This window comes from Oncorhynchus keta, chromosome 10, assembly GCF_023373465.1.
Source record: "Oncorhynchus keta strain PuntledgeMale-10-30-2019 chromosome 10, Oket_V2, whole genome shotgun sequence".
NCBI lineage: Eukaryota > Metazoa > Chordata > Actinopteri > Salmoniformes > Salmonidae > Oncorhynchus > Oncorhynchus keta.
In genome coordinates, this window is record NC_068430.1 from 50,736,495 (window position 1) to 50,880,673 (window position 144,179).

At 41.4% G+C, this 144,179-nt stretch overlaps 6 protein-coding genes and 1 long non-coding RNA gene across 12 annotated transcripts in view; 3 read left to right on the forward strand and 4 right to left on the reverse strand.

Annotated features, from left to right (window-relative positions):
* Positions 1–17,652: 17,652 nt before the first annotated feature.
* LOC118388924 (proto-oncogene tyrosine-protein kinase Src-like) lies at positions 17,653–54,541 on the reverse strand. Of its 4 annotated transcripts, none has more exons than XM_035778526.1 (14): positions 54,098–54,541; positions 52,688–52,986; positions 41,717–41,989; positions 40,093–40,192; positions 39,005–39,022; positions 38,394–38,492; positions 37,527–37,630; positions 32,620–32,769; positions 32,016–32,171; positions 28,562–28,741; positions 28,143–28,219; positions 27,762–27,915; positions 19,359–19,490; positions 17,653–18,970 (listed from the first exon to the last, which is right to left on the reverse strand). In XM_035778526.1, exons 3-14 carry the CDS (start codon positions 41,979–41,981, stop codon positions 18,762–18,764), a joined length of 1,644 nt encoding a protein of 547 aa, XP_035634419.1. In that variant the 5' UTR covers positions 41,982–41,989; positions 52,688–52,986; positions 54,098–54,541; the 3' UTR covers positions 17,653–18,761. The 4 variants fall into 4 exon arrangements, with proteins under 4 accessions (XP_035634419.1, XP_035634418.1, XP_035634421.1 ...); XM_035778525.1 differs by having other exon boundaries at positions 52,688–53,027; XM_035778528.1 differs by lacking the exon at positions 39,005–39,022 and having other exon boundaries at positions 52,688–53,027.
* Positions 54,542–60,040: 5,499 nt separating this feature from the next.
* Positions 60,041–61,380, reverse strand: manbal (mannosidase beta like). 2 transcript variants are annotated; one of them, XM_035778529.2, is made up of 3 exons: positions 61,215–61,380; positions 60,799–60,968; positions 60,041–60,531 (listed from the first exon to the last, which is right to left on the reverse strand). In XM_035778529.2, the coding sequence occupies exons 2-3, from the start codon at positions 60,946–60,948 to the stop codon at positions 60,421–60,423; spliced, it is 261 nt and encodes an 86-aa protein (XP_035634422.1). In that variant the 5' UTR covers positions 60,949–60,968; positions 61,215–61,380; the 3' UTR covers positions 60,041–60,420. The 2 variants fall into 2 exon arrangements, with proteins under 2 accessions (XP_035634422.1, XP_035634423.1); XM_035778530.2 differs by lacking the exon at positions 61,215–61,380 and adding an exon at positions 61,064–61,204.
* Positions 61,381–65,614: 4,234 nt separating this feature from the next.
* LOC118388928 (uncharacterized) lies at positions 65,615–67,820 on the forward strand. The gene is made up of 4 exons (XR_004826640.2): positions 65,615–65,813; positions 66,674–66,973; positions 67,087–67,166; positions 67,298–67,820. It is a non-coding gene; the product is annotated as an uncharacterized LOC118388928 (long non-coding RNA).
* On the reverse strand, positions 66,795–79,557 carry LOC118389365 (nuclear factor of activated T-cells, cytoplasmic 2-like). Its single transcript, XM_052527248.1, has 6 exons — positions 78,323–79,557; positions 78,044–78,216; positions 77,602–77,742; positions 75,017–76,344; positions 73,838–74,529; positions 66,795–66,942 (listed from the first exon to the last, which is right to left on the reverse strand). The coding sequence occupies exons 1-4, from the start codon at positions 78,418–78,420 to the stop codon at positions 76,229–76,231; spliced, it is 528 nt and encodes a 175-aa protein (XP_052383208.1). The 5' UTR covers positions 78,421–79,557; the 3' UTR covers positions 66,795–66,942; positions 73,838–74,529; positions 75,017–76,228.
* A 2,201-nt stretch (positions 79,558–81,758) lies between these two features.
* On the reverse strand, positions 81,759–85,218 carry LOC118388927 (nuclear factor of activated T-cells, cytoplasmic 2-like). The gene is made up of 3 exons (XM_052526056.1): positions 85,158–85,218; positions 82,126–83,080; positions 81,759–81,923 (listed from the first exon to the last, which is right to left on the reverse strand). The coding sequence occupies exons 1-3, from the start codon at positions 85,216–85,218 to the stop codon at positions 81,836–81,838; spliced, it is 1,104 nt and encodes a 367-aa protein (XP_052382016.1). The 3' UTR covers positions 81,759–81,835.
* A 13,746-nt stretch (positions 85,219–98,964) lies between these two features.
* Positions 98,965–110,239, forward strand: LOC118388929 (1,25-dihydroxyvitamin D(3) 24-hydroxylase, mitochondrial-like). The gene is made up of 12 exons (XM_035778533.1): positions 98,965–99,340; positions 99,503–99,693; positions 99,812–99,905; positions 99,994–100,087; positions 100,365–100,456; positions 100,966–101,077; positions 103,514–103,665; positions 104,524–104,690; positions 105,641–105,719; positions 105,827–106,024; positions 107,398–107,509; positions 109,924–110,239. Exons 1-11 carry the CDS (start codon positions 99,080–99,082, stop codon positions 107,506–107,508), a joined length of 1,551 nt encoding a protein of 516 aa, XP_035634426.1. The 5' UTR covers positions 98,965–99,079; the 3' UTR covers position 107,509; positions 109,924–110,239.
* Positions 110,240–123,158: 12,919 nt separating this feature from the next.
* LOC118388930 (solute carrier family 12 member 5-like) overlaps positions 123,159–144,179 on the forward strand; it is a 289,966-nt gene continuing 268,945 nt past the window's right edge. For both annotated transcript variants that reach the window (XM_035778534.2, XM_052527249.1), the window contains exon 1: positions 123,159–123,632. In XM_035778534.2, coding sequence (XP_035634427.1) covers positions 123,482–123,632 — 151 coding nt within the window. In that variant the 5' untranslated portion in view covers positions 123,159–123,481. The remainder of the gene's footprint in view (positions 123,633–144,179) is intronic.

The window sequence follows — 144,179 nt, forward strand, 5'->3', positions numbered from 1 at the left end:
AGTCTGTGCTCTGGCTGGACCACTCAAAGACATTCAGAGACTTGTCCCGAAGCCACTCCTGCATTGCCCTGGCTATGTGCTTAGGGTCGTTGTCCAGTTGGAAGATGAACCTGAGCGGTATGGAGCAGGTTTTCATCAAGGATCTCTCTGCACTTTGCTCCAAATCAAATCAAATCCAATTGTATTTGTCACATACACATGGTTAGCAGATGTTAATGAGAGTGTAGCGAAATGCTTGTGCTTCTATTTCCGACAATGCAGTAATAACCAACAAGTAATCTAGCTAACAATTCCAAAACTACTACCTTATAGACACAAGTGTAAGGGGATAAAGAATATGTACATAAAGATATATGAATGAGTGATGGTACAGAGCGGCATAGGCAAGATACAGTAGATGGTATTGAGTGCAGTATATACATATGAGATACACTCAGCATAAACAAAGTGGCATAGTTAAAGTGGCTAGTGATACATGTATTACAAAAGGATGCAGTAGATGATATAGAGTACAGTATATACGTATACATATGAGATGAATAATGTAGGGTATGTAAACATTATATTAGGTAGCATTGTTTAAAGTGGCTAGTGATATATTTTACATCCTTTCCCATCAATTCCCATTATTAAAGTGGCTGGAGTTGAGTCAGTGTGTAGGCAGCAGCCACTCAATGTTAGTGGTGGCTGTTTAACAGTCTGATGGCCTTGAGATAGAAGCTGTTTTTCAGTCTCTCGGTCCCAGCTTTGATGCACCTGTACTGACCTCGCCTTCTGGATGATAGCGGGGTGAACAGGCAGTGGCTCGGTTGGTTGTTGTCCTTGATGATCTTTATGGCCTTCCTGTGACATCGGGTGGTGTAGGTGTCCTGGAGGGCAGGTAGTTTGCCCCCGGTGATGCGTTGTGCAGACCTCACTACCCTCTGAAGAGCCTTACGGTTGTGGGCGGAGCAGTTGCCGTACCAGGCGGTGATACAGTCCGACAGGATGCTCTCGATTGTGCATCTGTAGAAGTTTGTGAGTGCTTTTGCTGACAAGACGAATTTCTTCAGCCTCCTGAGGTTGAAGAGGTGCTGCTGCGCCTTCTTCACAATGCTGTCTGTGTGGGTGGACCAATTCAGTTTGTCTGTGATGTGTACACTAAGGAACTTAAAACTTACTACCCTCTCCACTACTGTTCCATCGATGTGGATAGGGGGGTGTTCCCTCTGCTGTTTCCTGAAGTCCACAATCATCTCCTTAGTTTTGTTGACGTTGAGTGTGAGGTTATTTTCCTGACACCACACTCCGAGGGCCCTCACCTCCTCCCTGTAGGCCGTCTCGTCGTTGTTGGTAATCAAGCCTACCACTGTTGTGTCGTCCGCAAACTTGATGATTGAGTTGGAGGCGTGCGTGGCCACGCAGTCGTGGGTGAACAGGGAGTACAGGAGAGGGCTCAGAACGCACCCTTGTGGGGCCCCAGTGTTGAGGATCAGCGGGGTGGAGATGTTGTTGCCTACCCTCACCACCTGGGGGGCGGCCCGTCGGGAAGTCCAGTACCCAGTTGCACAGGGCGGGGTCGAGACCCAGGGTCTCGAGCTTGATGACGAGCTTGGAGGGCACTATGGTGTTAAATGCCGAGCTGTAGTCGATGAACAGCATTCTCACATAGGTATTCCTCTTGTCCAAATGGGTTTGGGCAGTGTGCAGTGTGGTTGAGATTGCATCGTCTGTGGACCTGTTTGGGCGGTAAGCAAATTGGAGTGGGTCTAGGGTGTCAGGTAGGGTGGAATAGACTGGTCCTTGACTAGTCTCTCAAAGCACTTCATGATGACGGAAGTGAGTGCTACGGGGCGGTAGTCGTTTAGCTCAGTTACCTTAGCTTTCTTGGGAACAGGGACAATGGTGGCCCTCTTGAAGCATGTGGGAACAACAGACTGGGATAGGGATTGATTGAATATGTCCGTAAACACACCAGCCAGCTGGTCTGCGCATGCTCTGAGGGAACGGCTGGGGATGCCGTCTGGGCCTGCAGCCTTGCGAGGGTTGACACGTTTAAATGTTTTCCTCACGTTGGCTGCAGTGAAGGAGAGTCCGCATGTTTTAGTTGCGGGCCGTGTCAGTGGCACTGTATTGTGCTCAAAGCGGGCAAAAAAGTTATTTAGTCTGCCTGGGAGCAAGACATCCTGGTCCTTGACGGGGCTGGTTTTCTTTTTGAATTCCGTGATTGACTGTAGACCCTGCCACATACCTCTTGTGTCTGAGCCGTTGAATTGAGATTCTACTTTGTCTCTATACTGACGCTTAGCTTGTTTGATTGTCTTGCGGAGGGAATAGTTACACTGTTTGTATTCGGTCATGTTTCCGGTCACCTTGCCCTGATTAAAAGCAGTGGTTCGCACTTTCAGTTTCACGCGAATGCTGCCATCAATCCATGGTTTCTGGTTTGGGAATGTTTTAATCGTTGCTATGGGAACAACATCTTCAACGCACGTTCTAATGAACTCACTCACCGAATCAGCGTATTCGTCAATGTTGTCGTCTGACGCAATACGGAACATATCCCGGTCCACGTGATGGAAGCAGTCTTGGAGTGTGGAATCAGATTGGTCGGACCAGCGTTGAACAGACCTCAGCGCAGGAGTTTCTTGTTTTAGTTTCTGTCTGTAGGCAGGGATCAACAAAATGGAGTCGTGGTCAGCTTTTCCGAAAGGAGAGCGGGGCAGGGCCTTATATGCGTCGCGGAAGTTGGAATAGCAATGATCCAAGGTTTTTCCAGCCCTGGTTGCGCAATCGATATGCTGATAAAATTTAGGGAGTCTTGTTTTCAGATGAACCTTGTTAAAATCCCCAGCTACAATGAATGTAGCCTCCGGATAAATGGATTCCAGTTTGCAAAGAGTCAAATAAAGTTCATTCAGAGCCATCGATGTGTCTGCTTCGGGGGGAATATATATGGCTGTGATTATAATCGAAGAGAATTCCCTTGGTAGATAATGGGGTCGACATTTGCTTGTGAGGAATTCTAAATCAGGTGAACAGAAGGACTTGAGTTCCTGCATGTTGTTGTGGCCACACCACGTCACGTTAACCATGAAGCATACGCCCCTGCCCCTCTTCTTACCAGAAAGATGTTTGTTTCTGTCGGCGCGATGCGTGGAGAAACCAGCTGGCTGCACTGACTCCGATAGCGTCTCTCCAGTGAGCCATGTTTCCGTGAAGCAAAGAACGTTACAGTTTCTGATGTCCCTCTGGAATGCTACCCTTGTTCGGATTTCATCAACCTTGTTGTCAAGAGACTGGACAATGGCGAGTAGAATGCTAGGGGGTGGTGCACGATGTGCCCGTCTCCAGAGTCTGACCAGAAGACCGCTTCGTTTTCCCCTTTTACGAAGTCGTTTTTTGGGGTCGCCGGCTGGGATCCATTCCGTTGTCCTGGGTGAAAGGCAGAACACAGGATCCGCTTCGCGAAAGTGATATTCTTGGTCGTACTGATGGTGAGTTGACGCTGCTCTTATGTTCAGTAGTTCTTCTCGACTGTATGTAATGAAACCTAAGATGACCTGGGGTACCAATGTAAGAAATATATATATTTTTTTAAACTGCATAGTTTCCTAGGAACGCGAAGCGAGGCGGCCATCTCTGTCGGCGCCGGACAGAGATTCATCTTTCCCTCGACCCTGACTGGACTCCCAGTCCCAGCTGCTGAAAAACATCCCCACAGCATGATGCTGCCACCACCATGCTTCACCATAGGGATGGTGCCAGGTTTCCAGAGACGTGACGCTTGGCATTCAATCTTGTTTCTCATGGCCTGTGAATCTTTAGAAGATTTTCGGCAAGCTGATTGGTGGAGTGCTGCAGAGATGGTTGTCCTTCTGGAAGGTTCTCCAATCTCCACAGAGGAACTCTGGAGCTCTGTCAGAGTGACAATCGGGTTCTTGGTCACCTCCCTGACAAAGGCCCTTCTCTCCCGATTGCCTAGTTTGGCCAGGCGGCCAGCTCTAGGAAGAGTCTTGGTGGTTCCAAACTTCTTCCATATAATACTGATGGAGGCCACTGTGTTCCAGGAGACCTTCAATGCTGCAGATATTTTTTGATATAATTCCCCAGATCTGTGCCTCTACGGACAATTCCTTCTACCTCATGGCTTGGTATTTTGCCTTGACATGCACTGCCAACTGTGGGAATTTATATGTATAAACAGGTAAGTGTGCCTTTCCAAATCATTTCCAAGGACTCCAATGGAGTTGTAGAAACTTCTCAGGGATGATCAATGGAAACAAGTTTTTACCTGAGCTCAATTTCAAGTCTTATAGCAAAGGGTCTGAATACATATTTGCATAAGGTATCTGTTTTTTTATTTTTAATAATTTAGCTACAATTTCTAAAAACCTGTTTTCACTTTGTCATTATGGGGTATTGTGTGTAGATTGACGAGGGAAAAAATGTAATGTTTTTTTAAAATAAGGCTGTAGCTGAATACTTGTAGAGAGCTATAAGGTGGTATTCAATAAATATAAACCGATATTTTGATTTTATATTTTGACTTTCAAAAGTATTCATCCCCCTTGGCATTTTTTCCTATTTTGTTGCATTACAACCTGTAATTTAAAAATATTTTTATTTGGATTTTATGTTATGGACATAAACAAAATTGTCTAAATTGGTGAAGTGAAATGCAAAAAAAATGTTTTCCCAAAATTAAAAATAGAAAGTTTTGCATGCATATGTATTCACCCCCTTTGCTATGAATCCCCTAAATAAGATCTGGTGCAACCAATTAGCTAGCTCTGTAGCTAGCTTACACCAGAAAGCTAAAAAATAAAGGCAACCTTAGCTAGCAAATTAATGTAGTTTTGATTAGCTAGGTAGCTAGCTAGCTAGCGTAGTACTGGTCAGACGAGAGCTAACATTAGCTAGGTAACTAACCAACAAGCAAGGAAAGCTAGCTCGCTACTTTTAGCCAAGTAACAGTAATGTTTTTCACTGAAGTCTTTAGCTAGCTAAATAACTTCGCCAACATAAGATTGTAATGTTAGCTAACATGTATAGCTGTTGTGAAGCTGGTTGGATGTACTGCCAAATTCTCTAAAACGACATTGGAGACGGCTTATGGTAGAGAAATTAACATTAAATTCTCTGGCAACAGCTCTGGTGGACAGTCCTGTCGTCAGCATGCCAATTTCACACTCCCTCAAAACTTGAGACATCTATGGCGTTGTGTTGTGTGTCAAAACTGCACATTTTAGTGACCTTTTATTGCCCCAGCACAAGCTGAACCTGTGTAATAACCATGCTTTTTAAAGCAGCTTCTTGACATGCCACACTTGTCAGGTGGATGGATTATATTTTCACCCCAGCAATTGATAAAACAGGATCATGTTTGAAACACAAGTGGTCCTGAGCATAATTCAATGATACACAGGTAAGATAAATGAACAGTTACAGAAGTCAAGAATGAATCTGAGCTACTGTGTCCAACACACCTGTTGTTATGTTTGGCACCTACTGGCCAAAAAATGATGTTTTTATGATGTTTTTTTATACATGTTTTGCTAAAATAAAGGTTTAAGGAAATATAGGCATGCACCACATTAATACAAGACAAAACAGCACGATCAAGCCTGATCAAATCAAATCAAATTGTATTGGTCACATACACATGTTTAGCAGATGTTGTTGCGGTTGTAGCAAAATGCTTGTGTTCCCAGCTCCAACAGTGCAGTGATATCTAACAATACACACAAATGTAAAAGAAAGACAATGGAATTAAGAAATATAGAAATATTAGGACGAGCAATGTCGGACTCCAGAGTAGATATATGAACTTCAAGACACTGTCTTTCAAAGATAATTAGTGAAAATCTAAATAACTTCACAGATCTTCATTGTAAAAGGTTTAAACACTGTTTCCAATGCTTGTTCAATGAATCATAAACAATTAATGAACATGCACTTATGGAACGGTCGTTAACCTTTCTAGCGAAGGGCTGAAAAGGCAGCGTGCGAAATTCACAAATATTTTTTTGAAATATGCAACTTTCACACATTAACAAGTCCAATACAGCAAATGGAAGATAAACATCTTGTTAATCTACCCATCATGTCCAATTTCAAAAAGGCTTTACAGCTAAAGCACAACATATGATTTTGTTAGATCACCGCCAAGTCGAAAAAACACAGCCATTTTTACAGCCAAAGATAGGAGTCACGAAAAGCAGAAATATAGATAAAATTAATCACTAACCTTTGATGATCTTCATTAGATGACACTCATAGGACATCATGTTACATAATACATGTATGTTTTGTTCGATAATGTGCATATTTGTATCCAAAAATCTCAGTTTACATTGGCACCTTACGTGCAGTAATGTTTTGATTCCAAAACATCCGGTGGTTTTGCAGAAATACCCATAATAAACATTGATTAAAGATACTAGTGTTATTCACAGAATTAAAGATAGACTTCTCCTTAATGCAACCACTGTGTCACCTTTTTTAAAACAACTTTACGGAAAAAGCATAATCTGAGAACGGTGCTCAGAACCCAAAACAGCCAGAGGAATAGCCACCATTTTGGAATCAACAAAGTTAGAAACAACATCATAAATATTCACTTACCTTTGATGATCTTCATCAGAAGGCACTCCCAGGAATTCCAGTTCGACAATAAATGACTGATTTGTTCCATAAAGTTCCATCATTTATGTCCAAATAGCCACTTGTTGTTAGCGTGTTCAGCCCAGTAATCCATCTTCATGAGGCGCGATCATTTCATCCAGATAAAAACTCAAAAAGTTCCGTTACAGTCCTTTAGAAACATGTCAAACGATGTATGGAATCAATAGTTAGGATGTTTTTAACATAAAACATCAATAATGTTCCAACCAGAGAATTCCTTTGTCTTCAGAAAGGCACTGGAACGAGAGGTAACTCTGTCAGGAGCGCGCGTCATGACACCGAGGCACTATGCCAGACCACTGACTCAAACAGGTCTCAAGCAGGTCTTCAAGTTTCAAAAGACGGTTGACATCTAGTGGAAGCCCTAGGAAGTGCAACCTCCTCCATATCTCAATGTGTACTCGGTAGGCCAAACTTTGAAAAACTACAAACCTCAGATGTCCAACTTCCTGGTTAGATTTATTTCAGGTTTTCGCCTGACATGAGTTCTGTTATACTCATAGACATCATTCAAACAGTTTTAGAAACTTCAGAGTGTTTTCTATCCAATACTAATAATACTATGCATATATTAGCATCTGGGACAGAGAAGGAGGCAGTTCACTCTGGGCACACTATTCATCCAAAAGTGAAAATGCTGCCCCCTATCCCAAAAAAGGGAGAGAGGCTTATAGGCCTATTGTAAGGCAGGTCCTCACCAGATATCACCGGCAACAACGTTGCCTATTGGCACAAACCCACTGCCACTGGACCAGACAGGATTGGCAAAAAGTGCTCTTCACTGATGAGTCACAGTTTTGTCCTCCCAGCGGCAATGGTCGGATTCGCGCTTATCGTCAATGGAATGAGCGTTACACCGAGGCCTGTACTCTGGAACGGGATCGATTTGGAGGTGGAGGGTCCGTCATGGTCTGGGGCGGTGTGTCACAGCATCATCGGACTGAGCTTGTCATTGCAGGCAATCTCAACACTGTGCGTTACAGGGAAGACATTCTCCTCCCTCATGTGGTACCCATCCTGCGGGCTCATCCTGACATGACCCTTCAGGATGACAATGCCACCAGCCATACTGCTCGTTCTGTGCATGATTTCCTGCAAGACAGGAATGTCAGTGTTCTGCCATGGCCAGCAAAGAGCCTGGATCTCAATTCCATTGAGTAAGTCTGGGACCTGTTGGACCGGAGGGTGAGGGATAGGACCATTCCCCCCCAGAAATGTCCAGGAACTTGCAGGTGCCTTGGTGGAAGAGTGGGGTAACATCTCACAGCAAGCACTGGCAAATCTGGTGCAGTCCATGAGGAGGAGATGCACTGCAGTACTTAATTCAGCTGGTGGCCACACGAGATACTGACTGTTACTATTGATTTTGACCCCCCGCTTTGTTCAGGGACACATTATTTCATTTCTGTTAGTTTCATATCTGTGGAACTTGTTCAGGTTATGTCTTGTTATGTTCATACAGATATTTACACGTTAGGTTTTGCTGAAAATAAACGCAGTTGAGGGTGAGAGGACGTTTCTTTTTTTGCTGAGTTTATGTACACACACATATACATATACTCTGACGAATGTAGAAAATAGTAAAAATAAAGATACTGTGCTGGTATTGTGTGTGTGTATATACAGTTGAAGTCAGATGTTTACATACACTTAAGTTGGAGTCATTAAAACTCATTTTTCATCCACTCCACAAATGTCTTGTTAACAAACTATGGTTTAGGCAAGTCGGTTAGGACTACTTAGTGTATGACACAAGTAATTTTTCAAACAATTGTTTACAGACAGATTATTTCAGTTATAATTCACTATATCACAATTCCAGTGGGTCAGAAGTTTACATACACTAAGTTGACTGTGCATTTAACCAGCTTGGAAAATTCCAGAAAATGTTGTCATGGCTTTAGACATCTTGACATCTTTTGAGACCTTCAAACTTAGCGCCTCTTTGCTTGACATCATGGGAAAATCCAAAGAAATCAGCCAAGACCTCGGGAACAAAATTGTAGACCCTCACAAGTCTGGTTCATCCTTGGGAGCAATTTCTAAATGCCTGAAGGTACCACATTCATCTGTACAAACAATAGTACACAAGTAAAAACACCATGGGACCAAGCAGCCGTCATACCGCTCAGGAAGGAGACGCATTCTGCCATGTAGAGATGAACGTACTTTGGTGCGAAAAGTGCAAATCAATCCCAGAACAACAGCAAAGGACCTTGTGAAGATGCTGGGGAAAAAAACTGGTAAAATGCATCTATATCCACAGTAAAACGAGTCCTATACCACTCAGCAAGGAAGAAGCCACTGCTCCAAAACCGCCATAAAAAAGCCAGACTACGGTTTGCAACTGCATATGGGGACAAAGATCATACTCTTTGGAGAAATTTCCTCTGGTCTGATGAAACAAATAGAACTATTTGGCCAAAATTACCATCATTATGTTTGGAGGAAAAAGGGGGAGGCTTGCAGGCCTAAGAACACCATCCCAACCGTGTAGCACGGGGTTGGCAGCATTATGTTGTGGGGGTGCTTTGCTGCAAGAGGGACTGGTGCACTTCACAAAAAAGATGGCTTCATGAGGTAGGAACATTATGTGGATATATTGAAGCAACATCTCAAGACATCAGTCAGGAAGTTAAAGCTTGGTCGCAAATGGGTCTTCCAAATGGACAATGACCCCAAGCATACTTACAAAGTTGGACAACAAAGTCAAGGTATTGGAGTGGCCATCACAAAGCCCTGACCTCAGTCCTATAGAACATTTGTGGGCAGAGCTGAAAAAGCATGTGCGAGCAAGAAGGCCTACAAACCTGACTCAGTTACACCAGCTCTGTCAGGAGGAATGGGCCAAAATTCACTCAACTTATTGTGGGAAGCTTGTGGAAGATTACCCAAAACATTTGACCCAAGTTAAACAATTTAAAGGCAATGCTATCAAATACTAATTGAGTGTATGTCAACTTCTGACCCACTGGGAATGTGATGAAAGAAATAAAAACTGAAATAAATCATTCGCTCTACTATTATTCTGACATTTCACATTCTTAAAATAAATTGGTGATCCTAACTGACCTAAGACAGGGAATTGTTACTAGGATTAAATTTAAGGAATTGTGAAAAACTGAGTTTAAGTGTATTTGGCTAAGGTGTATGTAAACTTTCGACTTCAACTGCATGCATTTTGTAATGAGTTTCCTCCTCTTCTTCCGAAGAGGAGAGGCGAAACGGATCAGAGGACCAATACGCGGCGTGGTAATTTTCCATGGTACTTTTTAAATGCTTTCAGGTACACATGAACAAACTAACAAAACAAGAAATGTGAAACTCAAAACAGTCCTATCTGGTGCACACACAGAGACAGGAAACAATCACCCACAAACACACAGTGAAACCCAGGCCACCTAAGTATGATTCTCAATCAGAGACAACTAATGACACCTGCCTCTGATTGAGAACCATACTAGGCCGAAACATAGAAATTCCCAAAACCTAGACAAACAAACATAGACTGCCCACCCAACTCACGCCCTGACCATACTAACTAAACACAAAACACAGAAAATAAAGGTCAGAACGTGACAGTACCCCCAAAGGTGCGGACTCCGGCCGCAAAACCTTGACCTATAGGGGAGGGTCTGGGTGGGCATCTGTCCGCGGTGGCGGTTCTGGCGCGGGACGCGGACCCCACTTCACCATTGTCTTTGTCCGCCTCCGTGGCTTTCTCACCATGGCAACCCCTCTCAATGACCCCACTGGACAGAGGGGCAGCTCGGGACAGAGGGGCAGAAGCTCTGGACAGAGGGACAGGGGCTCTGGACAGAGGGACAGGGGCTCTGGACAGAGGGACAGGGGCTCTGGCGCCTCTGGGCTGAGGGGCTCTGGCGCCTCTGGGCTGAGGGGCTCTGGCGCCTCTGGGCTGAGGGGCTCTGGCGCCTCTGGGCTGAGGGGCTCTGGCGCCTCTGGGCTGAGGGGCTCCGGCAGCAGCGCCGGACAGGCGGGAGGCTCCGGCAGTGGCGCCGGACAGGCGGGACGCTCCGGCAGCGGCGCCGGACAGGCGGGAGGCTCCGGCAGCGGCGCCGGACAGGCGGGACGCTCCGGCAGTGGCGCCGGACAGGCGGGACGCTCCGGCAGCGGCGCCGGACAGGCGGGAGGCTCCGGCAGCGGCGCCGGACAGGCGGGACGCTCCGGCAACGGCGCAGGACAGGCGGGACGCTCCGGCAGCGGCGCAGGACAGGCGGGACAAAACACAGAAAATAAAGGTCAGAACGTGACACATTTAGACATAGATACACACACACCAGTCAAAAGTGTGGACACACCTACTCATTTCAGGGTATTTCTTTACTTTTACTATTTTTTTGAAATATTTTCGACATTGTAGAATAATAGTGAAGACATCAAAACTATAAAATAACACATATGGAATCACGTAGTAACCAAAACAGTGTAGTCACTCTTTGTCTTTACAGCTTTTCACACTCTTGGCATTCTCTCCCAATTCACCTGGATTACTTTTCCAATAGTATTGAAGGAGTTCCCACATATGCTGAGCACTTGGCTGCTTTTCCTTCATTCTGCAGTCCAACTCATTGTGGAGGCCAGGCCATCTGATACAGCACTCCATCACTCTCCTTCTTGGTCAAATAGCCCTTACACAGCCTGGAGACTGTTTTGGTCATTGTCCTGTTGAAATAACAAATTATAGTCCCACTAAGCGCACACCAGACGGGCTGGCGTATTGCTGCAGAATGCTGTTGTAGCCATGCTGGTTAAGTGTACCTTGAATTCTAAATAAATCACAGACACCATCATACCTCCTCCTCCGTGCTTCACGGTGGGAACCACACTTGCAGAGATTATCCTTTCACCTACCCTGCGTCTCAATAAGACATGGTGGTTGGAACCAAAATTTAAAATTTGTACTCATCAGACCAAAGGACAGATTTCCACCGGTCTAATGTCCGGTCTAATTGCTTGTGTTTCTTTGCCCAAGCAAGTCTCTTCTTATCATTGGTGTCCTTTGGTAGTGGTTCCTTTGCAGCAATTCGACCATGAAGTCGTGATTCACGCAGTCTCCTCTGAATAGTTGATGTTGAGATGTATCTGTGATTCTGTGAAGCATTTATTTGGGCTGCAATTTCTGAGGCTGGTAACTAATGAACTTGTCATCTGCAGCAGATGTAACTCTGGGCCTTCCTTTCCTGTGGCGATCCTCATGATTCCAGTTTTGAAGGAAATTCAACAAATGAACCTTTAAGAAGGCACACCTGCTAATTGACAATTCAGGATAACGTACATTTTGGTCATTAATTTAACAAGAGCAACTTACGGTCAGTTCATTCAATGGTGCATTCAATGTACACTTACTAAGAGACTTGAACACATGAAGATATGAAAACACTCTTGAAATATAATTTATTGAACATTTAAAGATAACATAAAGTGGCACAATACCCATTTCAATCCAATCTTGATACACATACAAAAAAGAGAAAACCAAATAAATATTGTTTACAAAATCCTCAATCTTCTGAAATTGTCAGTTTCAAACAATGAGAATATTTCAGGAATAGTAAACCAGAAACTGCGTAGGTTTATGAAACATACACATTTGGACAGTGAGTCAAATCAAGAATGTAGTCCTTGGCTTGATATTAAACAATTAGTTTATTGTCCACTTTTTCATCCAATAGATTTGAAAGAAGAATAAACATTGTGGTCCATATTCCATGTGGGGACTGGCACCATCACAAGATTAGAATCCATTCCAATGCTGGACATGTGGTACAATGGCCTAAAGTTCTATTTATCAATGCACCAACAGGTTCATATGTCCAATGGAAAGTATAAAGAAGCCTATGCATTATTACGCATCATGTTGGGTCTAAGAAAATGACAAATTTAGAGGAGATAAAAAAATATTTTTTTTTAAATTTAAAACATGATAGTCAGATTCATTAATTCATGTTAGAGATATTAACACCTACATCACTGCCAATGTTTTAATACCTACAATACTGTTCAAAAGTTTAGGGTCACTTAGAAATGTTCTTGTTTTCCATGAAAACATACATGAAATGAGTTGCAAAATGAATAGGAAATATAGTCAAGACGTTGACAAGGTTATAAATAATAATTTTTAATTGAAATAATAACTGTGTCCTTCAAACTTTGCTTTCAAAGAATCCTCCATTTGCAGTAATTACAGCCTTGCAGACCTTTGGCATTGTAGTTGTCAATTTGTTGAGGAAATCTGAAGAGATTTCACCCCATGCTTCCTGAAGCACCTCCCACAGGTTGGATCGGCACTTCTTACGTACCATACGGTCAAGCTGTTCCAACAACAGCTCAATAGGGTTGAGATCCGGTGACTATAATGGAGTGGCCAGCAAAGACAGAATACCAGCTGACTGCTTCTTCCCTAAATAGTTATTGTATAGCTTGGAGCTGTGCTTTGGGTCGTTGTCCTGTTGTAGGAGGAAATTGCCTCCAATTAAGTGCCGTCCATGCATGGCGTTGCAAAATGGAGTGATAGCCTTCCTTCTTCAAGATCCCTTTTACCCTGTAGAAATCTCCCACTTTCCACCACCAAAGCACCCCCAGACCATCACATTGCCTCCCCCATGTTTGACAGATGGCGTCAAGCACTCCTCCAGCATCTTTTCATTTTTTCTGCATCTCACGAATGTTCTTTTTTTGTGATCTGAACACCTCAAACTTAGATTCGTCTGACCATAATACTTTTTTTCCAATATTCCTCTGTTCAGTTTCTGTGTTCTTTTGCCCATTTGAATCTTTTCTTTTTATTTTGCCAGTCTGAGATATGGCTTTTTCTTTGCAACTTTCCTAGAAGGCCAGCATCCCGGAGTCGCCTCTTCACTGTTGATGTTGAGACTAGTGTTTTGCAGGTACTATTTAATGAAACTGCCAGTTGAGGACTTGAGGCATCTGTTTCTCAAACTAGACACTCTAATGTAATTGTTCTGTTGCCCAGTTGTGCACCGAGGCCTCCCACTCTTTCTATTCTGGTTAGAGCCAGTTCGCGCTGTTCTGTGAAGGGAGTAGTACACAGCGTTGTACAAGATCTTCAGTTTCTTGGCAATTTCTTGCATGGAATAGACTTCATTTCTCAGAACAAGAATAAACTGATGGGTTTCAGAAGAAAGTTATTTGTTTCTGGCCATTTTGAGCCTGTAATCCAACCCACAAATGCTGATGCTCCAGATACTCAACTAGCCTAAAGAAGGCCAGTTGTATTGCTTCTTTAATCGTTATAGACCATTCTCAACCGAGCTGCCTAAATAACACTTTTCAACCGTGTCTCCCAAGAATGTATTTTGTGTCGCCCAAGTCGCACAACATTCCAGTTAAATCATGTACATGTTCGAAAACACCAAAAGCTACTCACTGCAAACCAGATGTTTCATGAAAACACAGGGTATTGGATTCAAGCGAAGGAAAGAAGGAAATGACACAAACTGGCACAAAATACAGAGCAAGGTTATTATAGTAAACTAAAACACACTAAAACTATTTAGTAAACTGAAATAAAATAATTAACAAACTCGTTTGAAAAACAATCTATACTGAAACTATTATATTTGACTCCAAAACAAACTAAAATAAAATCCATAATGATTGTTGTTCAATTTTAGTTTTTTGGGGGGCAAAAAGTTCATGGGGTTTTCAAGCTTTTTCTTCTGATGGGGTTTTCAAGCTTCTGAATATGGCAGGTCTCATTGAGATTTAAATTATAATTTAAAAGTTAGACTCAGCGAGATGACATAGATATTGGGTGCGTTTGAGTGGTAAGTCAAAAGCAACCTATTGTAGACGGAAGTTAACGAGTGTAGTCGGGGGAGTTGCATCTGCAACAGCCGAAAATCAGACACTAATGAGGTTTTCCAAAAGCAAGGCTCAAATCAACATGGCAGTGTTGCCATTGATTATAAAAGGATTTCTTTATGTCGAAACAAACATGTATCTAACCCCCATATCACACACTGAAAAACTATACAATTATCATAATAGTATGTGTGTACAAATTGTACAATCAATTAGTGAGAGCCTCAAATATCACATACAGTTGTTCCGAAATTATTGGCACTTTTGATAAAGATGAGCAAAAATTAGAATGTATGCCCCTCAAAAAGTTGAAGTGATTTTATTTTATATCATTCCTTTATATCCTTGCTAATGGACTGCCCTCTTCAATTGACATGACAATAAAGCTCTTTGGCCACACACACACCAGTGGTGGGTTTGGCGTCCAAATTAGAATGCAGGAGCAGAAAAGAACCCCATACCTATTGTAAAACATGGTGGAGGATCTTTGATATTACGGGGCTATTTTGCTTCCACTGGCCCTGGGGCCTTTGTTAAAGGGATATTTCAGGATTTGAGGCCAATTATCTACTTCCATTTTTATGTCTCTGACTGCAGACAAGGTGAAAAATATGTTGATGTGCCCTTGAGCAAGGCATTTAACCCTAATTATTCCTGTAAGACACATTGGACAAAAGCATCTGCTAATTGACTAAAATGTAAAGCCTCTAGACATGAAACCCATTGAAAACCTGTGGTTGGAATTGAAGAGGGCATTAAATAGAATTCTGTATGGAGGAATGGTGTAAGATCGAATGGTCTAAGATCCCTCCCTATTTGTTCTCCAACTCATAAAACATTTTAGAAAAAGGCTCAGAGGCATTATCGTTGCATTGAAAACGACTGTCAATCATTTTGACCCCTAACTTTTTTGGGGGATTATTGGTTATTACTTGTTAAACTAAATATTTATCTGAGCAACTGTATAAGAATAAATACAGTATCCCTTTTTTGTTGTTGTTGCATACAATAAAGCTCAGTATTTGAATTATTAATTTAATGCAATCATTTTTTCTCAGCTTTGCTCATCATCTTCAAGCGTGTTAATAATTTCAGGCCCCACTGTAAATCACAACAAATTGGTTCCTGTTTCAGTCATGTCTTTGGTGACGTTCGTGTGTATCAAACAAAAACACCCTAATGATTGGTTAACAATAGAGCCTACCACAATGCAGGATGAAACTTGCAGTAGACTGCAGTCAGAACTTCATGACCTTTGATCACATGATTTTCGTAAAATTCATGAAGTCGACATGTATGCCCAGACATTCGTATGCCCAGAGTTTAACACACTTTGAAAGGCGGTGACCAATGATAGTCACTGACTTGACAAAATGTATCTGCTCGAACATACCCTTTGAGATGAGCAAGTTGCAAGACTTTGCTTTCACACAGTCACACAGAGTATCTGCGCATGTGCACAGGTGCACTTCACACTGCTACATGGTAGCTACTAGACCCAAACAGCTGAGAAGTTTAGGCTCAAGCTTCAATGCTCCATGTTTTTGCGGAAATTGGCCAGGGTTGGGTAGGTTGTTTTCTAAATGTAATCCTTACAGTTACTAAACTCAGCAAAAAAAGAAACATCCTCTCACTGTCAACTGTGTTTATTTTCCGCAAACTTAACGTGTAAATATTTGTATGAACATAACAAGATTCAACAACAGACTTTACAAGTTCCACAGACATGTGACTAACAGAAATAGAATAATGTGCCCCTGAACAAGGGGGGGTCAAAATCAAAAGTAACAGTCAGTATCTGGTGTGGCCACCAGCTGCATTAAGTACTGCAGTGCATCTCCTACTCATGGACTGCACCAGATTTGCCAGTTCTTGTTGTGAGATGTTACCCCACTCTTCCACCAAGGCACCTGCAAGTTCCTGGACATTTCTGGGGGGTATGGTCTTAGCCCTCACCCTCCGATCCAACAGGTCCCAGACGTTCTCAATGGAATTGAGATCCGAGCTCTTCGCTGGCCATGGCAGAACACTGTCTTCCAGGAAATCAGTCATACTGCTTGTTCTGTGTGTGGTGGCATTGTCATGCTGGAGGATGATGTCAGCATAAGCCTGCAGGAAGGGTACCACATGAGGAAGGAGGATGTCTTCCCTGTAACGCACAGCGTTGACATTTCCTGCAATGACAACAAGCTCAGTCCGATGATGCTGGGACACTCCACCCCAGACCATGATGGACCCTCCACCTCGATCCCACTCCAGAGTACAGGCCTCGCTGTAACACTCATTCCTTCGACGATAAATGCGAATCTGACCAACACCCCTGGTGAGACAAAAACGCAACTCATCAGTGAAGAGCACTTTTTTTGCCAGTCCTGTCTGGTCCAGCAACGGTGGGTTTGTGCTCATAGGCGACATTGTTGCCGGTGATGTCTGGTGAGGACTTGCCTTACAACAGGCCTACAAGCCCTCAGTCCAGCCTCTCTCAGTCTATTGCGGAAAGTCTGAGCACTGATGGAGGGATTGTTCCCTGGTGTAAGTCGGACAGTGGTTGTTGCCATCTACCTTTAAACCTAACCTATGACCATCACCTGAGCAGTACTGCGCTGGACTGGTTCCACATCCACCATAGTGTCTGGAAGCGTGCTGGAAAGGACAATATCAAAATAAAATATCCAAAGCCAGCACAGTACAGTTAGAAGCAGTACAGTTTGGGTCAGCACAATAGTGTGAAAAGTGTTTAAATTCTCCACCCGTCTTTCTGAATATGAAAGATTGTAGTAATTGAAGGATTGCCTATAAAGGATTGTTGTAATGTTAAGATTTGTAAGGGATTAAGACATGCATAGATTGTAGTGCCAGATTTGTTTCACAAAGATTTAACTAATTGTGCATGAATGCTATCCTTCATATCCGATTGGCTCAAAGCTTATATTAATTTTAATGTTTTTATCATAAATGTATTGTTCATTCCCATAAAACCCCTAAATAGGAATGCATTTAAGAATTTAAGTTTTGGATCCTTATCAACAGGTTTCAAATGATTGTACGACCGAGCCTCAATAATCTCAGGGTGATTGCACCAAAAAACAGGGCTGTGTTCAATAGGTACCAAACAGAATAAAACGGACTGAAACAGGCAGGGACAATGTGGACATTTTTTACTAGTGTGAGTCTGTATTAACGCTGAGTATCCTTGACGTCACTTCTATGGGTATAATATAAAGCTGTCTTCCAAATGGTTTCACGTGAAATTGTCTGGGAGCTTTACAACTGACAGTTTTATTGACATGGACACAGGAAGAAAGTAGAATCCGTAAAAACAACAGAAAATAAGACAAACAAAGAAAAACCTTTAAAAAAAAATGTGACATTTGTTTTGGAGACACCTGATGACCTGGAGTAAGCAGCACTTGAGAATACTGGAGAGATATAGAGAGGAGGAAATAGGAAGAGAGAGAGATAGAGATAGATAAACAAAGAGATAGAGCGAAACACACACAGAGAGGTTGAGTCCTAAATGGCACCGTATTACCTACTAGTGTACCAGAGCCCTAGTGTACTACTTTTGACGAGGGTCTATAGGGCTCTGGTCAAGAGTAGTGCACTGTATAAGGAATAGGGTGCCATTTGGCTCACACAAGAGAGAGGGACAATAGACAGATGGCACTTATGCCACGTTGGCAGTGCTCTGCAAAAAGAGGAGGTGGAGAGGACAGATGCTGTGGCGCTATGGCTGCATCTAGATTCTCCAAACCGATTTCAACAATTGGGGAGACTTCCTCTAGTCTAGCCAGTGCTTGACAGGTAGTGCACACTTTGGGAGAAGCGTGAAGGAATCCGGACAGAGCCTTTGAGAAGAAGGGTACTAGGACAGAGAGGGAGGGTCAAAACAATGGCCATGCCCCATCTCATTATCCTCCGTCCTCCCTTAGGGTTCTCCGGGGTGAAGTTTCCCCTAGATACAGATTTAGAACGAGCTTCCTCTCCTCCAATCCTAACCTTAACTTTTAGTGGAGAAAATGATACTGTCTTGGGATCAGTTATTACCAACGCTTCCCACTTCCCCCAAAAGCTCCAGGTTAGAAGCCACTAATAACCAAAGATCTAGGATCAGCTCATCCTCTCTCCCCAATCCTAAACCATCCTTAACCATTACAGGGAGGAAATAATGCAAAACTGTCCCTTGATCAGTGTTTAAAGTGGGCAAGTCCACCCATGTGGTCCCGTGGTGGGACCGATGTCCCTGAGACCTATAGGTTCTCCCCAGGCTGGTACTGGGGCTCGGTGGAGGTAAAGTAATCTTCCAGGAAGCCCTGGAGGTACTCGAAGGTGGGCCTCTCCTCGGCATCCTTCCTCCAGCAGATGAGCATGAGCTCGTGCATTGAGCTCGGGCACTCGCCGGGACAGGGCATCCGGTATCCGCGCTCCACCTGCTCCAGCACCTCCCGGTTCACCATGCCTGAAGGGAGGGGGTGGGGGGGAGGGGAGACCGCATTTGTCTATCAAGATTTTCTGAATTGTTTTAAAGAGCCATTTGTACAACTTTTCTAGGGCATATTCTGAATCTGCAACGAGCCCCCAAAAATATCTAATTATAGCTAAAAACAATATATTTTAATGCAAACCCTTCTTTTGTGAATACTATAATAAGCACACGGAACATACAAACCCTGCCCTTTCCGTTCACTTCTCAGTGCAATTGTATGTAAAGGCTAATCTTACGCTATTGTTTAGTCAAAGTCTATGGAACCCTGAAGAAGGCATTGTGTGTCGAAATATTGGTGTTTTATACCTATAGAGTGTGGGACTACCTTTAGAATTGTTTCATAAAGGAATGTAAATGGTACCTGGATATGGTACTCTGCCTTTGGTGGCGAGTTCAGTGAGCAGGACCCCAAATGACCAGACATCTGACTTGATGGTGAAGCGGCCGTAGAGGGCAGCCTCTGGCGCCGTCCACTTAATGGGGAACTTGGCTCCTGGGGAAACAAAAATTTGAATTGATGACTCATGGTCTTTTATCAATGTACCTTTGACTACGGTAAGCCAAAATATCCGTGCTTTTAACTCAAAGAAATCAATAAAAAGTCATTTTTCCTAAAACAAGGTTTAAGCCTCTACAGTCTGCTGAAAATGGAAGACGTGGCTTACTTTTGTCGTTGTATTTTGCTCATTTCCAGTTGTCTGGTTGCGAAATACATTTTTCCTTTCACTGCATGTTATTTAGCCCCTTCATTACAACCACTGAAGTCACAGAGTGAGTCATCAAGAGACCAGTTGGAATGAAAACCAGGTTTAGTATTTTAATGTTTTAGGCAAGTCAATTAATAACACGTTCTTATTTACAATGACGGCCTACCAAGAGGAAAAGGCCCCCTGTGGGGACAGGAGCTGGTATTAAAAATAACAAAACAAACTTTAGGACAAGAGAGACACCACAACACTACATAAAGTGAGACCTAAGACAACATGGCCGCAGCACAACATGACAGCAGCACAACTTGACAGCAGCACAACATGACAACAGCACAACATGACAGCAGCACAAACAGTACAAACGCTGCTAGGCACGGACAATAGCATGAAGTGCAAAAATGTAGACAACAATAGATTACTCGAAGCAGCCACAAGTGTCAGATGGAGATAAAAACTGGGCAGTTTGAGTGTTTTTTGCAGCTCGTTCCAGTCACTAGCTGCAGCAAACTGAAAAGAGGAGCAACCCAGGGATGAGTGTTTTACAATGACAGCCTACACCGGCCAAACCCTAACAAGGACGACACTGGGCCAATTGTGCACCGCCCTATGGGACTCCCGATCACGGCCGGTTGTGATACAGCCTGGGATCAGGGTTAGTTTGGCAGCCAGGGTGAAAGACAAGCGATTACAATAGATAAAGGAAATGTAAATGTAAATAAAGGAAACAAAGTCTAGATTTAACCTTCGCCTGCAGCTTGTGTTTTGGAGGTGTTAAGACAAAGTTAAGGGCAGAGAAAGCTTGCTGGACACTAACAAAGCTTTTTTGTAGAGCGTTTAACACAAAACCCGGGGTGGGGCCAGCGGAATATAAGACTGTATCATCTGCATATAAATGGATGAGAGAGCTTCCTACTGCCTGATTTATGTTGTTGGTGTAAACTGCGAAGAGCGTGGGGCTTAGAATCGAGTCTTAGGGTACTCCCTTGCTGACAGGTAGTGGCTGAGACAGCAGATGTTCTGACTTTACACATTGGACTCTGAGATAGGTAGTTAGCAAACCAGGCCAAAGTCCCCTCAGAAACACCAATATTTCTTAGCCGACCCACAAGAATGGAATGGTCTACCGTAATCAAACGATTTGTCCGAGTCAATTAAAACAGCAGCACAACATTGCTTAGAGTCAAGTGCAGTGGTGAAATAATGTAGGACCTTTAAGGTTGCAGTGACAAATCCATTACCTGAGTGGAAAGCAGATTGCATACCAGAGAGAATACTATAGACATCAAGAAAGCCAGTCAGTTGATTATTGACAAGTTTTTCAAAATTTGATAAACAGGGCAAGATAGAAATTGGCCTTGATCAGCTTGATCTCCCCCTTTAAATAAAGGATGCACAGTGGCTGCCTTCCAAGCACTGGGAAACTCCCCTGAGTGGAGAGACAGGTTAAAAGGGAACATCGTCGTGAACCATGGGATGGATGTAACTCTCACGCCTGCAGAGCTACAACAGGCTCTGGGATGGAGAGAGTAGGAATCCAAGAAGATGGAGAGTCAACATGATGGGAAGAGGAACAGGAGGGAGAGAGCTGAGAGACATCGCAGCCAGCAGAGGAAGGAGGAAGCAGCCCCCAGTCTATCCAAACCATCACCATTGTCACCGAAGATAGTGGCAGCATTTTTGCTTTTTCTGCAGAGCCTTTTTTCTAGAAAACCTCTCTCTTTTTGGGGCATTTTTTACTCTTAGCATTAATTGCTGTTTGTAGCCTCTGCTTTTAACCCACAGGGAAATTACCATATCATTTGTATTTTCCTTTAGGAGGATCAGGATTGGGTTTCCTCACGGTTGGGAGCTAGGATATCCATAGGATAGATAAGTAGACTCTCTGTAAAGGGCTTTGCTTGAATAAACACGTTTCCTCTTGAGAGGCCACTGACCGAAATAGCCCGGAGAGTTTCCTCCCTTTGTTACCGGTGTGGGTCCATGCTTGGGGTGTGTATGAGAAATGTCTTAGGACGTTAGTCTAAGGCATGACACGATGACATTACCTTGTTCGTCTCGTGGGACACTCGGTCCCATTATAGTGCGTAACTCCACGGGTGAAGGGTTTGTGACGCGCACTCGTGGGTGTAAAACTAAGGTACTTATTAAAATGATAAGTTGTTGAGAGGAGAAAGCATACTCACCACTCCATTTCCCCTGGTCTTATAGCCTTCAGAGACCCTGACAAACTACGGGTCGCCCTACCTCAGAGCTGGACGCCCCACTGAGTGGTTTTTAATAAAACTCCAGCTGTGACTGGTATCAGCGGGTTGCTGGGATCGGAACTGGGCTGGGAGGGCAACAGCTGTAGGTATTAGGCCTGAAGCAGGGGTAACCTAGGCTAGATCATTCATCTCAAGGGAGAGGCGTGAGTCAGGCAAGACAACATGCAGAGTTTCATTGTTTCAAGCTCTTTCTCGACAATGCAACAATAATAAAAGATCAGAATACGAACAAAGTAAATGGCTCAGTAGAATATAATAAATATGTTAGTATAATACAGGGAGGCACAATTTATAGTACAATATTTACACATTTATCAGAGAAAGGGGGGATTGGCGGGTGTTTTATATTGAGCAGTATGAGTAGTAGTAAATGAGAGTCTGGTAGCAGCAATTGTGATGTGTGTGTGTAACTTGAATGTATTTGTGTTTGTGTGTGGCAAGTAAGTCCAGGTGATCATTCCAGTTCAAGTGTTCAGTAGTGTTGGAGCCAGTTCATTTTTTTCAGTTTTCATTTCATTTTTCATTTATCAAAATATTTGTTTATTTGATGATATCACTCATTTAGAATATAATATGTCATTTCTATATAGAGGTATGGTGTATGCATTATTTGGTTTTGTGGTCTTATTATGGTCCTATGATTTGAATTAGAAATAGGTCAACTACGCCCTCTAGCCTCAATTAGTTGGTGCTACAGGTGGGCCCGCCCAGATGGCCACATACTGGTATAATTGACATTTGGTGGGAAACCGGGTTGGCATAAACATTTTTTTATCTTGATCTTTTTCCATTTACCTGGAATATTGTAACCTTTGTTTGCCATTGGTCCACATGACAGTATCTGCTGTATCAAAAAAGTCAGATGCATCCACCTCAACATCAAGGGCATCCAGTGCTAGAATGAAAGCACAGGCTGAGCACGCCGCTTTGAAAGCTAAAGCTGCAGTTTAAAAAAAAATAAAACATGCCCTTTATATGGAAGAAACACAACAAGGCAAAAAAAGGAATTGGTGGAAATGGAAGCTGAGCTGGCTGCAGCTTGATTGTGGAGATGGTTGATTGTGGCTCAGGAGATGATTGTGGACTACAGGAAAAGGAGGACCGATTCTCATCGATGGGGCTGTAGTGGAGCAGGTTGAGAGCTTCAAGTTCCTTGGTGTCCACATCAACAACAAACTAGAATGGTCCAAACACACCAAGATAGTCGTGAAGAGGGCACGACAAAGCCTATTCCCCCTCAGGAAGCTAAAAAGATTTGACATGGGTCCTGAGATCCACAAAAAGTTCTACAGCTGCAACATCGAGAGCATCCTGAATGGTTGCATCACTGCCTGGTACAGCAATTGCTCGGCCTCTGAGGGTAGTGCGTGCAGAGGGTAGTGCGTATGGCCCAGTACATCACTGGGGTAAAGCTGCCTGCCATCCAGGACCTCTACACCAGGCAGCGTCAGAGAAAGGCCCTAAGAATTGTCAAAGACCCCAGCCACCACAGTCATAGACTGTTCTCTCTACTACCGCATGGCAAGGGGTACCGGAGTGCCAAGTCTAGGACAAAAAGGCTTCTTAACAGTTTTAGAATAAAACTGCGCATCAACTCTTCATTTAACGGATTAAAGTTTGATTTGCACAATCAAATTGTGCCAGCAGAGAAGAATTTGCGCATGGCAGTGCAGAGGAAAGTCGGCGGGTGAATTCAGATTGAGCTAACCGGAAAAATTATACCCAAAATGACAATTTTCTGATATACAGACTACGCTGAAGTCAACAAAAAACGTATTGTAATTTGCAAAACGTGTGGGAAGAAAATTACAGATGGAGGCGCAACAACTTCCAACTTCCAAGATTGTGCTACTGCCCCGCTAAATTATTTTTTTTATAAGCTTACAGATTTGAACAATTACAGATGAACAAAAGTGTCACAAGTGAACCGCAACAGTCTCCAATCTCACAGTTCATGGAGACCCGTGTAGGGCAGCAATGCAATACTGTCCGACTTGGTTATCGATTGCAACTTGCCTCTGTCTATTGTGGAAAACAAGAGTTTTCGGCACTTTCTGTCAGTGGCTGATAGTAAGTACAGCCCAGTGTATCACAGAACATTGACATCAAAAGTAGAGAACCTCGCTACAGAGAGATATTCAAAACTGAAAACTCAGTTGAGCAACACAGACCATGTTTCAGTCACAGTGGACATTTGGTTTCCGACCGAACGATGAGGGGGTTCCTTGGTGTCACTGTGCACTGTACGGAGAAAGATGGAGAGAGGATACAGCGCAAGTCCAATCTCTTGGCCTGTGTCCGCTTCAAAGGCGCAAACACGGCCGAAAGAATCTGTGAGCAATTTGAGGCCATATGTGGTGAGTACAGCATTAAAGATAAATTGGACGATATCATTAGTGACAATGCTGCCAACATGAGAAAAGCATTCACCGTGCGCTTCCCCATTTAACAAGAAGATGAAGTACATGACCAAGATCACCTTGATGACCCAGAGCTCTGGAATGACCTAACCCTGGAAGACCAGCAAACAGTGGATGCTGCTATTGCAAAAAAACAGCGCTTGTGGTGTTTTGCCCACACTCTCCAGCTGGTGGTGGGAGATGGCTTGAAAGAAACAAAAAGTGATGACTCCTTCTCTTTCAAAGTTATCAAAAATCAGCTCACTGCTACATACAAGCACAACATTCAAAGAGGTGTTTGAGGCTTAATTTGGGGAAAGAGGCATCCCTGCTGCTGTGAAAAAGGCTGGGCACAAGGAGTTGTTGTTCACAGTACGGGAGTGGAATAAGTTGAAGGAGTTGGTGGACATCCTGAAGCCATTTGGAGAAGCAACAGGTATGACACAGTTTGGAGAAGATAGTCACAAGCAGTTCTGTTGTTCCCTCGGTCCTGTCCCTGAATCACCACCTGGAGCAGCAGATGCCTCAAGTCCATTTCCTGAGTGGCCTGGTCAGAAGTATCCAGGCATCCCTGAACAAAAGATTTCTTGGAATCTTCATCAATGTGAAAATGGCCAGGACACAAGACGGAATCACTGCCCCCTTTTCAGATCCAGTCTACCTCAATGCAGCTGCCTTGGATCCGGCTTTTTCTCTGATGTGGGTGGAGCACCATGTGCTGGTCAAGGAGGAGGTCAAGGAGGAGGTGGCACAAAGAGTTAAAGGTAAATATTGAGTTTCATGTAACTTTTTTCTCATAATTAAATCCAATTGACTGCAACAATAATACTTTTTCAGTTTAACCCACTGCATCATCAATACTCTAATACCGGCCTTTTTGTTTATGCTATGCTTTTACATGTTTTGCCAGAACTGATTCTGCAAGATGCTACAGGGACTGAACAAGCTGTGCCTCTTGTTGATGAGGAAGAGCGAGAGGATCATAGTCTTGGACAAGAAGAAGGGCTGTTTGCAGCATACTGTAAGAGGCAGAAGAAAGCTGTTGGGACCTCTCCAGCACTATAGCTAAGTCACTACCTTGACATATGCGAAGGACAGAATGCCCTGTTGTTTTGGGCAATGAACAGGAAGGCTCTTCCTTCACTGTCCCGAGTGGCCATCAGCGTCTTGGCAGTGCCTGCCTCCAGTGCTCCGGTGGAGCATGTCTTCAGCCATGGTGGAATCATACCGCGGCCTCATCGTGCACAAATGACTGACAGACTTTCATCGAATTTGGTCTTTTGCGGGCCCTTAGATAAAGAGGGAAAAAATGAAACTGTTTATGCATTATACATCTAGTCTACATGTTCAGGTTTTATCTCCCATCTTTGGGATCTGTATTTTCTTCTCAGACATTCAGGCCAGTGTTGAAATTGTAGGCCTACCTGAAGTTCAGTGTCTGTTGTTTTGATGTACCTTTTAATAAATTATTGAATGGCAGGATTGTTTTAGGTGTCTAGAGTATATCTGGAGAGAGAGAGATAGAGAGCACTACAATATTTTGTTTTTGTCGTCATTTTGATGGGTCTTTCTCATGGCTACCCATGCATTTCCATGGAAATATAAAGTTTATTTGGAAAGTAATAAATATATATTTTTAAAAGCCTTCATGATTTACATAAATTGTATATACTATTACTCTTGTTAAATATGAAATGGTATTACATTTAGGTGAAGAGCACATTATGACTTGTTTAGGACTCGAAACACAAAGTTTAGGACTTGAATTGATACTTGGCGGTCTTGACTTGAGACTTGACTCGGATTTACCCGTCTTGACTTGGGACTTGGAATTCCTTGGTGCCACCTCTGCCGACAAGCACAGCAGCCACAGCAGCAGCCACTAATACTCATAGATGGTGCTAATGTCCAAGCAACTCAAAGAGCAGGTTCAAACCAGACTAATGCTACTAGCACACATGCATATTATTAATATTAGCTCTCTGAGTACATCCAAAGGCCAGCCGTACTGCCCTGTTCTGAACCAAGTCCTTTTTTTGTGGCACTTGACCATACGATTGAACAGTAGTCCAGGTGTGACAAAACTAGGGCCTGTAGGACCTGCCTTGTTGACAGTGCTGTCAAGAAGGCAGAGCAGTGCCTTATAATGGACCTACTTCTCCCCATCTTAGCTACTGTTGTATCAATATGTTTGGACCATGACAGTTTACAATCCAGGGTAACTCCAAGCACATTATTTATTACAAGATTTAGTGAATGATTTGTCCCACATACAATGCGTTTAGTTTTAGAAATATTTAGGACTAACTTATTCCTTGCCAACCACGTTAAAATAACTGCAGCTCAATGTTAAGTGTTGCAGTCATTTCAGAAGGAAGGCCTACCAGGGGTGAAAAATGTTTGGGATACCGAGTTGGCATACATTTGAACCACACATGTTTTACCTTGATCTTTTTAGTTTACCTGGAATATTAGAACATTTGTTTACCTTGCACTTATCATTATGGATTCTACAAATAAATTGTTTTAAGTTGTATTCATGAAGTCTTCGGTTTCATTTGAATTCTAGGGTTTCTAATTGGATTGTGGATGTGTGTCTCAATCTCGCAACTGCTTTTCCCACGGCTATTCGAAATCCGCTACAAGCAGTATGACGGCTTGTAGATAAACTCTCTGAGCCTGTTGGTATAAGATCTCATTCTCCGATACCGTCTGCCTAAAAGTAAGGGAGTGAACAGCTCGTGGCTGGGGTGTGTGGAGTCCTTGATGATGCTGCAGGCACTGTTTCAAGTAGATGTCCTGGATGGGTGGGAACACGGCCACACTGGGTCGTCTTCACCACCTGCTGGAGGACCTTGTATTCGTGGACGGAGCAATTTCCGCACCAGGCCGTGATGCAACCGGTCAGGACACTCTCGATGGTGCAGCGGTAGTATTAGGAGAGTACCCGGGGGTGGCATGACACATTTTTCCAGCTGCCTTAGGAAGTAGAAGCACCGTTGTGCCCTCTTGATAAGAGTGGTGATGTTGTTGGTCCATGTCAAGTTCTTGGTGATGTGGAAGCAGAGGAACTTAAAACTGTAGTCTCTATTCCAGTCTCATTGATGTCGATGCCTTTGCTTCCTGAAGTCAACAATCAACTCCTTTGTTTTGCTGACGTTGAGGGAGAGGTTGTCCTGGAATCACAATGTCAGTTCACGTACCTAGAGATATTGGACCCGGACCAGAGCCTTACTCTGTCTGGCAGTGTAAACATTATCCTCTAAGAGGAGGGGAAATTGGCCACTTTATACATAGAGACCAGTTGGAAGGAAAACCAGGTTAAACACGGGTCCTTCAAAGCCAGGTTTAGAACACACAACTACAGATTTGACATGGACTGAAGCCTTACCTTGTCTGGCAGTGTACTCGTTGTCCTCTATGAGGCGGGCCAGGCCGAAGTCGGCCACTTTACACACCAGGTTGTCTCCTACGAGGATGTTGGCAGCCCTGAGGTCTCTGTGGACGTAGTTCATCCTCTCTACGTATGCCATCCCTGCTGCAATCTGGAAGAGTAGAGGGGAAATGAGATGAAATGAGAGAGAGAGAGTTAGAGGATGAGAATGGATAGAGGGAAAAGGATAAAAAGTGAGAGGAAGAATAGATACAGCAGAAAGAGGGACAATCGGGGGGATAAGGAGGGGAACAAAAGAAGATGGCAAAATAACTTAAATTGACTTAAATAATAGAATTACATGAAAAGGTATAATCAACATTGCACTGAATGTCCCACCTGAGATGCCATATCCACTAGCTGGGGTAGACGTAGCAGCTTGCCCGTGTCACCTTTGAGGAAGTCCAACAGGCTACCTGTGGGAGCGACAGTGTTATCAGCTTAATGAGAGAGAGAAGGCAGGAGGGAGGGAACACAAGAACATGATGTGTGTGAGCATGCACATGCCAGCTTGAACCATTGTCCACTGTAGTCAGTGATGATGAAGTGTGTGTGTCTCATGTACTAAGTAAGTGATGATTATGATTACGTGGCACCCTATTCCCTACATAGTGCAATACCTACGTGATAATGTGTGTGTTTGTAACAATAGTGGTAGCCACATCTGTTCTACAACCCATCCCTGGAAGCAACGTTATTTTTGGAAACGATGGACAGCCATACTGATAATAATGATGATGTGTGTGGTCTACAGTTACCTTGGGTCATGTATTCAGTGACGATGTAGATGGGTTCCTCAGACACCACAGCGTAGAGCTGCACCAGTTTCTCGTGTCTCAGCTTCTTCATGACCTGCGCCTCCTGGAGGAAGGCCTCTGGGGACATGGTGCCTGTCTTCAGGGTCTTGATGGCCACCCGCGTTGTACCGTTCCACTTCCCTGTGGAAACACAAAAGCTATAGGTTAGAAACCATAGCCAACGTAGCTAAAGGAGTACATTATTTCTCTTGGCGACCCAGACAACCCGTGGGACAGGCGCACGTTTCTGCCACAAGCAACCACACACTTCTTATATGAAGTTATAGGTGAAATACATGAAATTGGAATGAAAAGTAGAGCCTGACAGATATGCTATTTTTGGATCCGACACCGATTGTTTTTAGAATTAAAATATTCACAATAACCGATATATCTGCCGATACTTTTATTACTATAGTTGGATTTTTTTTTTTTTTTACAAATCTGTATGATTGTGCTTAAAACAGCCCTTCAAAAAGGTACTCGGAAAGCAGATTTTTGTTATTTGAGGAAAGAGCATTCATGTAAGAGCACAAGAAAGACACGCTTTTTTAAAATGGAAAAACTGTGTTACTCTTGTGAAAGGAGGATAAACTGCACTGATTCCAGCAACAACAAAAAAAATTGTATCTGAAGACTGAGCTGCCTCATGCTAGCAAGCTGGAAAACAACGACATAGGACACATTTTCAATGTATTGGTATTTAGCCATGTTTTCATCGATTGTAGGGCTGTAAAGCCACAGAATTCTGGTAGTTGTCACTTAAAAGGAAAAACATTAAATCACAACATTTAAAAGGAAAAGCATCAATCATAACATTTGCCGCTGGCACAGCGCTGCCTCTCGCCCCAAGTGTTGCTTCAGTGAATGATCCTTGCTATCCGGGTTCCTTGGGACGTCCCTACCCCATTGAAGTAGAAATAAAAAATGGTTACAGTAAGGGTTAAGGTTTGGGTTAGGTAAGGTAAGGGTTATTGTTAGGGTATGGGTTAGGGTTTAGCGAAGGGACATCCCAAGGATCCAGGATAGCACTAACCCTCAGTGAACGGAGTCAAGTACTCTCACACAGCTAGTTAGCTGGCTCGATGGGGATGGCAAAACGTGAATTTGGACCAGTCCCTGACAAGAAACAACCCAAACATCAAAACGTAGCGACAGAGCGCTACTTTGTAACCTGCTATGTTTTTTTTAACGTCTCTGAAAACTGAATGACGGAGCTTGAGTAATACCCTTCGCAAAGAGGAAATATTACACCCCAGATTTCACAGGCTCTACTAAAGGGCTGTAACTCTGTACCACAGAGTTGAACATTCTTAGCACGGCACTTGCTTTACATTTGGGCATAGCATTCATAGTTGTCACGACACCCAACACGATACCATGACACTCCATGTAACAGTATATGGCCAGTGTGCATTTTTGGGCACTTTATTGAGCTGGCAAGCTTCTACCCACTCAGAACTTACTGTAAAAGCAGTAACAATAAAAGCCCATTTATGCGGTCCGGAGGCTCCGTATGGAGGTTGGGCAGCAATTGCGGAGCCTCTGGCGGCCAAATCAAGTTCTGTACCTCATTGCCATGAGCCTGCCAAATTGTGTAACAATGCGAAGGGCTCCATATAGCTCCACATTGACATGAATGGTTGATGGTAGGTGGGGGCAGTATGTCCTGTACAAACACAAACTCACTTCCTTGACAACTTCCTTAATATCAATGCAGATTTACACGGAGCCCTCCGCATTGTTACAAAGACAAGCCGGAGGTTACGCAATTGTGTCACCACATCCATCCTAGGCCTTCCGACCGCATTGCCGGATCAAGCATAAATCGATTTTTAAACAGTGTCCAGCATTGCTGTAGTGCGCTGTCATGACGTTGGCCTCTTTGGGTATAGCAAGCCCCATCCCCCTCTCCCTGCCTCCCCCTTGCCTCCTTCAACTAGGTTGCTGTGGTCAGAGAGGTCATGAATTCCCGAGAAGACCCTGCCACATGGCCACACAGTATAGAGAGAGTAGGTTTTCATGGAGAACAAAGGAAATCCTTCCACCTCACAGAACTTGAGGTACGAACAAATTTCATGTTCCGGAGAAAGTATAAAAGATCGGTGAAGAATCCAGCTACGAACTGGTCTGTTTGTCACAACTTGGGGAAGCTCATGGGAGACGGTGTGGCCACATTACCATAACGCTGTTTATATAATAGCCTCAGATATGAGATTTACATGTAATTGTTATATAAGATGAATGATTGAGTATGATACTGTTTGTTAAAGTGTGTAATATGATTTTGGACTGTTTAATGAAGGAAAACTCAAAAAGGGGATTGGAGTTAACTAAATCAGAGGACCGCCCCCGAGCCCAGTTAGGGTCAGACATCATAGGACAGCCCTTTTTTGCCATTCTCGAATAAAATCCCACTCGGGTTTTCGATCAGCAGACCGAGCTTACCTCAATTACGTGATCGCTAAAGGTTGGAGACCATGTTTTTCTCCATTATGAGGGGACAAAGGTTGTAGACCATTGCTGAATATTTTAACCATACCACGTGGTTAAACTCTCAGACTATCAATACCGACAGAATAAGAACAAGTCTTTGATATGAATTACTAGTCTGCAGCTAGGAATTCGGTATCATTGAACGCAAAGAACGACAACCGCCGAAACATCCATTCTATAACAAAACGAATGAATTTCACTCTGAACTAACCACTATAACCACGACAGAGAGAGAGAGAGGGAGAGAGACGGACAATTCTACAAAAGAACCAAAGTTTTCACCAGCGATTAAGACGACACACTGAGCTTAAATATATATATTGATTTCAGTTGTTCCCGAATGAGTGAGCGTTCATGTGTAAAGGATTAGCATTTCAATTTTTATAATTATCACTTTGTAGTGACTTCTTAGTCAACCCCCACTTCCCCTTTTGTCTAACAAGCCGCCATGCCGGTTTAGCCCACTAGGGCACATTCTCATTTCATGTAACCACATTTACCTTGTTTGTTTGTTTGTTTATGCATTTCTGTGAATTACTTAGTAATAAATAAATTATTTAAGACAATTGATGTACGGATGACTCATAGTGAAGACTGGGTTCGTGCAGACATTTGTAATGAGACTAACGTGAGGTAAAGTAAATAATTAATTAATTCGAAGACTAATTGATCAGATACAATATCTGAAAAGTTATTTTAGGAAATGATAATTTTGTAATCTGAATATTTTTCCTTGGTGCGCCGACTTCCTAGTAATTATGGTTACATGATTAATCAGTCTAGATAGGCAAGATAGGCTTAGAATGGGTGTTTCTTCCCAAGCGTGTTCTCTGCATTTGATCAAATCAATCCTTTTTGGTGGATTAAATGCAGATACAAATACATCCGTAAAGAGCTAATGTGTGCACGCGCATCTTACCCATCCAGACCTCTCCAAAACAGCCCTGGCCCAGTTTGAGGTCGAGGTGGAGCGATTCCCGTGGGATTTCCCAGGCATCGCGGGCCAGGCCCTGGGTCTGAGGCTTCAGCACGGGACACACCTCCGTCAGACAGTGGCACAGCCCGTCTGCATGCTCTGGGGTTAGGTAGGGAATGATAGAAAGAGGCATATTGTTACCACCTAGACATTTAGCACTGTCCACCCTTGCTAGCACTATCCACATTAGGCAGTAGAAGCAGAGTTTTCTGCGAGACATTTCTGATAATAGTCAGATGTGCCAATCTGTTGGATATTCTTATTGAGTTATTGAGCAATGTCTGTTTCACTTTGACGCATGATCAATATGCTTGACAAAGACACTGCATACCATGTAAGAAAAAGTATGTATTTACATATACGTTTACAGTAGTTGGAAAACAGAATGACAATTGCCCCAATCATGACCTTGACATGCATATTATAGTACATGGACAAATAAATACAAAAACATTCAATTCAAGTTTGGTGTTACTCTCTGTATAATAGGATTTTTTGTAAGTAAGTGGCAAAGGTGTCACAAATGTGATTATAATGTGTTACTTACTGCGATAGTGGAAGACCAGCTGCTGCAGACTGCTGAACTGGGTGCGTGAGGTGATATAGAAACCTCCGCTGTCTAGCTTGCGTATCTTGTAGTGTTTGACGTTGAGGCCTTTAGTGTTGTCATAGTCCAACACGGACAGGCAATAGGCTCCTGTTCATAAAAATAGAATTAGAAAATAATTACAAAGTGTGTGTGTGTAACGAGGGATGGGTCACAACAAATTCAATTGAATTGAAACGATATTGTCCCAGCAGAGAAATTCATTGCACAGCCACAAGTACATAAGAAACAATAATAGAACAACATGAATTTGGAACGGCTGATGCTAAAAACAACTTGTACACTACAACCAGTACAGAGGGTAAGCCTCAATAGCACTGTGCTCTATCGTTATTTCTAACAACATGCAACTGTGAAACTCCACTCCCTACGCCTTTATAAATCACTAAAACACAATCAACAGTCAGCACTCACAGCTGTACCACTACCTGTAGAATCCATGGTGAGTGCATACGAAGAGCAAATTCTGATTACGCACTTCCCATACACTTCAATTGTGAGACACTTGCATGTTACAATGTAAAATAGTCATTATAAAAAGAGACTTTTATCCAAAGCCACTTAAAGAACTGTCAACTTTAACAGTGACATATACAGTCAGTGGCCAGTTTTGTATTTATTATGGATCCCCATTAGCTCTTCCTGGGATCAAGTTTATTAGTTACACCCATCTATTACCGGGTTGGACCATCTTTTGCCCCTGGAATAGCTAAAAAATGTTGGGGCACGGAAATATTACTCAATTGGTATCGAGGGCCCTAACGTGTGCCAGGCAGGATGGGGCCATGGATGCTACTTACGCCAAATCCTTACTCTGCCATCAGAACGATGCCACAGGAAATGGGATTCTGCAGACCAGGCAATGTTTTTCCACTGCTCAATTGTCCAGTGTTGGTGATCACGTGCCCACCGGAGCTACTTTTTTGTTTGTTTTTGTTTTTAGCTGATAGAGTGGAACCCGGTGTGGTAGTCTACTGCAATAGCCCATTCATAACAAGGCCCAACGAGTTGTACATTCCGAGATGCTGTCCTACACACCACTGTTGTACTGCACCGTTATTTGCCTGTTTGTGGCCCGCCTGTTAGCTTGCACAATTCCTGACATTCTCCTTCAACCTCAGGACTACAGATGACTGGATGTTGTTTTGTAACCATTCTCAGTAAATCATAGACACTGTCGTGCATCCAAGAGTCCAAGAGGCCAGCCGTTTCAGAGATACTGAAACCGGCGAGTCTGGCACTGTCGATTCAGTGGCGGTCGTTGGCATTTAATATACAGTACCAGTCAAAAGTTTGAACACACCTCCTCATTCAAGGGTTTTTCTTTATTACTACTATTTTCTACATTGTAGAATAATAGTGAAGAGATCAAAACTGTGAAATAACACATATGGAATCATGTAGTAAACAAAAAAAGTGTGAAAACAAATATATTTTCTATTTGAGATTCTTCAAAGTAGCCACCCTTTGCGTTGATGACAGCTTTGCACACTCTTGGCATTTTCTCAACCAGCTTCATGAGGTCGTCACCTGGAAAGCATTTCAGTTCATTTGTGGAATTGATTTCCTTCTTAATTAGTTTGGTAAAAGACTAAGTCCATATTATGGCAAGAACAGATCAAATAAGCAAAGAGAAACAATAGTCCATCATTACTTTAAGACATGAAGGTCAGTCAATCGGGAAACTAATCCAAATTTGAGATTTTTAGTTCCAACTGCAGTGTCTTTGCGAGACGCAGAATAGGTGAACGGATGATATCCGCACGTGTGGTTCCCACCGGGTGCTTTGCTGGTGACACCATCTGTGATTTATTTAGAATTCAAGGCACACTAACCAGCATAGCTACCACAGCATTCTGTAGCGATACACCATGCCATCTGTTTGCACTGAGTGGGACTACCATTTGATTTACAACAGGACAATGACCAAAAAACACACCTCCGGGCTGTGTAAGGGCTATTTGACCAAGAAGGAGAATGATGATGCTGCATCAGATGACCTGGCCTCCACAATCACCCGACCTCAACCCAATTGATATGGTTTGGGATGAGTTGGACCGCAAGAGTGAAGGAAAAGCAGCCAACAGGTGCTCAGCATATGTGGGATCTCCTTCAAGACCGTTGGAAAAGCATTCCTCACGAAGCTGGTTGTGAGAATGCCAAGAGTGTGCAATGCTGTCATCAACGCAAAGGGTGACTAATTTTGAAGAATTTGTTTAACACTTCTTTGGTTACTACACGATTCCATATGTGTTATTTCATAGTTTTGATGTCTTCACTACTATTCTACAATGTAGAAAATAGTACAAATAAAGAAAAATCCTTGAATGAGTAGGTGTGTACAAACTTTTGACTGCTACTGTGTATACAATATTATTTTATGAACACGGCCTTATTTCTATTAATGTATATTGGATGACTGTCATTCATATTCCATTCACCCAGCTCAATGTAACATCGACAGGTTTATGCTACGACATAATACTTTCCATATACACATCATGAGGTTGCTACAACCTAGCCTATGAATTAAAGTTTACAATGTAAGTGCACTGGTTTAGAGAAATTTGAGTAATCAAGGGGACAGACATTGACACATTCGATACCGCCTTGCACACTCTTGCCTGCATCTAGCCGATCTAGGGTGTAATCATTAGTCCAACAGTTGAAAACAAGAGTTTCTATTGGGCAAATTCATGTATGTTTTTTCACCCTGTATTGTTCTGTTTGCAGCCACATACAAACAGCATGATCCCTTTGTTCGTTGTATAATTCCTTCTTCCGCATCTACGTGCTCTCCTCCTCTCACCATTCCCATCTCTTATAGATTTCAGTGCACGACACATCAGCTTTCTGTGACCAGGCGAAAAAACACTTTCCAAGCCAAACCTTCGTATCATAACCGCCACACACAGCCTGCATCGTTGTCACCATATTAACGTCATAGTCAACATAACTACTAGAACGCAGGAGGATCCTCTGAGGATCCTCCACTGCTCAAAGTCGTTTAGGTCACGAGTTTTGCCCATTCTAACGTTCAACCGAACAGTAACTGAATGCCTCAATGCCTGTCCGCCTGCTTTATATAGCAAGCCCTGGCCAGGTGCATCACTGTCTGTAGGAGCGAAAGATTTGTGAACGGGGTGGTGTACCTAATAAACATGTACAGAATACACTGGGTGCACAACAAAAGTGGAACACCTTCCTAATATTGAGTGGCACCTCCTTTTGCCCTCAGAACAGCCTAAATTCATCGGGGCATGGACTCTACAAGGTGTCAAAAGCGTTCCACAGGGATGCTGGCCCATGTTGACTCAAATGCTTCCCCACAGTTGTGTCAAGTTGGCTGGATGTCCATTGGGTTTGGACCATTTCTTATACACATGGGAAACTGTTGAGCGGGAAAAACCCAGCAGCGTTGCAGTTCTTCACACTCAAACCAGTGCGCCTGGCACCTAATACCATACCCCATTTAAAGGCACTTTAATATGTTGTCTTGCCAATTCACCCTCTGAATGGCACACACACACACACACATCCATGTCTCAACGCTTAAAAATCCTTATTTAACCTGTATCTCCCCCTTCATCTGCACTGATTGAAGAGTATTTAACAGGTGACATCAAAAAGGATCATAGCTTTCACCTGGTCAGTCTATGTGGTGGAATGAGCAGGTATTCCTACTGTTTTGTGCACTCCGTGTATGTGGCCGATGTGGGAATCAAAACAGTAATGAAATTAAGTATCATCATGCTCTCCGGACTTCAGATCAAACCGGCGGCAAGACTAATGTTGCCAGCACCATGCTTTAACAGTACCCCCTGAGCCAGGACTGAAGGAATGAAGCACACTACTTAGAGCATGCAACCCTACTCTACCCTCTAAAGCAGGGGAGTCAAACTCAATTCCAATCCGGTCTTCAATTTGTTTCCAATTAAGACCTAGACAACCAGATGAGGGGAGGTCACTAATCAATGACTGTAAATATTAAAAGCAAGTACAATGAAGGAGTGAAAACCTGCAGACAATCAGCCTTCGAGGACTGGAGTTTAACAAGTGCTCTAAAAGCATGAACCCTGCACACTTCTGCATGCACCATACACCCGATGGCATAAATACTACAAAACAAGCCTTTCTCTCTAAAATATTAGTGCACATTAGTATACTTGCACCCTCAACACTATGGCATAGATCATCCCCACTACAACACAAGCCCTACACACACACACACACACACACACACACACACACACACACACACACACACACACACACACACACACACACACACACACACACACACACACACACACACACACACACACACACACACACACACCAGCATACACCATGCCTACAGACCAAACTACACGCTACACCATATGAACTCTATACCCTAGAACATGAGCTCTATGCCCTGCAGAATGGAATCTAAAGCACCCTACGCTGTAAATCCTTTCCCTAGACCCTCCCCCTGTGTGTGACTGTGTGTGTGTGCGTGTGTGCACGCAGAGATTTTATAGCCAGAGGAAATCCAGCACCCTCGCACGGTGACTTAGCTCTGCTTGTGTGATTCATTCACCCCCCCCACCCCCTCCATTCACTGGTGCTCCACTCCCCCAATTCCTCCAAAATAACCCCCTCCCTACGCCACCGATCCACAACTAGAGGCCCCCGGGACAAAAAGACCCAAAAAGTATCTATTCACGCATTTGGTCAGTACATTCTGTGTTAGAGAGGACTACTTCACAAAAGAAAGGAGAACGTCAACAAGGAATTTGACAATAATCAAAGTGCTTCTAATCCATGTCTAAAATGGCTGTCGCTCTCTCAGAGGTTCTTCTCACCTTTAGTGGTTTCGCTCTCTCGGACCAGGAAGGTTCCTCGTCGGTTCTGTAAACTCAGAAGGAGCCTCTCCGAGTTGCGCCGAGTTATCTTCCCAAAATACCACCTGCGAATGTGGGCCAGAGTGAGTGAGAAAGAACAGTGAGAACCTGCCACTAAGCAGCTTTGAAGGAACGTCGTCATAGTTGTGGTCATGTTTTCAGACATCAAAAACAGTGTAATGTTAAGAAGAGTTTCCATTTCGTGCTATTGATTGTGTAGATCCAGTTACATGCCTCAACCAAATAAATGGAAATAATAATAATAATAATAATAATAATAATAATAATAATAATAATAATAATAATAATAATAATAATAATAATAATAATAAAGCACAGAAAAAACAAGATGTTATATGGTTCTTAAATATGGTGCATATCTTTTTCATTAATTTTGGATTGTGACATATAGCTGGATCTACAAAACAGATGGCCTCGGACGTGGAGTACTCTCAACAGAAAACCACTTTTCAGCTCTGAAAACACCTGACAAACTTTGATTTTGAAGGGTAAATGTCCCTTTAATGTCCCTATGAAGCACTACTTTTGCCCATTTGGAGAATTTTGCAAACCACTAGCTGGCACAGCCACAAAGTCATAAAGTCTGATTTTAAACCTAACGTTAACCACACTGCTACACCTAATGCCTAACCTTACATTAAGAACAAAAAGCAACAACAACAAAAAATCACACATTTTTACAGTTTAGCCAATTTTGAATACAGCTGGCCCATCTATTGGAAATCCCTCAGTTCTGCCTCCAGGACAAGATTCATGACAATAAACGGCAATCTGCGAGAAAACAGGAAGAAATAAAAGTTGAGGTACTCTTCTGCCTGGATGGAGTCAGAGGGGGCCACGTAGTTGCTGGGGATATAACCGCTTTCTCCGGTGGTCAGAGACCGAGCGAGCCACCAGTCCCCTTCCCTGTAGCACGACAGAGGAGAGGAGGAGACGACAGGGTTATTGACTGGGACAATCAGAACCCTTCCCTGGGTTCATTCAGGGTACTAACTGGTTATTCACATCAGATACAGACTATTTGACAGTGGTTAAAGCCTAAAAACACCACCGTGAGTAAACAAGTGTAGTACACTGATTTCTGTGCTCATATCATGAAACTCACAGGATAATAAAATTAACTATCTTGACTAAATAAGAATTAATAAAACAGGGATATCAAGTGAACACAATATGACTGATTATACCATATTCTGTGCTTTTTCACCTTTGCCTTCATAAGCACAATTGTTTGGTTTGGTTGTCGCGACCAGTAATTCTCTCAACAACAAAATAAGACTGGTTACTCCACATGCTGTAGCTTGGGTTAACAAATATTACCTCCGTGCACATTTTGAGGAAAAACAGGTTCAATGGAAAGAGGAACGGTGGCGAGATAAGTTAAGACAGGGGGGCTCAGAAAGGACTAGTTCACTGACCTGAAGCTGTACTTTCTCCTAAGAGAAACCATGAAGCGTGAGAGAAGGAAATAACAGAAACAGCAAAGAACATCAAAAACATGGAGAGAAATGCAGCAAACAGCACTGCACAGCACACAAGACAAGACAAGACTTTAAGCATTTCAGACCATTGAACAATACATTTTTAAAAAATCCAATCTGCACCTAACTCCAAAATGGCTTGGCCTGAAGTGGTTGTATTTGAACCATGCATTTTAAATGTCTTCCTATAGTGTCTTATGAGTTATGTCTTTCACGCAGCTCTGTTGTACTTGTGTATTTTGTATTTTTTCCTGCTGCAAACAAAATACCCAGTGAAGGAACAAATAAAGATTTTGGAAACAAACTGGCTTGCGTCCTTTAAAGAGATGCTTTGGAAAGGTCATAGACTTGGGGGGAAAAAAACGAAAGAAAAAAACATTTTTAACAATTAGACCCAATCAACACTAGAAGGGCTACAATCTGGGTTGTGTTTATTAGAGCACACAACATAAAATGTTCTGTTACGGTTTTCAACAGAAAAATGAAAATGTGTGATTTTTATAGAACAGGCAGTGCTGTTAGTTTGTTTTCTTTCATTTGGCGCCGAATGAACATGACTTGACAAGGCTGTCAATGTAAGATCTGAAAGCATTAGTAGTCAAGTTGTACCGAGGTGATTGGGGTCGAGAGAAAGGGGACAGACGTTGTCTGGCTAACGAGGAATTATGAATAAGTGGGCACTCTGTGACTGTGTGTGTGTGTGCGCACACACACGCACACACACACACACACACACACACACACACACACACACACACACACACACACACACACACACACACACACACACACACACACACACACACACACACACACACACACACACACGAGTGAGTGAGCGAACAAGCGAGCGAGCTCATGGGTGTGTGTTTATACAGAGTGCTTGCATGCAAGTGTCTGTGTTTACAGAACAACGTGTGTGTTTGAGTTTGTCTATGTCTGGATGAGTGTGTGTGTCTAGGTGGAAGTACAGCGTGGATAGGTTGGATCTAAACAGGAAGATGATGGTGTGGGCATCTCCTTACGTGTTGTTGACGATCTGCAGCCGCTCGCCTTTCTTGAACGTCAGGTCCGAGGCAGTCCGTGACTCATAGTCGTAGAGCGCCACAAATGTAGTGACACCTCCTGTGGGACAGACACACACACAAACACTGTATCTTAGACATGGGAGATTTGGAATAACACACATCTGAGTAACAGCAAAAGGCAAAAAGTACAGTATCCTCTTCCTGCAATATACAGCTCATATTGATATAAACCTGAATATTAACATAGATTCATAGAACTGGGTATTATTTTTTCCGTAATCATTACTCAGGCAGGAGGATTACTAGCTCTGTTGCCCCCGCTTACATATGTTGTCTCAATTTAATATTTTGGCATTCGCATCTTAAAACATTACACTGGAGGTCTTTGCACTTCACCATCAGGAAAAAAAAAGAGGAAACACTGAGCTGTATATTACAATTTAGCATCTCCTGAAAAGAGATATCAGGCATTTACATTAAGGCTGCCCAATAGTCCTTGAAGGTAACAACATATATAGCTTACAAAAACCACCTGATTTAGAACGTGGAATCTCGGGCCTACATTGATTGGTTAATTAGTTGCTGGGGGGGATAACCTGAGCCTGCAGAAAATTCCCAATATGAGAGGGCAACCAATCTCTTTACAGGCAATGCAAAATAATTACTGACCTGTCTAGACACATAGTTAGATGCCTGGCGCTGAACTTGGATATTATAACGTTGTCTGGTCTGTGAGTCTTCAAAGTCAAACTGAAGATGGTGTTGCACTCTAAGCAGTTGCAGCCTTAAGGGAACACTTCAAATATGTTTTACTTCCTATATATGTGAAAATGGTGTGTTTCTATGTTTTGTAAGTCAAAAAGATAAGACACTGGTAGGTGCTGGATATCATGAACATGAGGTAAAAAATAAGCAAATTGTTCCTTTGCCTTCATTGTGAATCAGGGTGTTTTTCTAAGCGCTGCTTTAGAGCGACGGTGCCCAAACTCTGAACTACGCTTTAGGGCCTAAGGACATCAAATCCAGTTTAGTCTAGTTGATAAAAAAGGGGCATTCGTGTGAATGATGACATTTTGGATCTTCCTCAAACAAAATCCATAGAAAGATCCTTCGGGGAAGGATGTTTGCTTTACACTTAATCTGTACCCAAAATTATTATTGAGAAATAATTATTTAAAAGAAATGGGTGACATTTACATTCCAAAGGGACATGTAACATATTTCCATTTGACTGTTCCATAATGTTTTTCCCTGCTTCATGCAGCCCAGGCAGCATTGGAACGTCCTGCTCCACCTACCTGCTCCACCTACCTGTGAGGAGAGATGATGCTTTGGAAAGGCCATAAACTTTTAAATTAAATAAAAAAAGCCTCAACTATCAGAGCCAATCAACACTAGAAGGGCTAGAATCAGGGTTATGTTTATTAGAGCAAGCAACAGAAAACTTTTTTTAACCCTTTTTCAACAGAAAAACAAAAATGTGTGTTTCTTATGGGACAGGCAGTGCCTCACTGTTTTAGTTTGTTTTCTTTCATTTGGTGCCTAATGAATATGACCTGACAAGGCTGTCATTGTAAGATCTGAAATCATTCCATCTGAACATTCCACCTGCTCCACTTACCTGCCAGTGGTCCTCTGTGAGGAGAGATGATGCTGCCCGTGTGGTCCACCCCGCCGAACAGTGCCAGCTCAGGGGTGTTGGTGGGGGCATGCCCGGGGTGGTGGCCGCGCCTCATGCCCCCTACGGCGGGACTTCTGTTGGGGGTCTGAGTCTGCTGGGCTGGGCTGAGGTGGTGGCGCATGCTGTCCAAGCCTGTTCCAATGGTTCCATCCAGACTCAGTGAGCGCTGACCCGGCTCCTTAGGCTTGCTCTTGCCGACTCCCATCAGCAGGCCTGAGTAAAAGAAACAATGATTCAAATCTCAAGTTGATCCATTTCAATCTTTCTCAATGCAGATTAGACCTGTTTGATTCAATGCAATCTCTCAATTCAATTCTATACACTGAATTCAATTCCCTCAAGCCAGAACTCGTGATTGGATGGAGAGACACCACTCTTCCTGATTGGTTCTAACTAACCCCTTTCCGTGCAACGGTATAATCCTTCAGCAGGGTGGGGTTCATTAGGACCCAAACAAAATAAAACAGGCTGAAACAAGGAGGGGACTACCTGGACTTGTCCAACACGGCACACTTATTTTGTTTTCTATTGCAAAACATTTTAAAATAATGAAAACCAACCTGGTGAACACAACTATAAATAAATACAGATTTACACAATGAGACAGTGTATAATTGCGATGAACGGAAATATCGGACTTGGTCGAAGTTGGCAACAACGCTTGTCGTCATCATCTGTAATTCTAGTGTTAGTTCAAAACCGCTGCATTTCAAGTTGAATCCTGTTCTTACGTACTCTCAGTTACAAACATGGACACAAACACCAGTTCGATTCTTCTCTCTGCACAACAGAATGAGTCACAGTGAGGAAGCCTATTACAGGCTAGATGATACACATGCACACAGCTTGTTCCGTTGTGAGCAGCAGGCCTCTCAGTTCCAGACAGTTAGTGTGTGTTAGCAGCTGTTATGATCTGTCCCTGAGAACAGAAGCTCTGACACACACACACACACACACACACACACACACACACACACACACACACACACACACACACACACACACACACACACACACACACACACACACACACACACACACACACACACACACACACACACACACACGTCTCTCAAATCCAGTTTCCAACACACTCACTGACTGTGTGTGTGTACAGACAAGTTTCAATCTTTATTTGTCGTACGGGATAAGCATTGTATGCATCGTCCAATGAAATGCTTACCTACAGGTTCCTTCTCGAAAATGCAACAGCAATAAGAAATAGTCAAAAACAAGAATATGAACAAAGCAAATGGCATAAGTAAAATTCAGGAAGGCAATTTATAGTACAATATTTACTTGTGTATTGGGGAAAGGGGGATGGGGGGCAAGTGTATAAATTGAGCAGTATAATAAGAGTCTGGTAGCAGTCAGTTGTGCAAAGGTTGGGAGAATCAGAGCAGCTGGCCAGTCCAGTTCAAGTGTTCAGCAGTCTGATGGCTTATTCAGCAGTCTCATTCTCCGATACCGTCTGCCCGGCGGTAAGGGAGAGAACAGCTTGTGGCTGGGGTATGTGGGATCCTTAATAATGCTGCGTGCCTTCCTCAGCCTTCGTTTCGAGTAGATGTCCTGGATGGGTGGAAGCCCGGTCCCAGTGATGTACTGGGCCGTCTTCACCACCCACTGGAGGGCCTGGCGGTTGTGGACGGAGAAATTTCCTTACCAGGCCATGGTGCAACTAGTTAGTACGCTCTAGATAGTGCTGTGGTATTATTTGGAGAGAACCCGGGGCAGCATGCAGAATTTATTCAGCCGTCTTAGGAAGTAGAGATGCTGTTGCGCAAGAGTGATGGTGTTGTTGGTCCAGGACAAGTAAGTCCTTGGTGATGTGGACTCCAAGGAATTTAAAACTCGTGACTCTCTCTACTACAGTCCCATTGATGTAGATTGGGACATTATCCCTCATCTGATATCTGAAGTCAACAATCAACTCCTTTGTTTTGCTCATGTTTTCGTCATGACACCGCAACACCATTTCACTTACCTCCTCCCTAAAGGCTGACTCGGCGCTGTTGGTTATCAGGCCTACAACCGTGGTGTCGTCAGCAAACTTTATGATGGAGTTGGTGACGTGCAAAGCCACACAGTCGTGGACGAACAGCAGAGGACTGAGGACACCCCTGGGGCACCCCAGTGCTAAGAGGTGCTGTTGCCAATCCTCACAGCATGTGGTCTGCCCGTCAGGAAGTCCAGGGTTCAGTTGCAGAGGGTGGTGTCCAGACCCAGTGCTCTGAGCTTGGTGTCGAGCTTGAAGGGAACAATAGTGTTGAATGCTGAACTGTAGTCAATTTACACATATGTGCTCCTGTTGTCGAGATGTGTTACGGCCGTGTGAACACAGCCAGGGTTGAGTGTGACTAACAGAGGGTGGGGGAGGAGCAGATTAACTGGGAAGAGCTAAAAAAAGGAATGGGGGGTGCTACTGCAGCATGAGGTTGTGGTTGTGTCTGTGTTGCTGCATTTGTCCATGTGTGTGAATGGATTTTTAGACACATTCGAGTGCAGGTGTGGAGATTTCTTCTCTGTTTTGGGGTTTTTAAGACATTGTTGTGTGTGTGTGTGTGTGTGTGTGTGTACTCAGATGAAAAGGTAAGGAACATGCTGTGTGTGTGCGTTCATGCGTGTGCATTCATGCTTGGGCTGGGCGATATGGCCAAAATAATATATCACAGTATTTCAAAATAAAAAATAAAAAAAGTTTTTGAATGATAAAATTACTACATTTGCTTTATGAGTAGTGAGTGATCCTAGGGTGCTTTATGAGTAGTGAGTGATCCTAGGGTGCTTTATGAGTAGTGAGTGATCCTAGGGTGCTTTATGAGTAGTGAGTGATCCTAGGGTGGCAACACATACATTCTAAGTGATTTCAATAAGTCTTTCTCCATTCTGATTTATACCGTTCAAATTCGACTAAAACAAATTTCAGCACTTTTATCATTTCTGCATTTCCTGTATTCAATTGCAGTGGTGGAAAAAGGAAAAGTGAAAGCCACCCAGTAAAATACTACTTGAGTAATAGTCTAAAAGTATTTGGATGTAAATATACTTAATTATCAAAAGACAATGTAAATGATAAAATGTACTTAAGTATCAAAAGTAAAAGTATAAATAATTTCAAATTCCTTATTATTAAGCAAACTAGATGGCACCATTTAATTTTTGACATTTACGGATAGCCAGGGGCACACTCCAACACTCATAATTTACAAACAAAGCATTTGTGTTTAGTGAGTCCTCCAGATCAGAGGCAGTAGATGACCAGGGATGTTCTCTTGACAAGTGTATGAATTGGACCAAGTTAAAGTAAAAGTTGTCAAAATAATAAATAAATAGTAAAGTAAAGTACAGATACCCCAAAAAATATGTTATCTTAAAGTACTTTACACCACTGCTCAATTGAGATCATTTCCACACTGCCACCACGTAGGGCTGCACGATATGGGCAAATAATCTAGGACTTATTTTTAGTCAAATGTTGCAATTGCGATTTTATTTGCGATTTTGAGCAAAACTGTTGGAATCATGGAAATAGAATGACCATTTTAATTCTATAATTAGAACTTTGAATACAGTGTTGTTTGACATGACAACAAATTAAAATGCCAAGGAGGAGTTATTGGGACAGGGTAGGAACAAAAGTGTGTTTAAGTGTTTCCTATAAGCTTTGGCAACATTGCATGCTTTCTCTTAGCTACTTCATGTAGCTAACATATTCTTGCTTGCATATTCCTCTTTGATTTAGAAGATAATGTTGCACAAACAACATGCTGATTTAGGTCTACACCATCACTGTTATTATCAGGCTGTATTAGCGAGCTACATTTGCACTTACTAAATACATATATTAGCTCGCTAGCTATTTGTATTAGCGTCTCACAAGATTTAGGGGAACTTGCTAAGAAAAGAAGCTAGCGGTTTGCTTGTGTATGAAACACAAACTAATTGTGTCATTATAGAACGCTAGTGGATTTATATTATGAAGCAAAGTGAAAACAGCATTGTTGTCAACAACATTGTTGCCTGTGCTGCATTGACCTGGCAGACTGAATGCGTCTCGTGGTTAGTGTTGCCAACTCCTCAGTAAGGAAAGTAGCTATTGGCTGTCCTAAAAGTCGCTAAATGACATCACCTAATTTGCATAATTGGCTTATGTGCATGTAATTGTGATGGACGTTGTAGGAGAAAGAAATAACGTTGTGGGAGAGACAAACAGTGAGTAAAACACACCCTAAATATGTTTAGAACTTCAAATGAATTTTCTTCTGTCGATTCTTGTTTTTTTAAATGTCACAATTCCAACCCTCCTCCTTTATCCGGGCTTGGGACCTGCAAAAGTGACCCAAAAGAGACAAAAGAGTAACTTTGTATTTTATTTATTTATTTAGTTTAGTTTTCTTAATTTGGTTTGGTTTTAACCTTATGGTCCACTTAGGAGCCTACAACAAGTAAAACAGTAAAACATGAACATTTTTAACCATAACATTTTTTTTTGTTTGTTTGCATACAATCTAAATGGACCAAGAGACAATAGAAAAAAAACTGTCAATGGCAATGTGAGAAATGTATGGTAACTAGTCTGGCCCTAATTCAGGTTAATTGTTTTTTTTTTTTATGCGCGATTATTTTGCAGTGTGGACGTGGAGGGGTGAACATCTCCTGCTCTGACTGCAGCTGGGAGGGACTGCTGCATGAGGACTGGGCCGCCTGTGAGTGCTGCTCGTTGAGAAGAGTAAGAACGATACGTGCTTTCACGTCAGTCTCCAAAAGTCTCCAATAACACCAGAAAAAGTCGCTAGATTTGTTGTTAGTCGCTTTTTTGAAAATGTGCCGCTAGAGGGGTCTGAATACACGCTAAATATAGTGACTGCTCGTGGTTGAGGAACATCAAATGCGCTCCTTGAGTGACGAGATCTGTGTGGAAAGTGGCACGGAGGAAAGAGCGGAGAGAGAGGACTCAAGTAGCGAAGTAAACTATAAATATTGACATTACACATGGCGTATCACATTTAACAAACCAAACACCGGTATAGAAGGTAAAGTTTTTAAAAAACAAACTGGTCCCTGCATCAATACCGGTATATCATAACATTCGGTATACCGCCCAGCCCTAGTTCATGCATGCACACCTTCAGAGGAAAAGGAAAAACATCCTGCTGTGTGCATCTATAAATACAGATGGGAATGTGTGTGAGAATGCATGGCTCTGATTTATCTGTAGTCAGAATGAAGGCCAGCCCAGTGGGGGGGAATAACGTTTTCCTCAGTGTCATGCTGCTTAGTCACACAGAGAGACAGCCGGGGGGTAGATGACAGCTCAATGTTAGTGGGCGTTTGATGAGACTGCAGGTCACTGGAATTGTGGAACCAAAGGACAAAATAACGTACACAAGCCTGGCCCTGGACAAAATACCATCAGCTGGGGTCTAAAGTCTGTACCAACGTATTAGCTTAGCATAGTGGTGACTAGCTAGTTATGCTAGCTTGCACATAAGCTGGGCTCTGGACCAAACAGCATCCAGGCCAAAAGCCATACCAATGTTGTAGCATTAACTATATAGTTGAAGCTAGCTTAGCTATCATGTGCACATGTCTAGATTGTGACAAAACACCAGCATCAAGGGCCAAAAGCCTATACCGATGTCCTAGTATGGTGGAAGTTTAGCTGGTTGAAGTGACATCGCCTTCCCTGAGAACTGGTTCATTATGTTCAGTAGGCTACAAAATGGAGAAAGCTAATTGAAACATAAGTTTGGGTAGTTTTATTTTTTTTTATTTTTATTTCACCTTTATTTAACCAGGTAGGCTAGTTGAGAACAAGTTCTCATTTGCAACTGCGACCTGGCCAAGATAAAGCATAGCAGTGTGAACAGACAACACAGAGTTACACATGGAGTAAACAATTAGCAAGTCAATAACACAGTAGAAAAAATGGGCAGTCTATATACAATGTGTGCAAAAGGCATGAGGAGGTAGGCGAATAATACAATTTTGCAGATTAACACTGGAGTGATAAATGATCAGATGGGCATGTACAGGTAGAGATATTGGTGTGCAAAAGAGCAGAAAAGTAAATAAATAAAAACAGTATAAAAACAGTATGGGAATGAGGTAGGTGAAAAAGGGTGAGCTATTTACCTATAGACTATGTACAGCTGCAGCGATCGGTTAGCTGCTCGGATAGCTGATGTTTGAAGTTGGTGAGGGAGATAAAAGTCTCCAACTTCAGCGATTTTTGCAATTCGTTCAGTCACAGGCAGCAGAGTACTGGAACGAAAGGCGGCAAATGAGGTGTTGGCTTTAGGGATGATCAGTGAGATACACCTGCTGGAGCGCGTGCTACGGATGGGTGTTGCCATCGTGACCAGTGAACTGAGATAAGGCGGAGCTTTACCTAGCATGGACTTGTAAATGACCTGGAGCCAGTGGGTCTGGCGAAAATGTAGTGAGGGCCAGCCGACTAGAGCATACAAGTCGCAGTGGTGGGTGGTATAAGGTGCTTTAGTGACAAAACGGATGGCACTGTGATAGACTGCATCCAGTTTGCTGAGTAGAGTGTTGGAAGCCATTTTGTAGATGACATCGCCGAAGTCGAGGATCGGTAGGATAGTCAGTTTTACTAGGGTAAGCTTGGCAGCGTGAGTGAAGGAGGCTTTGTTGCGGAATAGAAAGCCGACTCTGGATTTGATTTTTGATTGGAGATGTTTGATGTGAGTCTGGAAGGAGAGTTTGCAGTCTAGCCAGACACCTAGGTACTTATAGATGTCCACATATTCAAGGTTGGAACCATCCAGGGTGGTGATGCTAGTCGGGCATGCGGGTGCAGGCAGCGATCGGTTGAAAAGCATGCATTTGGTTTTACTCGTTTAAGAGCAGTTGGAGGCCACGGAAGGAGTGTAGTACATCCAGTTTCTATCTACTGAGAATGGCCCATTTCTTTATTTTCTTTTTTCCCCAAAAAGCTTTGGTTTTAGTGGTAAAAAAAAAAAAGCTTTGGTTTTAGTGGTATACCAGTAAGCCTACTACTGACAGCAGCATTACAGAGTGCAGAGGTCTGACGGAAGGCAGTGTTGTGCAGAATACCGATGTGGTTGCTAAACTAGCACATGCTACATTAAAACAGCATGCAACTTATTGTAGAAAACCCTACATCCCTAATTAATTTTTCATTACCTGATTTAAAGAACATCCCAATGAACCTGTGACCCAGGCTACTGTTCATAGAAAGATGGGTTTCCATGGTTACGGGTTTGGTTCATCACAAGGTTTCTCTCTATGAACAACACATGGCCATTTTTCTTGCCCCTAAGCTTGCATTTGAAAAATTAGTGTATTGCTCAGTGAACTGTGACAAAAGATAAGCAGAGTGCCATACAAATCGATTGAAAATCTATAGGAAGAGAGACCATAGTGACAGAACAAGGTTGAGATACATCCCAACCCCTTTTGCCTTCAACTGGAGGTAAAGCTTAATCGCTAGAGCTGTCTGCTGTACAGGATGCACTAAATCACTTCAAAACAGCCATCAAGGTTGTCTCTCGATTCTCGATCTTTCTCCCGAGGTGTGCACTTCCACACTCCTTGTCATCGATTTAAAAGCTTTGGGTTGGTGCAAGCATTGGCTGGCTATTTCCCACCATTGTTCCTACACATCAATGAGGGAGGATTGTGCATTAAGCAGAAGGGTAGAGAATTGAAATGCAACCATGCTCCTGTTCAGTGATATCACCTGGGCCACCTTTAGTACACAACTTGCCCATAGAAATGTCAGGAACAGAGCTGACTTGAGTCCATAATCTACATGTACATGTTTTTTTTTTTTTATGTACATGTTTGTTCTACATACTGCATTTCTATTTGAACGTTCCACAATATTGTGCCCTACTGTCACCGATCAGTATCAATGAGGCTTTTCAGGAGAAGAGGGAAGGAAGCAATTTAGGAGTTTCAAAACCTCTCAAGGGACTGTGACTGCTCTTTGACAGGAGGACAATGTGACCAGCACACCCATAGTAGCCTAAAAGTTAGTGTGTAAACAACGGAACTAATGCTGCAGCTGCACAACTAGTAGCACATCCCCTAATATGGAGCAAGAAAGCTTGAACAAAAGGATCTGTGATGATGTGATTTGTTCCCAGTTACAATACTCAGAGATAGGAAGACAGCGAGCGAAAGAGACATTGATAGGAAGAGAGCGAGCGAAAGGGTGATGGATAGGAAGAGAGCGAGCGAGAGGGAGATGGAAAGGTGGACTGAGGAAGAGGAGAGGGACTGATTTGGTGGTTGGTTGAAAACCAGAATCAACCAACCAACCACTCCTCTCACTGCCAACCAATGTTAACAGGCACCTGAGGATGAAGACAGATCAACATCTTTTTTCGTTCCATAAAAAAAATGCAGGTTCTCCATTCCATAGGAAGTCTAGCGTGTAGTTCCAATTCATGGAAGAAATACAAAATGTTTGAATGAATGGGGTGTTTAAATATGTGGTGCTAGTGAGGGGAATTGTAAGGAGTTTTGTATTAGGAATCTAAATATAGGTTTAGGGGCAGTTCCTTTGAGTTCCATACAGGGGAAACCAAACTCATTTGAGTTCAAAGTCCTAAAACACAAAAATGACAATGGGGGTGCGCATATGCAGTGTGAGAAAAGCCATAGCTAGGCATCCATAGCCATGTGTACTGTAGAGTATGTGAATGTACTGTGTGCATGCATGTACAGTGCCTTCGGAAAGTATTCAGACCCCTTGACCTTTTCAACATTTTGTTACATTACAGCCTTATTCTAAATTTTAAAAATTCCTCTGCAATCTACACACAATACCTCATAATAACAAAGTGACAACAGGATTTTAGAAATTATAGCACAAAAAAAAACCAGATGCCTTATTTACATAAGTATTCAGACCTTTTCCTATGAGACTTGAAAATTTAGCTCATGTGCATCCTGTTTCCATTGATCATCCTTGAGATGTTTCTACAACTTGATTGGAGTCCACCTGTGGTATTTAAATTGATTTGGAAAGGCACACACACCTTTCAATTTAAGGTCCCACAGTTGACAGTGGATGGCAGAGCATAAAGCAAGTCATGAGGTTGAAGGAATTGTCCGTAGAGCTCCGAGACAGGATTGTGTCGAGGCACAGGTCTGGGGAAGGGATACCAAAACATTTCTCCAGTATTGAAGGTCTCCAAGTACACAGTAGGTTCCATCATTCTTAAATGGAAGAGGTTTGGAACCACCAAGACTTCCTAGAGCTGGCCGCCTGGCCAAACTAAGCAATAGGGGAGAAGGGCCTTGGTCAGGGAGGTGACCAAGAACCCGATGGTCACTCTGACAGAGCTCCAGAGTCCCTCTGTGGAGATGGGAGAACCTTCCAGATGGACAACCATCTCGGAAGCACTTCATCAATCAGGCCTTTATGGTAGTGGCCAGACGGAAGCCACTCCTCAATAAAAGTCACATGACAGCCTGCTTGGGAGTTTACCAAAAGACACCTAAAGACTCTTGGACCATGAGAAGCAAGATTCTCTGGTCTGATGAAACCAAGATTGAACCCTTTGAACTGAATCCAAAGCGTCACGTCTGGAGGAAACCTTGCACCATCCCTATGGTGAAGCATGGGTGGCAGCATCATGCTTTGGGGATGTTTTTCAGTGGCAGAGACTGGATCGAGGGAAAGATGAACAGAGCAAAGTACAGAGAGATCCTTGACATAGACCTGCTCCAGAGAGCTCAGGAACTCCAACTGGGGCGAAGGTTCACCTTCCAACAGGACAACGACCCTAAGCACACAGCCAAGACAACGCAGGAGTGGCTTCGGGACAAGTCTCTGAATGTCCTTGAGTGGCCCAGCCAGAACCTGGACCCTAATCGAACATCTCTGGAGAGACCTGAAAATAGCTGTGCAGCAACGCCTCCCATCCAACCGGACAGCTTGAGAGGATCTGCAGACAAGAATGGGAGAAACTTCCCAAATACAGATGTGCCAAACTTGTAGCGTCATACCAAAGAAGAGCGGCTGTAACCGCTGCCAAATGTGCTTCTACAAAGTACTGAGTAAAAGGTCAATACTTATGTAAATGTGATATTTCAGTTTATTTTTGATAAATTAGCTAAATTGTCTAAACTGTTTTTGCTTAGTCATTATGTGGTATTTTGTGTGTAGATTGAGGGAGAAAAAAAACAATTTAAGCAATTTTAGAATAATGCTGTAATGTAACCAAATTAGGAAAAAGTCAAGGGGTCTGAAAACTTTCCGAATGCACTGTATGTATGTGTGTGCGTACAACATGAGGGAAAATACAGTTTGATGGCATGTTCCACATACCAAGCAAGGCAAATACAAAAATTGTAATCCCCACATTCAACGAATTATGGTTATAGTTCCTACATGTGTTACTGCTCCATTGATGAAATTAGTTGAGACTTTGATGGGGGTTAATGGGACAATCGAAAGACTCATCTTGTTTTTTCCCTGGAGGGGGAAACAAGCATGTTTATCAAGATCAAAAGTGAACAAAAAAAGGAGTGTGTGCTCCTCATTATGGCTTAGGTCTACCCTGTTCCTCGGAGTAAATACAAACATGGTTAAATAGGAAAATATTCAGATATTTTCGATTTAGAAAATATCCATAATCCTCAGAACAATCCACAATTCTGCTAAATATAGCCTGGCCACTGAATTGAGGCTTGGTTCACAGAAGAACATACAAAATGGAAGTGATATACATTTTCAACAATGCTTGGACTTGCCAGATAGGTGGAACAAGGGTGTGTCAAATGGCACCCTATTCCCTATATAGTGCACTACTTTTGAGAATAAGGTTATAGGTCTCTGGTCCAGATTAGTGCACTATATATTAGGAATAGGGTGCCATGAGAGATGTAGCCCAAGATTGGACGAAGAATCACCTTGATGTTGTCTCGTGGTCCCTGTAAAAGGACGTCAAAAGCTTTGATAAAAGAACTTCACAGGAGACGGCAGTGTCTCCGCAGTCCTGGAGTCCTTGTCTCACCCCAACTCTCCAGAAAACCAGGTTTTATCGGCCTGTCCCATCTAATCTTCTCTCCTCCATGGCAGTGCACAGAGAATGAATGGAGAGGGGGAAGAGGGGGGAGCGGAGCAGAGGAGTGCAGCCAGGGGAGAACCCAGCAGATAAACTCGACGCTGGATCCACTTCCTCTGTCCGTCACTTAATGCGGTACTCTCCCTGAAGCAACGAAAGGAGGCATCGTTAGGCCATGTTCCACACTGTAAGAAGGGGAAGTAGATACACAGTATCAACCATTAGCAGACAATGAGCCATGTAAACAGACTTAAATAGGAACTGGGCTTCTGTTCCCTTTAATGAGGCACATTATATAGGCTCTTTTGAACCCATATCAGTCCTTGGAGAAATCCTTAGGGGAAGCACATCAACAAGATCCTATCGACATAGAAAGACTCAACAGCACATACAGTACATCTGATATTAAAAATATCCGATTGACTAAAGCTATCCTTATATTGGTACGGGTGTTATGAACCGGTGTATGGGAGCATTTGAGGCTGTGTTATTCTATTATAATGCAATGGTGTATTTAAGCCACACTTGAACAATAGCCTCCATTTAGCTATGCTGACACTTGGCAACATCCCATGCCAAAATTCCCAGGGATGCACACCTGTTTCATTCAAACCAGTAAATGTGGGCTGTAGCAAAAAAATATATATCAAGCGATTGGGGTCAAGCATAAACTGTATATGATGTACACAACTGTGCCCCTGTCCAAATCATAATATTTGTATAACCAAAATGCCGGAAAAAATGTTGCGCACCAGACGGTCACTATTTACGCAAGTTAACGTATTGTAACCACATTGGTGAAAGATGTGTTATTATAAAGGTTATTAGCTAGGGTATATATTTAAGTGCAGATCATGCACATACATACTGATCTTAACCCGCTTTAATTGGTAGGTTATAATTGGGCTGTATGAATCAGAGCAGGTGCTGTTACAACTTCATTTCAATCGAGGAGGGGTCGAGCATGCATTATTGTATAGTAGCCTATGTTAGCTATGCGATGGGGGTGAAATTTGTCAACAACATACTCAATGAATGACGTAGAATATAAATGCTAGGGTGAAATTGCCAAAAAATTATACTGTCAATTGAGAACACTGTGGGGTGGTGGGGATGCGAGCAATGTGAACCAACAAGAGAAAAGCTGATTACGAATCCTTTGTGTAATGTCAAGCAAATGTATTATACTAAAATGTCTGGACATTCCTTCACTTGGCCTCAGATACACTAGTATTGTAGGCTAGTCAACACTCACCTTTGAAGCAAGCGTCTTGAGGTTCACGCAAGGCACAGAAGAGTGAGTACAGAACCAAATCAAATCTTCACAGTCGTCTTCATTTCATGAAAAGGATTCGAAAACGAAAGAGATCGAACTTATTTGAAGAAACTAGTAGTGAAAGAAAATCCCATTTAGAGAATTTAGGTGTTTAAGTGTTGCGAGGTCATGAAGAGCAGAGGGCACAATTTAGATTTCGGTAGCGATCCACTTCGCTAAAATAAACGCAAGTAGGCTATGGAAATTAATATGAGTAAAATTAAGTAGGCGCAGTGATAAATTAGGGCTATGACATTAATCCTTGTGCCATATACGAGGGATATGGTGAAAACCTTTCTTGTATTGAAAAAAAGGCAAGATCATGTGCATCAGTGACGAAACAAGACAGCACAAATATGATAGGGGAGGATGGAGCGTATTACGTTTTTTACGCAACTAGATGGAGTCAGGAATAACACATTTACCGTCCAAACACTTAAAAGACACACCCTATCCCTTCAAATTAAGTGGACACTTCTGATGACGTGTCATGACGTCTGACGAGTATACACTTGCAGGGCGAGGGAGGAAGGATTTTGAAAATATTTTTTATATATATATTTTTTTATTAACAACAAATCAATGCAGGAAGTACATGTGAGAACACAATTATATATACACATAATATACAAAGGACAATTGGGATAAGGGTACAATATCACATTACACAAGGACCTTAATTAAGGGACATACATACTCTTACAAACTCATACATACTATAATTATTAACAGCTTTTTCGTTAGTAGAGTATTTCATTGTCTTAAAATACAGTTAAATGTATTTTTGTAAGTTAAGAAAATGTGGTGTTTTGTTTGTAAATGTACATTTGTGAATATTAACTTTGTCCAAAAGAATAATGAAATGAATTACATAAAAATGTTTCAGCTTATTTCTATCATAGGTAAAGAATCCAAGCAGTACAGTACATCTCTCCGCAACAGTGTAAGATCTTCATAAATGTTTTCAATTATAAATCTACTGATGCCTTGCCACAGTTTTCTTACATGAATACAATGCCAAAAAAAGATGCAACACTGTTTCTGGGTGGTCATTACAAAAGGAACAATTTGAGTTGATGTTTTCCTTAAACTTCTTCATATAGTGGTTGGCAGGATAATATTTATGAATAATTTTAAAGAAAACTTCCTTAATTTTGTTAACAAGTAGGTATGTGTGTTGGAACATCCAAACTTTTTTTCCAACAGATATTATCAATAAATCCATTCCAATAAGGCATGACATAATCCTGCTGAAACAAGGTTCGTATCGCTCCGTTGTTGAATGGACCAAAAGAGAAACAAATCTGTCCTACTGATGAGTCAACAGGGTCAACAGAAGGTAGGCTCTGAGGGTCAGGTCTTGACACATTCCTGAATAATAAAGCAACGCCTGAGGGAATGCCATCTAAAACAATTGCACATTTTGTAGGTGTCACAGGGACCTTGTAAAGTGATAAGAATTCCTTATAACTAAGTAAAAGACCCTCTGCATTTACCAGTTGGCTCACCAATAAGATATTATTTTGGAACCAATATTCTAAAAACAAAGAAATATTGTTATACAATATATCCCAATTATTCCCTATATAATATCTGTGTGGAGAAAAATGATGCTTATAAATTAAGGACCATGACAAGAAAACCTGCCGATGAAAAGCAGAAAGTTTCACTGGAACTTTGTCAATATTATAATTGCAAACCAATATGAAGTTAAGGCCACTAAAAGTAGAGAAGACATGATGAGGAATAAAATTCCACATAGAAGTGGGTCTTCTTAGGAATTGTTTTATCCAATTGATCTTAAAAGTATTATTTAAGGTAATAAAGTCCAGAAAAATAAGCCCACCATTCTCATAAGTGTTCATTACAACAGTTGTCCTAATGTAATGGGAATGGTTTCTCCATAGAAAGTTGAAAAGCATCTGGTCTATGTCCTTGCTTATTTTACCATCAAGATATAAAGATAGAGCGCCATATGTTAGTCTAGAGATACCTTCAGCCTTGGTTATTAGGACTATTCCTTTTAAAGACAAGTCCCTCTGTAGCCATTGATGTAGCTTCTTCTGGGGGTTTTTAATAAGAGGGTTCAAATTTAGCAAGCCTCTAGACTTCTGATCCTTTGTAATGGTAATGCCTAAATATGTAAGTTCTTCTTTAACTGTAAAACCATAATATGAGGGAGTCACACAATCTTTGACAGCCATGAGCTCACATTTATTAATGTTAAGATATACACCAGACGCTTTGGAAAAGGATTGTTATCACATTGATCGATATGGGAATTTGGTTAGCTTCTTTCAGAAAGTGTAGTGTCGTCAGCCAGCTGGTTTATAATCATTTCTTTACCAGCTATGGAAATACCTTGTACAGGACTATTATTTAAAATAATTGGTAAGAAGTTGGGTGATGAATAAAAACAGGTACGGAGAGATAGGACAACCTTGCATAATTCCTCTCTTTAACTCAAATCTAGGTGAGGTGCCATATTTCAATTTGATAGAGCTGTTACCATTTTTATAAAGTCTTAATAGCCTTACAGAAAAAGTCCCCAAAGCCAAGTCTCTCAAGGGAGTGGAAGAGGAACTGATGCTCTACTGTGTCAAATGCTTTATATCCTCGTTATTAGGACTGAGTAATCAAGTATGTCTAATACTAGTCTGATATTGTTAGAAATATGTCTGTTCCTCATAAAGCCAGACTGTGTTTCATCAATGATTACATCCAGGACATCTTTAATTATTTTTGCAAGTAGTAAAGGCTACTTACTATCTTATAGTCATTATTAAAAAGAGAAATTGGACGCCAGTTATCGATGAGCAGCACTTCTTTTTTAGGCTTAGGTATCAGTGTTATTAACACCTGACTCATTGTAGGAGGGAGAACATTGTTTTTAATACTCTCTAAAAAGACTTCAAATAGGAAGGGAGCTACTTGTTCAGAAAATAATTTGTAAAATTCTGATGTAATTCCATCAACACCTGGTGATTTATTGTTCTTTAGATGTTTGATAGAATCTATAATGGGTTCATCACACTGTTTAGATTCTATATCACTAATAGAGTGAACATTTTTCAGTGAGTCAAAAAAACATATCTGTGGATTCCTGACAATACGTAGAGCTATACAATTTTCTGTAAAGATTGCTACAGTATTTGGCGATTCATTTTTGGTCATCTGTAATAACACCATCAAGGTTTAACTTATGGATAGTGTTATTTGTTGAGTGAAGAAGAAATAGGTTGAATTCTGTTCTCCCTCCTCAATCAATTTTTTCCTAGATCTAATAAAGGCTCCTTCTGCTTTTAATATATATATTATCCAGTTTATTTTATAACACAATCAGTTCCATCTTCTCCTCCCCTGAGAGGCTGGCTGGGGATCTCTGAGAAAGGGAAGTTATCTTAATGAGCACCGTTTCCTCCTCAGCTCTTCTGGTCTTAGCAAGATTACTACCACATTTCCTAAGGTATTTAGACACCTCAAATTTAAAGAGTTTTCTTCACAAGTCCTTTCCCAAAAGTGTGAAAGCCAATCTTTAACCTCAAACTTAACTATATCATTATTTCATCACAAGCTATTTAGCTTCCAGTAGGATTTTTTATTTTATCTTTATTTAACTAGGCAAGTCAGTTAAGAACAAATTCTTATTTTCAATGACAGCCTAGGAACAGAGGGTTAACTACCTTGTTCAGGGATTCAGGGGTTAACTGCCTTGTCAGCTCAGGGATTCGATCTTGCAACCTTTTGGTTACTACTCCAACGCTCTAACCACTAGGCTACACTGCTGCCCGCATACTCTACCAAGGTTAGTATCAGTGGTAAATATTTTGATATCAATGTAAATGGCCCTATGGTCTGTGAGGGGAGGAGTACACATATTTGTAGTAACACACTCACTATCAATACATTTGGTTAAAAGCCAAAAGGAAGGAATGATTTTTAAATGGACCACTCTTGGACGGAAATTCATCACTCATTCATCCCGCAATGATTGTGTTTTCAGCTACAGGTAGGTTGTGGGTGCTTTATATGCACTACAGTCAATTATGAGTGCATATATACTCATATTAAAAATATAATTATTAATATATGCCTATTGTATGATAGCTAGCAAATTAATTAGTTATTACAAATTAATTATTAAACTTTGGAATAGATATTACTTTAGGAATGTGAAAAACAAGGGCCTTGGAACACAATGCATCCTACTTTCCATCACGCATCTGATATAACTGTACTGTATCTGTGAAATTGAATTTAGTAACTAACAGAGAACAGAGATTGCATAACCAATATCGTGAGAAGTGAGTCAGTCATTTGAACAGGAATCTGAATAGTTTATCAGTACATACTTTGCACAAGCACAACACCAGCAATCTGTTGGTGAGGAGTGAAACTGACAGACCTGGGATCACACGTTCAAGTCCTAGTTGGGCTCGCTACAATGGTGGAAAAAGTGGGATAGCGCTACCATGAGATGTGCCAGAGCATGAGGGACTTGCGGTGCAGAGGGAAGGAATGGGCTGGTGCACAGGAGGTAAGTCCTTACCAATTCTCTCATCAATGGACCTCTTCTTGTTGTAAAAGCGAAGGTGTTGGACTGACACAAGGTTGCGGGTTACGATCCAGGCAGGCTACCATCCGGATTCACGGAAGTCCTTACGTTTTTATTCTCAGAAAATGCTATTCATCCTTATTAGCAAGGTCAATTTCGTAAAAAAGTTTTTTTAATCTTATCTGAGAAATATTTCAAATAATGTATTTCCCATAAAATGTGTTGTTACAACATTGAGAATATATGCACAGTGTGAGGGTTATAAGGCTGAATTAGACTTTTTAAGATGAAGGGTAGTTGTATTATTTTTTTTCAACCTCTTATTGATATAACAGAGAAAGAGGGTGCTTATTCTGGGTTTTCACAGAAATGTTAGTAATATGTAGTAGTAGTACTTTCTAAAAGTATTCACACCCCTCATATTTTTCCAGCCTTAAACATTTATTAAATTGAGATTGTGTCACTAATCACACAAAATACCCCATAATGTCAGACGTTTTTTTTTTTTACAAATGAATTACAAATGAAAAGCTGAAATGTCATTAAGTATTCAACCTTTTTGTCAAGACAAACCTAAATAAGTTCAGGAGTAAAAGTTACATAACAAGTTGCATGGACTCACTCTGTGCACAATAATAGTGGCTAACATGATTTTTGAATGACTACACCCAATTCCTGTACCCCACACATATAATTATCTGTAAGGTCCCTCTGTCAAGCACTGATTCAACCACAAAGACCAGGGACGTTTTTTAATGCCTCAGAAATAAAGGCAGCTATCGGGACATAGAAAAGCATACTGAAGTTAGCAATTATGCTTTGGATGGTGTATCAACACAACCAGTCACTACAAAGATACAGGAATCCTTCCTAACTCAGCTGCTTTTCAAGCATGGTGTTGACTGCATCATGTTATGGGTATGCTTGTCTAGGGATACACATAAACCGAAGAGCTAAGCACAGGCAAATCCCTAGAGGAAAACCTGGTTCAGTCGGCTTTCCAACATAAATTGTAAGACAAATTCACCTTTCAACAGGCCAAATATACACTGGATTTGCTTACCAAGATGACATTGAATGTTCCTGAATGGCCTAGTTACAGTTTTGACTTAAATTGGCTTGAAAATCTATGGCAAAACTTGAATATTGCCATTTAGCAATGATCAAACAACCAACTTGACAGAGCTTGAAGAATTTAAAAAAGAATAATGTTCGAATATTGTACAATCCAGGTGTGCAAAGCTTTGAGACATACCCAGAAAGACTCACAGCTGTAATAGCTGCCAAAGGTGACAATTATTCAAACCCCTGAGTCAACACATATATAATCAAGATATACTAGCATTTATTTTTTATTAATTAAACAAATCATACATCGAGTTTGACATTACAGAGTATGTGTGTAGATCATTGACAAGAAATTACACTTTGTAACACAATGTTTTGAGAAAAGTCAAGGGATGTGAATACTTTCTGAATGCACAGTATGTTTTTGGTTGTGTTTAGGCCTTTACAAGTTTTAGATTGACAAATGACATTTGATAGCAGACTAGTTGAATAAAAGTTATTCAAATGCACTTCTGTTCTTTCATAAATCATGGTAGAGACATTGTTGAATTTGATAGAACAAAAATGATTCAGTTTACATAATTTGAAATGTAACAATAATTTTGGGTGCACTGCATGGACAGCACAAAATCCGACACACCTATCGCTTCTTCTTGCTCTCTTTCTTTAGTTTCTGGCGAATCTGAGGCGCAGGTCCTTTTGACTTCTTATTCTGGTCACCAGCCTTCATGTCACTTGGCTCAGTCTCCTCCTAAAGATTAAAACAGAATGTGAGTCCCAGTGACACTCGACACATATGGAACAGTAACAGTGGGTTGCTGAATAGTAATGGACAGTTTGCTTGCTCAAGCCAAGTTCAAAAGAAGACTACAATAGGACAGAAGGGAAAAGATACAAAGTATCAGGCTTATACGGATTTAACACATAATCCTATAAGTAAACCTATGGTAAATAATGACAATATTATTACAATATCATACCGCATTCTTTCAACTGCCAACAGGACTGTTTACCATACCTGTTCATGCCCCTTGGAGGTCGGTATTATGACAGCCAAGATGCAGATGAGTTGGAAAATAGCTCCCAGAAAGAGTCCATAGCGCAGGAGACTCTCAAGCAAAGTGGGTTCAGGTACCTCTGGGGGCGAAAGGTCCAGTTCCGCGGACATAGTAGCCTACTTTCAGGTCCCTGTGTGCAAGAACACGAAATGTATGTAAACAAAGATAAGTCTGCTATGCAATGCTCAACATATTTTTCATTGAAGGCCATATTGTAATACGCGCCTGCGTTGCTGTTTACAGAAACTACAATGTAACAGTGGCTGCAACAATGTTTCCACGCTTCTGAAATTGAATCTGTCGGCCTCGATACAATAACACCACTTTTCTGTTCGGCAAATCTAATCATAGGCTACAATTTCCAACAAAAGCTTACCAGGGCCCTACGTGAACTCGTCCTTCGTTCTTTTTATAGCTCCAAACACGATCCTACGTGTAAAATTGTGAGTTTAATGTAATTCGTATCAGCACAAAAAATATTTTACAGTAGTAAAATTTGCATCGGAAGTGAAGTCACTGTGATATCCGCTTATTTTCGTAGCTATGTGAATCTAGCCACAATAACGATTAGCCACAAAGTGGAATTTGAGGTTCGCCTTCAAAATAAAGGTACCCCATTGAAACTATAATGCAAACAGATACAACTAACGGAATAATCATACAGATCCTAATAAATGACTAATTCCGAATTATAATGGGAATAATGCCATATTTGGACCATTGTTTTACTTCAAATGTCATTACTCATATGTGACGCACCTCCTTCTACCAAACCATCTTGGTTCGTGCTATCCGGGATCTTTGGGATGGTCCTACCCCATTTAAGTTTTAATTTAAAATGGTTAAAGGAGTAATTCAATATTGTACAATTTGATGTTAGATGGTTCCCCACCCTAAAAGTAGTCTATGGGCCACGAGAAACTGCAATCCATGATTCAGTTCTCTTTAACAACCACTACAAACGTCAGCTAACTTTAGCCACCACAAGCTAACGTTCAATGGGAGTGATTGGGGCATGTGAGCAAAAAACTAAAACTAAAATCACCTTTAAATAACATGAAACCAAATATTGTGTTGATTTTAATTGATTTCAGGTGATTTGAGCATTTAAAAAAAAAACATACTCACATGCCCCCATCACTTCCATTAATTGTTAACTAGTGATGCCTAAAGTTAGTTTAAATTTGTAATGACTGTTTAAAACGATTAGCCACAATAGTGGAATTTGCGTTTCACCTTCAAAATAAAGGTACCCCGTTGAAAACTGAAACCTGGATTTAAAAAAATAATAATAATTTCACCTTTATTTAACCAGGTAGGCTAGTTGAGAACAAGTTCTCATTTGCAACTGCGACCTGGCCAAGATAAAGCATAGCAGTGTGAACAGACAACACAGAGTTACACATGGAGTAAACAATTAACAAGTCAATAACACAGTAGAAAAAAAAGAGAGTCTATATACATTGTGTGCAAAAGGCATGAGGAGGTAGGCGAATAATAAAAAATTTGCAGATTAACACTGGAGTGATAAATGATCAGATGGTTGTGTACAGGTAGAGATATTGGTGTGCAAAAGAGGAGAAAAGTAAATAAATAAAAACACTATGGGGATGAGGTAGGTAAAAATGGGTGGGCTATTTACCGATAGACTATGTACAGCTGCAGCGATCGGTTAGCTGCTCAGATAGCAGATGTTTGAAGTTGGCGAGGGAGATAAAAGTCTCCAACTTCAGCGATTTTTGCAATTTGTTCCAGTCACAGGCAGCAGAGAACTGGAATGAAAGACGGCCAAATGAGGTGTTGGCTTTAGGTTACATATTGGCCCATAGACCACTTTCAGGGTGAGGAACAATCTCACGTCAAGTTGTAAAATAGTGAACTACTCCTTTAAGGGTAGGGGTCCCAATGATTCTGGATAGCACTGACCGATTCTGTCTTGGGGGGTAGGGATGTCCCAAGGATTCCAGATAGCATGGGCCATATGTAGGATGTGCGACTCATATAAAAATATATATATATATCCCCGAGCATCCCATCATTCAAAAATGAAAATATATTTCTTAATTTATGATATCACTGCACTCTTGCATTACTTTCCATGAAATAGGCAGAATAACTAGCTAAACTGTTACAAACGTTGTGGCAGTGATTTAATAATTTGCAATTGTGAGAAGATACAAACAAAGCAAAATGGCTTCCTCCTGCAAAAATTATGTGCAAAGACGTCGGTCGCCACTGCTGGTGGAAGTGACTTGATCACTGTATTAGCGTTATGGCAGTAACATTAGCGCCCCGGCAGCAAAATTAAGACTTCCGGTTTTCCGATTTTGACTTCAAAATTAAAGTTTACAGTAAAATGCTATGTGAATGATACGAAATCAATACTTTTCCAGTTTTGCATCGTGCATAATCTTACAATTATGTTACAAAATTATAACTACATAGGGAAAAATCTAAACTAAAGAGAATTAGTACTTTATATCAAATAAAATTAGAAGGTGGAGCACATTGAGAATTGGTTAGATCTTAAGTAAATAAATGTAAAGAACATTAAATTCTACAGACACTGAGAAATGTTTGGAGCTTAAGTAAATACATGTCAACAACATAATATTCTACAGACCCTACTGAATTAGCACTAGAGTCTCTATATGGTGTTATTTATTTTGTGACTGTGGTCTAAATTCCCAGCAGCACTTTATTTTTTTCACCTTTATTTAACCAGGTTGGCTAGTTGAGAACAAGTTCTCATTTGCAACTGCGACCTGGCCAAGATAAAGCAAAGCAGTTCGACATATACAACAACACAGAGTTACACATGGAATAAAGAAACATACAATCAATAATACAGTAGAAAAATATATGTACAGCATGTGCAAATGAGGTAAGATGAGAGGTAAGGCAATAAGTAGGCCATGGTGGCGAAGTAATTACAATATAGCAATTAAACACTGAAATGGTAGAATGTGCAGAAGATGTATGTGCAAGTACAGATACTGGGGTGCAAAGGAGCAAGATAAATAAATAAATACAGTATGGGGATGAAGTAGATTGCATGGGCTAATTTACAGATGAGCTATGTACAGGTGCAGAGATCTGTGAGCTGCTCTGACAGCTGGTGCTTATAGCTAGTGAGGGAGAGAAGAGTCTCCAGCTTTAGTGATTTTTGCAGTTTCTTCCAGTCATTGGCAGCAGAGAACTGGAAGGAGAGGTGACCAAAGGAAGAATTGGCTTTGGGGGTGACCAGTGAGATATACCTGCTGGAGTGCGTGCTATGGGTGGGTGCTGCTATGGTGACCAGTGAGCTGAGATAAGGCAGGGCTTTACCTAGCAGAGACTTGTAGATTAACTGGAGCCAGTGAGTTTGACGACAAGTATGAAGCGAGGGCCACTTGCTACTCCACCCATTCCATTGGTCCCAATGAAATACACTGTAGGCCTATAAATGACATTGTCTTATTGAGAGTACTATTCTACGTGCATAAATTACATATTGGCTTAAAGAGAGAACTATTCTATGTGCCAATGTAAAAGTGGGGTTGGGAATACTCAGTAGGGTCTGTAGAATCTATATAGGGGATTATTTCATGAGGGACTGAAGCAATATTAACACATATGTGCTTAATATTAGGAACGTTTATAAATAAATATAGTAGGCCTAGCCTATAGAAAACTGATGGGATCCTCCTCTTTTTAATAGAGGCCATCAAAACTTTGTTCTCTCACACAATTGCAAAGCCTATAGAAATGTAGCACAACACCAGCTCATAGGCTCTCATTAAGTATTTGATTAGATTTGCATTGATGTCAGAGTGATTAGAGGGACAATAGAATGCGGAGTACCTGGCAGGAAGTGTGGTAGGCTAGTAATGACCATCAGCAGCCTAATAACCATGACAAAATTTACTGCTGTCATGACTCGTGACCGCTGGTGTGGCGATAATAGCCCTAATAATAAATAAATACAGGTACATGTTTTACTGTTACGAGGGGGACTTTTTATTTATTTTTTAGAACATTTCTGAAATTCTGTGATCCGGAAGTACTTTTTTAGTGTTGCTAACAAGTTGCTGGTATCAGCTGCTTAGCTTATACTGTAGCTAGCTTACTAGCTCTATCTTTACTGACATAAAAAGCTTCCTGCTCAGCCTGTTTCAATTACCCTGAAGTTGAAAACATGCAGCCCCAAAATGGTGAAGATGCAAAGATGGTGGCCCCCATGTACTTACCACAAACACATTATTTGCTTATTTTGCCGTATTGTAGAGTGCTCTCTGTTACTTATAGGCACATTGAACCACATTGCGCACCATACTTTAAATGGTGTGGATAGTGCTCAAATGAAGACGTTATATTTGAATTCCTCCATCTATATGCACCTTCGCCATTAAGAGGGAATGTTCACTGTTATCAGAAATCACTCCATAGATCAGTGAACTGAGTTAGTCAGATTTGATTAAATACAACAGAACTGATGAACTGGAATGACATTCACTCTCATGAGATGGGTTGCCAAAATAATTAACTTAAAGCTAAATCCCCAATAAGCCACGAATATGACTGCATTGAGGCATATTTTACTGTGCTTCTATGGCTATATACAGCATTCCAGTCTATTTTATTTGTTCATTTAGCAAACAAGACAGCTAATCCAGTGCCTTTATCACAGTCAAAACACCTAGATTTTTAGCTTTAAAAAATGCTACATTTTGTCTGAGCCTCATAGCAAAATGTGTAGAATAGCATGAGATGAGCAATAAAACTGCACATTTTCTCTTTGCCCCATAGCAAAATGTGTATAATTGCAGGAAGTTAGCTACTTTCCCAAAAACAAAAAAACATTATTATTATTATATTTTCTGGGGGGGGGCAACCCAAATACCTGCAGGCCCACCCACCTATGAATTTCCGGGGAATTTGCAATTGCAATTGAAAAACGCTCTTGCCAAGTTTGAATGCGACAACAGTTAAAAAGGTAAGTTGGGTTGATGTTTGGCTCTGAATATGTATCGAAATAATTTATCTAATAATATACAATACTAATGAATAACGAACACAATTATGGTATTTTGTGAATAGCTTCCATAACGTTAGCTGTCGCGTTAGTTAGCTATAGTTCAGAATAATTAACGTAAATAGCTAACGTTATGTCCAAACTAGGCAGAACTAGGTTTGTATGATTTCCTCAACTATATTCTGTCCCATATATTGTATATCTTTTCCATAAAGCCAACATGGCTTTACACTCATTAACATACGTTTCCAATCTAAAGCATTTCTCACATTTGTGAGAATGAACGTTAGCTTCGTTGCTTCGTTGACGTTAGCTAGCTAACCAACAAAACAGCCAACATACTAACGACGGTGACCTGTCCAATCGAGATGTTACAATGAACTGAATCGGTGAATGGAGGGTTTCGCCTTTATATAGCATGTAATACTATTAGGAACTCACAAGGGGGCATAACATTACATGTACAATACATGGGATTCAAATGCATAATGATATTAATACAGTGACTAGACTACCTATTTTGTGTAAATGCATGCCCTTCAGAATCCAAACACAGTATTACCACGCAGCAAAATGTTGCGTATAATCTTTCAAGTCAACCTGATAAAATATTGAACAATTTGTGTACAAAGATAGCTTGAAATTTGATATTAGGCCTGTATGGCATTACTGTATTGGCTAGCGCTTTCTCCAATATGTTTGTCTATTTTGCATTCAATTGTATGTCGATGCCCTTTATCTTTCACTATTAAATAAAATAACAAATTAAATGTTTGTAAGACTTTTTTTTCACATTTTCTCTTCCTTTTAAATTCTTATAGGACAGAACATGGACACAATGCAATTGGGATCAAGAAGAAGGACAGCTGCATTTGAAGTGTACATTTAACCTACACAGCAGGCAATACAAACTGAAATCTATTAACATACAAATGTGTGCAAATGATCTTCTCAGAAATTAATCAAGGCCATGGAATGGACATAGACGAAAAGACCATTCAAGGACTCCGCAAGGCTAGTCGGCAAGATTATAGCAGAGGTAGAGAGGCGAGGCAGGGGTGAGGACATCATCCAGCTATTTCGGCAATCCCTGAAAGACAATACAGAAGAGACACACATGGGTATTTGCTCTTTTTCCTTCCCTTCCTCTAATGTAGCCAATACATAGTACATCAAAAATGTATTTTGTAATAAAATTAGCAATTGTAGTAAGATCATTGCTTTACTTTACTAGGACTCAAGACCACAGCAGCGATCCTGCTCTTGCCCTACCTCTTCAATGAGGACCCGAGTGGACTTTATGTCCATGACAAGGTATGCCTATGCACAAATAATCTGTTTTTTCATAAACATAAGTGTGCATGCTTATATAAAACTACAGCTGAACATTTATGTTATTTGTTAATTGTATGTGTATTAATCTTCTCTTACTTTTGTTAACACAGATTTCATCGCTCCCCACTCCTTTACTGCACATTGGCGGAGATCCATTTCACCATGAGAGTGAAATCACGCTGGCCTTTTATGGGAAGAACATCCTCACCCTAGAGGACGTCCCCATGGGACTCTGGGCTCTGCTAGGGCTGTATTTTTTTATTTTCAGTTACATTACCCCCCAAAAATTAAGAAAAAGACTTATGTTCTTAAGTTAGTTTTACTGGGGCCGGTCATTGTCACACCCTGACCATAGAGAGCCCTTGGTTCACTATGGTGTTGAGGTCAGAGCGTGACGAGGGGTGTTCTAGTTTTCATATTTCTATGTTGGTGTGCTTGGTATGGTTCCCAATTAGAGGCAGCTGGTAATCGTTGCTTCTAATTGGGGATCATATTTAGGTAGCCTTTTTCCCCATCTGTGTTTTGTGGGATATTGTTTGTGTGTGTGCTAGTTTACACCACCTATGTTACGTTTCGTTATGTCTTAATTTGTTTTGTTCCAAGTTTCACAAAATAAAATATGTGGAACTCAGAGCACGCTGCGCCTTAGTCCGTCTCTCCTCACGTTCATGACAGTCATAAAGATGGAAAACTTCCTAATTTAACTAAGTTGTTGTTGGGCACGAGTACTGCAGGCAATGTGTTGATCAAATCAAATGATGTAATATGTGCTGAATACAACAGGTACCTTACAGTGAAATGCTTACTTTACAAGCCCTTAACTAACAATGCAGTTTTAAGAAAAATAAGTGTTAAAGTATTTACTCAAACTGAAGTAAAAAATGGAAAAATAACAAAATAAAGGAGCAGCAATAAAATAACAGTAGCATGGCTATATACAAGGGGTACCGGCACAATGTGAGGGGGCACATGTTGGTCGAGGTAATTGAGGTAATATGTACATGTAGGTAGAGGTAAAGTGATGATGTTGGAGGCGGCTTATGGTAGAGAAGTTAACATTACATTCTCTGGCAACAGCTCTGGTGGACATTCCTGCAGTCAACATGCCAATTGCACGCTCCCTCAACTAGAGACATTTGTGGCATTGTGTTGTGTGACAAAACTACACATTTTAGAATGGGCTTTTATTTCCCCCAGTGTAATGATCATGTCATTTAATCAGCTTCTTGATATGCCACACCTGTCAGGTAGAAATATTATTTTGGTAAAGGAATGTAAACAGGGATGTAAACATTTGCACACAACATTTGAGAGAAATAAGCTTTTTGTACATATGGAACATTTCTGGGAGCTTTTATTTCAGCTCATGAAACATGGGACCAACATGTCGCGTTTATATATTTTTTCACTATACATAAGATTAAATGGAAGCTTTTCTCCTGGATCATTTTGTAAATAGGGTAGAATGCACAGAGGTTTGTGTTTTCTGACACCTACATTATAAGCTTACCAAGGGCATTGTGTCCTTGTTAATGAACCACATTCTGTAGCAAACTCACTCAATGTATTATGACATTATCCGCACCGCTTCACAGAATTTTGTTTTTTTCTTGGTTTCTTTGAAATACCGTCCATGTTTCATCTACTGGTATGTTTCATACCATGTTTCATCTACTGTCATTGAGCAAGGCACTTAACCCAAATTGCTCCTGTAAGTCACTCTGGATAAGAGTGTCTGCTAAATGACTAAAATGTAAACATTTGTCAAGTATATGGGTTGATGTGTATTTAAAACAGGCTGAATCAATTTTACCATAATATATGGCCTTGCCTCTTTTTCTTTATGCTAAATACTGTATGCCAATTTTGTCCAGATCACATGCTCGACTTCATTTTATTTACCTTTGAAAAGCAATGAACCATAAATGAACACACAAGGTAACAGGCATCAGGATTCATCAACACAACACACATATAACACTCAAATTACTAGATGTAATGGAGTGTATAGCCATGATGGAAGCTTGCTGAATCATCATTATCTGAATGCCAAAGCACATTTTGCGATTAGGGGGATCTAATTGTACCCATTATGACATGATCAATAGTGTGTACTCTCACTGACCTTTCCAGGCTTAGTGTTGGTTCAAACACAGAGAACTCAATATCAATTGGCTTGGTTGGTGACTATGTAAAGCTTTGACCCACATACTGTCGCTGGATAAGCATGGGAATGGGAGAATTCACTAAAAAGAGTTACTCTCAATCTCAAGTCAATCCCTATACCCTTTCACCCTACCTTCTAGGTACAGTGGGATCCAAAATGAGTAGATCCCTTGATGAAGAAGAGCAAAAAAAACTATACAATAAATACATACTGAGCTATATTTTATGCTCCACATTTTAATTTGATAATTTTATACTGTCTCAATTGCTCAGAAAGAGCAAGGTGTCAACATTATTGGACCCCCTGTTTTTAATACTCCAGCGCAGACATAGGATGTCAAGAATCTGGGAAGGTTATGTATGGAGGAATGAGCTGAGTTCCCTCTCAATGTGTCCTCCACACTCATAAAAAAATGTTTTAAAGGCTGTGTCGTTATCCTCAAATGGGAAGAGTGCTGGAGTATTGAAAACAAAGAATCCAATCATTTTGACTTACCTTTTTGAGAATACTTGATAAACAAAATCTATTTCTCTGAGCAATCACATTAGCATAATATATAGAGTATATAGAGTACCAGTCAAATGTTGACACACCTACTCATTCAAGAGTTTATTTATTTTTACTATTGTCTGCATTGTAGAATAATAGTGAAGACATCAAAACTATGAAATAACATATGGAGTCATGTAATAACCATGTAATAACCATATTTGAGATTCTTCAAAGTATGTCAGGTGATTGTGGTGGCCAGGTCATCTGATGCAGCATTCCATCACTCTCCTTCTTGGTCAAATAGTCCTTACACAGCCTGGAGGTATGTTTTGGCTCATTGTCCTGTTGAAAAACAATTGACAGTCCCACGAAGCGCAAACCAGATGGGATGGCGTATCGCTGCAGAATCCTGTGGTAGCCATGCTGGTTAAGTGTACCTTGAATTCTAAATAAATCACTGACAGTGTCACCAGCAAAGCACCCCAACACCTCCTCCTCCATGCTTCATGTGGGAACCGCACATGCGGAAGACAGCGGTTGGAACAAAAATCTCTAATTTGGACTCGTCAGACCAAAGGACAGATTTCCACTGGTCTGATGTCCATTGCTCATGTTTCTTGGCCTAAGCAAGTATTTTCTTCTTCTTGGTGTCCTTTAGTAGTCGTTCCTTTGCAACATTTCGACCATGAAGGCCTGATTCACACAGTCTCCTCTGAACAGTTGATGTTGTAATGTGTCTTGAACTCTGTAGCATTTATTTGCACTGCAATTTCTGAGGCTGGTATCTCGAATGAGCTTATCCTCTGCAGCATAGGTAACTCTGGGTCTTCCATTCCTGTGGCGGTCCACATGAGAGCCAGTTTCATCATAGCGCTTGATGTTTTTTGTGACTGCACTTGAACAAACTTTCAAAGTTCTTCAACTTTTCCGGATTGACTGACCTTCACGTCTTAAAGTAACAATGAACTGTCGTTTCTCAGCTTTTTTGAGCTGTTCTTGCCATTATATGGACTTGGTCTTTTACCAAATAGGGCAATCTTCTGTATACCAACCCTACCTTGCCTGGTTGAGAGAATGCCAAGAGTGTGCAAAGCTGTTATCAAGGCAAAGTGTGGCGACTTTGAAGAATCTCAAATATATATAGATGTTTAAAACTTTTTTTGGTTACTACATGATTCTATATGTGTTATTTCATAGTTTTGACTTCACTATTATTATTATTATAGAAAATAGTAAACATAAAGAAAAGCCCTTGAATGAGTAGGTCTGTCCAAACTTTTGACTGGTACTGTATACAGTTGAATCGGAAGATTACATACAGTTTAGCCAAATACATTTAAACTCAGTTTTTCACAATTCCTGACATTTAATCCCAGTAAAAATGCCCCGTATTAGGTCAGTTAGGATCACCACTTTATTTTAAGAATGTGAAATGTCAGAATAATAGTTAGATAGAATGATTTATTTCAGCTTTTATTTCTTTCATCACATTCCCAGTGGGTCAGAAGTTTACATACACTCAATTAGTATTTGGTAGCATTGCCTTTAAATTGTTTAACTTGAGACAAACGTTGCGGGTAGCCTTCTACAAGCTTCCCACAATAAGTTGGGTGAATTTAGGCCCATTCCTCCTGACCGAGCTGGTGTAACTGAGGCAGGTTTTTTAGGCATCCTTGCTCGCACAGGCTATTTCAGTTCTGCCCACAACTTTTCTGTAGGATTGAGATCAGGGCTTTGTGATGGCCACTCCAATACCTTGACTTTGTTGTCCTTAAGCCATTTTGCCACAACTTTGGAAGTATGTTTGGGGTCATTGTCCATTTGGAAGACCCATTTGCGAGATGTCGCTTCAATATATCCATGTGATTTTCCTACCTCATGATGCCATCTATTTTGTGAAGTGCACCAGTCCCTCCTGCAGCAAAGCACCCCACAACATGATGCTGCCACCCCCGTGCTTCACGGTTGGGACGGTATTCTTCGGCTTGCAAGCCTTCCCCTTTTTCTTCCAAACATAATAGTCATTATGTCCAAACAGTTCTATTTTTGTTTCAACAGACCAGAGGACATTTCTCTAAAAAGTAAGATCTTTGTCCCCGTGTGCAGTTGCAAACCTTAGTCTGTCTTTTTTTATGGCGGTTTTGGAGCAGTGGCTTCTTCCTTGCTGAGCGGCCTTTCAGGTTATGTCAATATAGGACTTGTTTTACAGTGGATATAGATAGTTTTGTACATGTTTCCTCCAGCATCTTCACAGGGTCCTTTGCTGTTGTTCTGTGATTGATTTTCACTTTTCGCACCAAAGTACGTTAATCTCTAGGAGACAGAACATGTCTCCTTCCTGAGTTATATGATGTCTGTGTGGTCTCATGGTGTTTATACTTGCATACTATTGTTCGTACAGATGAACGTGGTACCTTCAGGTGTTTGGAAATTGCTCCCAAGGATGAACCAGACTTGGAGGTCTACAATTTTGGCTGATTAATTTAGATTTTCTCATGATGTCAAGCAAAGAGGCACTGAGTTTGAAGGTAGGCCTTGAAATACATCCACAGGTACACCTCCAATTGACTCAAATTATGTCAATAAGCCTATCAGAAGCTTCTAAAGGCATGCCACCAAGGCACAGTCAACTTAGTGTATGTAAACTTCTGACCCACTTGAATTGTGATCCAGTGAATTATAAGTGAAATAACCTGCCTGTAAACAATTGTTGGAAAAATGACTTGTGTCATGAACAAAGTAGATGTCCTAACCGACTTGCCAAAACTATAGTTTTTGTGGAGTGGTTGAAAAACAAGTTTTAATGACTCCAACATAAGTGTATGTAAACTTCCGACTTGAACTGCATATATATATTTTTACCATACAATATAGCTCAGTATTTGTGTTATTTTATACAAGATTTTTTGCTATTCTTTTATCAAGGGATCCAATAATTTTGGACTCCACTATACTTGTTGATCTGATAGGTTAAGTGTATGCAACACTGTGGCAACGCCATCTTGCCCTCTGATACAAAGTGGAATTGTCACCATATTGCGTATTCCTATTCTATCTTGTAAGATCTCAAAAAGTGGATCTAGTGTTGGGGCTAGGGGTTGATTTAGGATTCAGAGATAAGAGACCAACTCATACGGAGTGTCAGAGTAGAAGTCCATATCACTCCTCTGTCTGGCCCAAAGTCAAGGGGCCAGCAGCTTATTCTGGCAGGCTACTGCTGACAGACATTCACGTAATGAATACATGCATACATCCACACATACATATATACATATACATATACATATACATTATTTACATGTGCTCTATATTTCCTGTTTATCATCTGTATCTCCTTTGAACAAGCTTAGGGACAATAATAAATGTATTTCCTCTCTCAAACACATGAGAGTTTCTTTAAAGATGTTGCTGGGTACTGTATAACATTTTTGAGCATCTAAATTTCCAGCATCCCCACCAAAATAACAATAACCATTTAACCATAGTCATTCTCACCAATTCAAAACAACAAGTGAGAGGAGCATAGGGTTAGGGTTGGGCGGTATACAGGCTTTCATAGCTTCATACCGTTTCCACCACACCGGAGTATACGGTATTACCGAATGTGCACACAAGGGGCACTATTTCAAAACCATTTCGGCAACAGGGATCTTGATCCAGGAGGGGATTGAATGTCTCTGCTGTAACCAAGACGTTTGATCTTGACCACTTAGCTAGCAAGTTAGCAAACCAAATGCATAGCTGGAGCCCTGAGCTGGATATAAATTATTTCACACATCTTAGATTTCTATAGTTATAAGCAGTGGCACGCACCCCTGCCCTCAACAAATTAATTTGTATTTATTTTATTTTAAATTAAACTCTATTGAAAATCATACTGTCTGAATCATACCGTTTCAAAATACCCCAGTATACAGTATAAACGGTATATCGCTCAAGACTAAATGGGGTACAGTACATTTCTGCAGTATCCACTTTGTTTTTCACTCACCATCATCCAGATAGACTTGATCACCTTCTCCAGGACTGGCCCACTCTGGATCCCCGTTATTGGACCCCTCTGGGCCAGGGTAGGGCTATTTCGTGGTGGTAGTCGTGGAGACGTGCCCAAGACCGGCACCACCATCTGCATAAAGTTCTGGTACTGGCCTTCTGATGAACAGGCCTCTGGTGAGGCATCAACCTTCCATGATGAAGGTGCAGCCCGGTACCCATCACCCACCATGGTGACATGCTGGTGTTGGGCCAATGGGACCGCAATGTTGACAACTCGCTGATTGGTGGCAGAGTGAGAGTGGTTGAAAGGCTGGGAGACTAGGGTAGAGTAGTGCTGGCTACCGATATAGGACATCTGAGATGGGGAGCCATAGTGGATCATCACCGGGTGGTGGTGGTTCATATCTTGATACAGAACAGGGTTACTGCCCAGACTTCTGATTTTACTGGGGTAATAGACAGATGGGTCTTGTTGTTGATAGGCTGAAAATCTGATAATGGAGTCGTGGTGGCTCGCCTGCTGGCAGGCTGCTAAGGCTGTCAAGCCAGCCTCGTGGCTATTAGTGGTAAGGTGGCTACTGGGGGTGTTGTGGTAGGACTTGGGTGAAACTCCTAGGACCTTGGACACAGTACAACCCAGCTGGCCAAACTGGAAGTCATCTATGGGTTCCGTTTTAATGGCGGGAGCTGAAAAGAACAGTAAATCGGAATTAGACTTTGGATGATCTGAGTTTTAAATGACAGTTGGCGCTAAAAACAAGTTCACATAAATTACAAAATTATATATTGTCGACAGAAAGCCCTCTAGCCTTTTAGGTTTAGGTTGCCTATGGGCACGTGCCTTGCCTTGACATGGGCTAATTGATTGACTGACATAACGAGATGAAAACTGCTGATGCACAACCACATTTCTAAATTGCACGTTGTGTATTGTACTATGCTGTCTCTCAACAGTAAGTTCAGACCCTGACTGACTTCCTACACACAGCACGATGCTTACTCTGTGTTTAGGCAGAGGCGCCACCGATTGCCAATATGTAATTTTGTAATTTGGGGGAACTATCCCTTTAAATAGTAAGCAATGGGATAGTGATAAAGTTACTGAAATTTAAGGTGTGGCCGTATCCAGTTCTAATAACGTAAAAAAATATATAAGGCGTATTGATGGACTCACCTGTTAAAGGAGTGTAGGTGAAGTGCTGCGCCTGACTGCGTTTCCTCCTCCCGTTGATCACATAGAAGATCACATAGAAGTTAACTTTAGCCGCGTGATAAATGGTGTGATCTCGATATGGAGGGATCTCGACAAACAGCACGCTCTTGATATAATATGGTACAGTAGAACATCAGACATTTGTCATAGAGTATCACTGGGCGACAGTGTGAACTGTGGATATACCATGTCGCGTGAGGCTGTGTGAGATGCACTACAATATCAAAAGTATGTGGTATTCGAAAATCATGGGTATTAATATGGAGTTGGTTCCCCCCCTTTGCTGCTATGAAAGCCTCCACTCTTCTGGGAAGGTTTTCTAATAGATGTTTGAACATTGCTGCGGGGACTTGCTTCCAGTCCTGGCTCGCAGTCGGTGTTCCAATTCATCCCAAAGGTGTTTGATGGGGTTGAGGCCCATGGTTCTATGCAGGCCAGTCAAGATCTTCCACACCGATCTCGACGAACAATTTCTGTATAAACCCCGCTTTGCGCACAGGGGCATTTGTCATGCTGAAACAGGAAAGGGCCTTCCCCAAACTGTTGCCACAAAGTTAGAAGCACAGAATTGTCTAGAATGTCATTGTATGCTGTAGCGTTAAGCTTACTCTTCATCCGCCAAACCTAGATTCTCCAGATGGTGAAGCGTGAATCATCATTCCAGAGAACGTGTTTCCACTGCTTGAACGTGTTTCCACTGAACGTGTTTCCAGGGTCCAATGGCTTAGGCTTGTGTGCGGCTGCTCGGCCATGGAAACCCATTTCATGAAGCTCCTGACGACCTGTTCTTGTGCTGTTCTTGTGCTGACGTTGCTTCAGCACTCGGTGGTCCCGTTCTGTGAGCTTGTGTGGCCTACCACTTCGCGGCTGAACCGTTGTTGCTCCTACACAACAGCACTTACAGTTGACCAGGGCAACTCTAGCAGCACAGAAATTTGACAAATGTACTTGTTGGAGAGGTGGCAACCTATGACGGTGCCATGTTGAAAGTCACTGAGCTTTTCAGCAAGGCCATTCTACTGCCAATGTTTGTCTATGTAGATTGCATGGCTGTGTGCTCGATTTTATACACCTGTCAGCAATGGGTGTGGCTGAAATAGCCAAATGTACTAATTTGAAGGGGTGTCCACATACTTTTGTATATATGTAGAAGAAGAGGAGTTAGGTAGTACTTTATAAAGCCAGTAGTAGTTTAATGTCACTGTTCATAAATGTGTTAGGACAGTAACTCACTGATTGGCTTTTGTCTCGGTCTACTGATGCTTCCACGTCCCAAATCTGCAGCCCATCTGAAAGAAACACAAATCAATGCAGTGTTCCATTAGCATAAATGGAATAAATTGAATTAAATAATAGGAGTGGAGAAGAGATTGATATGAACAAACTCTAAAAATTAGCAGGGAGGGATGTGAAGGCAGCTAGAGTAGTAAAACTGGAGTAACATTCTTGTATTTATTTAATAAATATTATCTTAAACAGGAGCTAACTAGTGTATTTATAATCAAATGGAACTTTTTGGATCCGACCAAAACACAAATGGCACAAACAAAGTAATGTGGTGGTAGCAACAAACTTAGCAATTACATGTTTCATACTCAGGATGTTAAGAAAGCCTTTGTAAATCTATCAAGGTTGTGAGGTTTTATGAAAACCCCCTATCCACCCCCAGTTTCTTCTCAGTAACTGGCACGTAGGCAGTATCAGTAAAGATTCTCTGTCATCTCTGCTCTAGTATATTCCCATATCAAAACTTTTACCTACTGCTCACAGCCCACGTTTTGAGTAAAGTGAGACAAAAAAAAACTTTGCTTGAAGATGATATCTGTGGTTTGTCTAACCACATCCTCTCGCACTAAACCACATGGTAAACAAGAGAGCAGTTTACAAACTAATAATGGTACTTATATTCTGCACCCACACCTTGTTACGTGACACTACAGAGGCATCATAATCCTGTAGTGACAATACAATGATGGAAAAGAATCATTGCAATATGTAGGCCCTATGTGGCTCAGTTAGTAAGAGCATAGAGCTGGCCATGCTAAGATCATGGCTTCAATCCCTACAGGGATCACATACATACACTGTACTGTAAGGTGGCTTTTGAAAAAATGGTCTCCTAAATGGCATATGATTGAATATTACAGAACATTTTGATCTAGTCATTATTTTCATTTCTGCTGTTATTTGAGCATGTGCAGTGCATCCCTATTTTGTGACTGTTTGAACTTGGGAGTAGTGCGTCACTGTAAACCTGTTATCTAGAGCAAATGTTCTGGGAATTGACTTCTCAATAGGACAACTATTACACAATAGTTATCAACTACTGCTGTACAAAGTCAGTGGCCTTGTGGTTTGAGAGTCAGAGATCAGAAGGTTGGGATTTGATTCCTGGCAGAGTCATACTAAAGATGCCATTACTAGAAACAATGACTTGCTTTTGCTTGCTCTTTGCTCTTTGGAGTCTAGACCAGGTTCATGTAAAGCCCAACTGCTGATGTAAAAAGGGCTTTGTATATTTGATTGATTGATTGGAAATTCCTCACCAGGTGTATTCTTCGTGAACACCACCTTGGAATAAGAGGTGAAGTTCTGTCCAGTCAGTATCATCTGCTGTCCCCCTAGAACCGAGCAGCGATCTACGTCCTGACTCTCTACAGTGGGAAGCTGGTGGGCCAACCTCTGGGCTGTGGAACCACAGTAGAATATCATTAGGAGAACATTAGAAGAACCATAGGAGTACATTATTTCCAATCCGGGGGTGACATTTTGCACAAGCAAATCGCTGTGAGCAAAATAACTAATATTTCAAAAAGACAGGAAGACATAGACAGGAAGGCAGTTTACTAAATTCCGGTCATATAATCCTTATATTACATTACATTACTGAAGAAAAGGTTTGGATTAAATTGCTCTGCAGTTTATTATTATTATTATTATTATTTGCAGTAGTTATAAATCAGGTTGCTGGAACAAAAGTTAACTTACAACACTCAATGGGAAGGGAGGCCCCTTGAAGAGAGACATACTGTCCTCCTGGATGGGGAATATGGACCCGGAATACCAGACGGACACAGGTATTCTTCCGTCCGATGTCTGTCTCTCCTGTCCTCAGCTCAATGTCAGCGTTTCTCAGCTTTAGGATCTCAGCACAGTCAATTCTTTACATGGGAAGTGAACATTTATTTGATTAATTATTTTATAACCTAGCTCTGAAAACATCTGTGTGTGTACTGCACAGGTCTCTAATGTGGCAGCTCTCCTTACACTGCTCTCACGTTGTTCTTGGGTTCCAGAGGGATCTCCAGGATGTTGGTGCTATTGACCATTATCTCGTTGCTAGGGGTGGTGACGGTTTTCCCCATGATGCGGTGCACATGGTAGAAGGCATGGGGCTTGAGGAGCCTTTTGTCAGCTGTTCCGATGAACACCAGCAGACCCAGTGGAGCTTTGCCTCTGTACCCATGAAGCTGTCAACAATAAACAAACAGTTTAACCATTAATACTGGAATCTGCCACGTCCGTTTGGGATTGGTTCGACAGAGGGCATAGCGGGATATCTTAAAAGTTTCCTTACTCTAACCCGGAAGCTTATAAGAAATCCCGCTATGCCCTCCGACGAACCATCAAACAGGCAAAGTGTCAATACAGGACTAAGATCGAATCATACTACAGCGGCTCTGACACTTGTTGGATGTGGCAGGGCTTGCAAACTATTACAGACTATAAAGGGAAGCACAGGCGAGAGCTGCACAGTGACACGAGCCTTCCAGACGAGCTAAATTACTTTTATGCTCGCTTCGAGGCAAGTAATACTGAAACATGCATGAGAGCGCCAGCTGTAAGGGACAACTGTGTGATCACACTCCCCGCAGCTGATGTGATTAAGACCTTTAAACAGGTCAACATTCACAAGGCTGCAGGGCCAGATGGATTACCAGGACTTGTACTCCAAGCATGCGCTGACCAACTGGCAAGTGTCTTCATTGATATTTTCAGCCTTTCCCTTTGAGTCTGTAATACCAACATATTTCAAGCAGACCACCATAGTCCCTGTGCCCAAGAACACTAAGGTAACCTGCCTAATTAAATACAGACCAGTAGCACTCATGTCTATATCCATGAAGTGCTTTGAAAGGCTGGTCATGGCTCACATCAACACCATTATCCCAGAAACTGTAGGCCCACACTCAATTCACATACCGACCAAACAGATCCACAGATGATGGAATCTCTATTGCACTCCACACTGCTCTTTCCCACCTGGACAAAAGGAACACCTACTGTATGTGAGAATGCTATTCATTGACTACAGCTCAGTGTTCAACACCATAGTTCCCTCAAAGCTCATCACTAAGCTAAGGATCCTGGGACTAAACACCTCCCTCTGCAACTGGACCATGGACTTCCTGATGAGCCACCCCCAGGTGGTAAGGGTAGGTAACAACACATCTGCCATGCTGATCCTTAACCCGGGGGCCCCTCAGGGGTGCGTGCTCAGTCCCCTCCTGTACGCCCTGTTCACTCATGACTGCACGGCTAGGCACGACTCCAACACCATCATTAAGTTTGCCGATTACACAACAGTGGTAGGCCTGATCACCAACAATGATGAGACAGCCTATAGGGAAGAGGTCAAATACCTGGCAGTCTAGCGCCAGGACAACAACCTCTCCCTCAATGTGATCAAGAATAAGGAGATGAATGTGGACTACAAGCATAGGAGCACCGAGCACGCCCCCATTCACATCGACGGGGCTGTAGTGGAGCAGTTGAGAGCTTCAAGTTCCTTGATGTCCACATCACCAACAAACTAACATGGTCCAAGCACACCAAGACAGTAGTGAAGAGGGCATGAAAGGATTTGGCATGGGTCCTCAGATCCTCAAAAGGCTCCACAGCTGCACCATCAAGAGCATCCTGACTGGTTGCATCACTGCCTGGTATAGCAACTGCTCAGCCTTCGACCACAAGGCACTACAGAGGGTAGTGCGTACGGCCCAGTTCATCACTGGGGCCAAGCTTCCTGCCATCCACAAGCTTCCTGCCTCCGCACATTGACTCTGTACTGGTACCCCCTGTATATAGCCTCGCTATTGTTATTTTACTGCTGCTCTTTATTTATTTAAATTTCTTTCTTTTTTGGGGTGGTATTTTTCTTAAAACTGCATTGTTGGTTAAGGGCTTGTAAGTAAGCATTTCACTGTACGGTCTACCCCTGCTGTATTCGGCAAATGTGACAAATAAAATTTGATTTATTAAAACAAAAGATGTTACCGCAAACAACGAACACGGTTCTTCCCCCCGCCGACATCATTGCACGTGCGATAGAACAGCAGAATATGTACTGTGTCCTCTTTACTACACAGCTTTGGCATTCATTAGGCTTTTATACACGAGGGTAAATAATCATATCTCTGACCATTTTTTCCCCATTATGAACTGTGCACCACATTCTAATGTGTAATCTACAGTAGCACAATTAATTCTAGACACCTACTCATCAAAATACGAAACTGTTGAAATCAGAGACATCTATAATTACTTAGGGAACATCGAGGGATAAATACTCAACAATATCACAGTTCTTATCCATTACATCATGAAGGAAAATTACTCCATTAGGTTACGAAAGGCCAACACTGACATACTTATTTGCATATGTAGCGGATGGCTGATGATTAGCGGATGGTTAGCGTTGCTACTGTTGCCCTGGACCCAGAAATGCCTTGGCTTTCACGTCATGGAATGAGAAGACCGTTCATTAATTTAGTAACTATACATCAAAACCAACATGGCTTAGTCAATATGCCCCTGAAATATCTTCTACTGGATTCTCCATCAGATGAAAGTTAACCTCGATCCAAGGCTCAATTGCTCGAGAGCCTGCTGGGGATGAGATAAGTTGAAAGGGTTCACCTTTACATCAGTAAAGGATGATTCCAGGAGGTTTTGAGTGTGAGATGCTGGATCACAAATCAACTTACTAAACAGGGCGTCTCCTTTACTTAAGACTCATGTACTCTTCCTCTCAAACTACTTGAATAGAACATTGTAGTAAATAACTTATTGTAAAGATGAGTGCATGAGAGTATGGGCGCTTTCACTTATCCCCTGTATGATCTGGATCCACGAGTGTTTGGTACCCTGATCTGTGGTATAAAGCATGCGTGAGTAGTGAGTCCAAGATCCAAGACCAGAGTTCTAGGTATTGTGAGGGGCAGTGCGAATCGCGTGTAACATTTTGCTGGTTACAAACAAGCTAGCTTGCTAACGTCATGTAGAATGAGCATCTTGCAAATCCTACCCTGAAACAATTATTGTTAGGTCTTGTAAAAGCTAAACTTATTTTGTATAATTCTCACAAACACTCCAGGAAACCGATTTCATATGTGAAAACACCCTATGTTGGTTTAACTGTGCTGTGCTGGTTTTGTGGTTGAATGGGTGTAGTCATAATAACGCAGGCTGATACAAGGATGTTCATATACATATTGCAGCTAGGCACCTGAGACAAACAGGGTGACACAATGACAAGGAAACACCTCCACAGACACATATTTATACACACGGGAGATCAAGCTGCACTATACATTTACACACTCAAACATCCACACAGGCACATTGTCAACACCCATCCCCACAAACATACATACCTAGATTAAACACACACCTCCCCTCCCCTCCCACACCCAGTACCTGAACCACAGTGTGTCCTCCACCAGGTGCTTTGACTGCTCCCCTGCTGCCCTATGTCTCAGAGTGGGCACGGTGGTGCTGTTAAGGCTGCTGCTCCAGACAGAGCTCATATTGGTCTGAGTGACTGGGCAATTGCAAATCTAGAGGGGGCAGAGATGGTACAGGAATGCTACAGAAGAGGGAAGAGAGAGATTTCACTGGTTATAGCGGAGTAAGATCATTAGTAACATTACAAGAATTACAAAACACATATCAGAACATGAAATCACAATTTCAAATGCAATAGGATTCTCCTAATACTGCTTCTTTACATAGCCTGTCATTAAATACTCATTCTTATGAGGGATCATCATTCCCATTGCACATTATACCTGATTGCTCCGTGGGCTAGTGGAACTGGCCAGGCAGATGTAGGGAGGATGTAGGTCTCAGCCCCAGCTTTGCCTCTCCTCCCCTGCTCCATGAGGTGCACATAGCCATCCCCCTGGCTCTCTCTGTACGTGTAGCACTCCATATTGGGCTGCACCATCTTGGAGGGCACCGCCCTGGGCTGGCTGGAACTGGGGCTGCTCAACACCTCTTCAAGGCTGGGAGTCTGCTCATGGGCATTGGCCTGTGGGTCAGCCTGGGCCTGGGGTCCTTGGGGGTGGTGGGGCGAGGGGCTGAGGCTCCGGGAGCGCTGCTGCTGGCTGGTGGTCCCCGGGCTGGGGCCGCTGTACTGGCCGTAGGTGCGTTTGCCCTGAGGAGAGGCGGAGCGAGAGCGCGGGTGGGGATGGGAGTGCTGGGAGGATGACGGCTGATTCTGCAGTACCAGGAATGTCTCCTCTGTGATGCTGGTGCACGGGGACGTCCCTGGGGAGTAGTGAGCCATGGACATGTGGATGCCTTGGAGGTGGTCCATGGTGGTCAAGCCTACCGCCCCCCCCCCATCACCATTGGGAAGTACCCAGGGAGAACAAGACTCGGACAGCCAGCCCGTGGAGGAGTTGCTGCTGGCAGGGCTTGGGCACTGAGGCTCTCGATAGGCTGTATTCTCATAGCCAGACACAGACAGGGCCGTCGATCTGGGGCTGGCATCCAGGAGCTGAGTCCGGTGAGGGTCCCCAGATGGGGTGATCTCAATCCTGGGGCTGGGGGAGGGAGCACCCTCTGGCCTGGAGGGGAGATCCAGCGAGTTATACCCAGGCCCAGACAGGCAGTCAGTGACAAGCCCATGGTAGTAGGACTGACTGGAGGTTGTATGGGCACAACTGGAACTGTCCTCACAAGAGTAGGGCACCATAGATGGAGGGTTGTGATCATCGTGAGGGGGAACCCCTGAGTTGTCTGTCAAGAATATGGAAGTATGAAGGGATTACTCATTTAGGCGAGTGCATCGTGGATTGCACCATTTCACGATCAGAATGGAGATTTTTATTCGTTTTACTAATTACCATACGCTTTCCATTTTAGTGACAATATTTTTTGTTCTTACAATTTTTTTTATGGACATCAAGCAATTACACGTAATAATAGGAAACATGTTCCTAAAATAGCATGCATGTCTAATTGATGGAGTGACTCCATCATTCACCACTGGTTCAACCTGGCTTAATATAAACTCAGTCACAAAACCATGGATTTAAACAAGCAAGAAAAAGCTAATCGAAATATATTATTTGTTTTGTGACTGTAGCCTTTTCTGAGTAGCGTACAAAATATGATTTATGATAAGGCTACTTTTGTTTTGTAAATCCTGTATAAAAATCCACGTTATAAACTCCAATTTAAACCTTTAATTATTTTAACCCCAAAAGAGTCGTTGGAACACATGATTGACTGCACTTCTGGAAAATGCTTGCAGCCTTACCTTCATTCCCGCGAAAGTCATCCTCAGATGGGTTGTACAAAAACAGGTAGGAAAAGTCCAACTCCTCTTCACTGTTATCTTGACCCAAGACCTTCCACAAGCTCTAAAGAATTTGGATCATTCTCTTCGTAGATGGAAGTCATCCCACGCATGTAAATTGTTTATCAAAATGAAAATAATGACAAAACACCAATAGTTACATTAAATGTGTTTACTTTCCCAACGATATAAACTGCACGTTCTCTCAACCAAATTGCAACATCAAAAGTCAAGGCTAATGGTTCCAATGAAACTTGACAGCGACAATTTTTTACAAATCTGTCGATATGGCTTCCTGCTTTTAAGCTGTTGCATAGACTAATTGAGGCAGATGATTCAGTGGTGATGCAACTTTGTATCAAATGTTGCTGAATGTTGCTGAATAAAATAAAAGACACTGAAATGGCTACTTCAGGTGTAACAAAACTGTGTAACAAAACTCTAGAACTACTTCACTATTAATAGACCTATTATTTCAGAATCATTTGACACAGTTACCTTTATGTTTTAGATGTGACATGATATGATTGACTGAGCCTGAAAACATCATGTTCCATTTTGGAAGCATTAACATAATATAACTGACTTGGCTGCTTTCTGTCACAAGTGGAATTGATAAACTTGCAGTATATGATAAGCTGTTGGCCTATTTCATTCATGACATACAACAAGTTACTAATCCAGTGGGTGGTGCTACTGTTCACATTGGCGATTGTAGCATGTACATCTTGGTGGGGAAAACTCAAAAAAAGAGTTTAGATGCATGCCAGCAAAGACACTTTACAACAAACACAACACTAAACAATACAATAATTGCACTATAATGGTGACATACAGTGCCCACAAACTGTTAGGGCCTACATAAAGCTGTCCCAACAGCAGAGGCCCAACAGCAGTCCCAAAACCTTACCACTGCTACACCTGGCTATCAGTAGATCCTTGTCTGACAGAGAAACAATTAATTCAGCTTAATTTATTGCCTTTAAAAAAAACATTGCTGATTCGGCTGACTTGCTTAAACAAATGTGGTTCCTGTTGTCAATTGACACCTACAAACTATGGCATAAGGGGGATTAAAGGCAATCTGTAATTTTGATTAAGACATTAATGAGCGTGTGAAAATATATATACGTAGTCATTATAACTATTTGTTCAGCACTTTTGAAATGTACAGCAACAGAATTCAGAACATGGGCCGTTCTTACAGCATTCTCCCTGTACACCAAGTCAGATACAAATGATAAATAAAGGGGGCATATAAGCAGACAATGACATTTCTCTAAAACAGGCTATAGGCTATATGTGCACCACCAAGTCAGAACAGTAGGTTAAGTTAAGAGGGGAAAAGGGACAAAATAATAAGGGTGGGGCACATGGGCTACTAACAGCTTACTACAGAAACATACTCTTAGCATTACTTTCTTAGCTACATTATACATATCTCCCTGGCATATTACATCATTTATGCAGCAGCATGCAATACAGTTTTTACTCACCTTGTTGTGCTGTGCTTACTTGAACAGGAAGTTGGAGCGGTGGTCCTTCGTGGGGAAATGTTGTCATCAAAGTCTGTCATTCTCTGGATTTATGGTGCTTTCAAGACAACTGGGAACTTGGAAAAAAACAAGGTTGATCCATGACGTCAGTAATCTTCAGGTCGGAGCTCTAGAAAGAGGCCCGAGTTCCCAACTTAGAATTCCAAGTTGGATGACAATTCAAAACGTATTTTCCCAGTCTAACTTTTTCAGAGTTCCCAGTTGTCTTGAACTCACTGAAGTCTGAGATTTCCCAGTTCTGAGTTTCCAGTTGTTTTGAGTGCAGCAGAAGTGATGCTGGATTGACAGCATGGCCAATCTTGAATGTTTATCCTTTTAAACTTGGAAAATAGGCCCGTAAACCCAGACTTGGACCACACACCCACTCAAATCAAATCAAATGTTTATTTGTCACATACACATGGTTAGCAGATGTTAGTGCGAGTGTAGCGAAATGCTTGTGCTTCTAGTTCCGACAATGCAGTAATAACCAACAAGTAATCTAGCTAACAATTCCAAAACTACTACCTTATAGACACAAGTGTAAGGGGATAAAGAATATGTACATAAAGATATATGAATGAGTGATGGTACAGAGTGGCATAGGCAAGATACAGTAGATGGTATTGAGTGCAGGATATACATATGAGATGAGCATGTAAACAAAGTGGCATAGTTAAAGTGGCTAGTGATACATGTATTACATAAGGATGCAGTAGATTATATAGTGTACAGTATATACGTATACATATGAGATGAATAATGTAGGGTATGTAAACATTATATTAGGTAGCATTGTTTAAAGTGGCTAGTGATATATTTCCCATCAATTCCCATTATTTAAAGTGGCTGGAGTTGAGTCAGTGTGTTGGCAGCAGCCACTCAATGTTAGTGGTTGCTGTTTAACAGTCTGATGGCCTTGAGATAGAAGCTGTTTTTCAGTCTCTCGGTCCCAGCTTTGATGCACCTGTACTGACCTCGCTTTCTGGATGATAGCGGGGTGAACAGGCAGTGGCTCGGGTGGTTGCTCTCCTTGATGATCTTTATGGCCTTCCTGTGACATCGGGTGGTGTAGGTGTCCTGGAGGGCAGGTAGTTCGCCCCCGGTGATGCGTTGTGCAGAACTCACTACCCTCTGGAGAGCCTTACGGTTGTGGGCGGAGCAGTTGCCGTACCAGGCGGTGATACAGCCCGACAGGATGCTCTCGATTGTGCATCTGTAGAAGTTTGTGAGTGCTTTTGGTGACAAGACGAATTTCTTCAGCCTCCTGAGGTTGAAATGGTGCTGCTGTGCTTTCTTCACGATGCTGTCTGTGTGGGTGGACCAATTCAGTTTGTCTGTGATGTGTACGCCGAGGAACTGAAAACTTACTACCCTCTCCACAACTGTTCCATCGATGTGGATAGGGGGGTGTTCCCTCTGCTATTTCCTGAAGTCCACAATCATCTCCTTAGTTTTGTTGACGTTGAGTGTGAGGTTATTTTCCTGACACCACACTCCGAGGGCCCTCACCTCCTCCCTGTAGGCCGTCTCGTTGTTGTTGGTAATCAAGCCTACCACTGTTGTGTCGTCCGTAAACTTGATGATTGAGTTGGAGGCGTGCGTGGCCACGCAGTCGTGGGTGAACAGGGAGTACAGGAGAGGGCTCAGAACGCACCCTTGTGTTGAGGATCAGCGGGGTGGAGATGTTGTTGCCTACCCTCACCACCTGGGGGCGGCCCGTCAGGAAGTTCAGTACCCAGTTGCACAGGGCGGGGTCGAGACCCAGGGTCTCGAGCTTGATGACGAGCTTGGAGGGCACTATGGTGTTAAATGCCGAGCTGTAGTCGATGAACAGCATTCTCACATAGGTATTCCTCTTGTCCAGATGGGTTAGGGCAGTGTGCAGTGTGGTTGAGATTGCATCGTCTGTGGACCTATTTGGGCGGTAAGCAAATTGGAGTGGGTCTAGGGTGTCAGGTAGAGTGGAGGTGATATGGTCCTTGACTAGTCTCTCAAAGCACTTCATGATGACGGAAGTGAGTGCTACGGGGTGGTAGTCGTTTAGCTCAGTTACCTTAGCTTTCTTGGGAACAGGAACAATGGTGGCCCTCTTGAAGCATGTGGGAACAACAGACTGGGATAGGGATTGATTGAATATGTCCGTAAACACACCAGCCAGCTGGTCTGCGCATGCTCTGAGGACGCGGCTGGGGATGCCATCTGGGCCTGCAGCCTTGCGAGGGTTGACACGTTTAAATGTTTTCCTCACGTCGGCTGCAGTGAAGGAGAGTCTGCATGTTTTAGTTGCGGGCAGTGTCAGTGGCACTGTATTGACCTCAAAGCGGGCAAAAAAGTTATTTAGTCTGCCTGGGAGCAAGACATCCTGGTCCGTGACGGGGCTGGTTTTCTTTTTGTAATCCGTGATTGACTGTAGACCCTGCCACATACCTCTTGTGTCTGAGCCGTTGAATTGAGATTCTACTTTGTCTCTATACTGACGCTTAGCTTGTTTGATTGCCTTGCGGAGGGAATTTGTATTCGGTCATGTTTCCAGTCACCTTGCCCTGATTAAAAGCAGTGGTTCGCGCTTTCAGTTTCACGCGAATGCTGCCATCAATCCACGGTTTCTGGTTTGGGAATGTTTTAATCGTTGCTATGGGAACGACATCTTCAACGCACGTTCTAATGAACTCGCTCACCGAATCAGCTTATTCGTCAATGTTGTCGTCTGACGCAATACGGAACATATCCCAGTCCACGTGATGGAAGCAGTCTTGGAGTGTGGAATCGGATTGGTCGGACCAGCGCGGGAGCTTCATGTTTTAGTTTCTGTCTGTAGGCAGGGATCAACAAAATGGAGTCGTGATCAGCTTTTCCGAAAGGAGGGCAGGGCAGGGCCTTATATGCGTCGCGGAAGTTGGAATAGCAATGATCCAAGGTTTTTCCAGCCCTGGTTGCGCAATCGATATGCTGATAAAATTTAGGGAGTCTTGTTTTCAGATGAGCCTTGTTAAAATCCCCAGCTACAATGAATGCAGCCTCCGGATATATGGATTCCAGTTTGCAAAGAGTCAAATAAAGTTCGTTCAGAGCCATCGATGTGTCTGCTTGGGGGGGAATATATACGGCTGTGAATATAATCGAAGAGAATTCCCTTGGTAGATAATGCGGTCTACATTTGATTGTGAGGAATTCTAAATCAGGTGAACAGAAGGACTTGAGTTCCTGTATGTTGTTTTGGCCACACCACGTCACGTTAACCATAAAGCATACTCCCCCGCCCCTCTTCTTACCAGAAAGATGTTTGTTTCTGTCGGCGCGATGCGTGGAGAAACCAGCTGGCTGCACCGTCTCCGATAGTGTCTCTCCAGTGAGCCATGTTTCCGTGAAGCAAAGAACGTTACAGTCTCTGATGTCCCTCTGGAATGCTACCCTTGCTCGGATTTCATCAACCTTGTTGTCAAGAGACTGGACATTGGCGAGGAGAATGCTAGGGAGTGGTGCACGATGTGCCCGTCTCCGGAGTCTGACCAGAAGACCGCTTCGTTTTCCCCTTTTTCGAAGTCGTTTTTTGGGGTCGCCGGCTGGGATCCATTCCGTTGTCCTGGGTGAAAGGCAGAACACAGGATCCGCTTCGCGAAAGTCATATTCTTGGTCGTACTGATGGTGAGTTGACGCTGCTCTTATGTTCAGTAGTTCTTCTCGACTGTATGTAATGAAACCTAAGATGACCTGGGGTACCAATGTAAGAAATAACACGTAAAAAACAAAAAACTGCATAGTTTCCTAGAAACACGAAGTGAGGCGGCCATCGCTGTCGGCGCCGGAAGGCTAGTATTTGCTTTGCAATGCTTGCAGTTTGCCACTGATTCTTTCCTAACCACTCATTAGTGAATTTCTGTCACGAATCCCGTTTCCTGAGTCTGTTTTTTGCCTGTGTTCTGTCCTGGAGTGTTTTTTCCGGCGTCCTGGAACGCACCCTGTCTGGTTGCCGGGCAATGTAGCCAGTTAGGAGTTCTGATTACCCGCACCTGTATCCCATCAGCTATCTGCACACCTGGTCCTGATCATCATCTCTCCTCTTCATAAGCCCGGACCTGACATCCATTCCCTGCCGGATCGTTAGCCATGAACAGTATGTTGTGCTATAGTATCAGCCTCAAGTTGGATAGATTTTTTTTTTTTTTTTTTTTTTTTTTTTTAACGTATTGCTTGCCTTAAACTTAGCTCCGTTTGTTCTGTCTTCAGTTACTCACCCGGATCATTTACCCCATTCCCGCCTGGTCGTCGGAGGATTCCGCTACCCCATTGGATCCACCTATTTACTCCCATCAACTCACCACTGCTGCCCGCTACGCCACCTGGATATATCTACCCATTCACATTCACTTGTATATAAATACTCACCTTCTTCCTACTCTCCTTGTCCTGGTCTGCTTCTGGGTTCGATTTTGAAAGAACGTGACAGAACGATCCGGCCAAGGATGAACCCAGCGGACCTGGACTCCGTTTGCCATGCCATTACCCAGCAGGGGAAGACATTGGAACAACACAAGACGGCGCTACAGGAGATAGCGGGTTCAATCCAGAACTTATCTGCTAGCTTGACACAAATCCAGGATCAGCTCAGTTTGCCGGCGATTCATTTACCACCTGTTTCACCCATCTCACCTGCCGTGTCTGGTGCGGTTTCCTTCTGTGAACCCAAGGTACCGACGCCTGATAAATATGAAGGGGATTTGGGAAGATGCCGTTCGTTTCTTATGCAGTGTGGGTTAGTGTTTGATCTGCAGCCCCATTCTTACGCCACTGACAAGGCTAGGATTGCCTTTGTTATTGAACTGCTGCGTGGAAGAGCTCTGGAATGGGCTTCAGCCGTTTGGGAACGACAGGAGACCTGCATGGCTTCATACCAGGAGTTCACGGGAGAGATGAGAAAGCTTTTTGACCATCCAGTCCGAGGTAAGGACGCAGCTAAACGTTTGTTCACTCTTCGCCAAGAGGCTTGCAGTGTGGCAGACTTTATGATCGAGTTCAGGACATTGTCTGTGTAGAGTGGTTGGAATGAGGAGTCACTACAAGCGGCTTTTTACCAGGGGTTGTCGGAGCAACTCAAGGACGAGCTGATATCCTATCCAGAGCCTAGTGACCTAGACAGCTTGGTCACTTTATCTATTTGGGTAGATAATAGAGTCCGAGGGAGAAGGAGGGAGAAGCAGTGGGGCCCATCCAATCAATCAGCAACTCGGTTACCATTCGGTTCAGGAAGTGAACCAGAACGTATTGATCGTTATTCCCCACACGGGATTTGTGGAGGGGTCTTGCCACCAGATCCTGAACCAATGCAAGTGGGGCGACACGGGCTAACTAAGGAGGAGCGCCAACGTAGACGTGAGACCAACAGCTGTCTCTACTGTGGTAGCTCGGGACATTACATCTCCGCTTGTCCACAGCGCCCGTTAAACTGCCCGGCTCGCTAGTTTTGGGAGGAATTTTAGCGAGCCAGTTTCAACCTCTCAAAGACCTCTCCTGTCAGACCCCGTTTTCCTGCGTTTTCCTAAGGATCAGAGCTTAGAGATGAACGCTTTTATCGATTCTGGTGCCGATGGCAGCTTTATTGATGCCGACTTGGTGGAACAGCTGGGGCTTTCCAAGGAGCAATTGCCGGAAGCCATTGAAGCAACCACTCTGAACGGCAGTAGTCTGGCACGGATCACTATGAGGACTGAACCGGTTAAGATGTTGTTGTCGGGAATCATTCAGAGTTTATCTCCTTCTTCATTCTGTTCTCGCCCCATGTTCCTCTGGTTCTTGGTTACCCCTGGCTGAAGGAACACAATCCCTAGTTTGATTGGGTGACGGGTTTTGAAAGAACGTGACAATTTCTGATTTCCAACTTGTTGTGTAATATTTTACCAATGGCCGATGAGCACCGAAGTTTACATACACTTAGGTTGGAGTCTTTAAAACTCGTTTTTCAACCACTCCACAAATTTCTTGTTAACAAACTACAGTTTGGCAAGTCGGTTAGGACATCTACTTTGTGCATGACACAAGTCATTTTTCCAACAATTTTTTACAGACAGATTATTTCACTTAATCACAATTTCAGTGGGTCAGAAGTTTACATACACTAAGTTTAGTGTGCCTTTAAACAGCTTTGAAAATTCCAGAAATTGATGTCATGGCTTTAGAAGCTTCTGATAGGCTAATTGACATCATTTGAGTCAATTGGAGGTGTACCTGTAGATGTATTTCAAGGCCTACCTTCAAACTCAGTGCCTCTTTGCTTGACATCATGGGAAAATCTAAATAAGTCAGCCAAGACCACAGAAGCCAAAATTGTAGACCTCCAAGTCTGGTTCATCATTGGGAGCAATTTTCAAACACCTGAAGGTACCACATTCATCTTTCCAACGATAGTACGCAAGTATAAACACCATGGGACCACGCAGCCATCATACTGCTCAGGAAGAAGATGTGTTCTGTCTCCTAGAGATGAACGTACTTTGGTGCAAAAAGTACAAATCAATCCTAGAACAACAGCAAAGGACTTTGAAGATGCTCGAGGAAACAGGTACAAAAGTATTTATATCCACAGTAAAACAAGTCCTATATCGACATAACCTGAAAGGCCGCTCAGCAAGGAAGAAGTCACTGCTCCAAAATCACCATAAAAAGCCAGACTATGGTTTGCAATTGCACATGCGGACAAAGATCGTACCTTTTGGATAAATGTCCTATTTTTGTTTCATCAGACCAGAGAACTCTTTGGCAAGCCAAAGAACACCATCACAACCGTGAAGCACGGGGGTGGCAGCATCATGTTGTGTGGGTGCTTTGCTGCAGGAGGGACTGGTGCACTTCACAAACTAGATGGCGTCATGAGGTAGGAAAATCACGTGGATATATTGAAGCAACATCTCAAGACATCAGTCAGGAAGTTAAAGCTTGGTCGCAAATGGGTCTTCCAAATGGACAATGACCCCAAGCATACTTCCAAAGTTGTAGCAAAATGGCTTAAGGACAACAAAGTCAAGGTATTGGAGTGGCCATCACAAAGCCCTAACCTCATTCCTATAGAAAGTTTGTGGGCAGAACTGAAAAAGCGTGTGCGAGCAAGGAGGCCTACAAACCTGCTTCAGTTACACCAGCTCTGTCAGGAGGAATGGGCCAAAGTTCACCCAACTTATTGTGGGAAGCTTGTGGAAGGCTCCCCGAAACATTTGACCCAAATCAAACAATTTTAAAGGCAATGCTACCAAATACTTATTGAGTGTATGTACATTTTTGACCCACTAGGAATGTGATGAAATAAATAAAAGCTGAAATATATAATTCTCTCTACTATTATTCTGACATTTCACATTGTTAAAATAAAGTGGTGATCCTAACTGATCCTAATTTTTACTAGGATTAAATGTCAGGAAATGTGAAAAACTGAGTTTAAATGTATTTGGCTAAGGTGTATGTAAACTTCTGACTTCAACTGTATGCATCACAAATAAGGTATTATTAGCAACGCCAGCTTGCTTAGCCGGCTAACTAAAATCTCATTGGTTGAAGAGTTGTGCCGAATACAACGGCACTCATGTCATAGTTATGACTTCACCAACCTGGAGACACGAGAGCCAGAGTTAGCAAGCCTTAGCCGTAGATCAAGGGGTCTCAAACTCCCGGCCTGCGGGCCAAATGCTTGTCTTAGTAAATGCCGCCCACTGCCTGCATAGTTCCCTTAGAGGTGGGTGGTAGTATTTCTCAAAGTGAACCCTGTTCTGGTTTGATATTGAGGGAAGCATGTTGTAATCGTAGCGATTGGCACACAAAGCATAATAACACTTTCCTATTGGGGAGCACAGAGGATGACTTCTCCTACTCTGGAGATACACCTGGCACCAGCTCTCCCTTATCACAGGTGAGGGGGTTTCAATGTGGGAGGGGATGGGTGTTGTTGTCACATCAATGCAAATGAGGCTAGAGGCCCGGTGTGGAACATATCACAGATGGAGGGGCACACCACCACAGTTTTCCACTCCGTTGGCAGCAAGGTCAAACGGTGCATGTTATCTTACTCACTCACTCACCCTCTTTCTCTCCCTCCCTCTCGCTCTCGTTCGCTAAAGGGTGCAGGAGTTCAGAGCAGGGAACACAAGCACCCTCCTGAACCCGGTGCTTCGCAAGCACACACACAGGGCCTCATAACAAAGTAGTGTCTCCATTACCCCCCTCACCCCCACCCCCATCACCCTCCCCAAGCTTAACTGTGTGGGAAGAGTTGAGCAGATGCAGCCTGCACTTTAAAAACAACTCGCTATGTCACTGCTAGTTAAAAAAGCATGAAACACATTTTTATATGATCAACAGAATGACCTAAGGGCTTTCTGTGCCTCTCATATCAACACAGCCTTGGCATTGCCTGCTTTCTAGCACCAAAGTCAGACAGGTGTTGTAACTAACCTGTGCTGTGAGTGGTGGGGAGTTTTTTTGGTTGCCAGAGAGGATATTGTAAACACACATGAATGATGAAAGAAAAATGGTTTGGGGACAATGCCCCACGTGTATATGTGTTTATACTTACATGGAACACACTTCGGTGCACATGTACACACATGCTTCCATGGTGGGTCTCTGAGTGGGGAATATGCATGGCTGGGTTATTGTACTGTCCCAACATGTTTGTCTTCTTTTGTCTGTAAATCTCACTTTCTGAGCATGTGAGTTCCTGAGCATGTGCGTTCCTGAGCATGTGCGTTCCTGAGCATGTGAGTTCCTGAGCATGTGAGTTCCTGAGCATGTGAGTTCCTGAGCATCTGAGTTCCTGAGCATGTGCGTTCCTGAGCATGTGAGTTCCTGAGCATGTGCGTTCCTGAGCATGTGCGTTACTGAGCATGTGCATTCCTGAGCATGTGAGTTCCTGAGCATGTGAGTTCCTGAGCATGTGAGTTCCTGAGCATGTGCGTTCCTGAGCATGTGAGTTCCTGAGCATGTGCGTTCCTGAGCATGTGAGTTCCTGAGCATGTGAGTTCCTGAGCATGTGCGTTCCTGAGCATGTGCGTTCCTGAGCATGTGCGTTCCTGAGCATGTGAGTTCCTGAGCATGTGAGTTCCTGAGCATGTGCGTTCCTGAGCATGTGAGTTCCTGAGCATGTGCGTTCCTGAGCATGTTAGTTCCTGAGCATGTGCGCTGTAAGTATTTACTACCACATTGAGCAACATTCTCCACTCTCCCAATTAAACCTGAGATTGTTACTGTACACACCAAGGAATGTTTTTCACCGAGTGGGTGACAAACATCTCTGAAAAGTCCCCTTCGTAGCAATACTTTTCTTTTATCTCTTTATGAATGAGACACCAAATACAGAAGAATCTCAACAAAGCTTAAATGAGAAGTGTAAGCTATGTTACACAGTACACCAGTTGTCATAACACTGTTATCTGAACTTGTCTGTCACAATGAGGTAAACAACTCTCACTTTCCAGCATGGAACATGAAGCTCCTAAGCGCTTTCATCTTTTAATGAGGTGGTCATAAAGAGAGAAAGAAGGACATCTGACAGAGGTGGGCACTGTCACTCTCAGGGTAATACTGTGTTTGTGTGTGTCATGTCAGATGACGTTCTGCACTGGTGCTACATTAAGAATTAACTTCATTAAATTAGGCATGTGACTTTCAATGGGCCTCTTCTGTCAATTCTCAACGACTCCCTCGAGAAGACCCCAGTCCATGTCAGTAACTGTGTATCTCTTCTCCTCATTGTCACATAACCTCTTCAAAGTGAGAAAGAAAGCACACCTACTCGATGTGTCATTGACCGTGTAGAAAAACAGAGTGGGAAACTGGGAGTGCTTCCAAAACAGCCGAGACAACATGCAGCGTCAAAGCTTGCCACCCTACAAAAGGTTAATGATCCTTGCGGAAAAACAGGTGACAGAGATCTATTTTGTTTCCTCAGTCAGGTGGCAAAACGCCTATTAATAGTGTGTTGAACGACCTCCGATGATGTAGGATGATATCGGAATAAGTGGGACATCTTTTGCATTTCTGTCTTCTGTGACCTCTTTCGACATCTATCCAAAATAGTATCTCAACACATGAAACGATTCTGAAATCCTTAAGATGTTTCCTAATCACACACACAAAAAACAAATGTTTGATATCATATTCACAGGAGGCATGACACACCCATTTGTGTGCATATTTTCAGTTTGCATTTGGTAGACTGGGACAGCAGATTAGATAAACTGAGACACCATTATTGTAGTCCTAATTGTACCCCAATGGTAATTTAACTGAACAAAAATATAAACACATGTAGTGTTGGTCCCAAGTTTCATGCGCTAAAATAAAAAAAAATCCCGGAAATATTCCATACTCACAAAAGGCTTACTTCTCTCAAATGTTGTGCCCAATTTGTTTACATCCCTGTCAGTGAGCATTTCTCCTTTTCTAAGATAATCCACCCACCTGAGAGGTGTGGCATATCAAAAAGCTGATTAAACAGCATGATCATTACACAGGTGCACCTTGCGCAGGGACTAAAATGTCCCGTTTAGTCACAACACAATGCAACAGACGTCTCAAGTTGAGGGAGCGTGCAATTGGCATGCTGACTGCAGGAATCTCCACCAGAGCTGTTGCCAGAGATTTGAATGTTCATTTCTCTACCATAAGACGCTTCCAACATTGTTTTAAAGAATTTGGCAGTATGTCCAACCAGCTTCACAACCACAGACCATGTGTCACGAATTACGAAGGTGGGTGGAATCAGGCGTAGAGAGCAGGTTTCAGTTATTTGTCAGTTTATTCTCCGGCGCACAAACAACGGTCACGCCAACACACAGGGCGAATAAAATACCCAGCCCAAACACAGGACCAAAATAGTCCGGAGAATAAAACACACGAAAAACCACCATATAACAGGATAACAAAAACAATCCCGCACAAAACAAGGGCGGGACAACCTACTATATATAAGGACGCTAATTAAACTAAAATACACACAGGTGAAACTAATAAGACAAAACCAACAGACAAATGAAAAAGGTATCAGTAGTGGCTTTGTAGGACGGTGACGACGACCGCCGAGCACCGCCCGAACAGGCAGGGGAGCCAACTTCGGCGGAAGTCGTGACACCATGTGTAACCACGTCAGCCCAGGACCTCCACATCCGGCTTCTTCGTCTGCGGACCAGCTACCTGGACAGCTGGTGAAACCGAGGAGTATTTCTGTCTATAATTGTCACGAGGATTTGGAACCAGGTGCAAAAACGTATCAGTGCTCATCGGCCATTGGACATGGACCCATTAGACAACAAGGTGGAAATCACTAATTCAACAAGGAATCAGTGGCTAACTGCAAGCACTGCAAAGCAATCACTAGCCTGCTATTCAGTGGAGTGGCTGTGTTTTTCCCCCCCTGAGTTCCCACCATAAATACAGAGAATGCCAGACTTTGATGACAAAGTTTGATGACAAAATTTGCCCACAAATTTAAAACCTCTATGGGATCGATGTCCCTATTACGGGACGGTTGAGTTAACGTGCACTAATGTGATTAGCATGACAGTTGTAAGTAACAGCCAACTTTCCAGGACATAGTCATGTCTTATATGGGCAGAAAGTTTTTTTAAAAAAAAAGAAAAAAAAAAAAATGTTTACATTTATTTTGTGAATCTAACTGCACTGTCCAATTTACAGTAGCTATTACAGGGGAAAAAATACCATACTATTGTTTGAGGAGAGTGCACAACAACAAAAAACAACTGGTTTGTTACATTCACCTCCGAAGGTAAATCATGTACGTACATTCAGTAATCTTGCTCTGATTTGTCACATGAGGGTCCCAGAGATAAAATGTAGCATAGTTTTGTTTGATAAAATCCATTTTAATATTCAAATGTAGGAGCTGGGTTCTACAGTTTGAACCGCTGCTGTTTCTGGCTCCACACCGACCCCGCCCGGCCATCTAGATGTGTGAAAGTGAGTGTATATGTCAAGGCTCAGGAGAAAATGTATATTGACCAATTTGGCACATTTGGGCAGACTTGACACAAAATATTGTCCTGTATTACAATGCTTCACTGGATCAATCTGAAACTTTGCGCGCACACTGCTGTCATCTAGTGGCCCAAATCTAAACTGCACCTAAACTGCAATATTATATTATGGCCTTTCTCTTGCATTTCAAAGATGGAGAAAAAAATGCAGGTTTTTATGTTTGTATTATCTTTTACCAGATCTAATGTGTTATATTCTCCTACATGAATTTCACATTTCCACAAACTTCAAAGTTTTTCCTTTCAAATGGAATCAAGAATATGCATATCCTTGCTTCAGGTCCTGAGCTACAGGCAGTTAGATTTGGGCATGTCATTTTAGGCAAAAATTAAAGAAATGTTACGATCCTTAAAAAATGTATTGTATGCTGCTGCATAAATGATGTAATATGCCAGGGTGATATGTATTTGATATGTATACGATATGTATTAGAAAGTAATACTAAGTGTATGTTGTGTTGTATGCTGTTAGTAGCCATGTGCCTCACACTAATAATTTGGTCTATTTTCACCAATGCGGTATTGTAAACACATCGTTCATGGCCAGTGTGTGATTGTTTGCAGACTTTCTTTTGTACAGCTTTGACAGTCCTACTGATAGTAGTGGTGGCGCTTGGCTTGCATGTGCAAATTCAGCACACACAACATTCTATAATAGAATTGTGTTATTTGACGTGTCAAAATAAAAGCTTATTTAATTAGTCCAATAGTGTTATTTGACGTGTAAATTTTTTGACATCCAAATACCCAAACAGCGTTCAATGTACCCGCCCCGAATCATTTGGTATTTTTTCACCTCTTAAGTTCACCTACTGTTCCAACTTGGTGGTGCACATGTAGCCTATAACCTGTTTTAGAGATATGTAGTATGTTGGATGTAGTCATCCAATATTGTAAGAGCTTACATTGGCTGCTTATTTGCCCCCTTTATTTATCCTATGGTTCTGACTTGGTGTACAGGGAGAACACTGTAAGAACGGCCCATGATCTGAATTCTGTTGCTGTACATTTCAAAAGTGCAGAAAAAATAGTTATATTGACTACGTCCGTCGTCACTCTTATCCGCTCGTCGTGCCCTTATGCCATAGCAAGTACATCTTAATTGTCATTAGAAACCACATGTATTTAAGCAAGTCAGCCATATCAGCTATGTTTTTTTAAAAGCGGGAAACGAGGCTGAATGAACTGCTTAGCTGTCAGACAGGGCTCTGCTGATAACCAGGTGTAGCAGTGCTGGCATGCATCCCACTTTTTTGTGTTGCCCCCACCAAGATTTACATGCTAAAATCGCCACTGGTCAGTGTCATGCATGTGTGTTTGTGTTTTGTGTGCACTATGATTGTACCCATGTGTGTGCTCCTGTGTTAGGGTATTACAAAACCCACATGCTCCCCCTAAGCACTCCAGCAAACATTTCTCAAGGTTCAAGGTTATTACGATGGCAACTGACACTCAGTGAGTAAGCACTTTTATAGGGCAACAACATGGTACCAAAAACATGCCATCCTCATCGCTGACATGCCCTCATAGTGTGACTGCTGATGGTTCAAGCGAACTGCGTCACCTTCAGTTTAGGCCGATATGTTTATTTATAAGTGATGAGGCAAGCGCACTTTCTGCGTCTGTCTGGGGTCATGCGATCCTCACAGTTTGGATCCATAAATGAATGGTGTGGGCTCGCCCGCCACACCATGCAAGCCCGATCCCTGATTGGTTATGAATAAACATTGTCAGAGTATATATATTGTGATAGGCGTCACAGTTCCAAGAAACGAGAACACTGAAACGTCCAAGTTTCCAACAAAGCAAATACATTCATTCGTGTCCCAGTATTTATTCTTTATTAGCCTATCACAGCACGAGAATGAGGGCACAAATCCAAAAGGTACCACAGATAGTAGAATTGTTAAAAAAGAAAACGGTTGGTTTGCAGCACTTCAAGCCAACATCTTCAGTGTGCGTCCTGAACCCGAAGGATGCTACATTGGTTGCGCCTTGTCGACACAGTCTTCCCTCGCAGACTCAGAGCCTGGACTCGATACCTGGACCCAACAACTGGCCCTTATTTGGAAGTTTGATAGAACTGCTACTCAAAGGAGGGCTGCAAAGACAACACAATGCATTGGTAAATTATAACAAAAATATATTATAACGAGAAGAATAATACGATGAAGAATAAAAACTAAAAACAATTCGACAGATGTTTTATTTTATTACATTTGAATAAATAATGAAGTTGTTTTATTTGTGGATGAAATGTTTTGTGTCTGATATTTCTTCCTTTTAGATTGATTACCATAAGAAATTCGGAAAGATTTTCCGGATGAAACTCGGCTCCTTTGAATCGGTCCATATTGGCGCACCTTGCTTAGTGGAGGCACTCTACAGAAAGGAGAGCGCTTACCCACAGCGTCTGGAGATCAAACCCTGGAAAGCATACCGAGACTTAAGAGACGAGGCATATGGACTTCTTATTCTGTAATTGGCACTTTTCAGTATTCCTATGATATCATGCTATTTGCTCAACAGAAATACACAGGTAATCTATTTTAACAGACGTAGCCTACTAATGAATATATTTCCTGATTATTTTCAGGGAAGGGGAAGACTGGCAGAGGGTGAGAAGCACGTTTCAGCAGAAATTTATGAAACCCACAGAAGTCGCGAAACTTGATGGAAAAATAAACCAGGTTTGTAAGATCATTTACCTGCGTTAAAACTGCACATTTCAAGGTGAATTTGATCAAATAATGACTTTTTATTGTCTCCAAAATGTAGGTGTTGGCCGATTTCGTTAGTAGAATTGGGAAAGTGACTGACAATGGACAATTTGTGGACTTGTACTTCGAATTGAATAAATGGTCAATGGAGAGTAAGTAGCCTATTGTTTATAATATAAATAACATATTTGTGGCTAGATATACATATTTACAATATAGATTTTTTGCTTATATGTAATGTGGATGTATTAAATCATTTGAATTATTTTAATGATAATTGCATTTTTTTTAAACAAAATTAAGTAAAAGTCTTATTAGAATGAATGAACATTATAATTGATTTGCTACTGAGGAAAAGTTAAATCAATAACACATTAATGCATGTTGTTGCTCAATTAATGTTTTCAATGTTTTATTATCTAATTACAGCCATTTGCCTCGTGCTCTACGACAAACGCTTCGGACTTCTGCATGACAATGTCAATGAGGAGGCTATGACCTTTATCACATCCATAAAGACGGTAAGTGGTCATTGATTTTACACATCCAGTTACTATCTGCATATAGTGATACAGGTATTGTGGGTGCAGCTGAAAACCCCTGGCTTGGGGATGATCTTAGTGATCTTTTTGTGACAGAGCTATACTGCGATATCGCTCTGAGCCTATAGATAGAGTGCAGTTCACTTTAGTGAGTGGGCTAATCACCACTGCTACAATTACTGATGAATCAGTAGACTATCTGAAACTGGTCTCTGGGCAGGCAGGAATTTACCGGGGCAAACTAATATCTTCAGCAGCCAGGAGACATGCATGTATTTACAACATCTTTTAAACAACATTTTGTTATAGTAACCATGGTCCTGTGCTATAAGTTGATATTGAAACACTGGAGGTAGACTTTGAAAATGACTGGTTGCAACTATAAATTGTTACATTGTCATGTACTGTATGTCTTTATTTGATTGTTACATTTAAAGTCTCTCTCTCTCTCTCTCTCTTCCCCTCTCTCTCTCTCTGCGGATGTGTAGATGATGAGCACATTTGGCGCCATGATGGTCACGCCAGTGGAGCTCCACAAAAAACTGAACACCAAAACATGGCAGGACCACACCACGGCATGGGACCGTATATTCAGTACAGGTAAAAACTCCTCCTACAATGCCCCCCGACTCTCGGTCCCCTCCCCATCCCTCTAAAGAAACCTCCCCTCCATGTACACTCTCTCACCCTAAAACCTCAATGCCCCCTGATCTCGCTCCCAACCACCACTAAAGCAACCACATCGCACCCAACCACCGCTAAAGCACCCCCCCTAGTCACTTCCAACTGCCCTCCCTCTAAGTGTCCTCATCTCCATGTCATCTCTCCCTCTGATGAAACCTCAATGCCTGCCACATTCACTTCCAACCCCTCTCTTGACACCCCCCAATCCTTCCACCCGGAGCGTGTCCAGATGACCTATTACACCGCTTTGAGCAAATTTCCAGTCAGGTGATAGGAGAGAGAGAGAGATATGAACCGGGTGCCTCTGCGATGAGTGGTGGAAAAAAGTACTCAATTGTGATATTTGAGTAAAAGTATTGATACCTTAACAGAAAACTACTCAAGTAAAAGTCACCCAGCAAAATACTACTTGAGTAAAAGTCTAAAAGTATGTGGTTCTAAATATACTTAAGTATCAAAGTAAATGTAATTGCTAAAATATACTTAAGTATCAAAATGTAAAAGTCATTTCAAATTCCTTATATTAAGCAAAGCAGACAGCACCATTTTCTTGTTTTTGCTTTGTACAAATAGCCAGAACACACTCCAACACTCAGAGATAATTTACAAATGATGCATTTGTGTTTAGTGAGTCTGCCAGATCAGAGGCAGTAGGGATGAATTGGACCATTTTCCTGTCCTGCTAAGTGTTCGAAATGTAACCAGTACTTTTGGGTGTCACGGAAAATGTAGGGAGTAAAAGGTATTTTCATTTTATTTATGAATACACTGAAGTAAAAGTTGTCAAATATAAATTATAAAGTACCGATACCCCTATAATTACTTTAGTAGTGTTTGAGCATGTTTACTTAAGTACTTTACACCACTGTCTGCGATCCATGTACTTGGCTCACCCCCTCTTACACAACACAATCAGAGTTGTAGTAAACCGGATGACCTAAGGGGGAGAACACTGCCAAATATTTGTAGTAGCGGGAACAGGGATGGAGGGGAGGAGGAGACATGGGAGTGGAATGTTGGCTCAGGGCCTTGCTACGGATCGTTTGTTGTGCTGCTTGCTTTTGCCGGTGGCTTGTAGGCACCTGTCCACCCTCTCTTACACACACATATATGTATATACACAGGTGTGGGGGGGGCTCTATTTTGTGTGTGTGTGGTGTGTGTGTGTTGTGTGTGTGTGTGTGTGTGTGTGTGTGTGTGTGTGTGTGTGTGTGTGTGTGTGTGTGTGTGTGTGTGTGTGTGTGTGTGTGGCTTTTAGGCCTAATTGTCAAGACATGTCATTGGAAAAAGGAAAAACATGTACAATGTTTTCATCTGATTGTCAAACAAATCACTTAAAAAAAGTAGGCTACCTACGCACATTCAGTCCACCCAAATAATTCCTGCATCCAATCAAAAACACAAAGTGTAATGACATTTGGCGATCGTCATTAGAACTTCACTCTTGTAGCCTTGATTAATCGATACTCCTTGGTGACAAAACAACCTTCTTGTAAAAAGAAAAGTCGGGACACATGAAAAGGGACTAAAATACAGGACTGTCACGGGGATGACAAGTGCAGTCACAATGGGATTTTTCTTTTTAAACCACAGAGGTGGGCTGTATCGCATTAGTGGATACTCACACTGCTCTCAGGGCAGGTCTGCCAGTTTTGACTTGCAGAAGTGACTTTTCATAGCAGGTTGAGTACTTACACAGCAGGTTAGGATAGTTAACATGACAGGTTAGGCGAATTAACGAAGCATGTTAGCAGAATTAGGTTAAGGTTAGAAAAAAAAGTTAGGTTTAGGTAAAATCCTAAAATTGTCCCCGATGCCAAATCAAACATATCTAGCTAGCTACAACCAGGCCTGCCCTGGGAACAGTCTTGGGTTCCACTGATTTTGAAAAAGCTTTTACCATTGTAGCAGTTCGAAGCATTAGCATTATTTTGATTTGTGTTGCATTTAAGGGGGCTCAACTCTCATTCCCCTCCTATACGTCATTGTAATTAAGAATTTGTTCTTAAGTGACTTGCCTAGTTAAATAAAGGTTAAATAAATAAAAATGATCCTCGTGGCCAGGTTCAGTAGATAAAAGATGGTTGAGGGCTTTTGAAAGTAGCGATAGGGAGTGGAAGTGAGGGCATTTTATGGCTTGTTAAATATCGTTTACTTGTTTGTAGAGGTTTACAATTATGATTGTTTATGACTGGTTACAGCTTTTCACAAATAGAATCCATGTTTTGGTGAATAAAGTTGACCATTTCGAATGGCTTTAAAAATGGACTATATGCAGTCATAATTACCTAGCTTTAAAAAAAATATCTTTCAGTTAATTATTTCGCGTTTGTCTCTTGTTGTTGTCCTCAGCCAAAATCTACATTGACAAGAAGATAAAGAGCCATGCAGGGGCAACAGGGCCCAGTGACGACTTCCTGTGTGACATCTACCGCCACAGTGACCTGTCCAAGAAAGAGCTGTACGCCGCCATCACAGAGCTCCAGATCGGAGGAGTGGAGACGGTAAGGATCAGTTGACAAATGTAACAGAGATGGTTGGGTGAACCACACTTGCATGATGAGTATCCTTGCTAATAATTTAGCGTCACAACACTGAAGTGTGATAGTCCTCTAATTTTTCCAGGGAACTGTGATGAGTTACATTGCTTGTCACCTGAAGACTTGTTTAATGCCTAGGTTTTAGCTTAGCGGGACCCCGGATTTGAATCTTGGTCGTACAAACAAGAACAGGGACAGATTTATCATTCACTTGCACCAGCGCCTATTTTGCTCTGAAAAATAAGAGGGGAAAACACGACACTCCTTTATTGTTGATGACTTTCACCTTACTTCATTTCTTGCTCCCATACATTGTTTTAACTAATTTACTCTACGCTTGAAGTGGTATTCCCTCCCTGTGAGAGAAGAAACAAACCGGTGCAAACTGTAATAGTAGTGGTTCAAAGGCTGAGGTAATCTGGTCTGCAGTCCAGATGTGACAGATGTGACAGAAACAGCCCTTGAGGAACCCCTCACATTCCTCAGCTCCATCTACTGTAGGACCCCCTCTATGGAATGCAGTATATAGTATCTCCCTGAATGAGTCTGACATCTCTCTCTCTCTCTCTCTCTCTCTCTCTCTCTCTCTCTCTCTCTCTCTCTCTCTCTCGCTCTCTCTCTCTCTCTCTCTCTCTCTCTCTCTCTCTCTCTCTCTCTCTCTCTCTCTCTCGCTCTCTCTCTCTCTCTCTCTCTCTCTCTCTCTCTCTCTCTCTCTCTCTCTCTCTCTCTCTCTCTCTCTCTCTCTCTCTCTCTCTCTCTCTCTCTCTCTCTCTCTCTCTCTCTCTCTCTCTCTCTCTCTCTCTCTCTCTTGATGCTTTCTAGACTGCCAACAGCATGCTGTGGGCTATTTTCAACCTCTCCCGTAACCCCTGCGTTCAGAAGAAGCTGCTCCAAGAAATCAGAGAGGTTCTGCCTGCTAGTCAGACTCCCAGTGCCAAGCACCTCCAGAGAATGCCCTACATCAAGGCCTGCCTCAAGGAATCCATGAGGTACAGTAAGACATTCCACTGGGATGTGACGCAAAAACAATAACACTGCAGTCATCGTGTACTGTATGTCATTCAAACCGGTACACAAGTCCAAAACAAATTAGTTGAGGCATGGGCGCTTGACTTTGTCTGAAAGTGGGTGCGCAAAAAAAATGACAATAATTTTGAATGAAAACACAAAAATAAATCAAATATTTGTTGTTGCAATTTTTAAACCATTTCCTGCAATTATGCACTGTTTCTTCACAGGGGAATCCATATTAAATATATTGAACTTGAGTACTTTTTATCGTAACCATGACAGATAACAAATCCTAATTTCTAAATTGCACAATATATATTCAGTCAATAAAAAAACAAGGGCCATTTAAGACTGATTTATTGAAACAACAAAGTCAACTAGTTATATTATATTGTGGAACACAATCTTCAAAAAGGCAGTAACCTCAGCAGTGGAGCTTGCTATTTACTGTGCAATGGCATAGCCTTGTTTTGTTAATTTAGCAGACAATACACTTTTATTTCCCAAGCCCTTATCACAGTCAACACACACACCTAATTTATAGTAAAACAAACTACGTGATATATCGGAATAAAATAGAACAGAATATTTTTTCGAATTAAAAAAATTGGCAGTGTGAAGTGATGCGCATCTCGCGTCGGGAAAAGTTATTCTCAAAGAGTGATCATTTGAAACAGGGCTCAATTTGGAGTTGAAAACAAAAACATTTTAGGGTTAATCAATATACAGACATTTCGATTTATAAGTGTTTTTTTGTTGTTGTTTAATGCAGAAACTCACACAGATAATGTCTATGAATTTAGACAAATTAGCTATTTTCCTTTCAAATTGTCGTATGTTTAACTGATCCTAAATAGCTTACACGTACGTATATGTATCCTCCTGCTTCAAGACTATATTTCCAAACACTTTTTTCAAATTCCTGCAGGTTATCGCCGTCAGTTCCCTTCACGAGTCGGACCTTAGACAAAGACACTGTGTTGGGGGATTACTCCATTCCCAAGGGGGTAAATTGATTACTTCGTTTTCCATCATTTAAGAGCTCATGTTGGGGCGATTACAGTCTCGGCTCATTTAACATTTGATTTGATTGATTTTTATTTTTCATTTGCAGACAGTGTTGATGATCAACAGCCATGCTCAGGGTGCCAATGAGGAATACTTCCACGACAGCAGCCGGTTTAAGCCAGAGCGTTGGCTAAAAGAGAGCAGTACCATCAACCCCTTTGCCCATGTGCCGTTTGGTGTTGGGAAGAGGATGTGTATTGGGCGGCGTCTGGCAGAGCTACAGTTGCAGTTGGCACTCTGCTGGGTAAGAACAACTTCCTGTGCCCCCAAAGTGGCCACCAAGTTGCCAACATTGTAGTATTACCGCAGGTTGGGCTTAACACCTGTGGGCGATATACAGTATATTACTCCGTCTTCCTGCGTCAGGTTTCAATGTGTACAGTCCCTCTTCACATACGTTGTGTTCTAGCCTGAATTGAAAATGGGTTCAATTTATATTTTGTGTCACTAGCCAACATACAATACCCCAATAATTATGTTTTTAGAAATTGCTACAAATTCATTCAAAATAAAAAGCTGAAATGCCTCAATAAGTTTTCAACCCCTTTGTTATGGCAAGCTTAAATAAGTTCAGGAGTAAACCTCTGCTAAACAAGTAACATCATAAGTTGAATGGACTCACTCTGTGTGCAATCATAGTGTTGAACATTATTTTTTTATGACTACATCATCTGACTACCACATCCTGTTTGCAATAAGGCACTAAAGTAAAACGGCAAAACGTGACAAAGACATTAACTTTATGTCCTGAATACAAAGCATTAGGTTTGGCATAAATCCAACACCACTGAGTACCACTCTTCATATTTTCAAGCATGGTGGTGACTGCGTCATGTTATGAGTATGCTTGCTATCGGCATGGACTAGAGAGTTGTTTTAGGATAAAAGGTAACAGAATAGAGCTAGGCACAGGTAAAAACCTAGATAAAAACCTGGTTCAGTGTTCTTTCGAACAGACACAGGGAGACAAATTCACCTTTCAGCAGGACAATAACTTAAAACATAAGGACAAATATACACTGGAGTTGCTTATGACATTGAATGTTCTTAAGTGGTCTAGTGACAGTTTTGAGTTAAACCGGCTTGAAAATCTATGGCAAGACTTGAAAATGGCTGTCTAACAATGATCAACAACCAACTTGGCAGAGCTTGAATCATTTTCTAAATAACAATGTGCAAATATTGTACAATACTGGTGTGCAAAACTTGTAGACACTTACCCAGAAAGACTCACAGCTGTAATTGCTGCCAACAGTGATTCTAACATTTAAACATGTATTGACTTAGGGGTGTGAATACTTATGTAAATGAGATATTTCTGTATTTAATTTTCAATATATTTGCAAAAATGTCTAAAAACATGTTTTCACTTTGTCATTATATTCATATTGAATTCAGGCTGTAACACAACAAAATGTGAAAAAAGTCAAGGGGTTAATACTTTCTGAAGGCAGTGTTATAACTTTATGTTCCAAGAAGACTTTGTCCTGCAATGTGTGTTAACCTTTAAAAATGGTTTTATGTCACCATGTGAGTCTTACCTCAATTGATACTGTTTGTCCTTTTACATGCCCTTCATAATCTAATGATTGCTCCCTTTTCCCGTCTTTCTATCAGGTCATCAGAGATTATGAAATTGTGGCGACAGATAGTGAACCAGTTGAAACGATCCATTCGGGGACGCTTGTTCCCAACCGTGAACTCCCTGTGGCTTTCATTAGACGATGAGGTAAGAATAACCTTCACCATTGAATATACCTCAAAATCATACATATACTGAAACTTACAGTGCCTTCGGAAAGTATTCAGACCCCTCGACTTTTCCACATTTTGTTACCTTAGTCTTATTCTAAAATGGAATACATGTTTTTAATAATAATCAGAAATCGACACACACTACCCCATAATGACAAAGCAAAAACAGGTTTTTATACATTTTTGCAAATATATTCCAAATAAAAACAGAAATACCTTATTTACATAAGTATTCAGACATTTTGCTATGAGTCTCAAAATTAAGCTCAGGTGTATCGTGTTTCCATTGATCATCCTTAAGATGTTTCCACGGTCAATTCAATTGATTGGACATCATTTGAAAGGCACACACCTGTCTATATACGGCTCCACAGTTGACAGTCCATGTCAGAGCAAAAACCAAGCCATGAGGTCGAAGGAATTGTCCGTAGAGCTCCAAGACAGGATTGTGTCAAGGCACAGATCTGTGGAAGGGTACCAAAATATTTCTGCAGTATTGAAGATCCCCAAGAACACATTGGCCTACATCATTCTTAAATGGAAGATGTTTGGGACGACCAAGACTCTTCCTAGAGCTGGCCGCCAGGCCAAACTGAGCAATCGGGGGAGAAGGACCTTGGTCAGGGAGGTGACCAAGAACCTGATGTTCACTCTGACAGAGCTCTAGAGTTCCTCTGTGGAGTTGGGAGAACCTTCCAGAAGTACAACCATCTCTGTAGCACTCCACCAATCAGGCCTTTATGGTACAGTGGCCAGACAGAAGCCACTCCTCAGTAAAATGCACATGACAGCCCGTTTGGAATTGCTAAAAAAGGCACCTAAAGACTCTCAGACCATGAGAAACAAGATTCTCTGGTCTGGTGAAACCAAGATTGAACTCTTTGGCCCGAATGCCGAGCATCGCATCTGGAGGACACCTGGCACCATCCCTACGGTGAAGCATGGTGGTAGCAGCATCTTGCTGTGGGGATGTTTATTAGCGGCGGGGACTGGGAGACTAGTCAGAATCGAGACAAAGATGAACGGAGCAAAGTATAGTGAGATCCTTGATGAAAACATGCTCCAGAGCGCTCAGGACCTCAGACTGGGGTGAAGGTTCACATTTCAACAGGACAATAACAATAAGCACACAGCCATGAACACAGGAGTGGCTTCGGGAAAAGTCTTTGAATGTCCTTGAGTGGCCCAGCCAGATCCCGGACATGAACCTGGAAAGACCTGAAAATATCTGTGCTGCAACGGTCCTCAACCAACCTGACAAAGGTTGAGCGGATCTGCAGAGAGGAATGAGAGAAACTCCCCAAATATTAATGTGCCAAGCTTGTAGTGTCATACCCAATACAACTCAAGGCTGTAATCGCTGCCAAGGGTGCTTCAACAAAATATTGAGTAAATGGTTTGAACACTTTTGTAAATGTGATATTTGAGTTGTTTTTTTGTATATTTTTAAAAATGTCCAAAAACCTGTTTTTTCTTTGTCATTATGGGGTATTGTGAGTAGATTGATGAGGGGAAAAACATATTTAATCAATTTTAGAACAAGGCTGTAACATTTTTTGGGGGGAAAAGTCAAGGGTCTGAATACCTTCCGAATGCACTGTTAATCAGAGTAAAGACAATATATACAGTACCAGTCAAAAATTTGGACACACCTACTTTCTTTATTTTGACTATTTTCTACATTGTAGAATAATAGCGAAGACATCAAAACTATGAAATAACACATATGGAATCATGTAAGCACCCCAAAAAATGTTAATAAAATCAAAATATATTTTATATTTGAGATTCTTCATAGTAGCCCCCCTTTGCCTTGATGACAGCTTTGCCAACTCTTGGCATTCTCTCAACCAGCTTCATGAGGTAGTCACCTGGAATGCATTTCAATTAACAGCTGTGCCTTGTTAAAGTGAATTTGTGGAATTTCTTTCCTTCTTAATGTGTTTGAACCAATCAGTTGCGGTGTGATAAGGTAGTGGTGGTATACAGACGATAGCCCTATTTGGTAAAATACCAAGTCCATATAATGGCAAGAACAGCCAAGACACATGAGCATCGGTTTTGATGTCTTCACTATTATTCTACAATGTAGAGAAGAGGAAAAATAAAGAGAAGCCCTTTAATGAGTAGGTGTGTCCAAACCTTTGACTGGTACTGTATATTGTATAAATAGATATATATCTCATATCTCAAATTAATATAACACACACACACTTGTGGAATAGACACCAGCTAGAATGCGGTTTTAACCAATAGGCACACCCGTTGTATAAACACACAATATATAACTATAAAAAGGTACATTCAACTCCACAAAAATAAGAAAGCATATATTAGCAGGTTGTGAAATGTTGTATTTGATTCCATGTGTTATTTTCTCCAAAACAGGCTTCAAACACAGATCATTTGGACCTCACTACAGAAAGATAATAGTTCTAGACCTGAATGTCCAGAGAGACTCCCTTTATTGCTGCTCTGTAAATAACAAAGAGAAAATATCAGATCTAAATATATTTGTATGTAATCCTGTCACATATACCTCAAACTAATATAAATTCATTTATACTATTAACCATGAGAGTTAGCCTACTTGTTGACCAATAACTTTTAGCTTGTGTTGTAAGACAACTGCACTTTACTGCCCACTAATCTTAAACAACTGTTCTTATGTCGAAAATGTTAAATAAATTATGACTTTTGTATATGTTGTCTTTGTATGTTAAAGTATATACATTACATGTATAAAGGCTACTTGTGTATTTTTTTTCCATTGTGTATGAAGTGCAATAATAGTGTCAACATGATGTACATTTAAGAAATTGTAATTCTTAGAGAGAATATATTTCATCCACTTTTTCTTTTTGTTGCAGTATTTTCAATGTTTGAAATTGTAATTACTTTGCGGAATATGGTTTAAGATTAGTACAACTGTATCATAGCCACACACCAAAGCTAAGGACCTAATGATTTATGGCTTTGGTATATCATAGTAATCAAGTGCTATTTGCATGTGAAAATGTCATGGAATGCTCCATGGTAATCTTACCAGCTCTTGTGCTCAGCTCAGGGCTCCTATTCAGTCAAACCTGCATTAGCAATAGCTACTTCAACTATCCACACACCATAGTACGTCTATTCTTGCAACAAAACATATTATAGCGATAAAAGGTCATGTACACTGCCCCCCTCTGCCATTCAGTGATCTTCTACAGTTGTCTTTAATATTACAAGTAGCTGTATGGTAATAGACGGGTATAATATGAACCTATTATAGTAGACTTCATATGTCTATCTCACTGTAAATGTTAAGGATTTCTTACTAATCTGGTTTCAATCGTCTGAAATACAAAAGTGATACTATTCTTAATTTCTGCTTTGTGATTTTAGTGTATTTGTGGGAGCATGGTATAGCATTTGCATGTATCTTACTGATATATCGTCTTATAAAAAGAGAAGATAGAGGTAGGTAAAGGAATACAGGTATAAACTCCATGCCGCAAGGGGCAATGTGTGATCAAAAGTCGACAGTCGACAAACTGATATAACTCTGTTTTAGAGCCTTATTGATAAGAATAATACGAATTATATTAAATGGTTTTTTAACCAATTGGCATCCTGTAGGGAGAAGGTTTCAGTCTGGATCATACTGCATCATAGTCAATTAAATTATATTTAATTAATATTATTATTTAATTTCACACACACAAGACATTGAAATACACCGCTGGGTATTTAAGACAGTGTACTTCTGCCATCTACTGTTCAAAACTGATACTTTATGGTAAAGTCGAGATGTCTTGTATCTCAATAAGGAATTTATTTGGACTGGATTACATAATAATGTAATTTCTTATTACATCATTTATGTTGACATTGTGAAAATGAATCTGCAGTAATGTTTCATTTAGTTTTCTTTCGGTATATATAGGAGCTAAAAGCTGAATTGCATGCAACGGGAAATTCAAGAAGACATAGCTAAATCAAATCAAATCAAATTGGTCACAAACACCGTGTTTAGCAGATGTTATAGTGAAATGTTTGTGTTTCCAGCTCCAACAGTGAAGTAATATCTAACAATTTCACAGCATTTCACACAATACACAGAAATCTAAAGTAAAGGAATGGAATTGAGAATATATAAATATTTGGATGAGCAATCAGAGTCAGAGTGGCATAGACTAAGATACAGTAGAATAGTATACAGTATATACATATGAGAGGAGTAATGCAAAATATGTAAACATTATTAAGTTGACTAGTGTTCCATTATTAAAGTGGACAGTGATTGAACAGCATTCTTATATACAGTGAGGGAAAAAAGTATTGAATCCCCTGCTGATTTTGTATGTTTGTCCACTGACAAAGAAATGATCAGTCTATAATTTTAATGATAGGTTTATTTGAACAGTGAGAGACAGAATAACAACAACAAAAATCCAGAAAAACGCATTAATAACATTTTTTACATATGTTTTTTCTGGATTTTGTTGTTATTCTGTCTCTCCCTGTTCAAATAAACCTACCATTAAAATTACAGACTGTACCTTCCAAGCTCTTTATTACAGGCTCTGTGTCTGAAAAGAAAATGATGTCCTACATATCTAGTAATTATTAAATAGTAAAATTAATTCTGTAGCAATGTATTAGTATTATCAGTATAATATAGTTACAGTTGAAGTCGGAAGTTTACATACACTTCAGCCAAATACATATAAACTCAGTTTTTCACAATTCCTGACATTTAATCCTAGTAAAAATTCCCTGTTTTAGGTCAGTTAGGATCACCACTTTATTTTAACAATGTGAAATGTCAGAATAATAGTAGAGCGAACAATTTATTTCAGCTTTTATTTCTTTCATCACATTCCCAGTGGGTCAGAAGTTTACATACACTCAATTAGTAGTTGGTAGTATTGCCTTGAAAATTGTTTAACTTGGGTCAACCGTTTTGGGTAGCCTTCTACAAACATCTTGACTGATGTCTTGAGATGTCGCTTCAATATATCCACATAATTGTCCTCCCTCATGATGCCATCTATTTTGTGAAGTGCACCAGTCCCTCCTGCAGCAAAGCACCCCCACAACATGATGCTGCCACCCCCGTGCTTCACAGTTGGGATGGTGTTCTTCGGCTTGCAAGCCTCCCCCTTTTCCTCCAAACATAACCATGGTCATTATGGCCAAACAGTTCTATTTTTGTTTCATCAGACCAGAGGACATTTCTCCAAAAAGTATGATCTTTGTCCCCATGTGCAGTTGCAAACCGTAGTCTGTCTTTTTTATGGCGATTTTGGAGCAGTGGCTTCTTCCTTGCTGAGCGGCCTTTCAGTTTATGTCGATATAGGACTCGTTCTTCTGTGGATATAGATACTTTTGTATCTGTTTCCTCCAGCATCTTCACAAGTCCTTTGCTGTTGTTCTGGGATTGATTTGCACTTTTCGCACCAAAGTACATTCATCTCTAAGAGACAGGATGTGTCTCCTTCCTAAGCTGTATGACAGCTGCGTGGTCTCATGTGTTTATACGTGCGTACTATTGTTTGCACAGATGAACTTGGTACCTTCAGGTGTTTGGAAATTTCTCCCAAGGATGAACCAGCCTTGCAGTGGTTTATAATTGTTTTCTGAGGTCTTGGCTGATTTATTTTGATTTTCTCAGGATGTCAAGCAAAGAGGCACTGAGTTTGAAATTAGGCCTTGAAATATATCAACAGGTACACCTCCAATTGACTGAAATTATGTCAATTAGCCTATCAGAAGCTTCTAAAGCTATGACATAATTGTCTGGAATTTTCCAAGCTGTTTAAAGACACAGTCAACTTGGTGTATGTAAACTTCTCACCCACTGGAATTGTTATACAGTGAATTATAAGTGAAATAATCTGTCTGTAAACAATTGTTGGAAAAATGACTTGTGTCATGCACAAAGTAGATGTCCTAACCAACTTGGCAAAACTATAGTTTGTTAACAGGAAATGTGTTTGTAAACCTAAGTGTTTGTAAACTTCCGACTTCAACTGTATGCCATTACAGAGCATATCATGTTTTTTATTCTGCCTTTTTAAGTTGACTCATAACACATCAAGTGAAAAATGTCTTGTATTTTAATTTGTAAAAAAACACATACTGCATTTGAAGCATCACACTGTTCTACACTATTTGTGTACCTTATTGATGACCTCTTAAGTTAAGTGTATTCACCTTATCATGATATTTAACTAAAGTCCAGTTTTAAGTGGACCAGATCTCCATCAGGGCATGTTTAAGGACAAAAAAACATGATTTCCCCTTCGAAAATATCACACTGTGCACACATGTACCATGTTTACCTTCAAACAAGGCCTTTAGAGTATGTGTATTCCCAAAGGGACTGCCTGTCACCACGTGATTGACAGACTCAATATTATCCTCATGTTTTGGTATTTCAAAAGTTTCGAACTCAAAGCCTTTGACGGAAAGCACACAAAAACATTGGCAAGTGTTATAAAACAGGTGAGATTATCTTTAACCTTGGTTTCTCAACATGGTCTTTGCTTTGTACAGCTGCCAAGTGTCATTCACCTGAAATGTGTCTGGAACTGAACTCAAAACAAATATAATTTGTTGCTTTGCAAGTACAAGGCTATGCATAATAAGAGTATGCTGTATGCAACTGAAAGTGATGTAGATGTAGGCCTAGATTAACTGCGCTTGCCTTTGCACAATGCACAGGAACAGTTCCGAAAATGCAAGTAAAGCCCATTTGACACTCCAGGCAGGCGCGAGCAAACATGCAAAATTAGAATACTATTTCAACCCAGGTCTTGTCATTATGAAGCAGGTTGGCATTTATTGTCATGACTCGTGTACTGGAGGCAGCTCTGCAGAGTGGTCAGTAGCTGGCACAGCCACAAAGTCAGAAAATCACATTTTAAACCTAACCTTAACCCTAACCTTAACCAAACTGCTAAACCTAATTCCTAAACTTAACCTTAAATTAAGACCAAAAATCTAATTTTTGTTTTCAACATTTTTAATTAAGATGTAGACAATTTTGACTTTGCAGCTGGCCCATCTAGTGGAAATCGGTCAGTTCTGCCTCCAGGGCAAGATTCATGACAATAAACGTTAACCTATCCAATTAGTGTATTTGAGGGAGCACACTATAGCATTTACATGTATCTTACTGATATAACATCTTGTAAAATGAGGGGAGTGTGATAGGTAGAGGAATACATATATAAACCCAACGCCATAAGGGGCAATGTGTGATCAAAAGTTTGACAGCACTACCACTATACCAGATTCCGACACACTGATACAACTTCTGTTTCAAAGTGTTATTGATAAGAATAATATGAATTATATTCAATGGTTTTTCAACCCATTGGGATCCTATAGGGAGAAATTTCCAGTGTGGAAAATATGACTATATTAAATTATATTTAATTTCACGGTACACTCTTAGAAAAAAGGTGCTATCTATAACCAAAAAGGGTTCTTTGCCTGTCCCCATAGGAAAATCCTTTGAAGAAAAACCTTTTGGTTCCAGGTAGAACCCTTTTGGGTTCCATGTAGAACCTTTTCCACAGAGAATTCTACATGGAACCCAAAAGAGTTTGGAAACAAAAAGTCTTCTCCTATGGGGACAGCTGAAGAACCCTTTTTGAACCCTTTTCTCTAGAGTGTACTTCAAAATACTTAAGCAAAAAGAATAACCACAAATAAACCATTTGAAATGTCTATCTGATATTCATTGCCCAAAACTGCACTGATTTGTAATCACAGCTCTTCCACCCCGAAACTACTTCCCATGGCTATAGGTGTGTCTACAAATATGCCGTTCCATCACCTTTATGCGTGAGGAAATGATGAATAAGGTTGCCCAAGTGGAAAAACATACTTTATTTCTTTCCAATTTAAATAACACCAATCTCCATGCACTGTAATTTATAAATTGATAAGAGCTATTGATAAGAGCTAGGTAAACTACTAATCCGTTTGTATAAAGGGATTGTAAATATAAATTCCAATTGTTTTAGATAATTTACCTTGTGATTGCTGGAGACAAGTGTGAAACCAGTCATATTTCAGCAAACTGATTAGCATGTCAACATGACCAAATTGGTCTCAGAGCATTTGAACTTATTCTGTATGTAAATCTGTACACACCATTTAGAATGATATATCACGTTTGGTATGGTGTGTATTAATTTGTGGATGTCTATGAATTACAGTTTGTAAAATGTCCAAAAACGTGTAAACATTATATTAAAATGTGGCATTGTTTAAATCTAGTGACTAGTGATACATTTTTTACATCAATTTCCATTATTAAAGTGAGCTGGAGTTGAGTCAGTATGTTGGCAGAAATGGTTCAATGGTAGTGGTGGCTGTTTAACAAAATGTCTGATGGCCTTGAGATAAGGTTAAGTTCAGGAGTTAGGTTAAAGGGTTAAGGTTCAGCCTCAAATCAGTCCCTGGTTAGCAGATGATGCACCTGTTCCGACAATGCTGACCCTCAATTCCTACTCTGGAAAGGATAGCATAAAGATATATGGATGAACAGGCAGTGGCTCGGGTGAGATTGTTGACCTTGGCTATGATCTTTATGGCCATCCTGTGACATCGGGATGGTGTAGATGTCCTGGAGGGCATTGTAGTTTGCCCAATTTCCATTATTAAAGTGAGCTGATGCATTGTGCAGACCTCACTACCCTCTGAGAGAAGCCTTTTTCATAGTTTTTGGGCGACCTCGCCTTCTGGAGTTGGCCGGGTGGTTGTTGACCTTGATGATCTTTATGGCCATCCTGGACATGGGTGGTGTAGATGTCCTGGAGGGCAGCCCCCGGTGATGCATTGGATGCCTTATAGTTTTGGGCTCTGATTGGATGCCTTCTGAGGTTGAATAGACGCTGCTGCGCATTCTTCACAACGCTGTCCGTGTGGGTGGACCAATTCAGTTTGTCCGTGATGTGTATGCCGAGGAACTTAAAACTTACTACCCTCTCCACTACTGTCCCGTCGATGTGGATAGGGGGGTGCTTCCTCTGCTGTTTCCTGAAGTCCACGATCATCTCCTTTGTTTTGTTGGCGTTGAATGTGAGGTTATTTTCCTGACACCACACTCCGAGGGCCCTCACCTCCTCCTTGTAGGCCATCTCGTCTAAAAGCTAAAAGGGTTAAGGTTAACATTAGGGTAATGGTTAGCTTAAAAGGGGTAAGGTTAGGGTTTGGGGTATTTGCAAAATAGATCAAAAGTAAAAAGTATTTGAAAAGTGGCTAATTATCTAAAATGCTAAAGTTGTCCGAGATGAGATTTGAACTCGTAACCTTTGGGTTGCTCGATGTTCACATTATACACCAACCCATACACCCCAACCAATGTTCATTTTTGCCTTAAGTAACCGTATATCTAATGTAACCATACCAAATTAACATATACTAATTTAAGTGTCTGGATTTACATTTACTATGTTACATCTAGTCTGAGACAAGGCTGACATGGCACATATTTCGGCCTCTTTTCCACAATGAAGTATAAATAGCTGTGTCATTATTCAGAATACAATTTTTAGGCCTATGGCTTCATCATTTGCAGGGCTTAAATTTGGAGACCCAAGCCCATGCTGTAGCCTATGGAAACCCATGCACACTGACAGTAGCACAGAACCTACCGAGTTTGAGTTATGTGCTCTCGAATGTTGCCCAATTTCTATCTTATTTAATATTATGCACTATCTATAGCCACCATCAGTAATACCCACATACATAATAACTGTCACTTTAGTGCAGTGACTGTTAGTTTCCTTAAATTTGATGCCTACATTTTGCATCATTCCATTACATTGTTACAGTAGTTTACCTTTTTCCCCCCTCTGTCATCCATGTGGTTATTTCTGAGGCTTGCTAAAAAATAGTGTATCATATAAGTCTAAGGTATTACAATTTGTGCAATAATTTAGGACATGGAGCCTATTTGAATCATTATGGAACACAGACCATAGACCTGGAGCCTGGATCATGGTTCACAACGACTGGACCATTGTCATCACAGTTCCAGGATTAGGGTAGATTTACAGGACTATTGTTCAAACCCTATTGTTATCATCTTTTAATATCTAATCGATTGAACCATTTAATATGGCAACTTTCAGGATGAATCCAACCACTGTATTTTTGATTCGCTAATATATTTTGTGCCTAAAGGCTCACCAACCATGTTTATGTATGATTCATAAATACTTTCCTAACCTTAAATAATCTCATACAAGATCAGAGTATATTCTATCTACCAATTGGTGCTGAAAAGTAGACTAATAGGCTTGTATTATGATTATTGTACTATTGTATTGTATTGTACAATGCGGGCCAATCAAGCTGTACAAACAAAACTGAGTTACAGCGCAGCAGTGCTGCGTCTCCAACAGCACCCTGCCCCATGATAAGCAGTGCCCACTTTGCCAAAGGCAGGGACGCAAAATATTTAGCATGTCCATGCCCAGGGTGCTTCTCCAGGGTGCTGTTGGAGACGCAGCACTGCTGCGCTGTAACTCAGTTTTGTTTGTACAGCTTGATTGGCCCGCATTGTGTCAAGTCACTCTGGTTCCCACTGACCATGTGTAGAAAGTAGTCCATCACAACTTTTTCCAACTGATCTTTGCCAATAGCACCTGCTAAATTCAGGGCAGCAATGTTTTTGCAGTTCTCCATGGCTAACGTTATATCTATAAAAAAAGTTGTGGTTGCAATGATAATCTACACATACTGAGCAGCTCATGTTATAGACAGAAGCCTGATATATGGCAGACCAATCGGAACATATCTCTCGGCATGTCCAACCCATTCATTATCTCAGCCAAGCTAGCGGGAAACTTCCTGTCTTTTTCCTTGGCTAAACCTCGTAATTTAACCATTTTATTCGTATTTACTGCTGGCATCCCATTTTTTAAAATTATTAAGACACATGAATTGTTAATGTGTCCCAGAATGCATTTCTGCCCCAAAACACATTTTGTTACAAATAAAAACTAAGTGGAAAAATGTCTCTACTTTGAAGTAGTGCCGTGCGACATAATGCTTCCTGATTTCAACTCCTTTGTTATGGCAAGCCTAAGTAATTTCAGGGTTGAAATGTGCTTAACAAGTCACATAATAAATTGTATGGACTCACTGTGTGCAATAATAGTGTTTAGCATGATTTTTGAATGACTAGCTCATCTCTGTACCCCACACATAGAATTATCTGTAAGGTCCCTCAATCGATCAGTGAATTTCAAACAAAAGTGCTCCTATTGGTAGATGGTAAAAATGTAAATTAACAGCAGACAGTGAATGTCCCTTTGAGTATAGTGAAGTTATTAATTACACTTTGGATGGTGTATCAATACACCCATTCACAACAAAGATACAGGTGTCCTTCCTAACTCAGTTGCCGGAGAGGAAGGAAACCATTCAGGGATTTCACATGAGGCCAATGCTGACTTTAAAACAGTTGCAGAGTGTGACAAGAGAAAATTGAGGATGCATCAACAACATTGTAGTGACTCCACAATACTAACCTAAATGAAAGAGTGAAAAGGAGGAAGCCTGTGGAGAATACAGATATTCCAAAACATGCATCCTGTTTGCAATAAGGCACTAAAGTAAAATTGCAAAATATATGGCAAAGAAATTAACTTTGTCTTGAGTACAAAGTGTTATGTTTGGGGCAAATCTAACACAACACATCACTGAGTACCACTCTTCATAGTTTCAATTTTCATGGTGGTGGCTGCATCATGTTATGGGTATAGGATAAAACATTGCTAAGCACAGGCAAATCCTTGAGAAAAAACCTGGTTCAGTTTGCTTTCCAACAGACACAAATTCACCTTTCAGCAGGACAATAACCTAAAACATAAGGACAAATATACACTGCAGTTGCTTACCAAGACGACATTGATTGTTCCTGAGTTGCCGAGTTACAGTTTTAACTTAAATTGGTTTGAAAATCTATGGCAAGACTGAAAAATGGCTGTCTAGAAATGATCAACAACCAAATAGACAGATCTTAAAGAATAAAAAATAAAACATATTCAAATATTGTACAATCCAGGTCTGCAAAAGTCTTAGAGACGTACCCTGAAAGACTTCAACTAACAAAGTCGATTCTAACATGTATTAACTCAGGTGTATTTCATTTTCAATAAATTTGCTACAATTTGCAAAAACATGTTGCACTTTGTCATTATAATTTCTTTATTTCATATTTGTTTAATTCAAGCTGTAACACAACAAAATGTGGAATAAGTCAAGGGGTACAAATAATTTCTCAAGGCACTGTATATAGTATACGGTACATATTTTGTTTGTCATAAAATTAGGTGGCTCTAGCTCTATCAAACTCTGAGCAAATAGGAATAACACGAAGTGTTACTTCCATCCCGGCTCTCCCCTATGTATGTGTGTGTGTATATTTGAATGTGTGTGGGTTTTGTGTGGGAGTGTCAATGTAGTGTGTGTGTGTGAGTCAATGTAGTGTGTGTGAATAGTACAGTGCCTTGCGAAAGTATTCGGCCCTCTTGAACTTTGCGACCTTTTGCCACATTTCAGGCTTCAAACATAAAGATATAAAACTGTATTTTTTTGTGAAGAATCAACAACAAGTGGGACACAATCATTTTACATTTACATTTAAGTCATTTAGCAGACGCTCTTATCCAGAGCGACTTACAAATTGGTGCATTCACCTTATGACATCCAGTGGAACAGCCACTTTACAATAGTGCATCTAAATGTTTTAGGGGGGATGAGAAGGATTACTTATCCTATCCTAGGTATTCCTTAAAGAGGTGGGGTTTCAGGTGTCTCCGGAAGGTGGTGATTGACTCCGCTGTCCTGGCGTCGTGAGGGAGTTTGTTCCACCATTGGGGGGCCAGAGTAGCGAACAGTTTTGACTGGGCTGAGCGGGAACTGTACTTCCTCAGTGGTAGGGAGGCGAGCAGGCCAGAGGTGGATGAACGCAGTGCCCTTGTCATGAAGTGGAACGACATTTATTGGATATTTCAAACTTTTTTAACAAATCAAAAACTGAAAAATTGGGCGTGCAAAATTATTCAGCCCCCTTAAGTTAATGCTTTGTAGCGCCACCTTTTGCTGTATGTATATAGTGCATACAGTGCCTATTATTTTTCCTATTTTGTTGCATTACAACCTGTAATTTAAATGGATTTTTATTTGGATTTCATGTAATGGACATGCACACATAGTCCAAATTGTTGAAGTGAAATGAAGAAAAAAAAAATTGTTTACATTTTTTTTTTAATGTAAAACCGAAAAGTGGTGCGTGTACATGTTTTCACCCCCAGAATCGTTACTTTTTTTGCTGAATTTATGACTTTTTCGATCTTCAGAATGGTAACTCGGGATATTATTGTCATCCATTCAGGAGAGTACGTATTGGTGTGTGAAAAGAGTTAGGGTAATAAGTATAGAGGGATCTGTTAGCAGATTAAGTATCTTATTAATAAAATGCAATAAAAGGAACTTTTTGTTGTTGTTGCAGTTGTACAGTACATTTCCTGTAATTTAAACATTTTGCCATGGGGTAGGGAGAAATTTTTGCAGTTTTAAAAGCTAATTTCCTGCAATTCTACACATTTTGCCATGACTTATGCCATATTAATATGATATCTTAGTGAGAGCCCCCTGGAGGTCAGGGCCCCTGGGTGTGTGTCGTTAATTCGGCCATGATTACTGCAAGTTTAGACAGCTAGCTAGACTAACTAGAATAATTTACCAATTTAATTTTTTTTACTGACATGGGCTAATTTTAGTGACTGTCAGTGATCGAGTGGCGTATAACAAAAGGAAAACTACTGATGCACAACCAAGTTTCAAAATTGCAACCCTGTGTATTCTAACAAGTTGAGATCCTGCCTGAGTACCCCCAAAATATAAAATAATAACAAAAAAATGACAGATGTCCCGACCTCAGTGTCCTCATATGTGGCTTTGGCCCTAATGTCTAGTACCTAAGAATGCTCGTCCCAGGTGTTGCGTTCAACCAATCAGGTTGCAGCAGTCTTGTTTATCCCTGGCTTAGCCTAAGCAGGGTCGTCAACAAACGGGTGTTCCGGTTTTCAGAGGAAATGGAAGAAGAGAACCTCCCCCAACAGTTTTTTTTATTCTCGTCAAGACCACAATGTGTGGGATCTAGTTTCACTCATGCTACATTAAGTTACCCATGGCTGAACGTGGGGCACAATTAACACCTTTGCAGGCGGAATGAAGAATGTTTTATGTACGAACCCAAGGACGTAACTTTGCGTTGCACATTGTGGGGCCAGGTTCAATGGGTTCCGGGGTCAACACCCTCCCCAGGACTTCAGAAGATAACATTTTTTTAATATAGGAAATTTATATGTGGTTTCTGGGGAATTTTGAATGGAAAATACATCCCAAACTTTCCAGATAACTGAAATACCAATAATTGTTGTATTACTTTAAACTGTTGGTCTAACTCTAACAGTTCAGAATGGAACAACGCTTGGTATTTTTTTTGTAGAACAACTGTGAGAAAGTTAGTTCTGGGGTGTGTTCAGTTAAATTCAAATTGAATGCTTGCAACGCTGAGTAACGCCCTGTACTGAATGACACATTTCACTAAAACATTCTTGAACAGATTTTGAGGTAGCCTACTGTACATTTGCGCCGTTTGGTGGGGTGTGGCGTAAAGACTAGGGTGGGACAATTTATTTAGCAGATTTTATCAATTGACTCAAAATATAACGGTGGTTGTGGAAGTATTCTTAGTGTGATTTATTAGGTTGCATGAACATGAGGAGTGTTTTAATGCCAACATTGTGGCCTTCACATGTGTTTTCTAAACACAAATAAGGAGGATGGGTTGGTCAGCCTCTGACTGGGGAGAGAAACAGGCTTGCTTGAGCCTTTTGCCTGAGGTTCAGAGAAACAGCCCTTCTCTAATTATGTAGCCTAACTAGAAACCAGTTGTTTCTAAGTTTCTAATACTACCAACGTTGTCTTTGAACTCTTGAACTCTCAAGAATGAGCCTAATATAACCATTACCAATTATCACTTGTTTTAAGAAATTACACTCACACTCAAGATGCACAGATTGTCACTTCACAACAACTTTCTCCATTTGAAAAATATCATTTTCTATACAATTCTTATATGTGCTTTTGAATTTACCATGTTAAATGTCCCTGTTCTTCTTTATTTGTTACACGTTAGCTCACAGAATTAAGGGTTTGTTAAGAAGAGAGAGAGATAGAGAGAGAGATGAGCAATTGCTCAGTTCCCCTTACACGCCTTGCGCAATTGTTTTTCCCCTTCACAATCCAAGGCCCCCATGGACCAGTTCCGGAACATCATTTCCATTTAGAGAGACCAACTTCCTGAATAATATATCAGAATGAAATTGATGGATTGGAAATTATTTTCCCACCGTAGCTACTGGCTTTATACTATGTAGTACTACTCTAGCCTAGTTGTATGATTGGATCCCCCCGCCTCCAATTATGGTTTTGGTTTGGCCCGGTGCTCAGAGGGCGAGTGTATTGCCGGCTGCATAGGATGCCTTTGGAACGACTCAATATCGCCATCTGTCGGGCTTTAGGCTACTGTCTATCCCACATATTTGCTGATGATCCACCGCCTCTAGGATCCATATGCGTAACCGTTTCCAGACACCGGTTGACGTGATAGAATTCTCATCATTCAATATCTCATATATCAACGAACAAAACGCCGCAGTTTCCAAATGCAAGACAGAGGAAAACTTGTTGTTGCTGGTCAATAATACCAAGGACAATCACTTGAGTCGGTGAACAGCCCTCTTAATAGCTGACAGGAGTGTCTGTCTGCATCTGCATCCTTGGTGAATTCCTCCACCGTGTCGCCGCCAAGGCAGGAGACCCGCCGCTTGTCTCAACGTTGTGAGGTACTGCCGACGACACCATGAGCCAGAGGTTTACAGTGACAGCCTTTTCCAAGAGCGACATGTCAGACATCCAGGGCGAGGTGAACCAACTGTTCGAGGGAGATGAACCCACGCCGAGCTATTCAAATAAAGAGGTGTCTTTCAATACGGAGGTGGTGGTCGTGGAAGGTAGGATGCACGCTGCTACTGTATTGTATGCTACATGGTAATGCCTGGACTCTTGGTGGTTTGCTGGGTGCCACCATAGTGTCTGTGAACAGATAGATGTCTGTGTGTGACTTGAATTTTAAATGACCGCAGGGGCACACGGTCAACAATGTCCTATTTGCATCCATTATTGCAATAGGGTATAAAGCCACAGGTGCATTGCGCAAAATGTCAACCTAATGGCATTTTCTATACACATATTTTTGTTTTTAAATTAATTGAAATGACAGAGAAAACAGACAAATGTTTTTTTTAATAGCAAATAACTGCCCCAATAACATAATTTACATGCATTATTATGGAACTGTTTGTTGCACATTAATGATTAGTTGCAATATTGTGCTTTTGGTTTGAAACTATGGTGTTTTAGAATGTTGAGTCACAGCAGCTAAACCATGCAGCTAGACAAGCATGGTATGTTACTTGCTGAGACTCCATGAGTGTGCGTTAATCTTACTGAGATTGTCTGGGTGCATGACAGGTGGCTGGTAATTCCAAGCATTGCAATGATCTCCTTCCATTACCTTACAAACCCATTCCCCCAAGTTGAAATGAGTAAACCCTTTGTTTTCAAATATCTGTTGATGGTAGTCAATTTTACAACATAATTTAGAACATTGTCCATTAAGGATTCTTTCTAGCAGTTCACCATTACCAGAGGCAACATGCTATAGAATACAGTTGTTTTCAGGTCCTGTACAGTTCAGTTCATATAAATTCTTTCCGAACAGACCAATAGTCGTCATACATACTTTAAGGGCTGGTTCAGGGTAAACACTAAAGATACACATAGATTGCACTTTTTCAAATTCGATTTCGATTGCTCATTCATCACTTCCCAAGGGTGAATTCAATCAGATCTGCATTGCAGTATGAATGCAGTGTGTGTGTGTGTGGCATAACATACCTTTTTCCTGTACTTAATGAATCTTAACATGGTTTAGAATGGTTTTGAGTTCTCTACAAGTGGTATGTCCCCTACCGATTTATTCTTCCAGTTTTAATAATAAAAACCTCCTGTATCCAGGCAGTAGACAAACAAATATAGGTCTGCTTACTGCATAAAAATTATTATTGAATCATGCTGCCATTTGTGGCTCGTTTCAGGAAACTAGGCGTATGTCGCACGTCACTACTTCACAGGAGTGATGACGTGAACGTAAATCTTAATTAAAAAAATGTTTTTTGGGCAAATGCCTTCTTGAACATGTGAACTTTCATGTGCCTTAATAATAAAATATGAATACAATTGTTAAATTACCAGCCTAGTTGGTTTAGCCACGGAAAAAGGCAGCAACCTTCCCGCTAGCCATGATTGGCTGAGATAATGAGTGGGCTGGACATGCCGAGAGATGAGTTCAGATTGGTCTGCCATGTAGAACGCTTCTGTCTATAACATGAGATGGTCAGTATGTGTAATCCTTTGTAACATAAAAAAAAGATATCACGTAGTAGAACTGCATAAGTGTTGCTCTTCAATGTTAGCTAGCTAACATTGAACCTGGTTGGTTAGCTACCTGCCGATTCATGCAGGGTAGTAACATTATGAGTTGGGATTATGGTTCATTCTTTAGCTAGCTAGCTACATGTCTAAACAAAAGACTACACTATGGAAGTAACTATTTCAATAGAATGTTTATGATGTCACTGCGACAACTGCCTAGAAGGCCAGCATCCCGAAGTCGCCTCTTCATGGTTGATGTTGAGACTGGTGTTTTGTGGGTACTATTTAATGAAGCTGCCAGTTGAGGACTTGTGAGGCATCTGTTTCTCAAACGAGACACTCTAATGTACTTGTCCTCTTGCTCAGTTGTGCACCGGGGCCTCCCACTCCTCTTTCTATTATGGTTAGAGCCAGTTTGCTCTGTTTTGTGAAGGGAGAAGTACACAAGGTGGTACGAGATCTTTAGTTTCTTGGCAATTTTTCGCATGGAATAGCCTTACCTTCTCAGAACAAGAATAGACTGACGAGTTTCAGAAGAAAGGTCTTTGTTTCTGGCCATTTTGAGCCTGTAATAAAACCCACAAATGCTGATGCCCAGATACTGAACTAGTCTAAAGTATGCTAGTTTATTGCTTCTTTAATAAAGACAACAGCTTTCAGCTGTGCTAACAGGATTTTCTAATGATCAATTAGCATTTTAAAATGATAAACTTGGATGAACTAATACAACGTGCCATTGGAACACAGGAGTGACTGTTGCTGATAATGGGCCTACGTATGCCAATGTAGATATTCCATAAAAAATCTGCTGTTTCCAGCTACAATAGTCATTTACAACATTAACAATGTATACACTGTATTTCTGATCAATTTGATGTTATTTTAATTGACAAAAAAATGCGCTTTTCTTTAAAAAACAAGGACATTTCTAAGTGACCCCAAACTTTTGAACGGTAGTGTATTTAATCCATTTTGAAATCAGGTTGTAACACAACAAAATGTGGAATAAGTCAAGGGGTATGAATACTTTCGGAAGGCACTGTATATCCCCTACTATGTAAACTTAGTATGCAAAATGCCTTCTCAATACTTCTCATTTTTCACTTTGATACACACGGCAGTATTTATTTTGCAATCTCTCTTTTGTCCAGCGCCTGCACTCACTTAGTCCTCATGAAGCGCGGCGGGTTCACAGTAGGGGTGTCACGAGTAATCGGACAAAACGAGTATCGTAACATGTATGGGCAATTTTCTGGATACGAGTATGTTTTGTAATTATCCATGATCAGAATTTTTTTAAATTTTCGGGTGGGGAGAGGCGAAGGTCGAGAGCCGTGCATCCTCTGAAACACAACCCAACCAAGCCTCACTGCTTCTTGACACAATGTCCACATAACCCGGAAGCCAGCCGCACTAATGCGCCGAGTCACTAGTGCGAGATAGGACAAAGACATCCCTGCCGGCCAATCTCTCCCCTAACCTGGACGATGCTGGGCCAATTGTGCGCTGCCCCATGGGTCTCCCGGTCACGGCCGGCTGCGACAGATGATCCTGCTTCTCCGATTGGATAAAGTGAAGCTGTATTTCTCCTTCCAGTCTCTTCATAATTTCATCCAACCACTTTTCCTTGCATGTTTTGGGACTAATGATTTAGATTGCTGGTGCCTGCAACTATGATAAATCACGCAGCGAGGATGTTTGCTATCAAGCTACACTATATACACAAAAGTATGTGAATAACCCTTCAAATGAGTGGATTCGGCAACTTCAGCTACACGGGTTGCTGACAGGTGTATAAAATCGAGCACACAGCCATGCAATCTCCATAGAAAATTGGCAGTAGAATGGCCTTACTGAAGAGCTCAGTGACTTTCAACGTGGCACCGTCACAGGATGCCACCTTTCCAACAAGTTAGTTTGTCAAATAGAAACGTCTCGGAGCAACAACGGCTTAGCTGCACAGTGGTAGGCCACACAGGCTCACAGAATGGGACAGCGTAGAGTGTAAAAATTGTCTGTCCTCTGTTGCAAAACTCACTACAAAGTTCCAAACTGTCTCTGGAAGCAATGTCAGCACAAGAACCGTTCGTTGGGAGCTTCTTGAGATGGGTTTCCATGGCCGAGCAGGCGCACACAAGCATAAGATCACCATGCGCAATGCCAAGTGTCGGACGGAGTGGTGTAAAGCTCGCCGCCATTGGACTCTGGAGCTGTGGAAACGTGCTCTCTGGAGTAATGAATCACGCTTCACTAGCTGGCAGACAGACGGACGAATCTGGGTTTGGCAGATGCCAGGAGAATGCTACCTGCCCAAATGCAGTGTCAATTGTAAAGTTTGGTGGAGGAGTAATAATGGTCTGGAGCTGTTTTTCATGGTTCGGGCTAGGCCTCTTAGTTCTAGTGAAGGGAAATCTTAATGCTACGGCATACAATGACATTCTAGACGATTCTGTGCTTCCAACTTTGTGGCAACAGTTTGGGGAAGGCCCTTTCCTGTTTCAGCATGACAATGCCTCCGTGCACAAAACGAGGTCCATACAGAAATTGTTTGTCAAGATCGGTGTGGAAGAACTTGACTGGCCTGCACAGAGCCCTGACCGCAAACCCATCAAACACAATTGGGATGAATTGGAATGCCGACTGTGAGCCAGGCCTAATTGCCCAACATCACTGCCCAACCTCACTAATGCACTTGTGGCTGAATGGAAGCAAGTACCAGTAGCAATGTTCCAACTACTAGTGGAAAGCCTTCCCAGAAGAGTGGAGGCTGTTGTAGAAACAGAAGGGGGATCAACTCCATATTAATGCCCATGATTTTGGAATGAGATGTTCGACGAGCAGGTGTCCACATACTTTTGGTCATGTAGTGTATCAATGTGCATAATATCTAACTATTGGGGCAAGGGTAGGGAAAAAAAGTTGAAATGCTAATGCACATTCTGACTGAGTGACAGCAAACTGACCTCTGAAAGTTTTTCCGATCACGAGTATCATCCGATCCGACTATTAACTGTCAATTACGGATACGATTACAAATACGTGTATGGCCATGTTGGCACCCCCCTAGTTCACAGCCTTATGGAGGCTCTTGTCTCAAAGCAACGATAACATGGTTACCATAGCAACATCACCTTTTCATTCTCATATTTCATTACAATTTGTTTTGCAGTGAAGAGAAAAACACTTAAGATAAAGCAAGTGATAAGCTGTATGAAGCCAGGCTTTCTTTCACATTTAAATAGATGTTGATCCATTACTTGTCTGGTAATCAGTTTAATGCCTTTTAAACAACATTTCAGTAAGAATAATATCCCCCTCTGAGTGAGCTCCAAGGTTTGTTCCACGCTTACCCTCGTATGTATGTCCAATCACAGATGAATAGTATTAAGTAGATGACGATTCTGTACTACACATCAATTGAAAAAATGTATATCTTTCTCCTCACTGTTAAACCATGTGTAATGCAATATGAGAATGATAAGGTGCAGTAGCCATGGTAACCGTGTTATCGTTGATCCCGAGACAAGAGCATCCATAAGGCTGTGAACCAACAGTGTCTCCTGGCTGACGACTAAGGGAGTCCCTCTATGAAGAGGTTCCTCATTTACAGAGGAAAATGAAAAGATGGCAAGATTAGATCCTACTTGAAATGCAGGCTCTGGCCAAGCGAGTGATTGATACACACGGCAGTATTTATTTTGCAAATTGAAAGCTGAGAAGGCATTTTGCATTCTAATTTTACATAGTAGGGGATATACAGTGCCTTCAGAAAGTATTCATACCCATTGACCCTTGACTTATTCCACATTTTGTTGCGTTATAGCCTGAATTCAAAATGGATAAGATTTTTTTCTCTCATCCCTCTACACATAATGGCAAAGTGAAAAGATTCTGTAATTTCTAAACAGTTCACCTGATATGGATAAAAATACCCTCAGATTAAAGCTGTCAGCCTTTACTTTAACTTCATAGTATTTTTATCTTTTCAAATCCAAAGGGCTGGAGTACAGAGCCAAAACAACAAAATGTGGCGCTCACCATGGTGTTTTAGTGTGTAACAGTCAAAGTTTGAGATACCTCATCTTTCCAAAAACAGTGTATGTACAGTTGAAGTCGGAAGTTTGCATACACCTTAGCCATATACATTTAAACTCAGTTTTCACAATTCCTGACATTTAATCCTAGTAAAAATTCCCTGTCTTAGGTCTGTTAGGATCACCACTTTATTTTAAGAATGTGAAATGTCAGAATAATAGTAGAGAGAATGATTTATTTCAGCTTTTATTTCTTTCACCACATTCCCAGTGGGTCAGAAGTTTACATACACTCAATTAGTATTTGGTAATTTTGCCCATAAATTGCGACCAAGCTTTAACTTCCTGACTGATGTCTTGAGATGTTGCTTCAATAGATCCACATAATTTTCCTCCCTCATGATGCCACCTATTTTGTGAAGTGCACCAGTTCCTCCCGCAGCAAAGCACCCCAACAAAATGATGCTGCCGCCCCCGTGCATCACAGTTGGGATGTTGTTCTTCGACTTGCAAGCCTCACCCTTTTTCCTCCAAACACAACAATGGTAATTATGGCCAAAGAGTTCTATTTGTGTTTCATCAGACCAGAGGACATTTCTCCAAAAAGTACAATATTTGTCCCCATGTGCAGTTGCAAACCGTAGTCTGGCTTATTTATGTTGGGTTTAGAGCAGTGGCTTCTTCGTTGCCGAGCGGCCTTTCAGGTTACGTTGATATAGGACTTGTTTTACTGTGAATATAGATACTTTTGTGCCTGTTTCCTCCAGCATTTTCACAAGGTCCTTTGCTGTTGTTCTCTGATTGATTTGCACTTTTCCCACCAAAGTACGTTCATCTCTAGGAGACAGAGTGCGTCTCCTTCCTGAGTGGTATGATGGCTGCGTGGTCCCATGGTGTTTATACTTGCATACTATTGTTTGTTTGTACAGATGAACTTGGTATCTTCAGGCATTTGGAAATTGCTCCCAAGGATGAACCAGACTTGTGGAATTTTTTTTCTGAGGTCTTGGCTGATTTCTTTTGATTTTCCAAAGATGTCAAGCAAAGAGGCACGGAGTATGAAGTTAGGCCTTCAAATACATCCACATGTACACCTCCAATTGACTCAAACGATGCAAATTAGCATATCAGAAGCTTCTAAAGCCATGACATAATTTCCTGGAATTTTCCAAGCTGTTTAAAGGCACAGTCAACTTAGTGTATGTACACTTCTGACCCACTGGAATTGTGATACAGTGAAATAAAATAATCTGTCTGTAAAAATGACTTGTATTATGCACAAAGTAGATGTCCTAACCGACTTGCCAAAACTATAGTTTGTTAACAATACATTTGTGGAGTGGTTTAAAAAATAGTTTTAATGACTCAAACCTAAGTGTATATAAACTTCTGACTTCAACTGTCTGTGAATAACAGCAAATGTTGAATGATGAAAGCACTCTTTTTGTTTAGATGAGAAAATAGTGAAATAACATTGATCAAGTGGTGTCCCACAATAAGTCTTGGCCTTTGCATCAATTAAATTGGTGATTTCATGCATATATAAAAATTGCTCAGCCATTATCTGGTTCCAAAAATTCTAGCATGCTTGTCTAATTTCAATTTGTGACAAAATAAGCAATGTATAGTTTAGAGTCATTGTACAATCTAAACTGCTGTGGAATATCTTTCCATAACCAAAAAGATAAAATTTTAAGTTGTTTGAAACTGGTTTAGAAAACCAAAGTAATGATGCAAAAGCATAACTTATGGACGGGAATCATAGAAATAGTGCACTTAGAACAGATCTACCAAATAATCAGACTTGCTTTCAATGAGAATGACAGATAACTCATGTTTCTATGTGAAGTTGGTCAGGTCATCCACAAAGCTACATACTGGACCTGTAGCCCTTTACACTTTTACCCGTATACAGGTTGAAAATGGCAGATTGGAATGCAGTGGCTGTTCTGTAAGACACTATAAATTACATCAGAGCTCAGGCTCTGCACTTCACAGCCAATGATGTATGTAATCCCTGGATTGCTGATGCTATGTATTGGCCATTTAGAGGCTTTGAAGTAACTATTCGGCCATATTGGCACTCCCCAGTAGAAGCAATTCTCCATTGGAATTCATGGTATTCTGCAGTATTTCAATTAAATGTTTAATTACATGTATTTAAGTATGTTTCTGTTGTCGTGGGGACATTATCATTAGTAATCTCAACAACAACAAAAATACTTTAAGGAAAATTGTTCAAATTTGGTTATTTTTATGTTAAGCTCACAAAATGTCATTTAAAAGTATTAAGGTGTCTGTAATATAATAAATGAGGCAATACGAATATGAACAATAACACATTTATATACCTTCTAAAATATTTTCTACAATGGTGGGGGAATGCCAAGTTGGAGGCACGGTGTCTTTTAACACAGTGCCCTATATCAGTAATCTAGTGTACAGTATATGGGTCTTTCTAGAAATAAATGGGCCAAATTGTGAAATCAAGGTCAACATTTAAAAATGGTTTGATATACATTTAAATATGATTTTCTTTGCAGCTTCACATGTGTAGTTACAGGAATAAGAGTATAGATAGACACAATGAGACCATAACTCATAGCTACAACAAAACATCTACATCTCATTCAAAATGTCACATGAAACATGGACACTGCATGTTTCTTTGTCTTGCCTAGTAGCCAGGTCTGTTTGTGCTTTATTCGACCTCACTATCCTTTGTAGCCATGCTAAACCTTCCAACAGCATTTTTATATTTTTTAATAGTTGATATATATAATCATTTTATACAATGGGTTCTGTCAACAAAACCATTGACAATAATAATAACCAATAATGAAATCATTATTATTAGTGAACTCTTCAAGCAGTGTATATTTAGGCAGCCCTCCACACCTCTCTCATTCAGAGGGGTTAGGTTAAATGCAAAAGACACATTTCAGTTGAATGCATTCAGTTGTACAACTGACTATGTAGCTCCCTTTCCCTTTATGTGTGAACTAGACATCACATTCCTTCTTCCTCTGTCCTTTTTTCTCTACTCCTTGCCTCTCGTTGAAAGTGCATTGAAGCCCGATGGGAGGAACCTTCTCTCCTCTCCCCCAATGTGCTTTGAGAGGGAGGGGAGGAATGGAGGAAACAAGGCGAGCATCCTTTCAATTGCATTTCCTTCATTCCTCACATCCTATCTCCTCGCTGCATCCTCAAAACCCATTGAATAAGAAGGTGAGAGAAGAGGGACCTCTGATATTCTCATCCAATGGGCTTTGAGAAGGAGAGGGGATGCAATAAATCAAGGATTGCATTGCATGCAATTGAGGACAGAGGAAGCAAGTATTTGACAGCTACAAAACAAAAATGTCAGTGCCAGAGAGGGCTGTGGTGGTCACGAAATTTTGTCAGCTGGTGATTGTCAAGCAAATAACTACCGGGCTCACGGTAATTGAACGTTAATGAACATAAACACATTTAGCACCTCCTGGCTTCCACACATAGCCTACAAGCCTCTGAAGCAGACTTTTGGAACACCTACATTTAAAAAAGTCTAATAAATCCATATAATATGGCCTAAATCTTCACAATAAATCCATAATTTATTTTAGACAGGTCTAAAGAATAAAAAACATGAGCTGGCGCACACCAATACATTTTTTTGTGTGTGGAGGTGCTGACTAACTAAACTATAAAAATAAAGAGAGTCGCACACTCCTTATATAAAGTAATTTATTGGGTAAATCACCAACGTTTCAGCATCACTGTGCCTTCATTGGCTGTGAAGGCACATTGATAGACAGGTCTAAAGAAACATGAAGTCTATTTCAGAAGAACAGAACAGCAAACTGTGAGTTGTCCTGAGTTGTTATGTCTTCATCTGGCTATACCAAATGTGTAGCTGTGGGCTACACTAGTTCATTTAGCAGACAAGATTTGCTTAGAATTCCGTAGCATCATTTTGTATTATTTTATAGTATGAAGAAAACAATTGAACAAAGCTGAATAAAATACAAATAATATTTTCTCCAAATAATTTGAGGGAGTGTACACATGCGGCTATTCTGTTGTGAGCAGCTAACAAATAAATAGGCAGTCCTATATATGTTTAATTTACAGTTATTAATGTAACTTTAGTTGTTCTACAAACGTTGGGTTATATGTTTGGATTTTTAATACATTGTAAATTTGTAAATTTGAAAAAAGTTGCTTGAAAGGCATGAGCTGTGCTTAGTTTTTTTGCGCAGGCTGTACACACTTCATCAGTCTCTCATTCACAATTTGACAAGCACTTGATAATGCCTCGAATTTTCTGGCGGCATCCCTTTTGTGTGGTCGTAATGCCCCTTAAAAAAATCCATGCCTTTTGTGGCCAGTGGCCGTTGTGCCCTTGGGCTGAAGCACCTCTCACTCACATGGCTCTCCATCACGTGATCGGGTCTTTTTCACAGGCTACAATTTTTTTTCACCTTTATTTAACCAGGAAGCCCAGTTGCGAACAAGTTATCATTTACAGCTGCAACCTGGCCAAAATAAAGCACAGCAGTGAAACAAAAACAACAACACAGTTACACATGGGATAAACAAATGTAGAGTCAATAACACAATAGAAAAATCCGTATACAGTGTGTGAAAATGAAGTAAGGAGGTAAGGCAATAAGTAGTCCATAGTGGCGAAGTAATTACAATTTAGCAATTTACACTGGAAGGATATATGTGCAGATGAGGATGTGCAAGTAGAAATACTGGTGTACAAAAGAGCAGAAAAACAAAAACAAATAAGGGGAGGAGGTAGGTAGTTGGTTGGATGGATGGGCTATTTACAGATAGGCTGTGTACAGCTGCAGCGATCAGTAAGCTGCTCTGACACGCTTAAAGTTAGTGAGGAGATATAAATCTTCAACTTCAGTGATTTTTCGCAATTCATTCCAGTAATTGGCAGCAGAGAACTGGAAGGAAAGGCGGCCAAAGGAAGAATTGGCTTTGGGGGTGACCAGTGAGATATTCTTGCTGGAGCGTGTGTTACGGGTGGGTGTTGCTATGGTGACCAGTGAGCTAAGATAAGGCAGAGCTTTACCTAGCAAAGACTTATAGATAACCTGGAGCCAGTGGGTTTGGCGATGAATATGTAGCGAGGACCAGCCAACAAGAGCATACAGGTCACAGTGATAGGTAGTATATGGGGCTTTGGTGACAAAACGAATGGCACTGTGATAGACTGCATACAATTTCCTGAGTAGAGTATAGGAGGCTATTTTATAAATCGCCAAAATCAGGGCTTGGTAGGATAGTCAGTTTTACGAGGGTATGTTTGGCAGCATGAGTGAAGGAGGCTTTGTTGCGAAATAAAAGCCGATTCTAGATTTAATTTTGAATTGGAGATGCTTAATGTGAGTCTGGAAGGAGAATTTACAGTCTAGCCAGACAACTAGGTATTTATAGTTGTCCACATATTCTAAGTCGGAACCGTCCAGAGTAGTGATGCTAGTCGGCCTGGCGGTTGCGGGCAGCAATCGGTTTAAGAGCATGCATTTAATTTTTCTTGCATTTAAGAGCAGTTGGAGGCCAGGGAAGGAGTGTTGTATGATGTTGAATCTTGTTTGGAGGTTTGTTAACACAGTGCCCAAAGAAGGGCCAGATGTAAACAGAAGGGTGTCGTCTGCATTGAGGTGGATCAAAGAATCACCCGCAGCAAGAGCGACATCATTGATATATACAGTGAAGAGAGTCGGCCCGAGAATTGAACCCTGTAGCACCCCCATAGAGACTGCCATAGGTCCGGACAACAGGCCCTCCGATTTGACACACTGAACTCTATCTGTATTTAGGGAACCAGGCGAGTCATTAGAGAAACCAAGGCTGTTGAGTCTGCCGATAAGAATACTGTGATTGACAGAGTCGAAAGCCTTGACCAGGTCAATGAAGACGGCTGCACAGTATTGTCTTTTATCGATGGCGGTTATGATATCGTTTAGGACCTTGAGCACTGCTGAGGTGCACCCGTGACCAGATCGGAAACCAGATTGCATAGCGGGGAAGGTACGGTGGGATTAAAAATGGTTGGTGATCTGTTGCTGCGGGGGGTGCAGAGCTGTTGGCCGGGGTTGGGGTAGCCCGGTTGAACGCATGGCCAGACGTAGAGAAGTGAGAAGTGCTTATTGAAATTCTCGATTATAGTGGAGCCTACTGCTAAGTGAAGACCGACACATCGGGGACGCAACTGTGCATGTCCTTATCCAATTATCTGAGGCGCATATTGAAAATGTTGGAACAACTGTCCACATTTACTTTTTGTCAGCCAACAAGATGAGTAGTTCTAACGAACAGCAAAAGAACTAGCCTATGTCAATCTACTATCCCCCATAGTACAAAAGTTGAACTTTTCTGTGGGAGAAATAAATATTCCAAACATAGTCTGGGACAGTTGCGCATCAAAAACCTTTTTAAATAACGAATTGAGGACGCTTTTCGCTTTGTTCATTTTCATGCCATCCATTGATATTGATATTAGGAATGTTGAGAAATAAATATAGTAGGCCTAGCATATAGAAAGCTGATGGGACCCTCTTCTTTTTAATAGAGGCCATTACTCTGTTTTTTCATGCAATTGCATAAGCAATAAAATGTTTGCGCAACATTTCATTGTCATGTGGTTAATCAAAATTCTATCCAAATCTAAATTAAAATTATACAAACCTAAAAAGTAACTTCTATTGCCATTTCCAACTAAAATAGTAAAAATAGCCTACTTATAGCCCACAAATAAAAACATTGCAGCCTGCTTGTAGAAAAGATCCTCATAAAAAAAAATCTTAAAATCACATTGGCTATACATGGCCTGTCTGCAACAAACTTGAAACATTGTATCAACTATTAACTTGGGTCAGGCAAATTTGCAACATTGTATAAAATATTCTGGGCCATCAGGGTTTCCAGCTCCAGTGAGCTCGGCACAGATACAGCTGTAGTTATTTGCACAAAGGACAAGAAGCAGTGCTTGACTTGGGCAGGAGTTCACTGTAGCTGAGAACCAGCACCTCACATTTTCTACTGTTTGAGCTCCTGTTCCTCTTATACAATATTAGCTCAAAAGTATTGTGGAGCTCCTGCACCTAAATATAACTTCTTATGGCTAGCGGAACCCTTCGATAACATTCCGCTGAAAAGGCAGCGCGCGAAATTCCCAAATATTTTTTGGAAATATGTAACTTTCATACATTCACAAGTGCAATACACAAAATTAAAGCTTAATGTCTTGTTAATCTACCCATCATGTCCGATTTCAAAAAGGCTTTACAGCAAAAGCACAACATATGTTAGGTCAGAGCCTAGTCACAAAAACACATACATCCATTTTCAAGCCAAAGAGAGGAGTCACAAAAAGCACAAATAGATATAAAATGATTCACTAATCTTCATCAGATGGCACTCATAGGACTTCATGTTACACAATACATGTATGTTTTGTTCGATAAAGTTCATACTTATATCCAAAAATCTCAGTTTACATTGGCGCGTTATTGTTCAGTAATGTTGTGTCTCGAAAACATCCAGCGAATTTGTAGAGAGCCACATCGATTTACAGAAATTGTCATAATAAACTTTAATTTAAGATACGAGTGTTATGCACAGAATTAGAGATATTCTTCTCCTTAATGCAACCGCTGTGTCAGATTTTTTTTTTAATTATGGAAAAAGCAAACCATGCAATAATCTTGAGTACAGCGCTCAGACAACAAAACAAGCCATACAGATATCCGCCATGTTGGAGTCAACAGAAGTCAGAAATAGCGTTATAAATATTCACTTACCTTTGATGATCTTCATCAGAATGCACTCCCAGGAATCCCAGTTCCACAATAAATGTTTGATTTGTTCGATAATCATTGATGTCCAAATAATTTATTTATGTCCAAATACCTCCTTTTGTTAGCGCGTTCAAATATAAACTCACGACGCGTGGGCAAGTCCAGGCGAAAGTTCAGAAGAAAAGTCATGTTACAGTTCGTAGAAACATGTCAAACGATGTATAGAATCAATCTTTAGGATGTTTTTAACATAAACCTTCATTAATGTTCCAACTGTTGAATTCCTTTGTCTGTATAAATGCAATGGAACGCAAGCTAACTCTCACGTGAGCGCTTGTGATCAGCTCATGCCACTCTGGCAGACCTCTGACTCATTCAGCTCCCATTCCCCCTCTCCTTCACAGTAGAAGCATCAAACAAGGTTCTAAAGACTGTTGAGATCTAGTGGAAGCCTTAGGAAGTGCAATATTACCCCATACATACTGTATATTGGATAAGCAATGAGTTGAAAACTACAAACCTCAGATTTTCCACTTCCTGGTTGGATTTTTCTCAGGTTTTCCCCTGCCATATGAGTTATGTTATACTCACAGACATAATTCAAACAGTTTAAGAAACTTCAGAGTGTTTTCTATCTAATCTACTAATATTTGTTACGGCAGATGAGTGAGGAGGTGTGGAGTCAGGCGCAGAGAGCAAAAGATGTGGGAAAAAACACGCTTTAATTTCCCGGATAAATAACATGAACAAAAGCAGGAAAACAAATGAACAGAAATATAAACGGACAGCGTGACACCCAAAATACAAACAAAATACACTCAAACAAAGAACAGACGAACAAGCCCGCACGAAACAGAAGCGGGCTGAACAAACTATATATAACCCTACCCTAACAACCAAACAAGAAACAGGTGCTACCAATCAGACAAAACCAAAGGAACACAGAACAACGGATCGGTGATAGCTGGAAGACCGGCGACGACGACCGCCGAGCTCCACCCGAACAAGAAGGGGAGTCACCTTCGGTAATATTTGTGACAATATTATGCATATATTAGCAGCTGGGCCTGAGTAGCAGGCAATTTACTCTGGGCACGCTTTTCATCCAAACGTGAAAGTGCTGCTCCCTATCCCAAACAGTACCAGCACCCAAAATGAGTACGGGAACCTATTTCAGTCCAAGTCAAGCACTGATAAGAAGGAATCAGGTAGGCCCATTTTATGAAGTTTCCACTGGATCAGAGCATGCCATTTTTCCCTTTCTACGCTGAGTGGTTATCGAAAGGTAGGGGACCTGGGAAGATTTTTCAAATACATGGAGAAACTATGGCTTCCAGGGTGGGCAATTTTAAAAGGCTAATAGTACCCGCAAAACACCAGTCTCAACGTCAAAAGTGAAGAGGCGACTCTGGGATGCTGGTCTTCTAGGCAGAGTTCCTCTGCCCATCTTAATCTTTTATTTTTATTGGCCAGTCTGAGATGTGGCTTTTTCTTTGCAATTCTGCCTAGAATGCCAGCCTCCCGTAGGTGCCTCTTCACTGTTGGCGTTGAGACTGGTGTTTTGCGGGTACCATTTAATGAAGCTGCCAGTTAAGGACTTGTGAGTCGTCTGTTTCGCAAACAAGACACTCTAATTTACTTATCCTCTTGCTGAGTTGTGCATCGCGGCTTCCCACTCCTCTTTCTATTCTGGTTAGAGCCAGTTTGCTCTGTTCTGTGAAGGGAGTAGTACACAGCATTGTACGAAATCTTCAGTTTCTTGGCAATTTTTCACATGGAATAGCTTTCATTTCGCAGAACAAGTATTCACTGATGAATTTCAGAAGAAAGTGTTTGTTTCTGGCCATTTTGAGCTTGTAATCGAACCCACAAATGCTGATGCTCCAGATACTGAACTAGTCTAAAGAAGGCCAGTTTAATTGCTTCTTTAATGAGCACAACAGTTTTCAGCTGTGCTAACATACGGGTTTACTAATGATCAATCAGCTTTTTAAAATTATCAGCTTGGATTAGCTAATACAACGTGCCATTGGAACACAGGAGTGATGGTTGCTGATAATGGACATCTGTACACCTACAGTGGGGAGAACAAGTATTTGATACACTGCCGATTTTGCAGGTTTTCCTCCTTACAAAATATGTAGAGGTCTGTCATTTTTATCATAGGTACACTTCAACTGTGAGAGACGGAATCTAAAACAAAAATCCAGAAAATCACATTGTATGATTTTGAAGTAATTCATTTGTATTGTATTGCATGACATAAGTATTTGATACATCAGAAAAGCAGAACTTAATATTTGGTACAGAAACCTTTGTTTGCAATTACAGAGATCATAGGTTCCCTGTAGTTCTTGACCAGGTTTGCACACATACAGACCTTCTCCAGATCCTTCGGGTTTCGGGGCTGTCGCTGGGCAATACGGACTTTCAGCTCCCTCCAAATATTTTCTGTGAAACAACGCATATGGAATCATGTAGTAACCAAAAAAGTGTTAAACAAATCAAAATGTATTTTATATTTGAGATTCTTCAAAGTAGCCACCCTTTGCCTTGATGACAGCTTTGCTCACTCTTGGCATTCTCTCACCCAGCTTCATGAGGAATGCTTTTCCAACAGTTTTGAATGAGCTCCCACATATGCTGAGCACTTGTTGGCTGCTTTTCCGTCACTCTGCAGTCCAACTCATCCCACACAATCTCAATTGGTTTGAGTTCAGATGATTGAGGAGGCCAGGTCATCTGATGTAGCACTCCATCACTCTCCTTCTTGGTCAAATGTCCTGTTGAAAAACAAATGATAGTCCCATTAAACGAAAACCAGATGGGATGGCGTATCGCTGCAGAATGGTGTGGTAACCATGCTGGTTAATTGGGTCTTGAATTCAAAATAAATCACAGACAGTGTCACCAGCAAATCATCTAACACCATCACACCTCCTCCTCCATGCTTCACGGTGGGAACCACACATGCAGAGATCATCCGTTCACCTACTGTGCATCTCACAAAGACACGGCGGTTGAAACCAAAACTCTCAAATTTGCACTAATCGGACCAAAGGACAGATTTCCACCAGTGCAATGCCCATTGCTCGTATGTCTTGGCCCAAACAAGTCTTTTCTTATTATTGGTGTCCTTTAGTAGTCGTTTCTTTGCAGCAATTCGACCATGAAGGCCTGATTCACGCAGTCTCCTCTGAACAGTTGATGTTGAGATTTGTCTGTTACTTTAACTTTTTGAAGCATTTATTTTGGGCTGCAGTCTGAGGCTGGTAACTCTAATGAAGTTATCCTCTGCAGCAGAGGTAATTCTGGGTCTTTATTTCATGTGGCTGTCCCCATGAGAGCCAGTTTCTTCATAGCGCTTGATGGTTTTTGTGACTGCACTTGAAGAAACTTTCAAAGTTCTTGAACTTTTCCGGATTGACTGACCTTCATGTCTTAAAGTATTGTTGGGCTGTCATTTTCTCTTTGCTTATCTGAGTTGCTCTTGCCATAATATGCACTTGGTCTTTTACCAAATAGGGCTATCTTCTGTATACAACCCCTACAGTGGTTACTCAATTAAAGGTTTTGAGATTATCCTTCGGGATTTAGAGGTAATTTGTGGTTTGTGGTTTACAGACAGATTATTTCAGTTATAATTCACTGTATCACAATTCCAGTGGGTCAGGAGATTACATATAGACCTCTACAATTACTTATAGACCTCTACAAGTCTGGTTCATCCTTGGGAGCAATTTCCAAACGCCTGAAGGTACCACGTTCATCTGTACAAACAATAGTATGCAAGTATAAACACCATGGGACCACGCATCCGTCATGCCTTTCAGGAACGTGTTCTGTCTCCTAAAAATAAAGGTTCTTTGGTGCGAAAAGTGCAAATCAATCCCAGAACAATAGCAATGGACCTTGTGAAGATTTTGGAGGAAATAGGTACAAAAGTGTCTATATCCACAGTAAAACGAGTCCTATATCGACATAACCTGAAAGGCCCCTCAGCAAAGGAAGAAGCCACTGCTCCAAAACCGCCATAAAAAAGCCAGAATACAGTTTGCAACTGCACATGCGGACAAAGATTGTACTTTTTGGAGAAATGTCCTCTGGTCTGTGATGAAACAAAAATAGAACTGTTTGGCCATAATGACCATCATTATGTTTGGAGGAAAAAGGGGGAGGCTTGCAAGCCGAAGAACAGCATCCCAATCGTGAAGCACGGTTGGGATGGTGGCAGCATCATGTTGTGGGTTGCTTTGCTGCAGGAGGGACTGGTGCACTTCCAAAAATAGATTGCATCATGAGGGAGGAAAATTATGTGGATATATTGAAGCAGCATCTCAAGACATCAGTCAGGAAGTTAAAGCTTGGTCACAAATGGGTCTTCCAAATGGACAATGACCCCAAGCATACCAAAGTTGTGGCAAAATGGCTTAAGGACAACAAAGTCAATGTATTGGAGTGGCCATCACAAATCCCTGACCTCAAACCTATAGAATTGTGGGCAGAACTGAGAAAGTGTGTGTGAGCAAGGAGGCCTACAAACCTGACTCAGTTACACCAGCTTTGTCAGGAGGAATCAGCCAAAATTCACCCAACTTATTGTGGGAAGCTTGTGGAAGGCTACCTGAAACTTTTGACCCAAGTTAAACAATTTAAGGGCAGTGCTACCAAATACTAATTGAGTGTATGTAAACTTCTGACCCACTGGTAATGTGATGTAAGAAATAAAAGCTGAAATAAATAATTATCTCTACTATTATTCTGACATTTTACATTTTTTAAAGAAAGTGGTGATCCTAACTGACCTAAGACAGGGCATTTTTACTAGGATTACATGTCAGGAATTGTGAAAAACTGAGTTTAAATGTATTTGGCTAAGGTGTATGTCAACTTCCGACTTCAACTGTACATAAGCTGAGTGACTTACTCATTCATGGCTTTGGATCAAAATAAATAAGTACCAACATTCTTTCTGATATTCTTTAATAAAGACACGTTTTGGTTATCCTGACCTGGACACAATGTATTATAGTTTCTTAAAGGAAAAATATTACCACCATCTCTTGCGCATGTCAATATATTATGGACTATTAGCAGGACAATAGGCTCTTGCCAATACCTCCCTGTATTTTGAAACTTTGTGGATGGTGCCTCCCGAGTGGCGCAGCGGTGTAAGACACTGCATCACAGTGCAAACTGCGTTGCTACAGATGCTGGTTTGATACCTGTGCCAGCGGCAACTGGGAGACCCATAAGGCGACACACAGTTGGCCCAGCGTCATCCATGTTAGGGGAGGGTTTGGCAGGCCGGGATGTCCTTGAAGATTAAATAATCTCCAAAATATAAACAAACAATTTAGAATCCTCCAATCCACAAAATGTAATTATTGGCGGAGAGCCATATAGATTGCAAAATAGTTGGGAAGACATTCCATGGCACATGGATTATGAATTGACAAACAACTCTTTATAGTCTTTCTGCTGTAGGTGTGAAAACTCCTCAATTTGGCCCTAAAAGTTCTACATCAACATCTTTATGCTTTCATTAATAAAACAATGAGATAAAAGATTCAAAATGCAGATGTTAATTTTAACTACATTTTAGTTGCACTTCCCCCCAGCTCCACGACGGTTAAAACCTTGCTGAGATGATCAATGTATTTTTTGCATTTTTGTATCGTCAATTTCTCAATCCAAAATGTCCCTGGAAACAGTGAATTATTGTGGAACACATAGCAGTTCGTGAGGTGTAGGCAAAAAATGTTCATGTACCTTTTGCTTTGTAAATAGCTAAACTTAACATCAAAAATCAAATATGGGCCTGGTCCCTAGTGAAAAATTGGACCCCACACATAGAGTTTGAGGGGATGCTTGAGACTCGGCTTGCTTGATCTTCTTCCTTTTTTTCTGTAGCAATTTTGATGGCGTCATTGACTGTCTCGCCAGCTTTGATCCATGCCCGGGCCTGCCGGACTCGAAGTTCTTTGTTTTTCAACATTTTGGAAAATATGCAGCCGAAGTCCAACGAGAGCGGATACAAATACATTGCTTTAACTAATTATGACAAATGTTAAGAAAATGTTGAGCAATGTAATTAAGAATTTACATTTCAAATAAGTTACCTTACATGTTATGTTAGCTGACAATTTGTTATTCACTCTATCCTTACGAACTGCATAGCATGTCATTACAGCAGTATTTACTGGTATGTTAGCTAGCTACCTAAAATTTGTTGGCTACTAATACATCGAACTTGCCAGTATATTAACTATATGCTATCTAACCAACTACCCAATGTTTATTGACTTGATTATTAGTCGTTGTGCGTTCTCAATTGACTTTCAGGTGCATTCTTAAATTCGCTCTGGCTTTCTACTCCGATTTCAGAGCACTCTTGTCTGAGTGTACCAGAATAACTGATGAATTTATGAATGCTCAACACCAGTTGAATATGGCCGGTTTCAAAACAGCCAAACCAACTCTGCTAGGGGGAGTAAAATGGTCAGAGTGAGGTGTTCTCTCATTTGTGTCTGGAAGTAGCTTGCAAGTTAGCCAGTTAGCTTGGGTGCTTGACTGCCGTTGTGAGGTCAGAATGCTCGGATCAACCCAACTCTTCAGCCAGAGCGTCCAGTCTGTGCACTGAATATACAAATTAACAATCTAACAGCGCTCTGAATTTACGAACGTCCAGGGCACACTCCGAGCGCAGTCTAGCACTCCAGATTGAATTTAATAACACACCCAAAGTCATAAAATGTCGAGCTAGTAATTTATGCTAACAAGCTAGCAAGAGGTTGCATAGCAACAGCACCCACTTCCGGTAGACAAGTGAAGCGCTAGTATGCTCAACTGAAAGGATAGTTTACAGTATACAAAAACAAACTAATAGTATATAGTATGTAGTATAGAGTATGTTAGTATGGGTATTCGTACACAGCTTCAGTGTTCCATTGCATTAGACTCTTCTCTTTGGTCTTGAACAAATTGACAATTGTCCTGGATAGGACATTCTTGGGCCTTACAGTATAATAAAAAATGGGCATGGAGTAACGCATTCAGTGTAAATCTACAATACTTAAACCAGATGGAAAGTTTGTAGAGAAGATAATTGACCTATTTAAAATAATGTAATCTTTGAGACCAAAATAAAAACGAGACAGTATGTGAGAATAGAACAATTCCCCAAATTCAGTATTGCCACATCTTCTGCCACTCCAACCACATAAGC

Bases quoted from the DNA above. Each gene is read 5' to 3' on its own strand.
- LOC118388924 (XM_035778526.1), bottom strand. From the start codon at position 41,981: ATGGGAGTCGGCAAGAGCAAGCCTAAGGAGCCGGGTCAGCGCTCACTG. The intron at 37,631-38,393 runs GTACCTCAACTT...CCACATTCGCAG, and splicing joins GACTCCATCCAGGCAGAAGA to GTGGTATTTTGGGAAGATAA. The intron at 32,172-32,619 runs GTAAGTAACACA...ACCTAACCCCAG, and splicing joins GCTGGTCTTCCACTATCGCA to AGCATGCAGACGGGCTGTGC.
- manbal (XM_035778529.2), bottom strand. From the start codon at position 60,948: ATGTCCGCGGAACTGGACCTTTCGCCCCCAGAGGTACCTGAACCCACT. The intron at 60,532-60,798 runs GTATGGTAAACA...TTTAATCTTTAG, and splicing joins CCTCCAAGGGGCATGAACAG to GAGGAGACTGAGCCAAGTGA.
- LOC118389365 (XM_052527248.1), bottom strand. From the start codon at position 78,420: ATGGGGAAAACCGTCACCACCCCTAGCAACGAGATAATGGTCAATAGC. The intron at 78,217-78,322 runs GTAAGGAGAGCT...TCCCATGTAAAG, and splicing joins AAGAACAACGTGAGAGCAGT to AATTGACTGTGCTGAGATCC. The intron at 77,743-78,043 runs GTAAGTTAACTT...GTGGTTCCACAG, and splicing joins CTCCCTTCCCATTGAGTGTT to CCCAGAGGTTGGCCCACCAG.
- LOC118388927 (XM_052526056.1), bottom strand. From the start codon at position 85,218: ATGACAGACTTTGATGACAACATTTCCCCACGAAGGACCACCGCTCCA. The intron at 83,081-85,157 runs GTAAGCACAGCA...TATTCTTGACAG, and splicing joins CGCTCCAACTTCCTGTTCAA to ACAACTCAGGGGTTCCCCCT. The intron at 81,924-82,125 runs GTATAATGTGCA...CCTCTTCTGTAG, and splicing joins CTAGCCCACGGAGCAATCAG to CATTCCTGTACCATCTCTGC.
- LOC118388929 (XM_035778533.1), top strand. From the start codon at position 99,080: ATGAGGGCACAAATCCAAAAGGTACCACAGATAGTAGAATTGTTAAAA. The intron at 99,906-99,993 runs GTTTGTAAGATC...TCCAAAATGTAG, and splicing joins TTGATGGAAAAATAAACCAG to GTGTTGGCCGATTTCGTTAG. The intron at 104,691-105,640 runs GTACAGTAAGAC...AAATTCCTGCAG, and splicing joins TGCCTCAAGGAATCCATGAG to GTTATCGCCGTCAGTTCCCT.